Source organism: Oncorhynchus keta, chromosome 24 (genome assembly GCF_023373465.1).
Source record: "Oncorhynchus keta strain PuntledgeMale-10-30-2019 chromosome 24, Oket_V2, whole genome shotgun sequence".
NCBI lineage: Eukaryota > Metazoa > Chordata > Actinopteri > Salmoniformes > Salmonidae > Oncorhynchus > Oncorhynchus keta.
Genome location: NC_068444.1, coordinates 22,753,267 through 22,897,445, shown reverse-complemented (window position 1 = coordinate 22,897,445; position 144,179 = coordinate 22,753,267). Strand labels below are relative to the sequence as shown.

Genomic DNA, 144,179 nt, shown 5'->3' with positions numbered 1-144,179 from the left:
CAGTACTTTGTCGAAGCACCTTTGGCAGTGATTACAGCCTTGAGTCTTCTTCGCTATGACGCTAGAAGCTTGGTACATTTGTATTTGGGGAGTTTCTACCATTCTTCTCTGCCGATCCTCTCAAGTCCTGTCAGTTTGGATGGGGAGCATCGCTGCATCTCTCCAGAGATGTTAGATGGGGTTCAAGTTCGAGACTCATCCTGAAGCCACTCCTGCATTGTCTTGGCTGTGTGCTTAGGGTCGTTGTCCTGTTGGAAGGTGAACATTCGCCCCAGTCGTAGGTCCTGAGCGCTCGAGAGCAGGTTTTCATCAAAGATCTCTCAGTACTTTGCTCCATTAATCTTTCCCTCGATCCTGACTAGTTTACCAGTCCCTGCCACTGAAAAACATCCCCACAGCATGATTCTAACACCACCATGCTTCACTGTAGGGATGGTGCCAGGTTTCTTCAAGACATGACACTTGGTATTCAAGCCAAAGAGTTCAATCTTGGTTTCATCAGACCAGAACATCTTGTTTCTCATGGTCTGAGAGTCCTCCAAACGGGCTGTCATGCCTTTTACTGAGGAGTGGCTTCCATCTGGCCTCTCTACCATAAAGGCCTGATTGGTGGAATGCTGCCGAGATGGTTGTCCTTCTGGAAGGTTCTCCCATCTCCACAGAGGAACTCTGGAGCTCTGTCAGAGTGACCATCAGATTCTTGGTCACCTCCCTGACAGAGGCCCTTCTCTCCCCATTGCTCAGTTTGGTTGGGCGGCCAGCTCTAAGAAGAGTCTTGGTGGTTCCAAACTTCTTCCATTTAAGAATAATGGAGGCCACTTTGTTCTTTGGGACCTTCAATGCTACAGAAACGTTTTGGTACCCTTCCCCACATCTGTGCCTTGACACAATCCTGTCTCGGAGCTCTACAGACAATTCCTTCGACCTTATGACTTGGTTTTTGCTCTGACATGCACTGTCAACTGTGGGACCTTATATAGACAGGTGTATGCCTTTCCAAATCATGTCCAACCAATTTACCACAGGTGGACTCCAATCATGTTGTAGAAACATCTCAATCAAAAACAGGTTGCACCCGAGCTCAATTTTGAGTCTCATAGCAAAGGGTCTGAATACTTATGTAAATAAAGTATTTCTGTTTTTAATGTTTAATCAATTTGCAAACATTTCTAAAAACCTGTCATTATGCCGTGTTGTGTATAGATTTATGAGGACAAGTTTTAATTTAAACCATTTTAGAATAAGACTGTAACGTAACAAAACGCGGAAAAAGTGAAGGGGTCTAAATACTTTCTGAATGCACTGCATGTACCCTGAATAGATGTAGGTACCATAGATTTGGCCCCTGGGGGCTGTGGCTGCCATCTTACAAAATGTCCACTGTCGGTAATGCAATGCTACAGTTCTGAAGGCCTTAACAGAAGAAACCGGACTTACACGTCAAGTCACAGCTGCCCCCCAGTGTTTGTTATGAAATTGACATGTTAATACAGCAATACAGACTGAATTAGGAGTGACTTAATTTCTATTTAAGAGCACTAGAGTCTTGTAAAGATAGGCGGTAACTGGGACAGGTAATGTAACATCCATTACGTTTTCTAGGAAATAGTTTTGTAAAACATGAACCTAGCATCGGATCAACTTAAAACGTTCTCTGTAAAGCTAACTTTAATCAACCCTGTCATTGTGATAAAGGAATTTACAAGTCCCTAGACACTAGAGAGAGAGGGAGAGAGATGAGTGGATGGTATAGTAAAGAAAATACATTGCCATTGGAGAGAGATGTTGATATGAAGAGTTTATTGCTAAATTGCTTGAATCTAACCCGCAGAGCAAGCTCTCTTTTTCCCAGAGTGTAGCCTAGTCATTTCCTGCAGGGGTGCCATTCTAACATACAATCCCTTCCGAGAACCCTACGATGCCCATGTAATAGAATACCTAGTGATTTAATAGGATCTCTGTGGCAGCCATGCCTACAAAGGAAATAATGAGAGTCGGGATAGAAATGAATGTGTTCTAGAATAGCGGTCTGATTATAACCTATTGATCCTTTTCTGTTCCACTGGGCAGCAGTGTTCTATTCTGTTCTGTCAGGTAGGGGCTGGTGGGTAGTTAGTTCTAATATGCAATTCTATGGGTGGCACGGACACAGTATAAAGACCAGCTTCTTTCTTTCTTACGTGTTCTCTCTCTCTTTCTTTCTCTCTCCTTCTCCATATATGGTCTATAATTGTTTCTCACTTTTAAGCATTTTGATATACCTTCATATAGGCTACAAACCGGTTTTGGGTGGTTATGGATATGTGATATCTCCACAACAGAAGCACATTTTGTGAATGTTGTTGACGTATGTACAGTCCTCACCATATGTAGGTCTATCTGGACAGTAAATCTAACATTTTAAGTCTGTCTATACTCCAGCATTTTGGATTTGAAAAGTTGGGTGACTTGCTATTCAAAAGTATCTTAATAGTAGTCAAAGAAGTTTGCAATTTTCATTACTAAACAACAAAGTTGTCACTTGTTGTAGCAAGGTGTTGTAGCAAACGAGTGTCAATGAAATGCATGCACCAGAAACAGGGGACACTTTGTGACATGTCAGAGAAAAATCTGCAAACTAGGCTGGCTAACTTTAGCAGAATAGCTAGCGAGCTGTATGCTTGACTAGTTAGCTGCCTGGCTAAACAAAGAGCTTTAGCGCACTGTTCTCTGATTGGCTAAAAGGATCCATCTCGTCAGAAGTCTTGAGCTAAGATTTGACATGTTGAATTTTGGACACTCCAGCAGCTGACATGAGATGTTCTAAAACTAAACAGTTCAGATCAAGTCAACTTCATATTAAAACTGCATAAAACTGTCTCATCTCATCTTTAATGTTAGATGTGAACCAGGCTTAAGTTCGGCGGTCACGCTATCTGGCGTAAGACAATGATTTAACAGTGGGAAATTTGCTTGGTTTCACTAAATAGATATATCTCTGGATTGGTATTTCATCCTCCTAACGTATCTCAAATTGATTGTGTAGCTCAACAAATTCACTTATAGATAATTTGGACATGATGGGGGAAAAATTATAATATAAGGTGCCTTCGGAAAGTATTCACATCCCTTTACTTTTTCAACATTTTGTTGTGTTACACAGTGGGATTCAAATGGATTTAATTAACACATATGGAATCATGTAGTAACCAAAAAAAGTGTTAAACAAATCAAAATATATTTGAGATTCTTCAAATAGCCACCCTTTGCCTTGATGACAGTTTTGCACACTCTTGGCATTCTCTCAACCAGCTTCATGAGGTAGTCACCTGGAATGCATTTCAATTAACAGGTTGTTAAAAGTTAATTTGTGGAATTTCTTTCCTTCTTAATGCGTTTGAGCCAATCAGTTGCGACAAGATAGGGGTGGTGTACAGAAGATAGCCCTATTTGGTAAAAGACCACGTCCCTATTATGGCAAAAACAGCTCAAATAAGCAAAGAGAAACGACAGTCCATCCTTACTTTAAGACATGAAGGTCAGGCAATACGGAAAATTTAAAGAACAGTCGCAAAAACCATCAAGCACTAGGATGAAACTGGCTCTCATGAGGACTGCCACAGGAAGAGAAGACTACATGATTAAATAAATAAAAGTTTTAATGTCTTCAGTATTATTTTACAATGCAGAAAATAGTACAAATAAAGAAAAACCCTTGAATGAGTAGGTGTTCTAAAACTTTTGACCGGTAGTGTATAAATATATATATTTTTAAATGTGTGTGTGGGGGGTGTTAATAAAGCTGCATACAAACAAGCTCCAAAATGCAGGTGTTTCAGCCTTGCTCAGTGCTTTCTGTGGTGGTGGGGCAAGCCAGCAGAAAATGTGTAGCGTTGCGCCATGATTGGCTCAGTGTTCTGTCACTTATGGGGACACTACGTCACCGCCAAGTCTAAGGGTAGAGCTCAAAAATTCAAGCCACTTGGGTGGTGCCATAAAGTTACATTAGAAGTGACCATCCAAGAAGACACAAGGTCATTGGCCACAGACAAATGGCGTCAAATCTTGTTATATCTAAAACAGCTTTGATTGGACTGACTTTCAAAATCTTAGCTAGCAGTCATCATCATGAATCAAGTTGACAATCTACTCGCAAATCATTATAGATCAAAATTATAGATAAAACGTATCGGCGCTCATTAGCCATTGGACATTAACATTACAAAACAAGTTAGAAATCGCAAATTCAACAATGACTGGTTTGGAAGGAATCAGTGGCTAACTGCAAGCATTGCAGAGCTATCATTATTCTGCTATTCAGTGGAATGCCAGACTTTGATGACAAAGTTTGATGACAAAATTTGCCCACAAAGGACCACTTCGCCACCTTCCAGTTCAAGTGAGCACAGCACAAGAAGGTGATTCCAAAAATGTCTTGTATGCGGCTGCATAAATGATGTAATATGCCAGGGAGATATGTATACTGTAGCTCAGAATGTAATACTACGTGGATGTTGTGTAGTAAGATGTTAGTAGCCCATGTTCCTCACCCTAATAATTTGGTCTATTTTAACTTCTTAATTTCACCTACTGTTCTGACTTGGTGGTGCCCATGAAGCCTATAACCTGTTTTTGAGAAATGTAATCATTAAATATTGTAAGAGCTTTCCTTGTCTGCTTATATGTCCCCTTTATTTATCCTATGGTTCTGACTTGGTGTACAGGGAGAACACTGTAAGAACGGCACATGTTCTGAATTATTTCGCTGTACATTTCAAAAGTGATGAACAAATAGATATATTTACTACATCCGTCCTAACTCTCTCATTAATGTCTTAATCAAAATTACGGATTGCCTCTTATACTCTTGTCATCCCCTTATACCGTAGTTTGAACATCTCAATTGTCAGTAGAAACCACATTTGTTTAAGCAATTCAGCCATATCAGCTATGATTTTTTTTTAAGGCAGTAAATGAGGCTGAATGAACTGTTTCACTTCCAGTCTAGGCTCCTCTGATAGTCAGGTGTAGCAATGTTAAGGTGTTGGGACTGCTGTTGGGACTCTGCTGTTGGAACAACTTTATGTAGGCCCTAACAGTTTGTGGGCACCATTTGTCACAGTTATAGTGCAATCAATGTATTGTTTAGTGTTGTGTTGTGTAGTGGTTTTGCTGGCATGCATCCCACATTTTCTTTTTGCCCCACCAAGATTTACATGCTAAAATCGCCCCTGACAAGCATACCCATAACATGATGCAGCTACTATCGTGCTTGAAAATATGAAGAGTGGTCCTCAATGATGTGTTGTGATTTTTTAAATTAATAATTTCTTTGTCACATTTTTTTTGCAGTTTTACTTGAGTGTCTTATTGAAAACAGGATGCATGTTTTGGAATACTTTTCTTCGGTACAGACTTCCTTTAATATATTCTGTCAATTCGGTTAACATTCTGGCGTAAATACAATGTTGTTGATCCATCCTCAGTTTTTTCCTATCACAGCCATTAAACTCTGGAATTATTTTAAAAAGTCACAATTGGGCTGCCCAAGTGGCACAGCAGTCTAAAGCACTGTATTGCAGTGCTTGAGGCATCACTACAGACACGGTTCAATCCCAGGCTGTGTCACAGCTGACCAGGAGACCCATGAAGCGGCGCACAATTGGCCCAGTGTCGTCTGGGTTATGGGAGGGTTTGGCCATCTGTGATTTCCTTGCCCCAAACTCCTTGTGGTTGGCATGGTGCCTGTAAGCTGACTTCGGTTGCCAGCTGGACAGTCTTTCCTTCGACACATTGGTGCGGCTGGCTTCCGGGTTAAGTGTCAAGAATCAGGGCGTCTTGGCAGGGTCGTGTTTCGGGGGACACATGGTTCTCGACCTCCTGAGTCCGTAGGGAGTTGCAGCAATGGGACAAGACTGTAACTACCCATTGTAAAAAGTACAACAATTTTAAAAAGTCACCATTGGCCTCATGGTGAAATCCCTGAGTGGTTTCCTTCCTGTCTGGCAACTGAGTTAGACTGTATCTTTGTATTGACTGGGTGTGTTGATACACCATCCAAAGTGTAAGTAATAACTTCACAAAGTTCAAAGGGATATTCAATGTCTGCTTTTTTATTTGTACCCATCTACCAATAGGTGCCCTTTGCCAGGCATTGGAAAACTTTCCTTAGTCTTTATGGTTGAATCTGTGTTTGATATTCACTGCTCGACTGAGGGACCTTACGGATAATTGTATTTGTGGGGTACAGAGATGAGGTAGTCATTCAAATATCATGTTAAACACTATTATTGCACACAGAGTGAGTCCATGCAACTTATTATGTGAATTGTTATTAACTAAGCATATTTTTATTCCTGAACTTATATAGGCTTGCCATAACAAAAGGGTTGAATACTTATTGACTTAAGACATTTCAGCTTTTCATTTTTAATTAATTTGTAAAAACATAAATTCCCTTTGACATTATGGGTGCAGGCCATTGACAAATACATCAGGCTGTAACAAAACCAAATGTGGAAAAAGTCAAAGAGTGTGAATACTTTCTGAAGGCACACAGGTATGGCATTCATTTGATTTGTGCCACAAATGCTAAATTGTGGATTGCTGTCATAACTTGTCCATAGACTGCCTACAGGGTAAGGAACCCAATATGTAATTTTGTATGGGTGAACTATCCCTTTAATGTATTATAGGAAACCGGGTCACTGGCGTGAAAGGCAAACACCCTCCACATAGCTCCAACCCAGCTGGTGAGAATTATAACGTGGTTAATATAGCAAATATCGCTACACTGCCCCCTCCAAACGGGAAGTCCACATGCTTTCGACCTACCCTTCACACATTGAGCAGTACGTTCCGATGTCCTCACCGCTGCCATCCCACGTCTGATAACAGTATAGCAAACGACGGGGCATAGAAGTGAACCCTGGTCGCTGGCGTGAAAGGCAAACACCGTATGCATCCCGCCTATAGGGTTAACCCAATAATACATTTAATTATAAACTAGGAGAAAAAGTGATAATTAAAGTTATGTTTAGAGAGCATTTCAACAACATGTGAGTGCGGTCCATTGATGAAACATAATTATTTCTACATCTGCATGCGGAGGCGGTCCTTTTCCCCCAGCAACGACACAGAGCCGCGCACGGGGCTTGCACCTGTCACAGCAATGCAGCTCGCTGCGTTTCCTGGCGTGCTCCAGACGTCCTCTATTGATCTCGCCCGCCAAACGGAGACACTGAAATAAATCCCATTTGACAGGTGCTGCTCACGCGTGAACAACGAGTTCCATGGACGCTACATCCCTCGTTATTATCCCTTAAACTAATATCGAGTATTACAATAGCTCTCTAAATTTCAAATTCTAGGCCTTCAGTGATGGATTATGACCCGTTCCCGCCAACTCAAAGGCAGCAGTTGTCCACAGAAAGTGTTAGATATAGGCTAATGGCAACAGGGAAACTAGACTATGTCAATGGACAAATTTAGTAAATAAACTTTTAAACGAGAATAGCTTTAGAATTGTTTTTGCAAAATAAGTTAGTTATATATTTGAACCAGTGGCCACAATTGGGATTGAACACGCAATCTTCTGATCCAGAGTCATGGGAACCAGTGTCCAACATTCTGATCCAGAGTCATGGGAACCAGTATCCATGACTGGTATTGAACACAAGCAACCATCCACAAACGCCCATCCACCACACCCATCCACAACGGAAGCCAACTTGATGGTAGTAGCATTCATTCCTTGTTGTCCCTAGAGGCTGGTTTTGAAGACAATTCCTGATGTAGACTTCCAATTTCGAGGTAAATCTTGAATGTTTCGGCAGCCAACCTCGTATCAGAGCATTTCATATTATTCTGTATGTCAATTTCAGACACTCCATTTAGATTGATATGTTACGTTTCGTATGGTTACATACGACAGATGGTGACTTAAGGTAAAAATGTACAACGCCTAGTCTAGCAACCCAAAGGTTGCGAGTTTGAATCTTATCACGGACAACTTTAGCATTTTAGCTAATTAGCAACTTTTCAACTACTTACTACTTTTTAGCTACTTTGCAACTACTTAGGATGTTAACCCTTCCCATAACCCTAACTTTAACCTTTTTAGCTAACCCTTACCCTAACCCTTTAACCTGACTACTAAACTTAACCCTAACCCTAAACCTAAACACTAGCTAATGTTAGCCACCTAGTTATAATTCGTAACATATCATACATTTTTGCAAATTAGCGACATATTGTACATTTCACAAATTTGTAGAATATTGTACATTTAGCTAATTCATTACATTTCATATAAATTGTAATTTATAAAATATCATATGAAATGGGTGATGGACATACACAAATGAATACTTACTGTATCATATGAAACGTAACATATCATAAACGGGGGTATCTGATTTACGTACAGAATAATACGAGATGTTCTGAGACCAGGTTGTGGCTGGAGATAACTGTCACTACATGCTGGATACTATATATAGTTCACCGCTTCATTGTTACTTAAGCTTGACTTGGGGGGTAAACAGGCAATTGAGTGGAGTAATGTCAAAAGCTGGAGTCAAGAGGGAGTGAGGCTAAACGCTGTAGCATTTAGAATTGTACTCGTTGCATGCCACAAACACTGAAACAAACAAATGTGTGCGACAGTGACAGAATCGCAGGTGACACACAGTAGCCTAACCTTCAGGGCTCAAACTCATGCTGCGGTGTTATGGATCTGTAGGCCTATAGATCGCTCACGCTGGTCGATGACGATATAAAGCTTTAATGAAAGCATTTACCCGTGACGCGCAGAGATGGCCAGACACTGCTCAAAGAGGTCAAGTGAATGTGGCAAGCAGCTATAACATGAAATAGGCCTAGGCCTCCTGAGCAGCACCTACTATCAAAGTAGCCTATGAATTCACATCTGGCGCGCAGAGAAAATTACGAAGGGAAATAAATATATATATATATACATATTGAATTCGTGAATTAATTAAATTAAATTAATGAATGAAGATGGGTAGCCTATACGCATAAATTATGTACACAACGTGAACTTCCTATTGAGTCTGACGTTGCTTATGGGCTTCCATGTGAAATAAGATTGGACACGATTTGCCTTTCGACATGATGGTACTGATATAGAGTTCTCAGATTAAGGGGTTTTACTGCGATATTCCAGCGTCGACTCACTACCGGTCTTGGGTAATTATAAGAAACATTCCAGTATTCACATCAGCATCACGGGTTTAGCGCCCTGATCGAGTTTGACTCAGGAACATATACTGTAGCCTATATCATAGACATAATGCATTTAATAATTGTGAAATGGCAAATAGTATTACCGTTACAACAATACATATTAGTAGCACATAATGTAGACAATATTACTTATACTACATTAACATGGGATATTAATAACAAGATGGACCATATTATCAGCATCATTTGTCATTAGGCTACTACTACTACTAGGCCTACAATGCTATTACTGGTAAATTGTGTGGTCAAATGGTCTTGATCAACTGGGTGTTGAGGAGGTCGGGTGTACAATCTCTAGCAAGGAACAACATTACATGTCATTACGGTATGAATTTAAGAAGTACTTCTGAGATATCAGCTGCTGTGACAACCTTGACATTAAACTGTTTAGAAAAAAATAATCTCTCATTTCTAATGACATGAAGAGCAAGGCCTAGGGAATATTGAGTGTTTTTGGGGCATCATATGTTAAACCCAGGGGCGTGAGCGATGCATCCATTATATTATTTCTGCATTAAAGCGCTCTAACCAAATACCTGGAAGAGTGATCATCGACACCTCCAGCGTTGGTGTGTCGTATTGCTGCTCTTTGGCAAGGGCACAAGGCGACAGCATATGTTTCATACCTTGCATGTTATCAAGAGTATAGGTGTGTTATACTGATTTAAAATGAAAATCAGTGTGTGTTAATTAAAAATCATGAACCAGTGACCTATAGCCTGAAATGATCAAATAGAAAACACACAAATGTGAAATGTAGGTAGTAGGCAAGTGAGTCTATAATGGCATGTGATTATGCTGTATATATTCAATAGGCTACTTTCAATTAACTTTTTAGCAAGCAGGGTCACAACTGTAGGCCTGCCAAATTAGGTATTGTTTGTTTCCCCAAGACCCCTCTATAAAACTATACTTTCACATAAGCCTAGCATTGACAAACGTTTGATTAAGTGACTCGTGTTTATTTGATCTAACCCTATATCGCCATGTACTTGAAGCTCAATTGATTAATTATTTCATATGAATTAGCGTATTTTTAAATCCAATATAGGCTACTGCCAATCAGGCCTATATGATCCCATGTGACTCAGACGAAGATGGCTACATTATTCATTTATTAATCTCTAAAATGGCAATTATTACCGTAATGAAAGGCTCTAATATTATTAGGTAATAATTACTACATAATTTCAGATTCTTATTTCTCTAACCAGCGAGTAACTTTGACTCTGAACATGTGATATTGGCTTGTTTATTTATTTCACTGATAGTGTTCGCTGTAGGCCTACCGATGTATAACAATAAGCTAAGGTGTTAAGTGTTAAGGAGGTGAAAACAATTGGTTTATATGGATAAATAAATGCATACTATGGTAAATAAATAAAGGGTTACAATAAACAAATACATAATTAGAATTGTTTTATTATCCTGCTTGGGGTCCATACATTTGTTTCGAATAACTCCCTCGAGGAAATGAAAGACTAATTGATTTTTAAGTGGTGCCCCAGTGAGCAGGAATAGTAAGGACAAGCACACTTGGAAAGGCATTTGCGAAACTGCGCCGTTTTACCTGAATTGAGAGGCAGTGACGTGTTGTTGATTCGACTTAAATCACACAGGGGCCCGGGCAAAAGCAAGCAGAGAGAGCGTCTGCATGCGTGGAGGTGATTACGTGAACTTTTGGAGAGGCAAACTGACACGTCAAACCCGATTGACCAAGTAGGCTACACGACAGCAGCTTGCGATATTACACGGGGTGATTTCTTTCACACACACAGACACACACACAGGCACACACACACACACACACACACTTCCCTTTTCTCTTGTTCAATCCAAATGACTCAGTGCACCCCCACCATCTGATAAATGCATCATGGAGTTCAGTCCAACGAAAGCCCTCCTTAGAGGAACCGGAAGAAAGAGGGCCTGCAGTTCCAGCCACCCGGCTCCATTCACTGAGAAGCTTCGAATGGCTTCATTAGAAGTAACGAGTTGACACAAGGTAAATCTAACATTGAGGCGCCATTCTCTCCGTGCACGGAGCGCCCTCATTAACTGTCGCTAACAAGCCGTGCAAATACACTGATTGGACAGCTCCCGTATAACCCCGCAGACTTAGCAGGATGCCCACTTAATGAGACCACACAAAAAATAAAAGAAGAAGTTGGGAAAAACTCTTTACAGTCGAATAATGTAGGGTTTGGTGAAAGAGTTAGTGTAGTAGGTAGATAGGACTGGATTGTTCGGATGGTTCTAAACAAAAAATGTGTATGCACTGGGTTTAAATTCAGGAACTTTTATTTTTTTTAGAAAATAAGCAGATTTCTAGACTTTTACCAAAAACAAATAATCAGAAAACTATTGTCAAAAAAAAAACAGTCGCAGGTCCTGCATGCGGAGGCCTAATCATCTCGTATAATCTTCATCCCCATTTTCTATTCTGCCCCTCTGGATCTCATTCTTGCTATCTTTGACAAACACTTAATTCCTCCCAAGACCATGTGCCAAGTCAATACTATCCCGGCTGTATCAATAGCCAATAAAGAACGTAGTATTGACAATAGCCAATTAATATTTTCAGTCTATAAAGGTAGGACACGTCTGATTAAAATTGTGTATTTCATAATCATCATAAGAATCATCAATAAGAAGAAATGCTCCAGTACAGCGCTATAAACCACGTTCGGACTCCCAGCAAAGCAACGAGGGCTGAAAGCCGGTGCTAAGCAAACACAGAGAAAGGGGTATTTGCGCCCCGTCCCGACAGCATCACACAGCTGCAGCAGCTCTTGCTGTGCAGGGCTTGGAGGACTGGCTGGTGCTCGTGGCTGCTCCATGAAGACAGATGCAAAAGCAGCAGACCAAATTTGATCAGATTCTTTCATATAATTTGACACTAAAATGACATGGCAATATACCTAATCAATCATTGTAATTTAAATGCTAATGTTTTTCATGCATTTATCGACATTTTATAGCCTAAGACATTTGTGTGAGCTCGTCACTATTATCCAAAGCGTGCGTCTGGAGCAAATCCTGGGCTATTCTAATAGTCAACTTTAGAGGCAGATCTCAGTGTGTGTCTAACGAACTTACAGGATCCGGAAAGGATTTCCCCTCTGCACTTGGACAAACGGATTCCTTCAAGAAATAATGCATACACGATAGTCCCGTCCCTTTAGTTCATCGTTGACAATCCCCCGTTTAAAACCTGATTTAAACAGGAGAGAATGAAGAAGGGGAAAGGAGGACGAAAAGAAGAATAGCAGGTGAAAGAAGCAGATGAGGAAAAAATAACAACTAGGTTGACTGATGGATAACGTAGTTTTGTGGTAAATATGACAAAATGTCACCCTAAAAGTTCTAATCCGTTCTATTCCGAGTTCAGTCAATAACATTTTAAGAAACTTTGTCGCTGTCCACATCAGCATGTGACCAAGACCCGTCATAAAAATATATCCATATTTCGACTATGCAGTGTCAAAATCGTCTATTGAAGTGTGTATAGTCTCAGAAGCTAAATAAATCAAAATATGAAAGTCAACGCACCCTCGCTGCATTATTTTTCAGTCATTATCCTGAAAATACCCCCAATATTACGCACGCATGTTGATCGAGGGTGGGTGTAGCAGGCTTTTTCTGTTCATCATTTGAGGAGCCGAGGCTAGGGAAGAAAATAAAAACGAATGCTTTCTTACCTTTTCAAAGAGTGCCTCTGTCTTTCCTCGGTTTCCCCTCTCACAATATGACGTAAGACCTTTGTTTATTTCCCCCCCTTGGAACATTGAAAAAAATATGTAGCCCAACTTCGAAATTTAGAGTTCAGAGTCAATGAGCGCAAATAAATAAATCCCTGCTAACTAAACACGCCGAGTCAAGGTTAATTAATATTTGTTGCTGTCAGTTTAGTGTTATTTCTAACTCCTGCTTGCATTGTCAAGTCGGGGTTGTGCGGCAAATAAACAAAGATCGAGCTAATGTTTAGTCGGCATTGAGTAACTTGCCTCCCGCTGGTTATCGTTAAGAGAGGAGCATTAGAAGCTGGAGGATAAACAGACAATTAGGCCAGGTGAATAAACTTGTTTGGGGGTGTTAATTACGTGCTTAACGTAGACAAAAGCTATGTAAAAAAATTGATTTACCACTGGCTTTGCAAACCCATTCAGGTCTTACATTTCACCTAAGTGATTTCCGAATTGCCTGCGAGGGCTGCTTACAACTAGGCTCCATCTCCTTAAAAACATAGTTCCACGTAATACCTGGAACCCATGCATATACCTGGATCTACAAGCAGCTTTGAATATTCCGAGGACTTCCAGTTAAGCCCCCTCTTAATATTGGCCGAGCGAGAAGGGGGGTAGTTTTAACATGACTATAGCCAGCATGGAAATAACGCAGGTTACTTCCAGTCCAAGAAGCTTTCCAACCGGACCAATTCAAGTGCCACTTGGAATTACTTCTCCTGAGTTTCGTATGACAAGGGAGCAAACAGGTTTGATCCCAAAGACACAACCTGCCCAAACGCTTCCAACAAGATCATCACCCCACCCCTATAGTACACACACACCACACACACTACACACAGGCGAAAACAAAGCAAAGCTACCCATATGTCTAAATCTACATATGCAGCCACTGGAACAAAACTCACACTAATTGTAAAAATAAGTGAATATGATAAGATGAAAATGAATACGCAAATGTACATGCTACTTAGCCTTATTCTGGAACCGGTCGTGTAGGAAGATGCGGGGAAATGCAAAAATCTGAGAAAGAGAAGGAAAAGTTTTGAATTTCTTAACGATTTAGAAAGACGGTTTAGGATAATTATCTCAGTGTTATTGAGGGTGGATTAGCCGACGTATATATGCTGTGTTTCACTACGTTTTATGCATGCGCTTATACAATGTGAGCACTGTTCGCGACTGCAAACTCAAAACAGTTTTAACACCAACTAAGCCCTTTCTAAATATGAGGCAGTACAGTCGTTTTTTGTAATGAACCTGAAAACCACACCGCTACGGCTGCTGATGTGGGCTCTAAGCCGAATCCCGAGACAAATGTGGATATTGATCATGCCTATCGTTTGTGAAAATGAAAACAGGTTATATGCCTAGTTTTCTGTAGGCTATATTGTGGCAGACTAAATATTCTCACCATAATGATATAAACTGATAAATGGTCGTCGAAACTACTAGGCCTATAGCGAAAGAGCTGCATCAAAGAAAATAACATTGGAAAAACGTTCTTAATTGAAATGGTCCGGTTGATCAGCATTAAATTATTACAATGCACCCCATCGATATTCATTTGACATGAAAACAATGTTTGGAAACACCCGCGCTGGGCAGTGGGCCAGGGTTGCACCGCTGCGTAATACCAGCCGAGGCCAAAATCGACTAGAGGGTGAGCCACTGCTCATTACACCCACACCAGCCCCGGTCTGCTGGTCTCTTGAGCAAAGCTAGTGCCCAGACCCTGTCACGAAAATATTGACATATAGCATTTCCCGATTCATCTCCGGAAGTAAAAGTCAGACAGACATATCAAACGGTAACAAATTGCCAATAATATGTTTCATTGGTTTAAGATCTATATATGTTCTTACATATGTTGCGCAATATAGCCTAGCCTATTGTGAGAAAACCCTACCCGAAAATAATTGACTCTGTTATAAGCAAATTTTTTCAAAGGTGTATTCCGGTGTGTGTGTGTGTGTGTGTGTCCCCCCCCACCACCAAGCATCTCTACCCTACATATCTTCTTTAGCTTTAACGAGCCTCGTTAAGATCGCAATAATATTCCACCCACTAATTGCTCATTCCATTCAACAAATAGGCGAGCGTTGGCTTCTACTTCACGAGAGCCGTGCAGTGGGAGGGTGGTGTTGAGATTGGAGTTTGTGATAACCCCCTGTGCTTGCAACAGAAGTGGTGAAAGCCCTAGTCTACGTAGTGGCTAATGATTGGCACGCTTGACAGTGATTGGCAGGGCTGCCATGACAACCTCACAACGACACCAAGAAGACCAATAGAAAAGCGAAACAAAATGTTTCAATGCTACACTCACGGTGGATTTAGGGGGAGATATTATGAGGCTGGTGTCATTATAGGCGATAGCTATTGAATCATACAATCTTTACTCGTCGTTCTTTTTCTTGATAATTTTCTTTCTCTCTCAGGTCATTCCATGGTTTTCAGATCCCCTTTAGAGCTTTATCCCTCCCATTTCTTCCTGCCAAACTTCGCTGAGCGCCCTGTGCTCTTGGCGAGCAGCACTCCCAGCACCAGGTCTCCAGAAGACTTGTCAATGTTTGCGCTACCGACCCTCAACTTCTCTCCGGAGCAAGTGGCGAGCGTCTGCGAGACGCTGGAGGAAACCGGAGACATTGAACGGCTGGGACGATTCCTGTGGTCCCTGCCTGTGGCACCCGGAGCATGCGAACAGATCAACAAGCATGAGTCGATCCTGCGAGCTCGCGCAGTGGTTGCTTTCCACACGGGGAATTTCCGAGACCTGTACCACATCTTGGAGAACCACAAGTTTACCAAGGATTCCCACGGAAAACTGCAGGCCATGTGGCTGGAGGCACACTACCAGGAGGCCGAAAAGCTGCGCGGTCGCCCCTTAGGACCAGTTGACAAGTACAGGGTACGGAAGAAGTTCCCGCTGCCCAGGACCATCTGGGACGGCGAGCAGAAGACGCACTGTTTCAAAGAGAGGACGCGCGGTCTGTTAAGGGAGTGGTACCTCCAGGACCCATATCCAAATCCCAGCAAGAAAAGGGAACTGGCACAAGCCACTGGACTCACTCCTACACAGGTCGGAAATTGGTTTAAAAACCGGAGGCAACGAGACAGAGCCGCCGCAGCAAAGAACAGGTCAGTACGCTGTTCATTTGTCATAGCATATGCTACATAGCACCAAATAGGCTACAATAATTCCTTTAATCGAAATGCAAATATACCATGTAAATGTTCAACTTCATCGTAACAATACACAAGGTTATAGAGGGGTTACAAATGAGCAAGTTTGGTGTATAGTTAGGGGTGGGGAGGGAGCATGACGACATTTTACTTTTTGATCTCATAGGCCTATGCAATCATTGCCTAAAGAAAAATATAACTATTATTGTTTTCCAAAATAATCCCCAAAATAGTATACTGCGTAAAACATTTTCGTGCGTAAAGCTAAGCTTGTAGGCTTCAGGGTACGCTGGTATGCCAGTATCCCTGATAAGCAAACTGAAAACACCAAGGTATGCGTTGGATAACAAAACAGGAAATACACACAAAGAAAATCATCAACAATGTACATTTGAATTTGTCCTATATTCCAGACAATAACGCAAATAATTATTGATGAAGTCTGTTAAACTTTGAATACAGCATATTATGATGATACAACAACAGTGCACGTTTTCGATTATCATCTTGTATCCCAAAGAGAGTGTTGTTATCTTCAACAAGTGAACGTTTTTGTCTGGAAACATCACATACACTGCAGGGGTGGTATAGATATGGATCCCAAACAGGAAACAAAACACCTACGATCAAATACTGTAGGTTATTGGTTACTTGTTTAATCAAAATAATATTATATGCCTATATATTCAAAGGTTGCACCTGTAAAATTACACTGTAGACTAAGATAGGCCTACAACCAAATGCTAATGTTAAAACACACAAAAAGATGTAGTTTTGCTATATTAATATGAGTTCAGTTACCAATTTTACATTTTTATTCGTGGTGCTTTTTACACATAAGAAACGCATACATTAGGCTATAGACGTTTGGAAATGATTGATGCATAACACTCTTGATATAAATCAACATAAACATAAATACAAAATAAATATTCTACAATTATGGCCTGTTTTCGATTCACAGTGTGTAGCCTATTATTTATTTGCAATGCAATAATTTATTACAAATTGGTGAACTGAACAAGCCAACTGAATAAAAACAGTTGGTGGTAAAAACAGCAATATTTCTTCATCTGCATTTTCTCAGTGATAAAAGAGTACATCATGGATTAATTAATTTAGTAAATCAAAACAAATCATAAAAATTAATCAATCTTTCATTCATTTGGATAGGCCTGGGTATGACAAAATCTACGATAAAAGACAGCTCTCAAACTACATTGGCCATGATTTAAGTAGCTAACAACACGCCTGTTACTTTAACATAGACTGTTATATTTCTCCCACATTTAGTATTTGTATCTGTTTTGCTTTAGCCAATTCTTACCCCCATTATGTGTAGGCTCCAGAGCTGCATTTGTTAAAGGCTTGTCAGCGAATGAATGACAAGCAGGCTGAACGCTATTTTGCGGAGCAACACTGTGTTTAATTGCTATATTATTTTCCCTTTCTTTTATTTCTCCAGGCTTCAGCACCAGGGAATAGGACAGAACGGTATGCGGTCCCTTTCAGAATCCGGGTGCACTCCACGCAGCTCGGCGGAATCGCCGTCGACCGCGGCCAGTCCTACTACCAGCATCTCCAGTATGACAGAGCGAGTTGATACTGGAACGTCCATTCTTTCAGTAACCTCCAGTGACTCCGAGTGTGACGTATGATATAAAAAAAGAGAAATATTTACAGGAAATATGGACCTGAAAAAAAAAACTATGAAATATCGGGATGAAAAAAGGACCAATTGATTTAAATATTTAAAAAAATATAAAAGCACGTCTTTTTTAAGCGCTTTCAATGGACCCACCAAGCCTTCCCCTACCCCCCACCACTACCTGCATGATGTCTTTTGGTATCTGGGGAACATACCCTGTTCAATATTTCTACAAGGATAATCGAGAAGAGGGAATTACCAGAGGGTGTTTATCGCCTTTTCATCTCTGTTTTAGTCCAAGTGATGATGCCGCTCAGCCAAGATGCAATCCTGTTTTACTTTATGTTCATCAGACAATCATTTACGTCGTAAGCACCTTTTTACTATACACTTCTGTCACTGCCTGTGTGGGGTAGGCCTACATGGTCAAATGTGGAACCCAATCGTTATGACTGTATCAGATTTTTATTTTTATTTTAAGATTTTATATTGAATTATGTATATCTCAAATAATGCCATCATTCTCCCGCGGTCTGTAATATCCTATATGTGTAGATATGCTTGTACATAATATTGCTCTCCCATCTCCATCCTCTTTTCTATCCCTGTTCTTGACTTGGTGTTCCTATACATAAAATATTTGTCAAAACGTAAAAAAAGTGCTCTAGGCGTTTCTTTTGTTTGTTTGTTTGTTTTGATAGACTACCTAACATGGGATAATGACGCTATATAAACGTGTTATCGGTCACATTTATGCAAAGGTATATAATATAAACATTGGAATACTCTTCAACAATTCAAGTCCTATACTTCCCCGTGCATCACCTAAAGCGCTTATTATTCAATGTTCATTTCTTGCGTGTTTATGTTAATGTACATTTCTAAATCAAATACAGTATTCCATTATCTTATATATTCTGCATTAAGTCTCTCTTTTAAGTGAGTGTTCATTATCCACCATCAAGCGTTTATGAGCATCTAGGCCTATGTTGAGAAGTGGTTATGTTATGCTCATGCAAGCATAATGATTCTGATACACATGCTGTGGTCCTTTTATGAAACTACACATAGGTTGTAGCCTACGATGTTAAAAAAAAGTATTTTTTCCCTAAATATATGCATGTGTTATGGTAAATGTCAACGTCATAGTCTCTTTAAACGAGAGTCCAGTTTCTCCTTTTGTTTATGGTTGCCAGTGAATACAGAAATTAAGTAAACGCGCCATTAAATGGACTAATCATGGTGGACTCCTCCCCTGCCTCAATCTCTCATTGTGGTTCGGTGAAAGAGCCTTTCTTCACCCAGGGATGAGCATTCCCTACAGAAAAGCTTTCCCTAGGCGATTTATCCTAAAATCAAAACCAATCGTAATAACCCTTATACTTACAAGGGAACTGAAAATAATTATTATGGTAGATTAGTATTGTTCCTCGACAGAGTTCCCGTTCTCTAAAACCTTACCAACATGTTTTATAGCTGTGAAAAATAAACGGTATAGTTTCAATGTAACTGTGAGAACAGGACGTCTCCTTTGAAATTAGAAAAAAGTAGGCCAGGGAGGCTACAACTGTTTTACTCTGGGCTCAGGGAGGCTACAACTGTTTACTCTGGGTTCAGGGAGGCTACAACTGTTTTACTCTGGGCTCAGGGAGGCTACAACTGTTTACTCTGGGTTCAGGGAGGCTACAACTGTTTTACTCTGGGCTCAGGGAGGCTACAACTGTTTTACTCTGGGTTCAGGGAGGCTACAACTGTTTTACTCTGGGTTCAGGGAGGCTACAACTGTTTTACTCTGGGTTCAGGGAGGCTACAACTGTTTTACTCTGGGTTCAGGGAGGCTACAACTGTTTTACTCTGGGTTCAGGAAGGCTACAACTGTTTTACTCTATGTTGGTGGAATAATAACTAACTGCTCAATTCAACAGTTAAACATCATTAACTTTTAAGACACACAACAGAATGCGTGTACATGCATGCAGTGTATCAATTCTATTGGCTTTGGAATTGACATATGTCGTTGACACTCGGGATATCTTAATGAGATGCAATCCAAAAACAAAGTCTAGGAAACATCTTTTGAACATATCTTGAAAGTGTTGATCATTACCCTTAGTCCAACCAAAGGAGCTAAAGGACATTGACCTAAAGTGAAACGCATAAACGAACATGCTGACAAAGGAATACATTCCGCGGCCAAGATCCTCATTGCTTTGACATCGGAATGTCCGTAGACAAAAATATGGGCATTTTTTTCGACAATATCCCAACCCAGAATTTTCATATGGCAACAACTTAAACTAACTGCAAAGTTCACCAATAACCCACTTGTAAAACAATGTTACTCGCTTACTTAACTCGGCAACTGTGTGTGTTTTTTTCCTTCTCACCTTTATTTAACCAGGTAGGACAGTTGAGAACAAGTTCTCATTAACAACTGCGACCTGGCCAAGATAAAGCAAAACACATTAACAAACGTACGGTCAATAACACAATAGAAAACAATAGAAATATCTATGTACAGTGTGTGCAAATGTGTGTGTGTGTGTGTGTGTGTGTGTGTGTGTGTGTGTGTGTGTGTGTGTGTGTGTGTGTGTGTGTGTGTGTGTGTGTGTGTGTGTGTGTGTGTGTGTGTGTGTGTGTGTGTGTGTGTGTGTGTGTGTGTGTGTTACTGAGAAGCTGTCTCCATTTGATGGGCAAGAATGCAAGGTCTCCTATAATTGAGAAACGAGCATAATTCGAATTTTACGCATAGGCTTAACCCCTTTAATGTAAAGTTCTCAAGATCTTATTCGGTCTTATTCATGAGTCGCTACATCAGTTTTCACTAAGGCTACCTAGACAACCTAGGCTACTCATATAGTTTTTCTCGTCGTGAGATGAATAGGAAAACAACCACTAAACAAACACTAAACATAGCCTAGTGCAATATCGATTAAAAAAATAACTTGGCCCTAATGCAAACTAGGTGCAGAAAAACAAATATGAACTGATTAGAGTGCACTCATTGGGAGTTGTGGTTGTGGTAAATCTGCATTTAAGCCCGTTTTAACTGGTAAATCCATCTGCAGGAGAAAGATAGGGCCTATCACCCGCACCGGGCAGTGGAAACCATAGCTGATCTGTATCACCGCAGCAGACCCTCTCAGACCACATTAGTTTATTGGCGACGACAAGTCCCAGCCATGATTAAGATTACATTAATCGGAAACTGAAGAGCATTTTTATCAATAAAAAGGATATGGGGGATTAACTATAACGCAGATGTCCGCTATAACAATCATAGTAGAATCTAGGATAGAGCCTCAATGAAAGTGATTTGCATATTTTCCGATACTTAAAGCTGGAGCCGGACCATACGATTTGTAAAGATAATTTAAACGGAAGTTAAATAAACTGTATGCATTATTTCTAAATTTAATCAGCAAATAAAACTTTGTAGTAGTAGCTTAACTAAGAATAACTTTAAACCAATAGCTTATGTATTAAAACAAATGTAAATGTACATTTTGCAGGTGGTTGACATTTTGCAGATGGCATTATAGGCCTATATATAACATAGGACATATATTACCTCTCAACTATTAAGTAGACGAGGTCTTTTGTTTCATCAGGGATCATTACTGGTGCAGCGTTTTGTTCGTGATCTGTCAAGTCATATATCATGAGACAAAATAACTTTGCCAGGACTAGTCTCCGTCTCTGATACTCACATCTAAATACCTACAGAAAGTAAACGAGAATGTGAGAAGAGCGCAGCAACAATGGACGGGCATGTTTTTCTTCTTCACTCTATATCTGTGCCTGGTCTATAGTGCGTGCGTCAAACAAACAGAATAATGGATTATTTGTTCTATTCCCATAGCCTTGCGAGCGAGGCAGCCCACAACTATTTGGCCATGGTCCGCAGTGAGAAAGGCTTGCACTGCCCCGTTTTTTCTCTGATTTCATCGGTTAACTGAACACAACTTTTCTATTCGTGTGTATTCATGCAGCTCTCAAAGAGCGGCAGTTCCCTCTGACCCGGATTCTGCGCGTGCAGCAGTGGCGCAGCCTCACAGTGCACAGTGCAGGCGTTCTTGTCAGGACCGGGTCTTTTGGTTTAAAAAAAGCAGGCCTTGAAAAAGGTAAGACGTCGGACAAACAGTTAGTAGACTATATTCTTATTGTTGGAGAAAGCTACCGGCCTACTGCACCATACTAACATCATTTTAGAGAGGTAACTAATTGACAGGATTTTATTTTTTACAATTTAGGGTGTAGGTCTATTCAATTGCAATTTGGAAACTACAGCTGGATATATCATTTTTTATTTGAGGAATTCCAGGCATATGTTGGATTTCAAAGGATCATATGAGAAAAGGTAGGAAGGCGGACGGACTATAGGTTTGCACAAAAATGTGTGTGCGCGTGTGTGTTTAGTAAGAGAGAGAGAGAGAGAGAGAGAGAGAGAGAGAGAGAGAGAGAGAGAAAGGGAATTTCCATGCAGTTCAAAACTAAAAAGGGAGCAGTCTATGACTTGTTCTCAGAATGCCACAAAGCACCTGTCTGATGTAGTCTCCATGGCATGCAGGGCCCGTGATAAACATTCTTCCCTCTCTAAAACTACTGGGATTTAAAACTGTAATTCTATTAAATAGTAATTGAAGGGTCACGAGAAGCTATGATACAGGATCAGTGGTGTATAAGCCAACCGTTTGAACTTTAATTTGGAACCATAGGCAGATGGGATCATAGCTCCTCTGATGCTTACCGTTTTAAAACTGGTCAGCACAGGGGAAAATGGTTTAATGCCGATTAGTACCATTCCATAACCCCTTTTAAACAAGCACAACATGAAAGCAACCCAACTTTAGCTTGTTCATCCGAAACACACCTCTCTACTACTCAATGGAGGGTGTGGGGTGCTGGGCATAGCTCTGATCTCGCGCCTTCTGCACACTGGGCAGACAGACCCATGAGCAGCTTAAATACCGCTAGCACCTGTGTTTTCAACAGCTATTCTCATGCCATGGTAGATGGGATTAAAAATGAAATAGTTCATTCTATTTATATGGTTCTATTTCTAAGGGCATTGCTGTATGCACTATAAATAGAAAACACAAACACGCGGAGAGAAATAGGACTATAACATTAGTTTGTGAAAACCTGTGCACAATACGATTTTCATAGTTTAGTATGATTCATTATTTGATCTTTAAAGAATTTCATTTTTTTCAAGATGACTAAACACATGAATAAACTTTTATCAAAAGATAAAATATCTTACACACATTTACACATCCGCATTTGCCATCGACTTGCTTATTAGCCTCTTGATTAGTACCATTTTTAAAATAGACACATTATTATTTCATAGCAGTTTGCTTAATGTCCCTCAGATTCAATCTTAGATCATCTGGCCTACGTTTTAAGACATTTTTTTATTTGAAACTAAATAACCGCTTTCAATTGATATTAAGGATATAATGCTACCCAAAACTACTCAATATTTCCAATTATTTTGACATAGTGGCGTAGTCCTGTAAAATAAGTTGCGATGAAAATTAAGCATTAGCACGATCGTACCAGATGCGTCGTTATTTACGAGGCACACTTTTAAGAGCGTTTCCCAAACAAGCACGTAGTGAGAAAGTGCGTCGTTAGTGTGTCGATATTGATAGATGGGATTGAAATAAAAGCAAGTTCCACTTAAATATTTAACATTAGAATTCTTGCACAATACTGACGACGTTTCAGCTCCGAGAGAGATATTATCACCTATGGCTGCACATATTGAGTCCCGTTTATTATGATAACCCAATAATAATGCACTAAATCACAGATTGGGCACATCTTGTCACACATCATGAAACATATTGAGGCACAAATTACAAACAGTAGCCTAGTGGCAAAATAACACTTAATATGATTTCAATAGAATTTAAATATAGGCCTCTAGGCCCATGTAGCCTATTTATCTTTTAATGCAATCATCTCGGTTTTCATCCGAAGCATCGTTTTGTCTTTCACTTGTTTGTAACATATGCAAATACTTGGTAACTTTGTACCTATGCGTAGTGAACTTAGTTCTGAAGTTATCAGCGGTCAGACAGATACCTAAGCATAACATCTTTATTCTATGTTTATTGGAGATCTTCAGTGAATAAAGTGACGCTGAAGGGCGAAAAACATCTAACGATGCACTTTGGCTGAATGTTTTTAAGAGCAACATTACTAACAAAGGCTCTGGGAAACAGATCGGCTACTAAAGATAGGCCTATATCATAAAATGGTTCTAACGATGATCTTAACGCTACGAAGGATCTGGGAAACGAGGCCCAGTCTAGTTTCAGAAGCAATAAATGTCCACTTCATTAATATAGATATTGTCAGGAGGATGTGAATTGGTAAAATATATAGAAGTAAACTGAGCAGAGAAAGAGAGAGGAAGAAAGAGAGAGAGATTGATGAAGTTTGGTCTCATATCTCATATCTCCTGACAGGATGCTGAAGTCGTCCCCTGGCTCCGCGTGCTCAATTAGCGCCGCTGCTTGCGGAGCCCTGCTGCGCCGGAGAGGTCAGCACCGAGCCACCAATCGTCTCCCGCGCCTCCGACGGCGACTCTGCCCAACAATCATGAAACCGTTTAGAAATTGACTCATTTTGTAAATAATCTTTTGACTTACCAACAAAGACATCATTCGAGAGGGGTTTATTAGCAAGAAACCATTTACACGAATGTCATGTAAGCTGGAATTTGGCGATTTGGTGACATCTCCCTTATGAATTGGCGATTGTTCCATGGTCTGTCAGTGAACGTTCGGCTCTATTGTTTGACCAGAGGGAGAGTTCTAGGCGAAACGAGTCCCTTCACTAGCAGTAGCATTGAAAGGACCGGATGGACTCGGCCACACACCCAAACCTGCTCAGCCGAGGACGAATAACGAGCGACAGATTGGCCGCCAGTTGAAGCCAGTAAACACCTTTTCATCCTCTCTTCGTCTATCCTCGGGATTTGACACCTACTGACCATTTCTGAACTGGCTTAGAAATGGCAATGAATGGAAGGAACAACGCAACAAGTCTGTAGCCTACGTCCACGTGTAAAAACAGCTAAAAACACAGAATTACATATATCTTCTAAAAAATACTTTTTATTTATTATAAATATGCCCGGATAAATTAAAAAACGTTGTCATTTTTCTTTAGACCAAATGGTTCAAATTGTATTTTATAAACGTTCACAAAACATTTATGAAACACCTTGTATTATTTTAAACAAACACATTTGGGAACTATTCGTCTACAACTATGACTATCATAGACATATTAGTGTACATTATATTTGTTGTTTTCACCTAACACATCCTATCATATTATATTTGTTGTTTTCACCTAACACATCCTATCATATTATATTTGTTGGCATTGATAACATACAACTACAGTTAGGCTATATATATTTAGAAATATTTTGTGTTTTGGTTCAAATAGCCTAGGTCAACAGGTAGGACACAACGAATTACCACCAATAATCACTGCCTATAAATTATCTGAAAGGGATGAAGCTAAATAAAGACTGACAGCAAGATTTCATAATTTGAAATGAATCAGTACATGTTTTTAGAGAGATTCATGTTACTAAAAATAACGCTCTTATCCAAGGGACCATACATAAGCAAAATCCTGATCCTTACTCCAGCACCCTTTCCAAAGTGACTTCCAACAAAAATATGACTGTCAGGGCACATTTGAGAATTATTCAAATAAAGCAAAATCATTTTTAGTTTATGTAAATATGTGGAGCACACCTATAGTGTCATAAGCAGCCTATAAACCCAGCCTGCATTTAACAAAAGGTTGGAGATTGACTCGAGCCTGGTTGCCCTTATCAATTTAACCTCCGTTTAGCCCAGTAGAATGGATTACCCACGGATCTGAGCTCGGGCTCACAAACAACCCCTGACAGTGTCGATTCCGAGCACAGCGTTTCTGCACAAAGCCATGTGCATTGACACAAGTTCAACCTGCCACCATTACACGTGCTGTTACTGCCATCTACCGGAATTTGCTTGAAGTAAAGAATAACAGAGATGTGATATAGGCCTGCCTACAAGATACTGACTCACTGTTGGTTGCAAGATGGATAACAGGCATCGAAATATTTATAACAGCGTGGGCTATCCAAATGTCCTCATCGTTGAAGAATAAGCCGATTTGAGGTCAGCACACATCTAGTTGATTATGAGTTTACATTTAGTATTTTAGACTACAGTGAACAAGCAGGCAGTGAGGCCTATGATAGCCTTTACTCCGGAGGGTGAGGGTCAATAGCACATAGACATCTAAATAAATGGAAAGGCATGGCATCTTGTCCTGCTTGGTCCCAAGGTTATTATAGTTTTGTGTTTTTATATTGTTTTTTAAATTTCTATTAGTTCCAGTTAGTTTTCAGATCCCCTTTACTAGTTTTTAATTTTGTTTAAATTGTTTTCTCGTTTTAGTTTTAGGACCGGTTTCCTGGACACAGATTACGCCTAGTGTTGGAATAAAAAGCATGCTCAATGGAGAATCTCAATTGAAATAGCTTTTTAGTCCAGCACTACACTTAAACTGTGTCCGGAAAACCAGCCCTTAGTGTTAGGGACAAAAGTAGCCATTTATGTGTTGTATAGTTTTTGTGTATTTGGGGATGTCACTTCTTGCCACTGTGGAGCAGTAATGCATAAGGTTTTGGGTCAGGTCACATAGGTTAGTTTAGGTTAAAAGGTAGACTCAGCGAGATGATGTAGATGAAAAAAGCAAACCGTAGTAATGGGTCAATTGTGGTTAAACTTCTACTCGGTTTTGGTCCCATAGCTACCACGCTGTAGCAGCGTGAAGCTTATCAGCACATGCGCTGATACTCAGTGTGGCTGTGAGAGCAAAGTCTTGCATCATGCTCATCTCAGTGGGTGTGTTCAAGCACATCACCTTTGTCAAGTTGGTGATAACGCATTTGAAAGTGTGTTGCATTCTGGGGAACAAAATTTGTCAGACTTCTGCCTACATGTCAACTGCATGTCAACTTACCAAAATCATGTGATCGAAGGTCATGAAGTTTTCACTGCAGTCAACTGCAAGTTTGTGCAGTTGCTCTTCACCAACTTCCTCCTGCAGCCACTGTGGGAGGCTCTACTGTCAACCAATCATGAGGGTGTTTTTATTTCACCCACACAAACTTAAACAAAGACATGACTGAAACAGGAACCAATTTGCGTGGATTTATGTGTACAGTGGATATATACAAATAAATGTGATATTTTAGGTTCTTTCTCACTAAGTGATTGTACAATGTACACACATTATATTATATTATGATTTCAGTTTGTGAGTGTGTGATATTGGGGTTAGAGACATGTTTTATAAACAATGGCAATACTGCCATGTTGATCTGAGCCTTGCTGTAGGAAAAACACATTAGTGTCTGACTTTCGACTGTTGCAGATGGACCTCCCTGACTTAACTTCTCCACTTTTATCTACAGTCGGTTGCTTTAGCCTTACCACTCAAACTCGCCCGAATGCTGCAGTGCTGCTTCTGGCAACTTCATCTAGCCCGAGTCCACCTTTCAATTCTAAACTTCATCTCAATTCAACCTGCAATCTAGAAAACCCATTAGATTTTCATTTTGGTTTCAGTTTTAGTTTACTATGACAACCTTGCTTGGCCCACTGTGACCAAAACAATAATGTTTAGAGAGGGGGGGGTTGGAGGCCCCCAGAGAGGTCATAAGCCATGGCAAAAACATTGAATTACAGGAAGTTAGCTGTAAAACTTGTAAATGTTCTCTCAGCCTCATGGCAAAATGTGTAGAATAGCAAGAGGTTAGCTATAAAACTGCACATTTTTCTCTCTGCCCTATGGCAGTATGTGTAGAATTGCTTAGGCCTACCGTCTGGCCCGTTTCGCTGCAGCTTCTCGTGCTTCAGTTAATGCTCAGCACCATGGGGACAGCCGCCGAACAAGCTCGCGCATGAATGTTTTATCATATGAAAGTCAAATGATGTTGGAACACTGAACTGGATTTCCATTTGTGATAGATCAAGGATTCAGTCGGCAGCGAGTGTAATGGAATCTCGGCTCCCTAGTTAATTTTTCACTACTGATACCCAGAGTTTCCGAGCTTCCGATGAGACAATCTAATGGGCTCCGTTGGAGCGCTGCCTTTCAGAGTTAAACTCCGGTAAGAGCATGAGACCGAGATGGGCCGCTGTAAATGGACAGTAAAACACTGCTTATGGCTACAGGACAACCATTAATCGCAGTCCAGGAAGCAGCTTTGGCGGTACTGCGGTATCAACTTTTACATTTCCACTTTATGGTCACTATACTCAAACAGTTATGATCCTATTCTCTTGCGTAAAGCATGCTGGAAATAGATAGGCTACATCTCCGTCATGGGATGGATGTTGACAAATAGCCTACAAATAGGCCTACCATGTATGTATACAAGCTTATAGCCTATACATTTCTCCACAGTGTGTAAAACAAAGGCCTATCATGGTACAGTTGAAGTCGGAAGTTTACATAATAATAATACAAATAATTTCCAACAATTGTTTACAGACAGATTATTTCACTTATAATTCACTGTATCACAACACCAGTGGGTCAGAAGTTTACATACAATAAGTTGACTGTGCCTTTCTTTAAACAGTGTCGAAATGCCAGAAAATTATGTCATGGCTTCTGATAGGCTAATTGACATCATTTGAGTCATTTGGAGGTGTACCTGTGGATGTATTTCAAGGCCTACCTTCAAACTCAGTGCCTCTTGCTTGACATCATGGGAAAATCAAAAGAAATCAGCCAAGACCTCAGAAAATAAATTGTAGACCTCCACAAGTCTGGTTCATCCTTGGGAGCAATTTCCAAATGCCTGAAGGTACCACGTTCATCTGTACAAACAATAGTACGTAAGTATAAACACCATGGGACCACGTAGCTGTCATACCGCTCAGGAAGGAGACGCGTTCTGTCTCCTAGAGATGAACATACTTTGGTGCGATAAGTGCAAATCAATCCCAGAACAACAGTAAAGGACCTTGTGAAGATGCTGGAGGAAACAGGTACAAAAGGATCTATATCCACAGTAAAACGAGTCCTATATCGACATAACCTGAAAGGCCGCTCAGCAAGGAAGAAGCCACTGCTCCAAAACCGCCATAAAAAAGACAGACTATGGTTTGCAATTGCACATGGGGACAAAGATCGTACTTTTTGGAGAAATGTCCTCTGGTCTGATGCAACAAAAATAGAACTGTTTGGCCATAATGACCATTGTTATGTTTGGAGGAAAAAGGGGGAGCAGGCAGAAGCAGAAGAACACCATCCCAACCGTGAAGAACGGGGATGGGGGGTACTTTGCTGCAGGAGGGGCTGGTGCACTTCACAAAATAGGTGGCAGGAAAATTATGTGGATATATTGAAGCAACATCTCAAGACATCAATCAGGAAGTTAAAGCTTGGTCGCAAATGGTTCTTTCAAATGGACAATGACCTCAAGCATACTCCCAAAGTTGTGCAAAATGGCTTAAGGACAACAAAGTCAAGGTATTGGAGTGGCCATCACAAAGCCCTGACCTCAATCCTATAGAAAATTTGTGGGCAGAACTGAAAAAGCATGTGCGAGCAAGGAGGCCTACAAACATGACTCAGTTACACCAGTTCTGTCAGGAGGAATGGGCCAAAATTCACCCAACTTATTGTGGGAAGCTTGTGGAAGGCTAACCGAAACGTTTGACTCAAGTTAAACAATTTAAAGGCAATGCTACCAAATACCAATTGAGTGTATGTACATTTCTGACCTACTGGGAATGTGATGACTATTATTCTGAAATTTCACATTCTTAAAATAAAGTTGTGATCCTAACTGACCTAAGACAGGGAATTTGTACTTGGATTAAATGTCAGGAATTGTGAAAAACTGAGTTTAAATCTATTTGGCTAAGGTGTATGTAAACTTCTGACTTCAACTGTATATTACTGTCTGATTAAAATACTAGTTTTTAAAACAAGATAGGCCAACTACCTTAAAACAAATATATGCTAGCTAACCAAATAGGCCTGCATAAGTGTAGTGAACATGCACACCACATCTAAACATACTATAGTTCCTCGGAATGGCCAAATATCTTTGCAGAAACCCCTATAAAAAAAGATCATCCTCATGTTTTCTATTTTCCCTGAGCAGGCCAATCCACAGCATCCCAGTGATTTATCTTTGACTCCCAACAAATCACACAATCTAAATCCAGACATGAGGACAAAATATCCACCAAGTGTCTGAAGCACCACCGACCCACTAATCCACACAAACACTTGAGGTGGGGCTCTTCAGGCCTCATTCAGAGGAGCCTGGGTGGAATTGATCGCTGGACTGCATCTACTATTTGATGTTTTTCACATGAGGTGACTCACTGGATTTTTAAACCAAACTCTGTAAAAATGCATCTGCCCCAAGGTTCCCCTCATGCATTTTTAAAGGGTGCACTGTTCCATCCACTTTGCTCTCTCTGCGAGCCGAGTTCAGCAGCAGAGCTCCAACCAGAGAAGAGGAGATGTAGATTCAACTCTACTGTGGGGACTGCTCTGCTGTCCTGACCGACTGCAGTTGATGTGATGTGTTTTCACTGCCTCGCCTCATCCCACCTCGCCACTACAGGTCCAGATACAGATGATGTCAGTTAGACTAAATGCAGCAGCCCTCCTGGGAATATATGCACACGCACTGAATATGGTGTTATTATACAACTGTAATGTGACACACTGGTGCGTGTGGGACTGGCTTTACGAGGCAGCAATTCAACAATTCTGTTTTTTCAAGACCAATTTGAAACCGTTGATTTATTGAGATCATTAAGGGATTGCATTGTGAACATGGTGTAATTACACATTTATAATGGTTTATTTACACATTTTTTTAAATTTAGTTTCATAAATCAGTACCACTCAGGATTTCAAAATCACATAAGACAGTATTAAGTAAATGGTCATAGCCACTACAATGGTAACTGCATCAAGGTTGAAAGTTTCAGGAGGGTGAATATTTATATGAACTTAATTAAAGTGATGCAACACACACTCACTATATCTTAGGATGGAATGACAACATCCATGGTCAAGAACCATATACGCTCAGAATGTCAAACTCTGGCTAATGACTGAACCATATAACTATTTTTCTGTCTGTATCTATGTCTGTATCTATGCAGTGTATTGTACCATGCACCTTAAGGGACCACAATGAAAATACGTCATTTATTTTATTGTGTTCTCCATGTCATGTTTTGAAAATGTATGTACTATTTGTGCTTATGTATTTTTTAAACTGTCAAATAAAATCAGTCACAAGCATAGCCAACCATACAACTACCGTGGACACACACACAACAACATGTATCTCTATATGAAGGGCCCACAACTGTCACAGAGGGCATTGAAACAGTAATCTCAACCCCAGACATAAACTGGTGCACCTGGGCTATGAGCCGAAAGAATGCCATGTCATTCCTTAAGTGCTTCATCACAATCCCCCCTCTTTTCACAGGTTTCTGCATTCATCAGTCAGTTTACTGGATGCAATGAGCACACGTTTCATAAATACAGTGTGAGAAATGTCTGAGGGAGGGCAAAGGGACATCTGTGCTCTGAAATTGATATCATAAGTGCAGAACAAATATACTCATTGTTTTTTTCTAGGGGTGACTGGTGCTGGGGATAACAGTTGGGAAAGCAAAAAAAGTTGCCCATTGATATTCTAAACCAAAGAGAGGGACCTCCAGTCAAGCCGTTCGACCGTTTCTTTCTAGATGACCTCAAATGTCACGCTCGTGCAATATCGTCCTCTGACATCTCCCAGTGAGGTCCACAGTGTTGACAGACAATTCTGTTAGAATAGACTCATTCTGTGAGAAGTGTTTTGTAAAATTTGTTCACGTAACAGTGCAGAGCAATTGCACATCCTCTGAAGTAGTCCAGTATTTGGTCAGACCTACTTATTGTTTAATGGTGCCATCTACTGGACACGCCAGAGTTCCAGGTTACTTTTTTACAGATGGTTATAGTGATTGTCTTACAATACTAAAATAAAAGTAATTTCCTCATTGCCCTTCTCTCCAGACAGACCATTTGAAATCTATAGTTTGTATTATGTCATCAAAAAAGGGAAAGGGGGATACCTAGTCAGTTGTACAACTGAAAGCCTTCAACTGAAATGTGTCTTTCGCATTTAATCCAACCCCTCTGAATCAGAGAGGTGCAAGGGTCTGCCATTATCAACATCCACATCTTCGGTGTCCGAGGAACAGTGGGTTAACTGCCTTGCTCAGGGGCAGAACGACAGATTTTTACCTTGTCAGCTCGGTGATTAGATCCAGCAACCTTCCATCAAGCATGATAGGAAGGAACCACTAATGACACATGAGCCTAAATTCATTAACCATCAGTGTGGAAATAATATGATGAAGTGTAAACACTAACCTTCACCTGATACCTGCTAGTGTTATCTTCCTTTTCCTCATCCACATCTTCATTGTCTCCTGTTCAAATAAAGGTTACATCAAATGAAATACAGTATATAGGCCTGTGACGGGACCTAATTCATTTTGATCAGGTCAACCTTGGACATGATAACCATAGGACAGAGTTTAAGCAATTAGGGGGTGTAAAAAAATGTGCAATTTGACAGGACTTTTATGTTTGAAAGAACTGTACTACTGTATTATAACACAAGGTCTGAATACACATTTATAATGGAGAAAAACTAAGCTAGCATTCTGTTCCTATTCCATTTGATAATTATAGTTATGGTTAAAGGTGATCCTACATTTATGTACTCTACTGTATCCTGAATTAAATCAGACCAAGCAGCTAAATTGTTCATGAAAAACCTTCATAGCCTACATCATTTTATCAACTCAACAATCCCACCCTCATTTTGAACCCTCCACCTTCCAAATTTGAACTTGAGCCATTCTGTACAGGCACACAAAAGGCAACGTTCCATGTGTCAACTGAACTATGCATTACCAGTGCAATGGCTTAAGGTCACTGACAAATACTCTGACTATCCCTCTCTCTTTCTCTTTCCATCCTCAGTTCTGTGGAGGAAAATTATACCCATGGCATGTTTTCAGCATCTCTCAGTCACTACACAATTGTTCACCATTCTTGCGGGTGCCTAGAAGCTAAATGGAGAACTAAATCAAGCAGCAACTGAATGCCAACAAAACAAGAAAGACTTCAAACGGCTGCCACTGTAAAATTTGAGAAGACCTCAGCTTGGAAACCAGTCTGGTGTAAGTTATCGTAAGGGAAGGAGGGAGAGAAACAACAGAGCCTGTGAAATTGGGGGAGGGGAAGGATAGTGAGAGGGAAATAAAACAGAGGGAGGGAGAGAAAGATAGAGCAATCTGGTTTGCCAGCAGCTACTTTGCAGAGCAGCTGAGCCACGAGTACTAGAGTGTGAATGAGATGTTCAGTTGTTCATTCAGAAAAGCATGTGTGTATGACACTAGAACCCTTTTCACACTATTACGTGACCCAAACTGTACTGTGCTGCCAGCCACCAATTTGTCTCTGTTCCCTTTCAGTCAGTCAACTTCAGTACATACTATGGGGAGTATGTACTTGGCGTGGGGTATGTGGTGGCTGCCTGGGCGTGGGGTATGTGGTGGCTGCCTGGGCGTGGGGTATGTGGTGGCTGCCTGGGCGTGGGGTATGTGGTGGCTGCCTGGGCGTGGGGTATGTGGTGTCTCCTGGGCGTGGGGTGTGTGGTGTCTGCCTGGGCGTGGGGTATGTGGTGGCTGCCTGGGCGTGGGGTATGTGGTGTCTCCTGGGCGTGGGGTATGTGGTGGCTGCCTGGGCGTGGGGTATGTGGTGTCTCCTGGGCGTGGGGTGTGTGGTGTCTGCCTGGGCGTGGGGTGTGTGGTGTCTCCTGGGCGTGGGGTATGTGGTGTCTGCCTGGGCGTGGGGTATGTGGTGTCTGCCTGGGAGTGGGGTGTGTGGTGTCTCCTGGGTGTGGGGTATGTGGTAGCTGCTTGGGAGTGGGTTATGTGGTGTCTCCTGGGCGTGGGGTATGTGGTGTCTGCCTGGGTGTGGGGTATGTGGTGGCTGCCTGGGTGTGGGTTTGTGGTATCTCCTGGCTAAAGCCTCCTGGCTAACATCGGCTAACATGCTTAACTTCCGGAGAGTGAAACTTACTATCCTTCCTCCGGCGTTATGGTAACCCCATTCCTATTTTCAGTTTCTGGAGTTGGAGGGAGGGAAGGAAACGAGGTTTGTGTGCACCTCCGATGAAGAATCAGTCCCCCGAGCACTTGGCTGGGGTAACTCCCTGAACAAGGGGCCTTGGCACAGGTCTGAGTGACCAGTGCACCCCTCCGCAAAAACATTACTGTGACAACAGTAATCAGCCTTTGCCAGAGCCCCCTGTGCCCATAAAGGGGCCGGGCTTCATGCACGCTATACAGTCTCACAACGTATGTTGGAAGCAGGGGGCAAGCAGTGTTACACACATCCATGCTACTGTCCCATATTCAGTCTCTAGGCGTCATAAGAAACCAGAAAAAGAGCTATCTGCCTACATCTCAGCGCATTCTGTCTCTAGATCTCGAGCTATGCTCGCTCACGTATCGCGCGTTTCTATCCCCTCTGAGGGTGTCCGGGTTCCAGTTCTGCTTAGACAAATTTCAGCTTGGTCACAGAGTGTTTTAGCCTGTGCCTATGCCTACTGGGGAGGATGTCTTCTATGATGAAAGTCGTTCCTGTGGGGCTATTGTTGATACGGTCCTTCCAGTGCTGAGTGCTAGCCACTCACCTGGATGCATCTCACAGCCTAATAAGTCGGTAGCTTCAGGTGTCCCTGTCAGACCTACGGACCATGGCACAGTGGTGAGACCCTCTGCTAATGTCAGGGGACTCCCATGTGCTGAGTTGTATCCTGCAAGGTGATCACGACAGACGCACCCCCCCCCAAGGGATTCAGGGGGTATGGACACCGGAGCGGAGCGCACTGCATGTCAATTACCCAAAGTATCTGGCACTCAGGCATGCTTGTGCTGGTCAGAACCAACAATATGTCAGTGGTGGTGTGCATCAACAGATGGGGAGAGACTGTATCTCTCCCTCGTAACCTTGGCTTGTTCCCTATTGCTGGGGAGCAGTGCGCATATGCTTTCACTTTGGGAGACGCATATCCTCGGTTGCCTTAACTTGGGTGCAGATATTTTATCCAGGTACACCCTCTCTTGCAGGAGTGGAATCTCTCCCAGGTATGGGACATTTTAGTCAGGGCGCATTGCGAGGAAGCCTTGGTTTGCTGAGATCTTTCGCCTTTTAGGCGAGGATCCGTGGAAAATTCCATTGTGGGACCTGTTGTCCAAGGCGCATGGGCAGGTTTGGCAAGCGAGGCCGGAGATATGCTTCCTATGGGCCTTGTCACTAACAAGGTCAATCTGAAGGCTAAAGGTTGACCTCCGAATGTTATTGCTATCATTCAATCTGCAAGGGCTGTATGCATATAAGTGGCAAGCGTTTGAGCTCTGGTGAAACATAAAGGTCTTGTTCCTTTCAGTGCTTTGTGAGGGACATCCTTATGTTCCTACAGAAGCTTTTCAAGTATTCTCCACTTGTACATGGCCGCTGTCTCAGCGTGTCATGTGGGAATTGATGGAACCTCACCTGGGGTTCACCCCCTGGTGGTGCGGTTCCTGAAACGTGTATGTCATCTCAGAAGGTCTCTAAAACTATTGCGCCCACATGGGACTTGCTGCTGGTTTTGGAGGCACTGTGTGCGGCCCCCTTTGAGCCTCTGGAGTCAGTAGATCTGAAGATCCTTTCATACAAAACCTCCCTGCTCATTGGTTTGACTTTGGCTAAACGTCGGGCATCACCACATACTGCGGTGAGGTTTTATCGCTTGGATGTCACTGCTCCCGGTATAACACACAGTATGCTTACGGCTGGGACAGGGGAACGTCACTAGGCAGCACACAGTATGCTTACGGCTGGGACAGGGGAACGTCACTAGGCAGCACACAGTATGCTTACGGCTGGGACAGGAGAACGTCACTAGGCAGCACACAGTATGCTTACGGCTGGGACAGGAGAACGTCACTAGGCAGCACACAGTATGCTTATGGCTGGGACAGGGGAACGTCACTAGGCAGCACACAGTATGCTTATGGCTGGGACAGGGGAACGTCACTAGGCACTAGGCAAACCGTATGCGCAACACCCAGACTGTCGCATCTGGCGGGGTCAGTTCTGGATGGCCTGCCATGGGCCGTTTCATCTAGTATCCATTGGGGTCGGCTTGGGGCAGGATTATATTTCTCCAAAGTAGGTTGTACCGAAGTTGACTGACTGAAAGGGAACATAACATTATGACTCTAACTACACTTCCCTGAAGGACGGAAATTAGGTACAACCCCTATTTGGCCCTGCATCCTCCATTCCTGGGCTCGGTGAAGAGCGGTATTAAATTGAAGGAACGAATCCGGGCCTCATGTTTATCACCTTGGGAAGGCGGGGCTTCCAGCAAGGCACAGATTTCATTGGCCTTGTCAGGCGTGTTTGTTAATCCTTCAACCTATGTCGCAAGAGTGTGACTCCCCATAGTAAGTTGTACCTCGTTTCCCTCCTTCATGGAACAGTAGTTATAGTAATATAGTTATGTTCAGTAGTGTGAAAAGGGTAAAGGACTGCTTTTAAATGGATTCTAACCACTTCAAAAGCAAGGGAAATGAGTGACCGTGTGAGAACAAGAAAAAGGTCATTGTATCTATAGATATTTATATTGGACTTTGCACGATATAGATTCAGTAATTTATCCTGTAAAGTCTTGTGCATAACAAAACCTCCCTATCAACAGATACTGTATTGCGATGTAAAGTAATGTATTGGATTATGGATGCTGGTTAAGCTTCTTTCCTCTAGAGGGTGCAAGTGTTCAATGCATCACTGCCAGGATGGCTGCAAGCGACTCACCTTTGAATAAAATATGGTATTTTGTCAACATTAGGCTAGAGGGTGCTGTTACTCAACAAACTGTGTGTGTGTGTGTGTGTGTGTGTGTGTGTGTGTGTGTGTGTGTGTGTGTGTGTGTGTGTGTGTGTGTGTGTGTGTGTGTGTGTGTGTGTGTGTGTGTGTGTGTGTGTGTGTGTGTGTGTGTGTGTGTGTGTGTGTGTGTGTGTGTGTGTGTGTGTGTGTGCGCGTGTGCGTGTGTGTGTATGATAATGATAGAAAGAGCTAGTTAGAGTGTTTGCTTATTAAGGATTCCACACTTGTCTGCAGTGTTGAGGTGTAATTGTTATGGTTTCCATTGCAGCAGGAAGACAGACACACATGCATCCTCCTCCTCATCGTCTTAGGTTGACCCTGGTTCACTTACACAGTCACCCTGTTTAGGCTACCACAGTTTCCTCCTTGTCAGAGTAGGGAGGGACTAGCTGTATCTAAACCTAGACCATATTATTTACCAATGTTGAAGATGAACTGCATCTCACTAGGTTACCTTATAATTACCCAGCCCTCATTTATGGAGCCAACTCAGACATTTCATAAATTCACTACAGGCCCTAAGTGACACGTATCCATCCTCAACGATAGTTTATATTTATGTTATTAGCATTACAAACTTTTCTGCGCAAATGCACAGACCACTCTTTCAGGTGTTAAAGATGGTCATCCTCTCTTTATATCTTTGAAAACTTGCCTTTAAACACCTAAAGCCAAGTACACTGTATAATACACATAATACACTCATATATATTTTATTTCCAAAACTGTATTGTCTTGATGCTGCCAACCAACATTTTTTTTGAATGACAGTGCATTTGATGAGGAACACAGTTGTTCTGGGCATCAGTTTGACTTACTCAGTCTACCTAGTAATACCTGTTTGGCTGTTTAGCTGGAAACAAATAAGAGCCAACTGTACACAAAAACTATAATGCTCAGTGATCTGTGATGGAATAGTAGCTATTCCACCTGTTTGTCTAGTAGTATCAAGGCTGTAAGGGATGTTGTGATGTCATAATGAGGTGGAAAATGGCTTCTATATTGATTTAGAATCCTATTGTCTATTATACATAACAATAGGAACACTATGATGAGTATTAGACATTCTGGTCTATGGTGTCACAGACTACAGTCATACATTCTAGCTGATCTCACACTTTGGCATGTGACTTGTTCTATCACAAGAACCGATCATCATCCCCACCCTTATGACACTTTTTGTGTGTGACATCGAATAAAAATGATATATTCTATGAAGTGTAAAAATATAAATCATATGATATACTGAACATTCTGGACTATCCTGTCTATCACAGACTACTGTGATATTTTCTATTTGATTTCAAATGTGAGTTGTGATATCACAAGAACCTACCATTATTACCCCTTTGTCCAGCCATGACAACCATCTATAGAGAGGCTGTAAAAAACCAAACAGCATCTTCGACGGTTTAGTAAGATACTGTGGATGACATTTTGAAAGCAGCATCGGTTAGATGATGTCATTGATTTTTTGTCACTATAAATGCAATAAGTATAATCAGAGTAACTAGCACCCTTCCTTACGTTATCAAAAGGGCCCCTATTACAGAGAGTGATTAGACCACAAAGACTGGAACGGTACACCTAATACTGACACACTCAACGTTAAATCTAAACTAAAAATGTTTATAAAATGTTCATTCAAATGTTTTGGGTCTGACAGTAATTTCAGGATAGTCCTAACATAGGCCTATGAAGAATAATTGGACCTAGCTGCTGAGTGTAGATGTAAAACATGTTTATGCTGCCAGTTGATATATGACATCAAAACATCAGCTAAATCCGTTTAAAATATTTTTACTTTCCAATGTAAAAAATACTGTGTGCTACACTTAAAGGTCTGTGAATGATTTAACCTGTCCATTGTGTTCCAAAGAATGGTGTAGTTATTCTCTGGAGTGGAATGATTTTATGGTAGGGTGTCATATGACACCTCTGGAAAAACTATTGCTGCTGAACTTCATGGAATCAACATGACCAGCGACATCTGAATTTCTAAATTTACAATTTACGTGAGATGGAGTAGTTTTTCATACAACCAGTTTTTCATACAGCCAGTTCAACTTCCACTCCACTCGTGACAGGGTTCCCATTGTGTCGCAATAAGACTCAGGAGGAGTAGGCCTGACCTTTTACTCAAGCAAAGGTCAGTGTCGGTGACAGGCAACAGAGGTGTACTGTAACTGTATGCGTCCGGTACGGGGGAGTTCGGTGCATTAATGCTTAGCCTCTGGTTATAGCCTACTCCCCTGCTCTTTGTTGACCGTAACACAACTCCGTCCCCCACGGGTTTCATTTGTTTTATGGGATGCACCTGATGCACCTTATAATGCACACTCAAACTGCATTATAAGCCAAGAAATGTTGTAATCAATGTGTCCATCAATACACATCCCTCTGTACCTCAACCATGGAACGGTTCTCAACTCTGCACAAAACATTCCATCACACCTATGTAACGGATAGTTATTAATGAATGTTGATGACTAGTAGACTAGGACAATTGAAAAAAATAATGTATAATTAATATTATAAACCTGGTAGTTTGGGTCCTGGATGCTGACTGACTGAAAACCGTGGGGTACCAGACAATATACCACAGGTATGAAGCACATGACTTGTTTATTGTTCTAATTATGTTGGTAACAAGTTGATAATAGCAATAAGGCACCACCACCGGGTTTGTGGTATATGGCCAATATGCAGCTACGGGCTGTATCCGGGCACTCCGCTTCACATTGTGCCTATGAACAGCCCTTAGCCGTGGTATATTGGCAATATAACACAACCCCTCAGTCCTTGTTGCTAAATATATAATGACAGCAAGAAAATCAATGGATTATTAAAACAAATATTACTACTACGACTACTATCACTACCAAGACTACTATCACTACTACGTCTACTACTACAACTACTATTACTATCACTACTACTACTACTACTATCACTACCAAGACTACCATCACTACTACGTCTACTACTACAACTACTATCACTACTACTACTACAACCACTACTACTACTATTACTACTACTATTACTATCACTACTACTACTACTACTACTACTACTACTATCACTACTATGTCTACTACTACAACTACTATTACTATCACTACTACTATCACTACTACTACTACTACTACTACCACTACTACTACTACTACCACTACTACTACTACTACTATCACTACTACTACTACTACTATCACTACTACTACTACTACTACTACTATCACTACCAAGACTACTATCACTACTACATCTACTACTACAACTACTATTACTATCACTACTACTATCACTAGTACTACTACTATCACTACTACTACTACTATCGCTACTACTACTACTACTACTATCACTACCAAGACTACAACCACTACTACTACAACTACTATTACTATCACTACTACTATCACTACTACTACTACTACCACTACTACTACTACTATCACTACTACTACTACTATCACTACTACTACTACTACTACTATCAGTACTACTACTACTACTACTACTACTACTACTACTACTACTACTATCACTACTACTACTACTACTACTACTACTACTACTACTACTACTACTACTATCACTACCAAGACTACTATCATTACTATTACTACTACTATCACTACTACTACTACTACTACTACTACTACTACTACTGTCATTACTATCACTACTACTACTACTACTAATACTACTACTACTACTACTACTACTACTACTACTACTACTACTACTACTATCACTACCAAGACTACTATCACTACTACGTCTACTACTACAACTACTATTACTATCACTACTACTATCACTACTACTACTACTACTATCACTACGACTACTACTATCACTACTACTATCACTACTATTACTACTATCACTACTACGACTATTATCACTACTACTACTATTACTACTATCACTACCAAGACTACTATCACTACTATGTCTACTACTACAACTACTATTACTATCACTGCTACTATCACTCTACTACTACTATCACTACTACTACTACTACTACAACAACTACTACTATCACTACTACTACTATCATTACTATCACTACTACTACTATCACTACCAAGACTACTATCACTACTACGTCTACTACTACAACTACTATTACTATCACTACTACTATCACTACTATTACTACTACTACTATCACTACAACTACTACTACTACTACTACTATCACTACTACGACTACTACTATTACTACCACTACTACTACTATCACTACTACGTCTACTACTACAACTACTGTTACTATCACTACTACTACTATCACTACTACTACTTCTACTACTATCACTACTACTACTATTATCACTACTACTACTACTACTACTATCACTACTACTACCACTACTACTACTACTATCACTACTATGACTACTATCACTACCAAGACTACTATCACTACTACTACTATCACTACTACTACTACTACTATCACTACTACTACTACTATTACTATCACTACTACTACTACTATCACTACTATGACTACTACTACAACTACTATTACTATCACTACTACTACTATCACTACTAATACTAATACTACTACTATCACTACGAAGTCTACTACTACAACTACTGTTACTATCACTACTACTACTATCACTACTACTAATAATACTACTATTACTACTACTACTACTACTACTATAACTACTATGACTACTATCACTACCAAGACTACTATCACTACTACGTGTAATACTACAAATACTATTACTATCACTACTACTATCACTACTACTACTACTACTACTACCACTACTACTACTACTACCACTACTACTACTACTACTATCACTACTACTACTACTACTATCACTACTACTACTACTACTACTACTACTACTACTACTACTATCACTACCAAGACTACTATCACTACTACATCTACTACTACAACTACTATTACTATCACTACTACTATCACTAGTACTACTACTATCACTACTACTACTACTATCGCTACTACTACTACTACTACTATCACTACCAAGACTACAACCACTACTACTACAACTACTATTACTATCACTACTAATATCACTAATACTACTACTACCACTACTACTACTACTATCACTACTACTACTACTACTATCACTACTACTACTACTACTACTATCACTACTACTACTACTACTACTACTACTACTACTGCTACTACTACTATCACTACTACTACTACTACTACTACTACTGCTACTACTACTACTACTACTACTACTACTACTACTATCACTACCAAGACTACTATCATTACTATTACTACTACTATCACTACTACTACTACTACTACTACTACTACTACTACTATCATTACTATCACTACTGTACTACTACTACTACTACTACTACTATCACTACGACTACTACTATCACTACTACTATCACTACTATTACTACTATCACTACTACGACTATTATCACTACTACTACTATTACTACTATCACTACCAAGACTACTATCACTACTATGTCTACTACTACAACTACTATTACTATCACTACTACTATCACTCTACTACTACTATCACTACTACTACTACTACTACAACAACTACTACTATCACTACTACTACTATCATTACTATCACTACTACTACTACTATCACTACTATGACTACTACTACAACTACTATTACTATCACTACTACTACTATCACTACTAATACTAATACTACTACTATCACTACGAAGTCTACTACTACAACTACTGTTACTATCACTACTACTACTATCACTACTACTAATAATACTACTATTACTACTACTACTACTACTACTATAACTACTATGACTACTATCACTACCAAGACTACTATCACTACTACGTCTACTACTACAACTACTATTACTATCACTACTACAATCACTACTACTACTACTACTACTACTACTACTACTACTACTACTACTATCACTACAACTTTTACTATCACTACTACTACTACTACTACTACTACTACTACTACTACTACTACTACTACTACCAAGACTACTATCAGTACTATGTCTACTACTACAACTACTATTACTATCACTACTACTATCACAACTACCACTACTACTACTACTACTACTATCACTACTACTATTACTATCACTACTACTACTACTACTATCACTACCAAGACTACAACCACTACTACTACAACTACTATTACTATCACTACTACTATCACTACTACTACTACTACCACTACTACTACTACTATCACTACTGTACTACTACTATCACTACTACTACTACTACTACTATCACTACTACTACTACTACTCACTACTACTACTGCTACTACTACTACTATCATCACTACTACTACTACTGCTGTTACTACTGCTACTACTACTACTACTACTACTACTATCACTACCAAGACTACTATCATTACTATTACTACTACTATCACTACTACTACTACTACTACTACTACTACTACTACTATCATTAATATCACTACTACTACTACTACTACTACTACTACTAATACTACTACTACTACTACTACTACTACTACCACTACTACTACTACTACTACTACTACTATCACTACCAAGACTACTATCACTACTACGTCTACTACTACAACTACTATTACTATCACTACTACTATCACTACTACTACTACTACTATCACTACGACTACTACTATCACTACTACTATCACTACTATTACTACTATCACTACTACGACTATTATCACTACTACTACTATTACTACTATCACTACCAAGACTACTATCACTACTATGTCTACTACTACAACTACTATTACTATCACTACTACTATCACTCTACTACTACTATCACTACTACTACTACTACTACAACAACTACTACTATCACTACTACTACTATCATTACTATCACTACTACTACTATCACTACCAAGACTACTATCACTACCAAGACTACTATCACTACTACGTCTACTACTACAACTACTATTACTATCACTACTACTATCACTACTATTACTACTACTACTATCACTACAACTACTACTACTACTACTACTATCACTACTACGACTACTACTATTACTACCACTACTACTACTATCACTACTACGTCTACTACTACAACTACTGTTACTATCACTACTACTACTATCACTACTACTACTTCTACTACTATCACTACTACTACTATTATCACTACTACTACTACTACTACTATCACTACTACTACCACTACTACTACTACTATCACTACTATGACTACTATCACTACCAAGACTACTATCACTACTACTACTATCACTACTACTACTACTACTATCACTACTACTACTACTATCACTACTATGACTACTACTACAACTACTATTACTATCACTACTACTACTATCACTACTAATACTAATACTACTACTATCACTACGAAGTCTACTACTACAACTACTGTTACTATCACTACTACTACTATCACTACTACTAATAATACTACTATTACTACTACTACTACTACTACTATAACTACTATGACTACTATCACTACCAAGACTACTATCACTACTACGTGTAATACTACAAATACTATTACTATCACTACTACTACTACTATCACCACTACTACTACGACTACTACTACAACTACTATTACTATCACTATCACTACTACTACTAATACTACTACTATCACTACTAAGTCTACTACTACAACTACTGTTACTATCACTACTACTACTATCACTACTACTAATAATACTACTATTACTACTACTACTATCACTACTACTACTACTACTACTATCACTACCACGACTACTATCACTACCAAGAGTACTATCACTACTATGTGTACTACTACAATTACTATTACTATCACTACTACTACTACTATCACCACTACTACTACTACTATTACTATCACTACTGCTATCACCACTACGTTTACTACTACAATTACTATTACTATCACTACTACTACTATCACTACCACTACGGCTACTATCACTACTACTACTATCACTACTTCTACTACTACTACTATCACTACTACTACTATTACTATTACTATCACTACTATCACTACTATCACTACTACGACTACTATTACTATCACTACTATCAATACTACAACTACTATCAATACTACGACTACTATTACTATCACTACAATCAATACTACGACTACTATCACTACTATGACTATGACTACTATCACTACTACTACTATCACTACTATCAATACTATGACTACTATCACTACTACTACTACTACTATCACTACTATCAATACTATGACTACTATTACTACTTTGACTACTACTACTACTACTATCACAATTTCTACTATCACTACTACTATTACTACTATCATTAATACTACTACTACTACTACTATTATTACTATCACTAATATCACTACTACGACTACTATCACTACTACGACTACTAATACTATCACTACTACGGCTACTATCACTACTACGACTAGTACTACTATCACTACTACTACTATCACTACTACTACTATCACTGCTATTACTACTATCACTACTACTACTACTACTATTATTATTACTATCACTACTATCACTACTACAACTACCTCTACTAATATGACTACTATTACTACTATTACTATCGCTACTACTTCTATCACTACTACTACTACTATTACTATTACTACTATCACTACTACAACTACTACTACTACTACTATTATCACTACTACTAATATCGCTACTAATACTATCACTTCTACTACTACTACTACTACTACTATCACAACTACTACTATTACTTTCACTAGTACTACAACTACAATCACTACTACTACTTCTACTATCACTGCGCCTACTACTATAACTACTGTTATCACCACTACTACTACTTCTATTACTACTACCACTACCACTACTATTATCAATACTACTACTACTACTTCTACTACAACTACTACTACTACTAATAATAATAATAACAATAATAACAACAATAATAATAATAATAATACAAATAATCATTCTAATAATAATCATCATCATCATTCTTTTGGCGTTTCTTAGTCAATGTAAAAGGACATATTTATATAGCTTGGAAGTTTTGGGGGATTAGAATATTCCTTAGTTGTCTTGAATATAATTACATGTTCTCCTTTGTCAACAGAAGTCCCATCTGTGTGACTTTATAGTCCAATAACTATAGGAACAACGACTGAAAATAAACTGAACAGTTGAAATTCCATCCGTCTTGTGCCTAACGTTATCTAGCTAGTATACTCTGGTGACTGGAGTCTGTCAACATGCATATAAACAAACATTTGTGAGTTTAGTATCAGAACACTGTCTCAATTAGCTAGCTATAGGCCATGTAACATCCTCAAATTCATATATGTCAGAGAAAAAAATGAAAGGCAACACCTTCAACTAACTTTTGGTGAAGATTTCAGTGATGATTGTAAAAATCTCTATGTTCTAAATGAATTTACAGGTAATAGGTTGCCTTTAATCCGTTGACGGCCATGGAGTGTGGCTATATTGGGAGTTTCTTCCATTCTTCTTTGCTGATCCTCTCAAGCTCCTTCAGGTTGGACCGGGAGCATCGCTGCACAGCTATTTTTAGGTCTCCAGAGATGTTTGATCGTGTTCAGGTCCGGGCTCTGGCTGGGCTCAAGGACATTCAGAGACTTATCTTGAAGCCACTCTTGCGTTGTCTTGACTGTGCGCTTAGGGTTGTTGTCCTGAGCGCTCTAGAGCAGATTTTCATCAAGGATCTCTCTGTACTTTGCTCAGTTATTCTTTCCCTCGATCCTGACTAGTTTCCCAGTCCCCGCTGCTGAAAAACATCCCAACAGCATGATGCTGCCACCACCATTCTTCACTGTGGGGATGGTACCAGGTTTCCTACAGACAGAACCTGGCATTCAGGTTCAATCTTGGTTTCATTAGATCAGAGAATCTTGTTTCTCATGGTCTGAGAGTTCTTTAGGTCCCTTTTGGTGTCGTGTGCCTTTTACTGAGTAGTGGCTTCCGTCTGGCCACTCTACCATAAAGGCCTGATTGGTGGAGTGCTGCAGAGATGGTTGTCCTTCTGGAAGGTTGCCCCATCTCCCCAGAGGAACTCTGGAGCTCTGTCAGAGTGACCATCGGGTCCTTGGTCACCTCCCCGATCAAGGCCCTTCTCCCCAAATTGCTCAGTTTGGCTGAGTCTTGGTGGTTCCAAACTTTTTCCATTTAAGAATGATGAAGGAAATTGTTTTCTTGGTGACCTTCAATGCTACAGAAATGTTTGGGTACCCTTCCCTAGACCTGTGCCTTGATACAATCCTGTCTCGGAGCTCTACGGACAATTCCTTCTCACTTATGACTTGGTTTTTGCTCTGACATGCACTGTCAACTGTGGGACCTTATATAGACAGGTGTATGCCTTTCCAAATCATGTCCAATCAATTAAATGATCCACAGGCGGACTCCAATCAAGTTGTAGAAACATTTCAAGTATGATCAATGGAAACAGGATGCACCTGAACTCAATTTCGAGTCTTATAGCAAAGGGTCTGAATATTTATTTAAATAAGGTATTTCTTTTTTTTTCTTTTTTATAAATGTGCAAATATGTCTTCAAACCTGTTTTCACTTTGTCATTATGGGGTATTGTGTGTAGATTGATGACGAAAATAACAAAATGTTGAAAAAGACAAGGGGTCTGAATACTTCCCGAATGCACTGTACATGCCTAGAAAACCATACTGTCTATGCTTATTAACCCCTATCATGTATTCACGTGTAATTAAAAGCTAGCTACGGGTGAATTATACCAACATGTCAGAAAAGGTTTTAAGTGAACATGTTGCTTGGTTAGGAGACTAGCCCAATCACAATCAATAGCATTTTAGAAAACAACAGCTTTGTTTCCATAAAAATCTAGTCCTTAGTCTGTTATTGATATTTTGTTAAAATCTCAATTTTATCAGGAAAAATTTATCAGATTAAATGACAAAACAAAAATAAAACCATCAGAAAAATATCATCCCCAAATATTGATGAGCACTATGTTGTCTAGAATTACATTTCAATTGACTAAAATCTTTCATTTAAATACATATCGGACATACATAATTAGTCATATTTGACAATTACAGAACAATGCAAATGTCAATCAAACCTGACTAATCACATATTCCAATCATTTCCACGATAAAGGCCAGGCTAAACCCATAGTTAAAGTATAAGGGCCCACAATATATTACCTGGTGTAAGGTCTAACAGCAGGCTATACCAGTGCCTGTGTGAGCGAGCTTTCCGTTTGCGTAGAAAGACATTCGCCACTGGACCCGGTGTGGCCATTGACCCATAAAAAATATTCATCTGTCAACATTCCTTGGTGGAAATAGAATAGTCTCACTTGGTATATACGCCATAATGTTATACAATATTGGCAAAAGGGTGCACAATGATAACCTATGCGTTGGTGTCGATGTGAGATATGCGCTAAAGTAATGCGTGAATCAACCTTGAACTGAATAGTCATTCTATTTATGATTATTGACATTCTCATTTACTAATTAAGCACTTATTAACTGGCTACTTGGAGTAGGCTCACGTGACCTATAGTGCTTTTATCTACAGGACAGTCAAAGCCATTGTGCAAGTCCCTGTGTATAATATTTTAACAATGAAAAACGGATGGCTAAACTTGTACTATTACAAGTACTGCAAGGCTGTTATCTGCACCAATTTAGTCGTAATTGTTACAGTCAATATAGGCCTAATACCACAAAGAGAAAATTGCTTACTAACCACAGCCACAGAAATTACACCAGCCTGTCTTACGCAGCTTTGTAAAATTCGAGAGAGAAAGAGAAACAGTGGAATGTGCAAAAATGCACTATTGTTTATTCTGTTTCCATTACTTTTCGTCGTTGCAGTTTGAGTAATGTTCCTATAAACTGGCTTCCCAGCATTAAATCAACTTGTTGCATTTCATTTATAACCAAGGGGTCTGGTTAGCCCAGCTCATGCCGAAAGAGTTTTGGAACATTTTATGCCCAAAAGTTTAACAACCTCTCTGCCACTCTTAAGGCACACATGCTGCACTCACACAAACGAGTTAAAATTCAGATTTCAGCTGTTGGAGAAAGGGAGAGAAAGTCAAGAGCAGAACCTTGCACTTCCCAGGAATTAAAATATTTGTCTTGTGAGAACCAAGGTATTTGGTGTTACGCCTATACCCAAACACACACGGTATTATGGGGCATGGTTGTTTTGAGTATCCACTGAAATGTTTGCTAATTATAAAGTGAGAGGGCTGAATACCAGCGTCAATAACTTCATGGTCCATAAGCCAACAAGGTGTGATGCTCACCACTCAATACAAACGTTTGGTTATATTTACATTTACATTATACGAATGCTATGTACAACCTATAAATGCACACTTTAATAAGCTAGCATCTTGCATATATCTGAATACGTAGTCCAAGGCCACAAAGCAACAACAACAAAAATATTGTAAAGATCATATTCAGTACATGGAATTGGGTCCATAGGGCATACATTCAATTCAACTTATAATTGCGTAAGGTATCCATGCCTAGTACTCATGGAAGGGGACTGATTTAAATAAAGAGATACAACTATCATAAACTATGTAAGGACTAAAACATTGAATATAAAATACCGACAATTCCTGAAAAGAGGAAAAAATAGACCTATGTCAATGTTGTTTTTAGAAATATTCTACAAGACTTTGAAAGTAGAAGAGATTGGATAACGGGGGTTGTGGGTTGAAGTTCTTCAAACCAAGTATCCCTTTTCAACACACGTTTCTAGTTTTGTGTTTGTCTCCGTGAACACCGCAATTTTGTTCTCATCGACAAGAAGAAGGAATAGTGTCATCACATGAACATCAACCTCCGTTATGGTCTAAATAATTTGTGTCAGATTTTATTGATAATTGCCAATGCTCTCTTCAGTCCTGTTTTTAAAGAATGTCATAGAATGACAGCTGTAGTCAGGTTAATACTTTAATTCTATTCCATAGGCATATGACATAGTACTGTAAAATATCGTAGTGTAAGAAATGTATATTTGCACCATATACATAGATGAGTAGGCAGAACTGACCTGACACGCATAATAACAAAAAACTCAAGACCCTACCCACTGGGCACACACTGGTTGAATCAATAGGGTTTCCACTTCATTTCAATGAAATTACGTTGAACCAAAGTGGGACAGACGTTGAATTGAGGTCTGTGCCCAGTGGGTATCTAGACCATACTGCAGTCCATGCATGTAGTTAACACACACAATGGACAATGTCCAATTTCAGCAAGTTGCAAAATTGCTGCACTTGTTTTGCATTGAAGATAGATTTCAATAGAGTTTTCATTATCTTTAGCCTATATTGGAAGGGGGGGGGGGTAATATGTCACGAAATCACAGCACATCAGTAGGCCTAGAATATAGGCCTACAGCAAACCTCTGTGTAAAAGTGTAATACGCATAGGCACTGGGGTTTGGGGCCTATACGCGCCATACACCTTCATCATATATCTTCAAACACGAAAATAACAAGACAAGGAAAGCGCAAAAAAACATATAGGCTATAAGAAAATATATATCTTACGTTTTCAAAGACGTTGTAGGCTACTTTGAAATGTTGTCTGATCACATTACATTTCGAGAAATGACATACACCCAGGTCTAGGCCTACAGTAAGAAAGAAAAAAGAAAACACAGGTCTCATATAGCCCGATATGAGACCTGTGTTTTCTTTTTTTTTCTTAGGTCAAGTCCCAGGTCTAGGCCTACAGTAAGATGCCTTTGCATCCGGTTTAATGGCTACCTTAGCCCACTTGATAGCCCAATTTTGCAACACGATACTATCGAAATCGGAATCATAACGCAGAGACGTAACACAGATGGACACAGATTTCAGGTTAGACATTCTGTCGCCTTTCCAAAATAATGAATCAACGAAAATCATGCTCATCCTATGCTACTTTACGCACTGGTTGACATTATGGTCAACAATATAGTTTAAAGTGTGAGTGTGGTTCTAAAGCATTTTGCAAAAAATCACAAGTGGTGTTTTCCATCGTATGAAATATATCTTAATGTGCAAAAACAAACTCCACACAAAAAATTAATTGCCATTTTTCAAATAAAAATCTGAAATAATATAAATCAAACAAGTTCTCATTTTAAATGAATGCATTTCTTTGTTTTATTGTAAAGGGTATATGAAACTATAGTGAGATCGATTTGTTTATGTTTTATTATTCATCGCAGAGTTAACATGCAAGTCGCTTTCCAAATGAAAATACAAATAATAAGATATTATAATCTTTAATCGTTCACATAAGGCTCTCATGATAGTAAAACACTTAAGCGATGATACCCCAAAACAAAATCAAACTGAATATGGCTCTCTTGGAAAACCTATGTGTAAACAAAAGGTCATGGGGTACCTGACTTTGAGTTTACGCATCTGTTGATATCTATCCCCTAAAATAATAACGATAATAGTAACAAGAATGAAGACATTTTATTGTTTTCAACAATATAACATGTTATTACATTCCGGTAAAATACCTTTCAGCTAAACGCCTACCATCTCACCTCTCACCGTGTGAGCCACATTTTCCTGACTGTCCTTTCGCCTTTGCGCCTCGCCTCAGGTGCCTGAAGCTTTTCTCAAACATCCACGTAACTCAGAAAGTCCCCTTCCAACCAGGGTCTCGTGTTTAAGAGCCGAGGTCGACCAGGTTAGACGACATAGGGTTCAGTATAGTATCGTGCAATGAGTGATGATGGTGCACAGAGTCATGGCTGGACACTGGCATGGCGCTAGGCCCAGGTGGAGGCGCTAGGCCGTGCATCTGCAGCCCCGAGTTTGAAGCGATGAGCATAGCCGGAGTCGACGAGGTGTTATCCGGAGTCCCTGAAGGAGTTTTGTCGTCGTCTGAGCTCCCCAAAAGTGTTTTATTTCCATTCATGGAAGAAGTCAATGGGTTGTGGCTGTTGGTGTTGGAGTTTTCGTTGTTTTCCCTGTGGAAAGGAAATATGATAATATGGTAAGTAATAATGAACCCCATATTAGCCCATATTGTCAGGTAGCCTATACAAACATGCATTCGCTTGTAAACAACACATAGTCTCATCATAATTATACCGAGCTATGTTTGGATGAACAATTTAGTACAGATTTTAATATACAACTTTTAGGAACTGGTAAATGAGCAGTGGGGGATATTTCGTCACCGTCATTGGTCTCTCCAGTATTTTTAATAAGAAGTTCTCATATAGCTAGTCTATGCAAGTTAAACAACAATGTGTGAAATTCATGAGACAAGGCCTATGTGAACTAGTAACAATGTTAAATGTTCGTGCATCATCTAGTTTTATTGTGCAGATCTTGTTTGCCCGCATAATAAAAACGGGAGAATCTAAGTTCAGGAAATACATACAGGGTTATTTATACCTATGCATTTGAGTGTGCATGCAACTTATTTTTGAATTCACACAGACGCAAACGACAACACCCCTAAACAGAAATGCAATGTGTGTAAGATTTATATTAGTATCTTTACTGTTGCTATATAATTTATATAATTAAATTATTATTAGAAATTTGCAGTGGATTTAACCGTTTCTAAACACATTTGTATCAATCACCACCTTACCCTTAATGAGGACGAATAGACGAATTTGTCACGACTGTATTTCACCAAGTCAATGTTAGAAAAAAAATATGTTTAAGCAATTTGAACTATATCTAAACTGGTGTAGGCTATTAGTTTGGGCCTATGGGTATGAAGGCATAATGGCCTTAACTGTGTACACACAAGCTGGCAGGCGCAAATGACAGGCCTAATTATTGCTAAACGTGTATTAGGCATACATTTACAGTCTGAATCGCAATGACTCATGGTTTTAAAGTGGAAAGACATGATTTACGCAGTGGTTTCAGTTTGAATTAGTCGCCAGCGGGAGAAAGCAGACACCCTCCGAGTGAACACCTGACTAAATACATATTAAAGCTCTTCTGTACAGTATAATTTCGAAACTTGAAATGTAGGCATACAAACAGCTCATTAAGCAATAGCAAAATAACTACCACCCTCAAGCAGAATAAACACGTCTTGACATTCAAGGAACTTTTTTGAAACTAAATATATGATCTACATTTACATAACTTCAGATGTGATCATGAAGCCAGAGTTAATATTTGGCATCCGTTGATTATGGATGGTTTAAATGGCAAAATAAAAGCATGATATTAGTTTGCTTTTGCTTATCAAAGTTAGAACGATTATCAATGGTAGCTTATAATAAATGATACTATAGTTTACCGTACCCTGATTTGAAATGAGAGGTTAGCATGTATAAATCAATATTTCCTAACAAATAATCCAAGTTAAAGTCAGCGTCCAGACTTTTACGCACACAAGCAATAAGACAGGAGTAAACATTCACTTACTCGTACCTTTCCTTCGCTTCTGCCGCGCGGTCTCTTTGCCGTCTGTTTTTGAACCAGTTACTGACTTGCGTGGTTGTTAACCCGGTGCCTTCGGCGAGCTCCCTCTTCTCTCGCGGGGAAGGGTAGGGGTTATGTGTGTACCATTCTCTGAGTACGCTCCGGCTTTTCTCTTTGAAACAGTAACTTGTCTCCTCGCCGTCCCAGATAGACCGAGGCAGGGGGAACTTTCTGCGGACGCGGTACTTTCCCACAGCCCCGAGAGGGCGGCCTCGGAGCTTCTCCGCCTCGACGTAGTGCGCTTTGAGCCATAGCTGCTGCAGCTTCGGGTGATTGTGAGGGGAAAATTGGTGGCTCTCAAGGATCTTATAAAGCTCTCTGAAATTTCCTCTGTGGAATGCGACCACAGCTTTAGCTTTGAGAACACTTTCATTTTTGTGGAGGTGCTCACACGCGGGTAAAGACCACAAAAAGCGCCCGAGCCGTTCAATGTTTCCACCCTGTTGGAGGACCTCGCAGACGCAAGCAACTTGCTCTTGCGTAAAGCCAAAAGTTGGAAGCATAGACATGGTTGCAAGTTAATAAACAGGTATGTTTTTCTCTACTTACACGTCCCCTTTTATGGCTAAGACATTAAAGCAAGTAACCGACACTGTAAGTCCACAAATGACCACGAAAGTCTCCAAAAGTAGGCTGTATCAAAAATGACGAGGATAAAATCCAATCGAAAATAAAAAATGAAAGTCCCGTTTATGATTAGCAGAACAAAATGCACAGCATTCCCCTCAAGGTACACCGAGAGAGAGTGTTTACTCCTTCCACAGTCGTTCTCCACCTTTTCTATGTCGTTTCAACATTACCTACTCCTGAAGACCAGGCTCGCTCGCTTGTTTTAATAATATTATTCTAAACTGGCAAGAAAAGCGATTATGTGAACTGTGATTGGTTGGTTATCTGACCCGGGGATGGTGAGGATAAGACAATAGTTTTAGTCAAATTATTTGCCATGGTTACGCTGTCATTCAATGTAACCCGATATGGTTTGAGGTGGCTCCCTGGCCTCACTGACTGATTGTTCCCTTCTATTCAAGCCCTCCAACCAATAGAAATATTGCCCAGATTTTTTCCTGTAAATGGGATTTTTTTCTCTCTCATGTTTGACAGACACTCGAGGCAGCCAAAGAGCGCAAGGCTGTGTAGCAGTGATCCCTCTTTCTGGGGAGGATGGCGCCAGAGCGTGCGACAGATCATGCTACCCAATGTTCACGTCCATAACGAGGAGCCACATGTGTATGCACAGTTTCTACAATAACTGCTCATTCATTATATGTCATCTAACGCTTATTACATTGTAATAAGGACTTGTAATGGAGGCCTAATTCACCTGGAACATCATGGTATATAAATGATATTTAAACTATAGGCTAGGCGTGAATAGCATTGCTGGGGGACAATACCTATAGTTTCACCACATATTTTGCATTATTTGCCATGTTTTGACACAGTAACAAATATCTATAGATACAGTATATATCCAAGTATGAATAACTTGGGCAATCTTGGGCCACTGTTGACACGTGTTCCAGGAATGGGAGACAGTTGAATTAAATAGATTTCTGTTAAAATAAAATCATAGAAAAGTGCCCAGTTTTGAAGACAGTTCCCTCACCTTCAAATCCTAGTTTAACTCCTGTTAGATCATGTGCGCATTGATAACCTCTGGTGTAATTAACCATGCATTGTAGAGTATTTAATGCACATGCGGATATGACAAATGAACAAGGCAGGCAGGCAGGCATCCCGTGGGCACACATCCCCGGGAACTGTACAATGTGGAATACTGTAACATTAGAGCAAACGCACAAGGTGCCTGAATAACAAAACAAAGGTTGAGAGAGGTGTCTTCTGCTATGAGAGCGCGGAGAGCTCGCGCTCTCTACGGCTTTCTGAGGGGAACGAGAGCTCCTACTTGATGCTGCCGGTAAGACAAATTAACCTCTTGTTTGGAGATGACAGGATATAAGACATATATTAGATGTTAATAATTAAATATGCCCATGATGTCTTTTTAAACTACCAATAATGATAATTGTTCTGAGTGAGAGTGCCATAGCTACCTGTTGTGAAGATGTAATTTTGTATTGACCGGTGGAGTGAAGAATTGACCAGTTGATAGATTTATATTGCATCACAGAGGGACCTCTTCATTAAGTACATTTACACTCACTAGTATCATATCACACGAGGCCAGGTCTCTTTCCATCCACAGATCTTAAACGCATCTCTGGTATCTGCTTTCTGTAAAATATAACGCAAAAACCTGTTTCAGCTTTCATCCGAAAAGCTTTTTGATCTAACTTAATAACACCTCAGACCACAAGAAAGCTTAGCAAAATTACATTTTGTGTGAAATTATAGAATCGCTGACGCTTGTAGTATAAATGGAAAGGGTGGTAATATGGCAAGAGATGAAAACGTGTTCTGCTCTGTGTTGTTATGCCTTCAATGAAAATGGACCTCGGTTGCCTTCCCTCTTTCAGGCGAGCTCGAGCTGCTCCAACCTGTGGGTCAGTGATCACAGGGTAGCCTGGCGCGGCGCGGGTGCAGCCTGGCGGGGCTCCTATATAGGTTTCGAACAAAAGTGTAGCCAACTCGTCTAGTCAACAAATTAGATGCGTGGGCCTATATTTTTCGGGTAGAGAAAAATTGTCAACGACGAATGTTTCCTCGCATCAATTACTTTTTGATGTTAAGATTGATTGCAATTAGGCCAATAGGCCTACTTTGAATTTAGGTAGGCTAATCACGCATCCACAATTATTTGGATATATTTGTTCAAAAAGCTATACTATTTATGGTAGCCTTTGTCTCTATTTCTCTTTAATATTGTAGCCTAGTTTTAGTTTTACTCTTAATTCAGACCTATGTGCTCTAAATAAGACCCAGGAAACCGAGCCACTTAATTGCAAGAAAATCAGTCCTTAGTGAAAGGACAGTGGTCTGTCTCGTATGCACCTGTAGGTTAAAATGCATGCATAATGTGTAGCCTATAGTCATACACGAAATCATGCATTTTAACATGCCGATCGAAGAAAGAGGTGTTAAAACAAATGAAAAACGCACACTGACTATTTTCCATTTTATCATTAAGATGAATTATCTTGTAAGAAGACCCTTATCCGTTTTCATGTTGTGTTTTCACTCGCAAAAGGAACGTGTTTAATAAATTGACTTGGGTTTCGCCTGAAGCCAGTTTGCAGAGTGGTATTTCGGCATTAGCTTGACTGATGCTAATCATCAGGGGACAAGGCTGCTGAGATAGGTATTAATAAAAACAACGCTTCGATTTAATCGTGTAAACGAGTAGCCTATATGAAAAATTCATAATTTAACCATATTAGACTGAGCATTAATGAGTTATATATTCTCCGTCTTCGTCCACTTAAAAATAAAATCTCACAAAGGGAATGTAATAATAATAATAATATTAGGCTAATAGGCTATATGCGTGTAATAATTAAACAATTATTATCATAAATCCAAGGCTACAAGATGAAAGGAAAAATGTGTAATAAATATTTAATAACTATGTTTAAAAAATAACCATTGCATATAACTTCCAATTGCCTATATCAAATGTATAAGTTCAATCAATGACACGAAATAGTGCTTCAAGACGGATCTAAAGGAGGGGTTAAGAAAACCCTTTTCATGGAGCAAAAGTGAGAACCCAAACGTTGTTTGACAGACCAGCCACTTCGAGCGCTTTTAAATTTGCGTATCTTCTCTAACAATCTAGAAGAAACAGCTAAATGTCTCCAAATTGAACCATAACATGCATAAAGCTCCCAAATCGTTTATGATAACTTTTGCGATGACCGTGACAATGGTCGTCTGTCCCCCCCCTTTTTAGCACCATGTCTGATAATGACTGCTTGTGGGTAGACTATTTGACTATTGAGAAACGTTATTTTATGATCGTGTCTAATAGGTCATAGACTGTATAGGCATATAAAGACCTAGGCCAATTGCTCTAGCCACCATATATAATATATAATAATAATAACACCATATAAAATAATATTTCATGAAATCCATTTGAAATTCTGATCTGACATATAGGCATTATACATTAGCCCATGTGAAAATAGTTTGAGTTATTAGGCCTAGCTATATGCTACTAAAAATAGTAATTTCACGAAAATCACATCAATCAAATACGTCATTCTGTTTGCGAGGGTCTTTGGGGATCATGAATTGAAAATGCTAAGAGCCAACTAGGCGTAGGCTACACATGGCTACAGTACAACTACAGAATAGGCCTTTAGCCTATTGTTTCACCTCCTTGTCAACAGCAATGCAATGTCCTATACAGGCCTAGTGCTCCTTGCAGCTAAAGATGCGCCTATTAATGTATTCCTTGCAGGCGGAAAGTGCGCGCTGCAGGGCGACGGCGCAGTCACATGCGTCCATCAAAGCCTCTGCTGCAAGCGGGAGGAACCTGGCAGTGACAGGCCGAATCAAGGTACCCGTCTCGCCTTGACAGTGTTTGTAAACCTCTTGTTTCCATGGATCATTTTGATCAGAGCTTCGCTGGGCCCGCGTGGCTCGTCAGAGCGGTGATTATTACAATGCTGATGAATGGGGATCGCGTTTCTTCTAATAGCCGCCCCCTATTTTCACAACCTCCCACCGCTAACCCGAGAGCTCTCTGCCACGACCTCCACTAATTGGACTGATTATTGCAAGATGTTTTGGGGGAGCGCAGGGTGGCTGCGGGACGTGGCTTTTCCGTGGCCTACCCCGAGACAGGCCCGACGCGGGTTGATGAGTTACATTCTTTCAGACATGTCATGTTGGGCAGACAGAGAGAACGAATTAAACCCAGGCGTTTGGTGTCTCTGCTGTTTAAGGATCTATGAATGAGGGCCTATGCAATAATTAAATGTTTATATCTACCTTGTTACCCAATAGGCCTACACAGGAAGGAGTACTGGAAGGACTGAGGAGATCTTGTCTTAATGTACAGACAGACCAGGAGGCAAAGTTGGTCAAATATGGTTCACGCAGTAGATGATAGGCTATCAATAACTCAGACCTAGCTGATTTTTAGAGCTGTTTTGAAATAAGACCTACGCTACTCACGAATATGCCAGGTTATTCTATATTCTCATTAAGAAACACATATCGAACAATTGATTACGAGTTTACCCTATCCATATAGGCTATGTAGCGTAAGATTTAGGCTACTCTGATTTACAGAATTACGCATGGACATTCTCTTGGGCATTGTGTACAAATTTAAATCACAGATTAGATTTGCGCCCAACGCAGGTGTGAGCGATCACTCTAGCAACAAGTGGCTTTCTTCAACCTTTCCACAGGGGCTGGAGTGTGGGCCCTGGGCCGCTACTGAGACTAATTATTTCAATCAATCATTTGATTTGATTCCTGTTTATTTTCAGTGCTCGCTTAGTTACTTCACCCGTACACTGAATCTATTATGCATTTTCCCTTCACATCCATAGCACGAACTATAATTTGAAGTGGAGTGCTACTCCAGCACCCCTGATACTTCACGCTTGGTAACCTTTATTGTCCCCGGAGACCCAGGCTGCGCGTGACATCTCATGGGCTGCCTCTTGTCAAGGCGCTCGGTGAAAGCGCAAGTAGCTGTGTGGATACAGCTACCTTATGTAAAGCGTGTGCAGTTTTGGAGACCAATTTAGGCCCATTAACTCTAGTCTTATAGGCCAACATACACGGACAAAATATAGCCTATTCCAGAGCCTCTCAAAGTGTGATATTATTATTTGTATTATAGGCCAGCGTCTGCGTAAATTGCATTTAAAAAAACGTTTAACAACAAACACCGCCTGAACCGCGGGCGTCACTGTTTTGCCAGGAAGAAGACCTTTGAAGAGAGGAGAGCACCTGCGGTCTGTATTTTTCCCTGTTGATAGGCCTATCTTCTCCAAAACAGCCAAAAGGGTTTTAAGTTGTTTAATAAGAAAACAAACTATTGTCCACATAGATTCTCACAAGGGCTAGGGTAGTCTTTCTAGTTTATACTCACAGTAAGTCCAAAGTAGAGTGAAACATGTAAAAAAAAAAACATTTTAGGTTAGGCTTAAATTAACTTGCCACTACGCTATAGAAACAACGGGTCAACTATCGGTGATTTATACAAAAATATTTGATGATAGAGATAATGAAGGAAAAAATATATATATATTATTATTATTATTTAGATGGTTGGTTATACAAAGTGACGAATTAATTATAGCAGTAGTCACTAGCATTAGTACAACTCAGTAGCCTATTCAAATTCTGTTATTTTGCAGGTAGGTCTATTGCTAATCAGAAAATGTAATTCTGATGACACTGCAGAAGGCAGCACTGAGGCAACATGGCCCATAGAGCGAAACATCAAATCTCCTGAAACCATGTCCCACCCAGCACTGTATAACATTTCTCAGGGACCAATGCACGCGTTCAAAGGCAGATTGGGCGAACTACATGGACAAAACACATACTTAATTGGCACTTTATTGAAATAGTTGCTTGTGATTTGATTGTCAGCTTGTTTTGTCTATTGACCTCTCTCACCCTTCATGGCATCCTTGTTCTTTAAGATGTGAGACTAATGATATAAACACTATAGATGATGAATCTGGACACAAATGTTAAATTCCCGGAAATATTGGTGAATAAACACGATTTTCTATTTCTTTCAAGAAAACCAAGCAAACACTTTTTTAGAATTACTGAAAAAGTCTGTTTCAGATTTCTCCCATTTATTCAAATTGTATTTCATCATTATCTGCCAACATTTCTTACTAAGCTGTACATTTATTTTCTCAGCGTTTCGCCAGACTCAATGACTATTTTAATAATTTTAGTATTATTTTTGAATGATCATGTAATTATTTAACCCTTATCCAAAACATCATCCATTCAGATTCTCCAAACAAGGAACAGGCATGTTGGAGATACATCCTATAGCTCGTTTCAGTGCTTATTAGAATTTCACATTCAGATTCAAATTCAGAACAAGAAAATCAAAAATGTATCTCTTTTCCTCCTGGGTTGATGTTATTGTTCAATGAGCATTAGACTAGATGAATACACTGGGCGATAGGGAAGGGTTTCTTTACATTACCTCATTACCTCTGCTTCCCCATATGGCCATCGGATAGGCTGGATAGGTGTACTGCACTCATCTGCTCTGTGGGACAGAGAAAAGGCTTTTACCTGGCCACCTAACAAGGAGTGTAGGGTCAGCTAAGATGGCTTCTACCACAGAGGATGTTGTTACAATCTGATACCTCTCATCAACCAGCTTGTGCTCTTTTCTCAATCCCTCCTCTCACATATACTATGACTACAATGGCCTGTTACAGTCTGGGAGGGTATCTCTTTACGTATACTGTAATGCAGTTTGCTCTCTGGTCATAGAAACCTGCAACATCACTTAATGTTTCCCCCTTATGCAAGGTTCCTTTTATAGCACATGGACTTTATATGTCAGGAAAGATTTTATTAACATTGATCCACAGTAATTAGTTATGTGCTAATGCTGAGTTTGTATCCATTCCTGTCCTCTGGATTTTTACTGCGATTTGTGGTTTCACTTGAAACTAGGAGTTCATGGGGTGTCACAAACCACATGGCCAGTTAATACTTCCATGATACAGTCAGTTGTAGTAATGTATGATACTGCTGCACCATATAAGTACAGTACAGAATGCAGGACATACTGTAGGCCTACATGTTTTTGTCATATACAGACCATTGACCAATTGATCTTGACTCATTGCTAGCTATTATCATGTCATGCTTTACTGTACTTTGAAGGACTGTTTTATGTGTTTGCGTGCAGCATTAAAACATGTTCACCTCCTTCCAGTACAGTAAGTTCATGAGTTCAAGCAGTGTTTCCCCTAGAATTTTTTCCAGCAGCGATGGGGGCTTCCCCGACCAAAATATTTAAAGGCTTCGCTCTGACTGTCTAGTTTTTATTTTGGTAATTGTTAGTTCTCAAATATGATCTTAGTAACAAATATATAGCTCCATTATATTTTCTACATACTATATTTCTGGTTTTAGTCCTTTAAGTTTACACTGAAAACGTTTAGCATCCTGAATTATTAATATTTATTTGAGTGGCAGCAATGATTTTATGAACACTGAGTTCAAGACAATGGCAGTTCTTGCCTAGTTTTCTCTATGTATAGCAGAATAGCGTACATTAGAATCAATACATTAGAACTTCTATAGTGTCTTACACCAATCCGAACTTTTGCTGATCCATCCTTCTGAACATGTGTCTTTAGCATCAGAAAGAAAACTCTATAATTGTATTCTTTTCATAATAATGAGTTCCTTCTCAAGATCTCAGATTGTCAATCAAGTATGTCAGTATTTAAAGTGGAGTGCCTTTAATTGTGTTATATAAAAACATGTATAGATTAGCCAAGAGATATTTGATTTGTAAATAAACGTATACATACTTGTTTTTATATGGAGGAGTGGAATTTCATGATTGTTTTTTAATTCGGTCAGTCTGGCAAATTAAACGCCTGCAAAATTCAGGAAGCTAACAATTACAATCAATTTGAGTGTGCAACCACAGTATACACCAGGAAATGGCCCATATGTGTCATTACAGATTTAGTTTTCCTTTCTACTGCTGCTTTTGCTAATGTTAACATGGAAATGAATCATTTTTCCTGTTGACCAAAACATTAAATATTTTTTAACACAACTCATTTAGATTAATTCCAAGAACGGATCCTTCTTTGTAACAAACTATTCGATTCATCAAAATGGACTTAAACTTTTCCCATTAAAGTTCAGATGTTCTGAGTCAACTATGTAAGATTTGTTCACCTTGTTTCTTCCAAAGTAATAACATATGGCTCTGTAATTGACCTCAGATATTTCACTTGTTTCTCACTTCTGCAAGTCAGTATCACGTTCAATCATCATTGAGCTGGCATAATGTGTCAGATTGTGCGCTTAATAGTCAGTCGGCCTTTCACTGTGGATAAAACTCAACACACTGATGTGTGGTTCTGGGGTGAAGTACCATGACAAGTTTTATTATGATATTTTAAGAATGTTACTCATTTTACATTTGATAATATTGACATTATATTGTTATTCTTCACCTTGTGTTATTCAAACTCTGATTGTCAATGAGCAGTATGAAAGAAAATTACATTTACATTAGTTGAAGGTCAATAAATGATACTGTACTGAAAATGAATTCTTAAATGGTTCTTTCTCAGCTCTTAATGTTCCTTGGAGAACTCTTGCCCAGCAAATAACCGTTGAGTGAAGTGTGGGGTTCTTGATGTGGCATCTACGGTTCTTCAGAAATGTACGGTTCTTGAAATGTATGGAAGCCTGGAGATGTGTCCCTTTCATAGGACACTGCAAATTGGCCAGTGTTAAATAGTGTTGAGTTTTCAGTGTAACATTTCTACTGTTGATTCAAGAGTTAAAATAACACCGTAAAGAGTTAAATTAACACTCAGTGGTGTAAAATAACCCCAGGGTTGGTGTTAATAACCAGAGTTGAACCAAAACTACAGTCATCATTATCATATTTCCCAGCATGCTCTATTGCCAGTATATATTTTTTTATTGTTTGTTTCAATATCAATGTTTTTGCATGTACATTGATTGATTAATTCATCGTATGCATCTCAAATATAAATAACAAGCACTGAAATATTCCAATCTGTTACTTGGCTTATTGCACCTGATCCTGAAATGGTTGTTCCAGTTGAGATGTTTAAGGTCTCATATCTTAGTCTTTCCAAGCCTGGCAGTCATTCTTGATGCAGGTTGCGAGTGAATAAAAATTCTAAATAATATGACTTGCAGGCCTGATGTGGCTTGTGAACTATGAGTTTCAGGCCACTATATTAGGGTCAAACTAGACCCTCAAAAGAAGGCCTTGTAAAATATGCTGAGTGTACAAAACATTAGGAACACCTGCTCTTTCCATGACAGACTGACCAGGTGAATCCAGGTGAAAGCTATGCTCCCTTATTGATGTCACTTGTTGAATACACTTTATGCATGTAGATGAAGGGGAGGAGATAATTGAGACCTGGATTGTGTATGTGTGCCATTCAGAGGGTGAATGGGCATGGTAAAATATTTAAGTGTCTTTGAACAGGGTATGTTAGTAGGTGCCAGGCGCAATGATTTAAGTGTGTCAAGAACTGCAACGCTGCTGTGTTTTTCACGCTCAACAGTTTCCTGTGTGTATCAAGAATGGTCCACTACTCAAAGGACATCCAGCCAACTTGACACAACTATGGAAAGAATTGGAGTCAACATGAGCCAGCATCCCTGTGGAATGCTTGACACCTTGTAGAGTCCATGTCCCAATGAATTGAGGCTGTTCTGAGGGCAAAAAGGGGGTGTGCAACTCCATATTAGGAAGGTGTTCTTAATGTTTGGAATACTCAGTGTATGTATTGTATTGTCTTAAATAATTACATTTCAATTACAACATATTCAATTAGGATCTCACTTGGTGAAGGTCACAGGACTGAAAATGAATGAATGCAACAACCATGTCTTTGTCACAAGCAAACACAGTCATGGGTGGTACTGGTATCTAAACTCCACTCGAATGGCACACTGGGGAATATGCGAAAATGCCCCTACAGCAGGGCTATTCAATTCTGGTCCTATTTTGTATGGTTCTTCAGAGACCCTAAAATGGTTATCCTATGGCATCGCTCTCAAGAACCTTATATGGTTTCAACTTGCACCTTTATTTTTAACAGTGTGATATGAAGGCAATGCTAACTTTTTTTAAATTGTTTGTTTCTTAAAGACTATTTTCAGCATTATTCAGTTAAAATCAGACAAACCTGTTTTAGCAAACATATTTATGTATAATTAATATCTCAGTAGAAAGCCCTTCAGTATTTCAAAAACAGGGATAGTTTATTAGGCCCAAAAGGAAACGATATTGAACTATGATTATTTCCTAGATAAAAAGAACACACATACAACTTCCGAATGTGTAACAACATCTAACAGCACAAAAATGTAGGTGTATCTGTTTCTGACGTTTTAATGGGATTGATTAATAGTTCAAAAACGTCTATTGTAAGCATGTCTCTAGCTGTCTACAGCAGAGACATACATTTAAATATATGTATTTGGTCTATAGTATATACAGTATCATGGTCTGTACATGAAGTACATATAACGGGGGAGTATACATTTTTTGTAGGATGAGGTTTACTGAAGACATGCTTCCCTGCATGCAGAGGAAAATATGGCCTTCACTGGGAGAGGGGGATTACTGTCAGTTGCTCACAAATTGCAATAATACCCGGAGCTCGGCCACCCACACACGCGTTGAGAGACAAGTGATAAATAGCTACATGTGTCCATTCCACATTGGCAACTCGTGACCCTTAAACGGGCAACACTATATCCATTCTTTTCACTGACACTTAGAAAAAGCATGTGTGAATTACCAACCCCTCTGAAACCTGTTTATTTATAATTGGTTATAACATGTATGAAAATAATGAAATATATTTTTCTTTCATTTAATGTATTTATTTATAAGATGACTTTGTATATGTACTGTATACCATCTAATGGGTATCTTTAATGAGTATAAACAGCTTCAGGGGAGCAAAAACACTGATCAGGCTACCATACATGTACAGTAACATCCCCACTCCTCTCCTCTGTTCACTCTTCTCCCTCACACCCACCAGATGGCTAATCGAGTAACAGAATTTAATGAGCACTGCTGAAAGTAATAATGAAATATGGCCCTTTTGTCTTCATATTGACATCTCAACTGTCAGGACCTGCATCCATTCAGCATATAATATTAATCATCTAGGAAATGGGGAAGCTTATACCATATTCATATTTGTTTCCTGTCTTGGCTAGTGGAAAGGCACAGTGTTCAAATTGTATCTCCCCTCAGTGCATCAGTGAAGGAATGGAGTGTGGGTGGACTGCATCTGTGGGGAGGGGGGCTCTTTAGCTCCAGTAGTGAAGACAGTAGAGAATTCAAAGCTCAGGCATTAAAGCTGACTTAACACCCTCAGGTCAGGGCACATGAAAGACCTAATCACTGGGAGTAAGATCTGTCTGTCTGCACACACTCTGCAGCTGGCGCATGAGGAGAGGCAAGGCGGCAGGCTATGTGTGTGTGTGTGTGTGTGTGTGTGTGTGTGTGTGTGTGTGTGTGTGTGTGTGTGTGTGTGTGTGTGTGTGTGTGTGTGTGTGTGTGAGTGTGTGTGTGTGTGTGTGTGTGTGTGTGTGTGTGTGTGTGTGTGTGTGTGTGTGTGTGTGTGTGTGTGTGTGTGTGTGTGTGTGTGTGTGTGTGTGTGTGTGTGTGTGTGTGTGTGTGTGTGTGTGTGTGTGTGTGTGTGTGTGTGTGTGTGTGTGTGTGTGTGTGTGTGTGTGTGTGTGTGTGTGTGTGTGTGTGTGTGTGTGTGTGTGTGTGTGTGTGTGTGTGTGTGTGTGTGTGTGTGTGTGTGTGTGTGAGAGAGAGAGAGAGAGAGAGAGAGAGAGAGAGAGAGAGAGAATGACTGAGCCTCCCCGTGCTACAGAGCATGTGTGCAGTACACTGTACCGACCAACAGTACACACAGTGTCTTTAGAAAGTATTCACACCCATTGACTTTTTCCACATTTTGTTGTGTTTAAGCATGAATTTAAAATGGATTAAATTGCGATTTTGTGTCACTGATCTACACACAATACCCAATAATGTCAAAGTTGAATTTTGTTTGTAGAACAGTTTACAAAAAAATTTAAAATAAAAGCTGAAGTGTCTTGATTCAAAACACACTTCACTCCCGCATATACATAGAGTGATGCTTGTGCTGCTGGTGCTGAAGAACTGTAGGACTGAAGTAATTCATACAATCTGGCCAGGTTAATATCCAGATTTTAATTTGGTAACATCGCACAGTGTGACGTGATAATCGTAAAATACTGAATCCGATGTACAGTCTGCAAAGGCCTTTAACAAATTGCATAATAAGTTGCATGGACTCATTCCGTGTTCAATAATAGTGGTTAACATGATTTTTGATTGACTATCCCATCTTTGTATCCCACACATACAATTAATTATCTGTAAGGTCTCTCAATCGAGTAGTACATTTCTAGTACAGATTCAACAACAAAGACCAGGGAGGTTTTTCAATACCTCACAACAAAGGCATTCAAAATGCCTTGATAGATGTGAAAAAAAGCAGAAAAAAAGCAGGCGTGGAATATCCCTTTGAGCATGTTGACGTCATTAATTGGGCTTTGGAAGCTGTATCAATATACCCAGTCACCACAAAGATACAGGCGTCATTCCTAAGGTGATTTTTTAAATGGCTGTGATAGGAGAAAACTGAGGATGGACCAACAACTTTGCAGTTACTTCACAATACTAACCTAAACGACAGAGAGAAAAGGAAGCCTGTACAAAATAAAACATTTCCAAAACATTCATCCTGTTTGCAACAAGAGACTTAAGTAAAAAATGTAGCAAAGAAATACACTTTTTGTCCTGAATACAAAGCATTATGTTTAGGGCAAATCCACATCACTGAGTACCACTCTTCATATTTTCAAGCATGGTGGTGGCTGCATCATGTTATGGGTATGGTTGTCATCGGCAAGGACTAAGGAGTTTTTTAGGATAAAAAGAAACAGAATACAGCTATAAGCAAAGACAAAATCCTAGAGGAAAACCTGGTTCAGTCTGCTTTCCACCATACACTGGGAGACAAATTCACCATTCAGCAGGATAATAACCCAAAACACAAGGCCAAATCTACACTGGTGTTGCTTACCAAGATGACATTAAATGTTCCCAGAGTGACCTAGTTACAGTTTTGACTTTAATCCGCTTGAAAATCTATTGCAAGACATGAAAATAGCTGTCCAGCAATGATCAACAATCAACTTGACAGAGCTTGAAGAATTTTTAAATAATAATGGGCAAATATTGTACAATCCAGGTGTGCAAAGCCCTTAGAGACTTACCCAAAAATAATCACAGCTGTAGTCACTGCCAAAGGTACTTCTACAAAATATTGACTCAGGGATGTGAATACTTATTTAAATGCGATATTTCTGTATTTCATTTTCAATACATTTGTAAAAATGTCTAAAAACATGTTTGATTTCAGGCTGAAACACAACAAAACGTGGAATAAGTACAAGGGTATGAATACTTTCTGAAGTCACTGCCCTTTCAACTCTCTAGTAGCAAATGAGGCCTGCAGCCCCATGATACGGTTCTGTGTGAAGTTATGGCCCAAAATAAAATAAAATCAATCTATAAAGCAGTACAAAACCTTTGTCAAAAAAGCAGGATGATATTTATTATGGCGAAAGTCACTTATGTGCTTCCTGCAAGCAGCAGCCTGTGCTGTGTGCTCCACCTCAGGGAGCTGTGCGCGGGGGTCAGGGTTTGGTTTGCAGGCCAGCCTCGACCCACGCTGAGGAGGAAGGCCACCGCAGTCATATTTACATCAAGTACTGTAATATTATCAATAAAAGCCTGGAGCCAGGCACCTTGCTGTAACTCACAGCAGACAATTGGCTGTGCAGCTGTTCTGGCCTCATCCTCCTCAGGGCAAAGGGGGGAGGACGCTGGGTCAGTGAGGAGGAGAGTAGGGAGGAGGGAGGATGGGGGTGAAAAGGGGAGGGAAGGGGAGAGGAGGGGGTGAAAGACGGGCGTCCCAGCTAAGACTCTGCACAAATCTAATCCTCAGGTCAAATTGTGGCTTGTTGTCCTTTGTGTGAGATTTGGCAACACGTCCAGGGAGTTGGGGAATATTAATGAGAAGATATACAGTAGTGACAACAAGTGAATTTGTGAGTTTATTTGGTTATGATGAGGCAAAACAGTTGTACTGATCTCATTGTGTATTTGATGAATTCATCATTAGTTGAAATTATTGGATAACAAACAGACAGTAGCTTTAAAATCAAAAGTAGAAATATTATTTGACATGATACTGCAGTGACGTTCCACTCTGTCCCTGGTAGACAGTGTTACTTGGCTTCCAGCAGCTGGTTATCTATATGACCTCATTACATGACCTCATCAGCCAGAGATAACAGCAGGCCTCAGTCCACCTGAGCTGGATCAAATGAAGAGCATGAATAATAACCAGTCTCCTTGTCTCCCTATCTGAAAACACACCCCTGGTACTGTAAAACCGCATTGTAAACAGATCATTTTTAAAATAGTTCCACGAAGTGAACATAAGGATACATATACAAATATTTAATGAACAAATAGATTTCATGAATAAATATTTGTGAGACAATTCAGAGAAAAAGTTTGATAGCGAGTTTGGTTGAAATTCTCACCAAGTTGGAGGAATTGGGGTGGGAAGGTTGAGTGTGTATCATTTACATGTTGCGAGGGGAAGTGGCATGAGATACTTAAAGACGAAAATTGCCCCACTTAGCCAAACAAACTGCCCTGCGTTAACCTAAGCTCTCTAATGGCCAATAAAACCAGGATGTTCGTCTCCCTCCTTGGTCTTGCAAAAACGAGGCAGAAATTAGCCAGCGTAAATAAATTCCAGTGGAGGTCGAGTTAATGACTGCTTATTTCTGGACGTCTCGTGAAGGTCAATAAGGTCTGGAACAGATAGGATGTACATAATAGGCCTAACATGCCTTTTATAAGCTCTCGCTCGTTTGAACTTAAAACCACTGGGAGAGAACACAGACCCTCACATAAAAACACACTGAATTCTGAACGTCGACTTTGATGTTTTCTGTCTGACCTCTCTGTTATGGTTCCGGTTGGAGCGAGCGGTCGCATTCGCACTTCGCTCTGCAGGTTGTATAACTTTTTATAACTTTTTCATTACATTTCATTATAGTACAACGGTTGATTTGTCTAATCTTAGCAATTCTTCTTAGCTAGCTACATAGCCGTCCTTGTATCAGAGATAATTGCATAATTATCGTATTTCGTCGCCCTAACGTAGCCTTCACTGCTATTCGCCCAGGAGCTAGCTAACGCACACAGATTAGCATCACTGTAGTGCTATTCACTCAACTGTACGACTTGATTAGTTCAGTGTTAGCTAGCTACATAGCTGTCTTTGTTTCCAAGATAATTGTGTAGTTTAGTGTGTGTAGCCTTGGAGTGATTATCTTAATTCACTGAGGTTCGCTAGCCAGCTATTTGTCGTCCTTAACGTAGGAGACTCTGCTAGCTAGCCAACAGCTAACTGCTAACAGCTAGCCAACGTCTGCTGTTTTGAATTCAACAACCCGGTCAGGTGGTTTCACATTTTCGTTTCATTGCAGTGCAGCGGTTTGATTTGTTTGATCGTGGCTAGCTGCATAGCCGTCTTTGTTTCAAAGATAATTGTGTAGTCTAGACCGATTCCCTAGGTTAGCTAGCCAGCTATTGTCGTTCTTTTAACTCAACGTAACGTAAACAACACTGCTAGCTAGCCAGCTAGCCCCGAATAGCAGCACTGTAGAACTATTACACTCAACGGAACGACTTGATTAGTGTAGTGTCAACAACGCAGCTACTGCCAGCTAGCCTACTTTAGCAGTACTGTATCATTTTAATCATTTTAGTCAATAAGATTCTTGCTACGTAAGCTTAACTTTCTGAACATTCGAGACGTGTAGTCCGCTTGTCATTCAATTTCCTTGCATTAGCGTAGCCTTTTCTGTAGCCTGTCAACTATGTGTCTGTCTATCCCTGTTCTCTCCTCTCTGCACAGACCATACAAACGCTCCACACCGCGTGGCCGCGACCACCCTAACCTGGTGGTCCCAGCGCGTACGACCCACGTGGAGTTCCAGGTCTCTGGTAGCCTCTGGAACTGCCAATCTGCGGCCAACAAGGCAGAGTTCATCTCAGCCTATGCCTCCCTCCAGTCCCTTGACTTCTTGGCACTGACGGAAACATGGATCACCACAGATAACACTGCTACTCCTACTGCTCTCTCCTCGTCCGCCCACGTGTTCTCGCACACCCCGAGAGCTTCTGGTCAGCGGGGTGGTGGCACCGGGATCCTCATCTCTCCCAAGTGGTCTTTCTCTCTTTCTCCCCTTACCCATCTGTCTATTGCCTCCTTTGAATTCCATGCTGTCACAGTTACCAGCCCTTTCAAGCTTAACATCCTTATCATTTATCGCCCTCCAGGTTCCTCGGAGAGTTCATCAATGAGCTTGATGCCTTGATAAGCTCCTTTCCTGAGGACGGCTCACCTCTCACAGTTCTGGGCGACTTTAACCTCCCCACGTCTACCTTTGACTCATTCCTCTCTGCCTCCTTCTTTCCACTCCTCTCCTCTTTTGACCTCACCCTCTCACCCTCCCCCTACTCACAAGGCAGGCAATACGCTTGACCTCATCTTTACTAGATGCTGTTCTTCCACTAACCTCATTGCAACTCCCCTCCAAGTCTCCGACCACTACCTTGTATCCTTTTCCCTCTCGCTCTCATCCAACACTTCCCACACTGCCCCTACTCGGATGGTATCGCGCCGTCCCAATCTTCGCTCTCTCTCCCCCGCTACTCTCTCCTCTTCCATCCTATCTTCTCTTCCCTCTGCTCAAACTTTCTCCAACCTATCTCCTGATTCTGCCTCCTCAACCCTCCTCTCCTCCCTTACTGCATCCTTTGACTCCCTATGTCCCCTATCCTCCAGGCCGGCTCGGTCCTCCCCTCCCGCTCCGTGGCTCGACGACTCATTGCGAGCTCACAGAACAGGGCTCCGGGCAGCCGAGCGGAAATGGAGGAAAACTCGCCTCCCTGCGGACCTGGCATCCTTTCACTCCCTCCTCTCTACATTTTCCTCCTCTGTCTCTGCTGCTAAAGCCACTTTCTACCATTCTAAATTCCAAGCATCTGCCTCTAACCCTAGGAAGCTCTTTGCCACCTTCTCCTCCCTCCTGAATCCTCCCCCCTCCCTCCTCCCTCTCTGCAGATGACTTCGTCAACCATTTTGAAAAGAAGGTCGATGACATCCGATCCTCGTTTGCTAAGTCAAACGACACCGCTGGTTCTGCTCACACTGCCCTACCCTATGCTCTGACCTCTTTCTCCCCTCTCTCTCCAGATGAAATCTCGCGTCTTGTGACGGCCGGCCGCCCAACAACCTGCCCGCTTGACCCTATCCCCTCCTCTCTTCTCCAGACCATTTCCGGAGACCTTCTCCCTTACCTTACCTCGCTCATCAACTCATCCCTGACCGCTGGCTACGTCCCTCCCGTCTTCAAGAGAGCGAGAGTTGCACCCCTTCTGAAAAAACCTACACTCGATCCCTCCGATGTCAACAACTACAGACCAGTATCCCTTCTCTCTTTTCTCTCCAAAACTCTTGAGCGTGCCGTCCTTGGCCAGCTCTACCGCTATCTCTCTCAGAATGACCTTCTTGATCCAAATCAGTCAGGTTTCAAGACTAGTCATTCAACTGAGACTGCTCTTCTCTGTATCACGGAGGCGCTCCGCACTGCTAAAGCTAACTCTCTCTCCTCTGCTCTCATCCTTCTAGACCTATCGGCTGCCTTCGATACTGTGAACCATCAGATCCTCCTCTCCACCCTCTCCGAGTTGGGCATCTCCGGCGCGGCCCACGCTTGGATTGCGTCCTACCTGACAGGTCGCTCCTACCAGGTGGCGTGGCGAGAATCTGTCTCCTCACCACGCGCTCTCACCACTGGTGTCCCCCAGGGCTCTGTTCTAGGCCCTCTCTTATTCTCGCTATACACCAAGTCACTTGGCTCTGTCATAACCTCACATGGTCTCTCCTATCATTGCTATGCAGACGACACACAATTAATCTTCTCCTTTCCCCCTTCTGATGACCAGGTGGCGAATCGCATCTCTGCATGTCTGGCAGACATATCAGTGTGGATGACGGATCACCACCTCAAGCTGAACCTCAGCAAGACGGAGCTCCTCTTCCTCCCGGGGAAGGACTGCCCGTTCCATGATCTCGCCATCACGGTTGACAACTCCATTGTGTCCTCCTCCCAGAGCGCTAAGAACCTTGGCGTGATCCTGGACAACACCCTGACGTTCTCAACTAACATCAAGGCGGTGTCCCGTTCCTGTAGGTTCATGCTCTACAACATCCGCAGAGTACGACCCTGCCTCACACAGGAAGCGGCGCAGGTCCTAATCCAGGCACTTGTCATCTCCCGTCTTGATTACTGCAACTCGCTGTTGGCTGGGCTCCCTGCCTGTGCCATTAAACCCCTACAACTCATCCAGAACGCCGCAGCCCGTCTGGTGTTCAACCTTCCCAAGTTCTCTCACGTCACCCCGCTCCTCCGCTCTCTCCACTGGCTTCCAGTTGAAGCTCGCATCCGCTACAAGACCATGGTGCTCGCCTACGGAGCTGTGAGGGGAACGGCACCTCAGTACCTCCAGGCTCTGATCAGGCCCTACACCCAAACAAGGGCACTGCGTTCATCCACCTCTGGCCTGCTCGCCTCCCTACCACTGAGGAAGTACAGTTCCCGCTCAGCCCAGTCAAAACTGTTCGCTGCTCTGGCCCCCAATGGTGGAACAAACTCCCTCACGACGCCAGGACAGCGGAGTCAATCACCACCTTCCGGAGACACCTGAAACCCCACCTCTTCAAGGAATACCTAGGATAGGGTAAGTAAGGGTAAGTAATCCTTCTCACCCCCCTTCTCCCCCCAACAAGATTTAGATGCAAGTGGCTGTTCCACTGGTTGTCATAAGGTGTATGCACCAATTTGTAAGTCGCTCTGGATAAGAGCGTCTGCTAAATGACTTAAATGTAATGTAAATGTAATGTAAATGTTACAGGCACGTCTTCCCCCCTCTCCCTCTCCATCCCAAATTCCCCCTGATTCGCATTCAAATGATCATCCAGTGTCACTCAGTAAATTCACTTTCCTTGAAAAGTGTTTGAACTTCACATTTTCCCCTTTTTGTCTAGATACACAGATCTCAGTCGTTCTAAGTTGACGAATAATGTAGTTTATTGGGGTGGTGGTTGAGGTGGGGATTGGGGTGTGGGGTGTGGGGGTCTGGGTGTCCTTCTAATGGTTTCTTTGGAAACCATATGTCCTTCATGTCAGCTCTACAGTTACAGTTTAGGCTAGAGTGAAAGACAGACAAGTTGTAAAATAAGAGGCCTTAGGGCTTTTTAAAACAGATCTCACTGTATTTCGTTACCGTCAATAAATTTAGCCCTGCGATAGTGCTGATATAACTTAGGGGTCCTGTTCAGCTGTAACTATACATCCCAAGGTGTCATTGTTGCAGCGGCTCCGCGTCTCACTGCACACTCACACATTGGGTAATTAGAGGGCCACTTCTCCAGCCAGTGCCTTTTCTCTCTGGGTCACTGATAGCAAAGGGGTCTTAAACTTTATATTCCCTGATGGAGCGGAAAAGCTAGCGCAACCTTACAGTTTGATGTTTTGGTAAAATCTCATTACGGGCCCTTTCTTTTTTAGGGCGTAGAGTGTTTAACTGGAGTGGAAGGGGTAATTGTAAGATCCAGGGTGTCGTTTCCATGTGCCGGCCAAGTTTGGGGGCCTCATAAATGCTAACAGATACTGCAAACCCAATTTAGACTCAATGTAAAACGTTACACTGTACATGTAAAAGGATGCGAGGGAAAATGTTTGTTGTATTACACAGACTGTTCTTATTGTTCACAGCAGGCCTGTTTCCCCTGTATATTCACATAGACAAATACAGTGACGGGATAAATACAAACCAATTTAGACAAATATATAGTCTGTTAGTCTGTTCATCTCTATGATTAACCACCCTTATTTTTAAACATTTATAAAATACACATACACATTTTATTGTATAGAAATAATATTTATTAAAGTGAATAAGTCATATATTATTTTATCATGAACATAACTATAGTTATTATTAATAACATTAGTAGTTATAGCCGTTGCAGTAGTCAAATTTGTATAAGCAAATATTTATACTCTAATAGCTATCAAAGCTACAGTGTACATCTTCAGTGAATCTCCTGGAATACTTTTTTAAAAGCTATTTTCTTAGTGGGAGAGGATAAATGTGGCACTTAGTTTTACAGGATCCACTGAGTGAAAACTGCCCATGAGCAGTAATTTCCATTCAAAAATGCTCTCTCTGTGAATTACCAGATAGGCAGCTTTGAAAGCTTATCTTGTGCATCTCAGCATATTTGAAGACTTTTTTCATATGTAATCTTGGAAGTAATTTAATAAATTCAGTCAGCCCCGTGTGGGATTAGAAGACGTTGGCTCAGTCGGCGAAGGCTTTTATGGAAAGACATTCTAGCCAGAGTCAATGCTAATTGAATGAGCCGACACATTTACCTGTGTCTCACCTTTCCTGTTTGTAGCCACACTCCAAACTGCACTTATGAAAGACCCCATCCAGTTTGTTTTCACAATCTATTTATTTTTTCCCTCGAAAATGAAATATTCTGTGTTCGTTTAAGCCGTTTCTTGCCAGGACGAGAACTTCTCATTGGAAACGGGGGTTAAGCTTTCGACAGACAGAGCAAGGAAAACCTTTTGAAAGAGGGTTCCAAGAGAAATAGAAAACACTCGCTTTTGGCTCTGTGGTCAAACATGGGTGTAGAGGACAGGCTGGCACTTGGCCCGGAGAGTGTGAGCGCCCCTGCCCTCTCCGAGACTAAACCGGGCCAGCAGTCACCCTGAACAAGTGGGCACAGAGGCACAGGAAGAGAGACAGACAGGCAGACAGACAGACAGACAGACAGACAGACAGACAGACAGACAGACAGACAGACAGACAGACAGACAGACAGACAGACAGACAGACAGACAGACAGACAGGCAGGCAGGCAGACAGACAGACAGACAGACAGACAGACAGACAGACAGACAGACAGACAGACAGGCAGGCAGACAGACAGACAGACAGACAGACAGACAGACAGACAGACAGACAGACAGACAGACAGACAGACAGACAGACAGACAGACAGACAGACAGACAGACAGACAGACAGACAGACAGACAGACAGACAGACAGACAGACAGACAGACAGACAGACAGACAGACATGGAATGGTGGAACAGGAAATGATACGGGATCCTCTTATTTCCCAAATGTTTTCTGCTGCTGCAACTAGAACGGTAAGACCTGCCTGCTCTGACTGACAGTGGTGCGGAGGGAAGCTGACATTGTTGAAGTATAAATTTCACAGTTTGTGTTTTGGGAAAAACAGTGAGTCAGATCAGTCCCTCTCGATTGGGGAGATGGGCCTGACCCGCAGTCGACCTGGCGGTGGAGGCTTTTTTTTTTATTGGCCAGTCAAGTTAAATTTATAAAGGCAACGCAACTCAATTCATGGTTTCTCAAAACTACAGTCCCACGTTTAGGGTTTAGTGCACACACACCACTGTCTATATTTTTCACTGTCTCTGGCACTTTTGACTTTGATGTAAAAATCCCATGAACGTTTCCTAAATAGTACCGGCAAATAATCTGAAGTCTTGGGTTATATGTCTAGCTACACATAGACTAGATTATAGAATAAAGTCTAAACAAATAGTGTATGCTCAGAGAAGTGTGAAAATTACACAACAGGGGCACAACCCATACACACAACTCCACCTCCACCTCTACCTCTACCCACACCTCCAGCCACACCTCCACACACACACACACACACACACACACACACACACACACACACACACACACACACACACACACACACACACACACACACACACACACACACACACACACACACACACACACACACACACACACACACAGCCAAGGTGTCCTCTAAAGGACCTTCTCCTGAACCCTCCACAAGGGAAGAGCTCTGAGGTATTGCGACAACCCTTGTGATTGATGGGTAAAACAAAACCTTCCTGTAATAAAAGGAAACACTGTGCAACAAAAGATGGCATTCTAAAAATCCTCTATCAATATCCAAATATGGATCACTTTAGTATGAGGAGAAAAGAAAGGAAAACTATTGTGTGAATTCATCTGGTGAATGGACCAGGTCAGTGCAGGATTATTAAGTGGAGGACAGATTCCTTTTCAGGACTAGAAAACCAAAGTCTGGAATCAATCTGTGATGATACCCCTTGAGCCACCCCATGCTATTTTACAGCCTCCCAAGTTTATGCCTTCTGTTGTTTTATCAGTTGTGGATGATACATTTTTTTTCACTCTACCTGCTCACAAGTTCTTTACCAGAGAGCTGAAACATTATAGCGGTAATAAATACTGAAAGGGGTGTAGCTCTCTGCCCCTAACTCGTCCCTCGGCCCCTCTCTGTCCCATGGGACTTGGGCTGATATGCATCAGTCTCGTCCTACCCTCGGACGCACATCAAACTCCCACACACTTCTTCTTTTTCTTCCACTCTGACTCTTTCCCTCTTTCACTCTCTCTCCCTCTCTCAGATAACTTAGCCTATTGAATCATGTCTCAGTTCAGTAGTTGAACAAGTGCAACAACACCTATGTTGGGCCAGAATCTATCCAGCAGGGCTTTATGGTCAAGGAAGAGGCTGGATTTATAGAGCGAACAGACTCGCCGGCTGGCTTCAAGTTCTGACCGCAGCTCCTTGAACAGACAGACGGCTCATTGTTCCTCAGTGACTCGCCCGGTGCGCTTAATTAAAGCTAAATTGAGGGAATGCCCCGCGACTTTGGAGCACAGGCCCTCTCCATCCACCAAGGATTGGGCTTCCTCTGCTCTGCTCTGAGGATGTCTGGATTCTGTCTTTTATCAACTTGTTCAGGAAATTAGAGCCACCCCTACCGCACTCAACCCCTATGGAGTTACATACACACGCACACACAAACACCAGAAAGGCAGCATCCATGCACCACACACACACAAATTAAGAGAGTTAATTCAGGTAAATTGGTCATGCATGTGGGATGTCTGTTCCCTACTGGCCTGCTTGAGCGTTGTGGTAGGATATGGGTTATAGCACATCAGCCTTGAAAACAAGAACAGAATTAGAATAGAAGTGAGTCGTTCCATGTCATTTCAGCAAGCCATGACACCCACCATTTCAGGTAGTCATGACATTGTTTCTGTAGTTAGAAACAGGTAAGATTCACATTCCTGAAACATTATTTTGTTGAAATTAAATTGTATCTTTGAGAAATGAAGCTTGCACCCAAATTGGCCATTTTAATTTATAGGATTTAGAAAAGATTAAATAAAGAAAGTACCCAACATTCGATTTGGACCAAACTTCTTCCTACCAATGAGAAAGACATGAGGAATATCAAAAAATTGTCAAAAGCCACCTCCGGACCCCCCACACCCCAAGAACCAGTATACAGTATTGGTTCTCTATGTTTGACAAGTAGTATGAAGCTGTGGCTTGGAGTATTGCTTTTCTATACTATGTAATGTATTCCCTATGAATCTAGTGAAGTTTTTTTCCCCTCTTCAGAGAAATTTGTCATTGAAGTTGCTTGCATAATTTACCATAAAGTAGTGTGAAAGCACCAGGTTTTGACCACTAGATACCACTATTCCTGCTATACCTCCACACTATTTTATCAATTTTTCTGTTCTCTTGTGTTTATTGAATAGATCACAACATTTCCTTCGCAACATTGAGTAGAAAACCAATAGATTTCGCTCATTATGAAAATAAATTGTTTGGTCATCCTCACAATTCAAGTCAGTCTTTCATGAAAGCAATTCAGTTTGTCTTTCTTTTAAACTTAATCCGTGTCAAGGCAACGGCCCCTTCATGTGTGGTTTATTCCCATCAAAAAGGTCTGGATTATTTCCTGGTGAACAAGCAAACCATTAGGCTATAGCAGTGGTTTCAATGTTATTGTCTCTATTGGTCTTCAATGCTCCCAAAGACACACTGTATAGAGTTCTGCCATTTTAATGGTATTGGTTTAGACTGGGTTTAATGGCAAATGTCACTAATCACAATACAACTGTTTCCTAATAATAATGTTTTAAACCATGACTGCCGTGCAATTAATTATTTTATTAGGGCTGTCACAACAATATTAGTCCCTACACAATTTGTCCATCAATGTTTTGGGCTTGTAGGAAAAGTATTCATATGAGAATGGCACCATAGGGATAGCCCTCTCAGAGAGTGGCCACTCGTTGGACTATTCAAGGAGTTGAGCTGAGGCATTAGGTTGCTAAGAGAAGGGCAAACTGTATTGCTTTTGCGGAGGACTGGCTTGGTACATGGTACATTTACACTACATGGTAAATAATACTAGCAACTTCAATGACTAATTTCTCTGAACAGGGGAAAACAACCATCACCAGATTCACGTGGAATACATTACATACTATGGAGAAGCAATACTCCAAGCCACAGGTTCATACTACTTGTCAAACATAGGAAACTGATACTGTATACTGGTTATTGGGGTGGGATTGGCATGAATTATGGGGGACCGTGAGTGTTTTTTTGGACAATTTTATGGTATTGGTAGGAAGAAATTTGGTCCAAATCAGATGCTAGGTACTATATTTATTGAAAATAATCTGAATCCTATACATTAAAATGGACAATTTGTGTGCATTCAATTATCTTAATTTCTCAGAAATCTAATTATATTTCAAACAAAACAATGTTTCAGGAATGCTAATCGTATCTGTTACTAACGACAGAAACAATTTCAGAACAATCTGAGATGGTGGGTGTCAAAAGCCTCTTTCTTTTACTTTTTCAGGTGGAATGACCCTAGTGAAACAGAGGTTAGCGAGAGAGAGTTGTGTGGCAGGTATAATCAGGAGAGTGATTACTCATCACCTCCTCAGGCTATGGGCTGGCCACACACTTATGTATGTGCTCTAGTTCGAGCCACTGTCTGAGGTTAACCGTATAACCTTAACCATGAAACTTGACAGAATGCTAGATTAGAGGAGTAATTACATAATTATTTCCCAATTGGCGAGTCACAGCTTAAAGGGTCAATCTGCAGTTTCTACATACATTTTTCGACGTATAAATGAATGATATGCACCCATTGATTCTTGAAGAATATAACATAAATGCCTCATGAGCTCAGTTCAACTGTCGTACCACGTCAGAACCCAAAATGTAGCTTGTTTTACTCCAATGTTTGTAAACAAAATAAATATAAACAAACGATCCATAGCCTCAAAATATGGTTAAAACTATATTTTGATATCATGGATGGTCATGGATGGTCAGCCCTTGCATCCTCTGTATATTTCTCCAGCCTCATCCCTCAGCTTTTTACAGAAACAGTGGCAGGGAAAACGCTTTATTAATGTTTCAACTTCGGATTGCCCCTTTAAGACAAGACAATGGTTTTATGTACTTGGTGGGTCACAAGAAATGTCGCCAAATCTTTAGCTGGGTGCAGGGGTTCAAAATATTTAGGGGCCACTGTTCTCAATCTAGTGGCAATGTACCTGTCTGACTGTACTTTCACGCAATTGTTTATTTTTCAGTCACTCTCCTACTTCTCTTGTTCACTGTCTCCCTGTTGGAGTCTTTGTTGTCTATCTCTCCCAGGATAGAAAATCCCTGTCCTGCTGTCGAGGATATCTTATCAGTTGTGGATAGGCTTTAGTGATCCCCTCCTCACAGTGAGTGAATTGAGTTATTGTAAAGTGATCAGACATGGCCAGCCATAGGTCACAGAGATAACATTTGGGAGGCCACCTGCTGTTAGTGTCAGCTTCCTGGCTGAGAAGTCTCATCTGACGCTGTACCAACAGGAGACGTGTGTCCGTTTGTATACCTTCAGCCAAGAGGGGAACCTGTCCTTCTCTCAAAAGCCAAACAGCAGGGTTTGATTACTTAAACTGTTATAGCAGTACACACACACGCACGCACGCACGCACGCACGCACGCACGCACGCACGCACGCACACACACACACACACACACACACACACACACACACACACACACACACACACACACACACACACACACACACACACACACACACACACACACACACATTATACTACTCCATCTGGCAATCTATGGTGTAGGGCAAGTCCAGCTATGGCCTGTCTGGCCTACCCCACTGGCCATTGGTTAGTGAGGCAGGCTGTGGCCAGCACTAGTGTACACTTATTAAAGTGGACATTAACAAGGTTGTGTACCAGCCAAAAGCCTTGTAACTTGCTGGAGCAAGGTGTCGAGATCATTAATTTTAACAAGGAAAGCTGATATAATCTCAGCGGAGCGCCTATTTCACAGACGTCCTGCTCTGTTGTTGGTGTACTACAGAGCTCTGGGACATAGAGGAGGAAACACAAACACACTGAAGCCCCTGAGACAACACAGCCTGGATGCATAACCCATCAGTGTTAGTTTAAGCTCTATTACTGAGAGACAGCACTTAAAGCAAAGGAATCCGCAACTCGCTGCTTCAATGCTGCGGCAGGGGCAGCCACCATCGGAATTTTAATTGTCTGAGACAAAGGAGGTTTTAATTTTTCCCCAGCCCATCTATCTTTCGCTCTGGTCCTTTTTCCCCCTGCCTTCCATGAAACAATAAAATTGTCTGGCCCTAAGTTATGGAGATCTTTTGAAGTGCTGGAGGAGCCCGTAAATTTCGCGGGCACCTTTGGGAGCCGGTGCAGTGGTGCGGCCTACCTCTATTTCATAGTCATGCTGATTTGTGGTCGTCTGCATCCGGGTTTCCGAGGCACAGTAAATCTTGGGGCCTGGACGGCTGTCATTAGGGGTGGGGGTTGGTGGAGGGAGGGACATTTCTCTTCTCATGGGCTAACACTTTCGGTTATTTTACTCCTTGGCCCATTTTAGGGGAGCTACAGTATTCTCCACCCCCCCAGACTATCCGACCCCGCCCGCCCGCCAGCCGCTGTCAGACAGTTTGCCCACGCGGCTGTCTGTCTGGGTCTCTGCTGGGTCTTCAGGCATTCCGCTAGTGCAAACCTGGTTGTCCTACATGCTCGTAAAATACCATATTCCTATTAAGTTATAAAGGTTTTGTAACAAATGCACAGTTTCATGGGCTTGAAAGAGTGGGGAAATGTCAGAGGAGGGATAAAACTGAGTTATTGTTTCCAGTTTCACAAAGCACAGCAACAAGTTACGGGTGAAAAGAACAGGGTACAGAGAGATAGAAGAGGGGAGAAAGATGCAGGAGGGCAATGCGTTATCTCCTGACCTCTTTCTCTCACCCTCTCTCTCCCTCTCTTCCATAGACACCTGTGCGAGTCTAATGTTTCAGCGAGCCCCTGAAAAATAAACGCATGTCTCCAATCTCTTAATCTGAGTGGCTCTGTCGAGCGTGGTCACATGATACGGTCTGGGGCTGGGGGGGGTAGCTTAATATTTTTTAATTCAAATCAAGGAGGTCCCTGGTGGGGCGCTGGGAAGATACCCTATCCGCTGCAATCAGGCTGACCTCCACTCTGAACAGCGCTCTAAATGATTAATGGAGCTGCCTCCCCGCCCGTCGCCATGGCAACAGGAAATCCGATAGCTCTCAGGAATTTGCTGCTCGTCCCAAAGTGTGTGTGTGTTTTGCCAGGATAGAGCTGGGTGGGTGGTTTTAGTGGAGAAAGAGGGCGCTTCATGGAGGGTTGGCAAGGAGAGAGGGTAACTATTGGGAATCATTCACCCCAGACCACTAACTAGTCTGGGGGTAAGGATGTAGACAGGGTTTGGAAAGAGAAGGAGCATTTCTGGTGAGGTTTAGGTAAGGCTGATGTGTTCCGGGACAAATAGCGTGAGAGAGAATGGATGGTACAGAGAGCTGCATTGGCTACTGATGCTCTGATGCCTTTATAGGAAGGTGAGCGTTGGGGTTTCCAGACAAGCAGAAAGAACACCTACTGTTTTCAGTCAGACAGCATGTTATTGGCAATGGGTGTACAACTAGAAAGTGTATCTCATGCAACAGAGTAACAAATAAGTATGGCATATGATATATCAATCTGTCACAATCGCCAATAAAAGTTCACTTCCATACCTACTGTAGCTGATACGGTCAAGACAAATACAGAAGTCCACTTCCATACCTACTGTAGCTGATACGGTCAAGACAAATACAGAAGTCCACTTCCATACCTACTGTAGCTGATACAGTCAAGACAAATACAGAAGTCCACTTCCATACCTACTGTAGCTGATACGGTCAAGACAAATACAGAAGTCCACTTCCATACCTACTGTAGCTGATACTGTCAAGACAAATACAGAAGTCCACTTCCATACCTACTGTAGCTGATACGGTCAAGACAAATACAGAAGTCCACTTCCATACCTACTGTAGCTGATACGGTCAAGACAAATACAGAAGTCCACTTCCATACCTACTGTAGCTGATACAGTCAAGACAAATACAGAAGTCCACTTCCATACCTACTGTAGCTGATACGGTCAAGACAAATACAGAAGTCCACTTCCATACCTACTGTAGCTGATACGGTCAAGACAAATACAGAAGTCCACTTCCATACCTACTGTAGCTGATACTGTCAAGACAAATACAGAAGTCCACTTCCATACCTACTGTAGCTGATACAGTCAAGACAAATACAGAAGTCCACTTCCATACCTACTGTAGCTGATACAGTCAAGACAAATACAGAAGTCCACTTCCATACCTACTGTAGCTGATACAGTCAAGACAAATACAGAAGTCCACTTCCATACCTACTGTAGCTGATACAGTCAAGACAAATACAGAAGTCCACTTCCATACCTACTGTAGCTGATACAGTCAAGACAAATACAGAAGTCCACTTCCATACCTACTGTAGCTGATACTGTCAAGACAAATACAGAAGTGCACTTCCATACCTACTGTAGCTGATACGGTCAAGACAAATACAGAAGTCCACTTCCATACCTACTGTAGCTGATACAGTCAAGACAAATACAGAAGTGCACTTCCATACCTACTGTAGCTGATACAGTCAAGACAAATACAGAAGTGCACTTCCATACCTACTGTAGCTGATACAGTCAAGACAAATACAGAAGTCCACTTCCATACCTACTGTAGCTGATACAGTCAAGACAAATACAGAAGCTACAGCTATTACTGTGACTAGCTGCCAAAAATACAGCCACTGTTACCCCTCTGTTTGAGCGCACTCAGACCTGTCGTCCAGACAGTGTGGAGGACCCTGATTGGGGGCCAGTCCCGTCCAGTGTGGAAGACCCTGATTGGGGGCCAGTCCCGTCCAGTGTGGAGGACCCTGATTTGGGGCCAGTCCCCTCCAGTGTGGAGGACCCTGATTGGGGGCCAGTCCCGTCCAGTGTGGAGGACCCTGATTGGGGGCCAGTCCCGTCCAGTGTGGAGGACCCTGATTGGTGGCCAGTCCCATCCAGTGTGGAGGACCCTGATTGGGGGCCAGTCCCTTCCAGTGTGGAGGACCCTGATTGGGGGCCAGTCCCGTCCAGTGTGGAGGACCCTGATTGGTGGCCAGTCCCATCCAGTGTGGAGGACCCTGATTGGGGGCCAGTCCCGTCCAGTGTGGAAGACCCTGATTGGGGGCCAGTCCCGTCCAGTGTGGAGGACCCTGATTCGGGGCCAGTCCCTTCCAGTGTGGAAGACCCTGATTGGTGGCCTGGCCCGTCCAGTGTGGAGGACCCTGATTGCTGGCCTGGCCCGTCCACTGTGGAGGACCGTGAAATAGTGGCCTGGCCTGTCCAGTGTGGAGGACACTGATTGGTGGCTTGGCCCGTCCCTGATTGGCGTCCTGGTCTTAAATAGTAGGTCAGTCAGCCCCTCTGTCCATTGGTCCAGAGAGCCACTGATGAGGAAATCTATGTTAACAAGATGGGACCTCTTGGGCTCAAGTGCCCCTGTGTCAGTTAAGAGGCAGGGTGGGGATTGCTACTTACGGCCCACATTGATCAGAGTGTCTGGGGTATTTGAGTGAGGCCTATGTCTATCGGCAGGAGAAAGGAAACTACAGCCCCTGAGTCGATAGCAGCCCGATTCAGGATTGAGTTTGGTGGCCCGAAAATACATCAGAGCTACAGTTAAATTCAATACTTGCAGCCGGCATAGACTTCTGTGGGTGTCAATGGGCAGCAGATAGCACTCATCTAACAACCAGCCTCCCACACATCGGTGAAGTCAGCCTGGGCCACATGGAATGAGCGCTAAAGGACCCTTTCCTGTGTTCGCTCATATTCTGTATTATTTTGTCATAAAAGTGAAAGCACATATTGTGAAAATTTCACACCTAAGAAATGCGTGCATTATATTATGCCAAAAAAGCTGTGTGTGAGCGTGAGTATGTATGAGTGTTGGTAGGTATCGTGTATCAGGCCCATTGTGGCAGTTGAATGATGAATCAACTGCTTGGCTTTCACAGGAAACCACACAGACAGCTCACTGAAAACTCCATGCTGTCCAGGCTGTGGATTGAAATACCATCCTGTGTGTGTGTGTGTGTGTGTGTGTGTGTGTGTGTGTGTGTGTGTGTGTGTGTGTGTGTGTGTGTGTGTGTGTGTGTGTGTGTGTGTGTGTGTGTGTGTGTGTGTGTGTGTGTGTGTGTGTGTGTGTGTGTGTGTGTGTGTGTGTGTGTGTGTGTGTGTGTGTGTGTGTGTGTGTGTGTGTGTGTGTGTGTGTATGTGTGCGTGTGTTTGTGTGCGTTCCCTCTTGTATCTAAATACCATTCGATATCCCCTTCAGGTATTGTATATTTGCTTTCACCACAACAGCATGTAAACCTCTGGTACTTCCACAACTCTGCTCTTTGTTCGACAGGGTTTCTTTTAGGGGGAAACAACAAAAAACATAACTTTTTCTCCTGTTCTTGTGGGAAATGCTATCCTTTGGTACAGCTCCAAAGTCTGTAACAAAGCATTCTGAATCCATTCAACCTGTTTACACACAATCAGCAGTGTGTTGTAGTCTTGGTGTTCATAAAGATTAGTTTTATAGGAACAAACCAATGAAATAATTGATATACTATGACTAGAATTAGTTAGAGACCACAATCATCACATTGCATCAGGGAATCATCACATTGCATCAGGGAATCATCACATTGCATCAGGGAATCATCACATTGCATCAGGGAATCATCACATTGCATCAGGGAATCATCACATTGCATCAGGGAATCATCACATTGCATCAGGGAATCATCAAACGAAATAGGGGTGAAATGGAAAGGAAAATGGACAACTAATATTGAAGGAATGAACAGAGCTGGCTTTCTCAAAGTACTTTATCTGTCTGTCTGACTGACTGGCAGATACCAATTATCTCTGTGTATGTGTCTGTGTCACTTCTGTGTGTGTGTGTGTGCCCGCATCCATGTGTGCATGTGTGTGGCGAGTGACAGACGCTATGGGGATATCGGTGACAAAGTGACAGGCATATAAACCCAGTCTGACCTGGTCCGCTCCGGCCCCTGGGTCCCACACACTCCAGACTCTGGTTTCCCCACTTCCTGTGTTCTGACACCAGCAATTAGAAACCTGGGCAAGACCCTGCCGAACCAACCAGCAAGCGTGTGACATACCCCTCAGTCATGGCCCCACCTTGGCGAAACCACAGTGAGGCCAGTCCTACCCCCTGACTCACTTAGGCTTACACTGGACTCACAGAACACAATGCAGCTACAGTCAGTCAGTCAGTCAGTACCTGAAGGTCAGCTTGGTTGGCCCAGTTCCAATAGCGTTCTACTCTCAGATGATTCACTAGAGTGCTATCTGTGCCCTTAACCCCACTAGGTACAAACCGCTGCTCTAGCTCTGAGATCTAATTAGACAGGAAGATCAAGCCTTTTTTCCATGTTCCCAGGGTGCGGTGTTTACGTTCATAAACAAACCAACCAACAAGGGGAAATGAAGACAAATTCCCAGTGAAACGCCACCACCGCAGCAGCAGAAATATTTAGTCATAGTGGAACTTCTGAAAAATGTGTAGAGCAGAAAAAGAGCAGGAGGCCTGTTGGGCGGAGAGGGGTGGTGTGGGGTGGGCTTGAATGTCGAGCACTAAGCCAATTAGCCATAGAAGACGAAGCAGAGCGATTTATTAGAGGTAAACACAGCAAGGGGAATGTTTACAGTGAGATGCCTCATGGGAAATGGGCTTGTAGGGGGCTCTGAACGATGTCGCCGTATACCGTTTGTCCTAACCACAAGACAGACACTACACACATGGGACACAGCCTGTCAACATAATGTCACAGTGGTAGACAGTGTTTAGGGCCCTAGAAAATCCACGTTGCGTAGAATGTGGATGGAATCACGGAATCCAGACGTAAAAATGGAATTCAACAATATTAAATAATTTATTAAAATTAGTAGGAAATCAACTAAATGTATTGAACTTGAATTAGTAATTTCATTAATGTGCCCAAGTTAATCATAAGACATGAACAAAATGCATTAGTGATACGTATTTTCCTGCAACTTTCTGAAATGGCACAGGAATGCCCCTGTCTGTGTGTGTGTGTGTGTGTGTGTGTGTGTGTGTGTGTGTGCGCGGTGCACGCGTTATGTCTACACTTTGTGTAGCCATTAGCATGATGTTAATGATAACCTTCTTCTGGTGGAGATGGAAAGGTTGTCCCAAAAACCTTCTCAATTAAATGTTATCTACAAAGTAGCCTATGAAAGATATCATGATTATTTGCATTAATTCGGTGGCCATTTGCTTCATAAACTCCGCAACCACATGAGTGCTACAGAAACATCACTAACCAAACAACAGTCTCTTGCTGGTGTATATTTGCATTAAAGGGTAACTACACAAAAAAATCAAAATGTCTTATATTTTTCCCAGACCTGAAAAGTGGTCTCATTATGTTGTTTAAGCATGGTTGTGGACATCCAATTTGGTTGTTTTTCTATACATAAAAAAACGTGATTCTGAGAGCGAAAACCTGAAGAAATTGGGATGAACGTAAACCTGGAAAAACAAAACAGAGAATTTGGGAAATTTGGGCCCTAATTCTTAGTATCCCGTCTGTCCATATGTGGTCATGGTAGTCATACAAGCTCCACCTTCGCTAACGATTCATTCTTTTTTTTACCGACTCAAGAGTCATGATGAATTTTTCTGAGTGACTCGTTCATTTCAGTCATTGATTTGACCTGCTGGTCACAATGACTAGGTCTACAGCAGGATTAACACTCGCTCCTCCAGCTCAGTGGCTCCAGAGACGTTCTCCAATCATGAAGGCAGCATAGATAGACGAAAAGTCATTGCTTAACTGCCATGAGGGTGATGAGCACCTGCCATGAGGGTGATGAGCACCTGCCACGAGGGTGATGAGCACCTGCCATGAGGGTGATAAGCACCTGCCATGAGGGTGATGAGCACCTGCCATGAGGGTGATGAGCACCTGCCATGAGGGTGATGAGCACCTGCCATGAGGGTGATGAGCACCTGCCATGAGGGTGATGAGCACCTGCCATGAGGGTGATGAGCACCTGCCATGAGGGTGATGAGCACCTGCCATGAGGGTGATGAGCACCTGCCATGAGGGTGATGAGCACCTGCCATGAGGGTGATGAGCACCTGCCATGAGGGTGATGAGCACCTGCCATGAGGGTGATAAGCACCTGCCATGAGGGTGATGAGCACCTGCCATGAGGGTGATGAGCACCTGCCATGAGGGTGATAAGCACCTGCCATGAGGGTGATGAGCACCTGCCATGAGGGTGATGAGCACCTGCCATGAGGGTGATAAGCACCTGCCATGAGGGTGATGAGCACCTGCCATGAGGGTGATGAGCACCTGCCATGAGGGTGATGAGCACCTGCCACGAGGGTGATGAGCACCTGCCACGAGGGTGATGAGCACCTGCCACGAGGGTGATGAGCACCTGCCACGAGGGTGATGAGCACCTGCCACGAGGGTGATGAGCACCTGCCACGAGGGTGATGAGCACCTGCCATGAGGGTGATGAGCACCTGCCATGAGGGTGATGAGCACCTGCCATGAGGGTGATGAGCACCTGCCATGAGGGTGATGAGCACCTGCCATGAGGGTGATGAGCACCTGCCATGAGGGTGCTCATAACCCTTATGGTAGTCAAGCAATGCATTCCGCCAAGAATCGTTCACAATCTAGTCCGGTTATGGCCACAACTAGACCTCGTTTCAAATGTATCAAGATTCAATAAATAATCTTATTTGTATTCCAAACAATCAACAAATATACATTATTTAAAGCACACTTTTACAAGTCTCAGTCACAAATGACAGTTCCAATAAGCCCCTTATGGTGATCAACATGTGAACAAGAGGCTTGTAGAATCATGAATCTTTTGAGTTTTCAGTTCATCGTTCCCCCGGTAGGGGGTCCTGCGTGCTGTATGCATTGCTGACTCAAATGAACGAAATTAGTCAAAAGATTTGTTCTTTTGACTGAACGAGTCAAAAAGATCAGAGTTAGTCAAAATAGGCAAACTTCCCATCACAACCCCCAAAATATTTGCTCCACAGCAGAACCCAAAGCATTGCATTCTCATAGCCTGTGTACCCCTATTTTGGTTCTTGAATATTCAGTTCCCCCTTCAATCTTTTGAAGGACAGTCTCTCTCCTGCTAGCTTCTACCAACCATATCTCTGAGCATAGGCTACAATTAGTCATACAGTAATGCAACTGCCTGGGCAATATTTCCTCGAAACTCAAAAAAAAAAAAAAAAAAGGATCATACAGCTGCAATCATTCCCAACCGCAACGACATCAGAGGCCGCTCGTCCTCCAGAGTTTACACGGTGCCTGGCGCAGGGAAAAGAAAGAGGTCTGACAGGCCAAATGAAACGCAGAGGCAGAGAGGGACGGCGTAAATCGGGTTACATGATTAATGATAGGGGGAAATGGGGTCATGTTGTATTAAGAAAATGTGTGTTTAAACCCAAAACCAGCGCATATCAGCAGACTAATGCATCAGCTATCGACTGGACACCTGAGAGCTAGAGGCTGTTAGCACAGTCCCAACGGTGAGCAGATCGATCCTAGGCAACCTCTCCTTTCCTCTCCCCGTCTATTTTACTCCATTGTCTCCCCTCTCTCTCTCTCTCTCTCTCTCTCTCTCTCTCTCTCTCTCTCTCTCTCTCTCTCTCTCTCTCTCTCTCCTTACTCCCCCTCTCTATTTCTCCCTCTCTCACCACTACTGTAAACTCCTCTGTGGGTGTGTACACACAGCACAATAGCCTCTGTGTTTTTGTGTCTGGTTTTGACCCAGGTTCATTTTTTGGCACAAGCATGATTGCCAACACTCAATCCCTTCTGAATCCCAACACTAGACAGTCATTTCATCCCTGTGGCTTGTTAGGGGTACAGTAGCGCTGTGCTGCCTCGGGGGCAGTAGGAGGGTGTGCTGCTGGTGTTTGTCTCACTACAGGCCAGCCAGTGTGCCAGAGTGTGCTAGTGTGATTGGTTAAGTATGTGGCTAAATTGATTCTGGAATATTCAGAAAAATGATCTGCTATTCAAAATATATTGATGTACATATGTAAGTATATTTCACATACGGTACAGAAATAGGTACTGGGTACTACTGTATGTTGCAAGCATGTTTTAGTTTTAAAAAAAAGGGTATTCTCATGTACGAGCACACACGTGCGTGTTTCCAGAGGAAAGGTTACGGTGATTTTCAGGATGAGCAGTCTGCTTTTGCTTTGCTCAACTGAACCATCATTTTCATGGAGGGAGTTTACTTTGAAACGTTTAGTTATGAAACAAATCAGTAGCATGGACAATCATTCAACAAACAGTCGCTGGGGTGGAAATCAAAGTCATACAGAAGAATGAACAAATACATCAATAAATAGAGATGATATCAGGAGGCAGGGCAGTCAAATGAACGCAAAATAAACCAAAACACGTCCTAAAGATATAGAAATGAAACCTGCAGCATATATATTGTGCCTTCAGAAAGTATTCCATTTTTGAAAATTAAATACAGGTAATATCTAATTGCCATAAGTATTCACACCCCTGAGTCAATACATGTTAGAATCACCTTTGACAGCTGTGAGTCTTTCTGGGTAAGTCTCTAAGAGCTTTGCACACCTGGACTGTACAATATTTGTACATTATTATTTTAAAAATCTTCAAGCTCTGTCAAGTTGGTTGTTGATCATTGCTAGACAGCCATTTTAAAGTATTTTCAAGACAATTTAATTCAAAACTGTACCCAGGCCACTCAGGGACATTCAATGCCGTGTTGGTAAGCAAGTCCAGTGTATATTTGGCTTGTCTTTTAGGTTATTGTCCAGTTGAAAGGTTAATTTGTCTCTTGGAAAGCAGACTGAACCAAGTTTTCCTCTAGGATTTTGCCTGTGCTTAGCTCTATTCAGTTTCTTTTTATCCTAAAAAACTCCTAGTCACCTCCATGCTTGAAAATATGAAGAGTGGTTACACAGTGATGTGCTGTGTTGGATTTGCCCAGAACATAACACCTTGTATTCCCTACATAAAGTACATTTCTTTGCCACAGTGTTACTTTAGTGCCTTATTGCAAACATGATGCATGCTTTGGAATATTTTTATTCTGTACAGGCTTCCTTCTTTTCACTCTTTCATTTAGTATTGTGGAGTAACTATATTGTTGTTGATCCATCCTCCTTTTCTCCTATCACAGCCATTCAACTCTGTAACTGTGTTAAAGTCACCATTGGCCTCATGGTGAAATCTCTGAACGGTTTAGTTCCTCTCCGGCAACTGAGTTAGGAAGGACGCCTGTATCTTTGTAGTGACTGGGGGTATTGTTACACCATCCAAAGTGTAATTAATAACTTCACCATGTTCAATGGGATATTCAATGTCTGCTTTTTTAGATTTTGACCCATCTACCAGTAGGGGCCCTTCTTTGCGAGGCATTGGAAAACCTCCCTGGTCTTTGTGGTTAAATCTTTGTTTGAAATACACTGCTCGACAGAAGGGCTTTACAGATGTATGTATGTGTGGGGTACAGAGATGAGGTAGTCATTCAAAAATCATGTTAAACACTATTAATCCACACAGAGTGAGTCCATGCAACTTATTATGTGGCTTGTTGAACAACTTCTTACTCATGAACTTATTTGCCATAACAAAGGGGATGAACACTTCTAAAAACATAATTCCACTTCGACATTATGGGGTATTGAGTGTATGTATGTATTGAGTGTATACATTTGTAAAAAAAATATATTTGGGCTGTAACACAAAAAAATGTAAAGAATTCAAGGGGTGTGAATACCTTCTGAAGGCACTGAAGCTCATAACAATATAATAATAGTATGCACCAAACATTTGCTAATTTCGCACACTTTTTCCGAGAGGAAAAACATTCATAAATGTTTTGCATTTATGAACAGGTCATATTTAAAATGTTCCACTGTGTTATATTTTTCTCCGCTGTTAAACAAATAAAAAAAACTAAAACCAAGTTGAGCCTGCAGGACAGGGTCAGTTTTTCCAGAGCGGGTTTCACAAACAACCTCTATGTAGGAAGATGACATGGCCTGTTTGTGTGTGACTCTATCCTGCTGGCCAAAGAGCAACAGGGATGTTTTAAGGCACATGCATAGTTACAGTGTCCCAAAAAGGTCACAATTTGCTCCAGTTTCTGACAGAATGATAGAATTAAGAATATATTTGCAAGGAGGATAAAAGTAATGTAATGCTTTCATTTCCATTGTACTGTTCTCAATACCTCAACACTTAGTATTATATACATTATTCTAACTATATTTACTGTATATCTAATGAACATTATGGGAACTACTGGAAACAAAGAAATACGGGTAACTCTACTAGAAACAAAGAAACAATCTTAAGGAAGGTTTTCACTCATAGAAACTGCACATGTAATAATCTGTTTGTGATGCGTGCAGGACAGCAGAAATGTGATCTGAGGGTAAAGGTCATGGGTTAGACAGCAGAACTATAGCACACATGACTATACCAGACACAAAACTAATAGTCTATGTATTATTTCCTGGGTTTTGTTATCCAATAGTCCTGTCATTACAGTGTTCAATAATTGTGGCAATAATGTATACTGAAAAATAAGTTATATGAAAGAAAACATATTTTGTCTCATTACTTTTCTTTATGATAGAGTGCAGAGTTAAGAGTGTGCTGCCGCAAAATAAGTCACTCACTGAAATCTGTGAAATTTGAGTCAAATGTCCCATTGATTTTCTCAAAGCCATTTTTTCTCTGAGCCAAAAGGTGGTGTTTCCCCTCCATTAAAAGCCTGTATTACTGTTCATTAGCTAAGGGCCCAGATTAAAAATAAACGGCATTGAAACTTTATTCAATACCACAATGTCCTCAGAAATGTTTTGTTACACATTGGAAACAGGAGGAGCATTTGTTTGCACTCAGTGATTCCTTTCAAAGTAAAAGGCTTTCCACTAGATGTTGGAACATTGCTGCAGAGACTTGCTTCCATTCAGCCACAAGAGCATTAGTGAGGTTGGGCACTAATGTTAAGCGATTAGGCCAATTCATCCCAAAGGTGTTTGATGGGGTTGAGGTCAGGGCTCTGTGCAGGCCAGTCAAGTTCTTCCACACTGATCTCAACAAACCATTTCTGTATGGCACTCGCTTTGTACACGGGGGCAGGAAAGGGCCTTCCTCAAACTGTTGACACAAAGTCGGAAGTACAGAATCGTCTAGAATGTCATTTTTTGCTGTAGCGTTAAGGTTTCCCTTCACTGGAACTAAGCGGCCTAGCCCGAACCATGAAAAACCGCCCCAAACCATTATTCCTCATCCACCAAATGTTACAGTTGGCACTATGCATTCTGACGGGTAGCGTTCTCCTGGCATATGCCAAACCCAGATTCGTCCGTCGGACTGCCAGATGGTGAAGCGTGATTCATTACTCCAGAGAACACGTTTCCACTACTCCATAGTCCAATGGCGGCAACTCCAGTCGACACTTGGCATTGCGCTTGGTGATTTTAGGCTTGTGTGTGGCTGCTAGGCCACGGAAACCCATTTCATGAAGCTCCCAGAGGCAGTTTGGAACTCGGTAGTGAGTGTTGCAACTGAGGAGAGACGATTTTTACGCACAACAGTAGTTGTTGCTCTTAGACATTTACACTTCACAAAAACAGCACTTACAGTTTACCAGGGCAGCTCTGGCAGGGCAGACATTTGACAAACTGACTTGTTGGAAAGGTGACATCCTATGAAGGTCATTGAGCTCTTCAGTAAGGCCATTCTACTGCCAATGTTTGTCTATTTTATTTTACCTTTATTTAACTAGGCAAGTCAGTTAAGAACAAATTCTTATTTTCAATGACAGCCTAGGAACAGTGCCTGTTCAGGGGCAGAACGACAGATTTGTACCTTGTCAGCTCGGGGATTTGAACTTGCAACCTTTCGGTAACTAGTCCAACTCTCTAACCACTAGGCTACCCTGCCGCCCCAGGGATGGAGATCGCATGGCTGTGTGCTCTATTTTACACAACTGTCAGCAATGGGTGTGGCTGAAATAGCCAAATCCACTAATTTGAAGGGTTGTTCACATACTTTGTATATATAGTGTATATATACAATTACTCCAAAGTTGTTATTTTAAAAAGCTAATATACAAAAAACAATGTAAAAGTATATTTTAAATTCTTTGTAATTTTGTACATACATTCTAATCTATAGTCAAACTGACATTAGTATGAACAGTTTACAAACTAATGCAATATGGGACTACTAATAATCTAGTCGAACAGAAGTATGCATTTCATGACAGGAGAGATTGAGTCTGCACTGCAGATGTTTCTCAAATGGGATATTTGGCTTGTGCTTTTAGTCAATGTAAATATACCATGGATTATATGTGTATTGCTACTGCAAATTAATGTGAAATGCAATGAAAAATGTAATGTATAATGTATAATGTATTGTGTAATTCAAAAATATAATAATTTATCGAAATAGAAAAAATAATACATGCTAAAATGTATGTTGTTTGACTTTGACATAAGACATTGTTTCTTATTTTATGAAATAATATGTTATCAAACTTCTTTACCCATGTGTTGGGGTTTACTGTAACCCCCGGAGATATTGCATTGCGTAGACTGTCAGAGTGTATCAGATAATGTACAGATTAACAGCGGACCGACCCCGCACACAAACAGGATGTAATGCGAGATTCCGTTGGCTGCATTTTTTTCCTCTGTTGTCATCAGTCATTGGGGTCAAAGGTCACACGATTAATCAAAACTGTTTCTGCGGTGTGAGATACACAAATGAGCCTCTTAGGATTACCCATGGCTGAAGATGGCCCCGTCTGTTTATATCTGTCAGACCGCAGGGTTACATTAAACTCCCCATTTCCATCCTGGTGTGAACTAATCAGCCATTCCATTTGAGTGACTTTACTCTGTCCTCCATTTCTTATTCTGCTGTCACAATGGGCCTCGTATGGGCCTCGTATGAGGTCCTGCTGGTTACATTAGCTGGTGTTTGGACATCTGTAGGGGCTTGGCTCAATGAGGAGGCCTGTCAACGTGGCTTTTGTAAATCGAGGGATTGTCCAAACACTCGGACACGCGGTAATAAAAACAAGCCCCTGTTCCCTGCATTAGCTCTGCATTAGTGGAGAGGGATGGGTCTGAGTGATGCATCATACATGTCTGTTACAGTTAAAGGGATATCTTTCGACCACAGTTGAAAGGAAAATTATTGTCCTCCTCAACTTTGTGTCAATTAGTAGGATTGTGGGTTATGGTCTGTATAAAGCAGATTGTATACATTTTATATAAAAAATGCTGAATTTTGTTGACTTTTAATGAAGCGTATTAAATGATAAATTGGGCCATAAAACAACAGAGGGGCACATGGAGCGATAAGTTTGATACTCTGCGGTAGCCCTTTACACTCTTACCCGAATACAGGTTGACAATGGCAGACATGGGTACTAATAAGCGCCTAAATTGGAACGTAGTACCATGCTATACATGACATCATAGCTCTGGCTCTGCGCTTCACAGCTCTGTATGGGTTTTGACTAACAGCCGTTCTGAACTTAAGCATTGCATTCAACAAGAAGTTGCCCCCATCCCTCCCGCTAATCAAGCAACTTTTTTGTTGTCTGAGTGAGGGAAATGCTGTACATTAAGAGGACTCTATGTATTCAGAAAGATGAGGCGTTGAGGATTATAATAAATACCGCTTTGATGTCATACAAGCCAAACATGCGTGAGTCCAAATGTGCACTTCACATTTCCATATCATAAAACTCAGGTCATATACAATGTCAATGTTTGTGATCACTATGTTTGATGTACAGTTACAAGATGACAAGGCGTCATATCCTAGGTTGTTCTGAACAGAATGAGCCTGCAACTGAATGCACTGATGATGACTCCTTTATATGACTCCTTCCTGTGACTCCTTTCAATGCACACCAAAATGACGGTCTCTTTCTCTGATTCGCCTTGTGAAAGCCTAACACTGTAAGATCGTATTTTATAATGTAGCTAGTCATGTTGGTAATAGAACAAGCCCACCCGACCCAGATTGCGATTTATAAAGGACAATTTTGGGATTTCGTAAACAACAACAGTAATTGTGTGATGGCGGGGATGCAGGGTTGTGTTCCAAACAAAACAACTACAAGTGTGCTTGCTCTAATTCCTCAACGGAACAGCTAGGAAAGCGAAAGAAAGTACCTTGTAGTTGAAGACTTTTTTGAGTCATAAAAGTGCATTGAAATTACTTAGGAACTGTGCACACTTTGGAGTGGTGTGTGGCCACTTGGGGACATCAGTTAGTCCTGTCACTCAAACCCTGGTCATTTAAAAAAACTTTTGTTGCACCTACCCCACATTTTCCAGGATTATTCTTGTCATGTTACTGAATGTATCCAGAGTATTTCAGATTTCGTTATCAACAAATGCGGCAAAATGTACAGTCAATGTAAAATGCACATAAAATCAACAGTGTAATATTTTGATTCAGTCTTATGTCAGGTGAACCTTGGTTTAATCATTTTCCCATTATCTCCAAACTGTTCCCTATGCTTTTTATAATTATTCTCTATAAAACATTTCAATTTAGCCCTATCCATTTAGGCCAATTCCCACGAGTGTAAAGGGTTAATATATCATAATAATGATTATAATAATATATGCCATTTAGCAGACGCTTTTAACAAAGCAATTTACAGTACAGTCATGTGTGCATACATTTTACGTATGGGTGGCCCCAGAAGCAATCAAACCTACTACCCTTGGTGTTGCTATCTAATTTACTGCCTTTGAACCAGTGTCATATGAGATGATACAATTTATTTTTCATCACATGGGAAATATGAACTGCTCAGAATTTTGGGGGGGTAACATAAAAAGCGAAATATCCAAATAAGTAATGACCATTATAACAGCTTCCTTTTGATTTTATGCTACAGCGATCTCTGGAAGCTTTCAATTATGCCCTGCTTTATTTTCAGAGGAAAGGCTGAATTAGCAGAGTTTAGCTAACAGCCTAAATAATGGGCCTTATGGGAGATTTGAATAGCTGTGGAGAAATGTGAGAAGCGAGAGCTCTGGTGTCTGTTGCTTCGTGATCGGCTATTCCTATCCAATAGGCTACTACATGTTTCTATGTGTTTTCAGGACCAATGGGTAGCATTGGTTATATAGATTGGTCATGGGTATAAAAAGTCATGTTCTGGGCATGACATTTATTACCTTCAACAAATAATGTAGCAATTATTTTGCAAGCATGGAAAATAAAATCACCTCATTTCCTTTGTATAACTTTTGGTTGGCAGAAAGTTTTTCGAGGTGAATTAAGCGAAATGTTGCACTACATTAAATCATTTATTTACATAGGAAAATGACATTTTCCAAGGGTGACCAACACTGGGTAAGTTCTTAAACACACTGTAATCCATTTATACAGTTGGTTAGAATTTGGGCAAGTGAGGTCAGGGACGTAACTCAAAGTAACTATATTAGATTTATGTTCCACATAGGGTTTCAGTGCTACATTGTGTTTAAGTTATTCTTTCCTTTGCTTTCTGCTCCTCATAGAATAGGTTGACCCATATAATCTCTGGTCCCAAATCAGTAATGCAAAAGCCAATGATAGGCGATGATGAGCAGTGTCCCTCCTCACCGAGAAAGATGTTGTATTACCTCTCTAATGGAGGCTGCTCACTTAGGAGCTGTTCAACCCTCCTCACTTCTAAACAAGTGTTTGTGTGTGTGTGCGTGTGTGTGCAATTCAGGACAAATTACAATAATATCATAGCATAGCATAATAAATAATTCAGCTCACCTCATTCAATGTTTTCAGTGGTTTCCTTTCTGCATGTCTTAGTCACACCGTAGATGTCGTTTCATCCGCTGTGAAAACCTGTAATAACAACATAAATAACAATAACTGTTAGAAAGGGAAGATAATGTCATCAGATTGCATTTTCAGTCCCAGAGGAGAGGGATGGCAGGCCACACGTGGCAATAGCCGAGTGTGAGATGGAATTGATCTTTTATTAAAAATGGTTTCTGACTCGGAGTGAATTCATTATCAGTCTATTATCTCAGAATATAATAAATATGGAGTCGAGGAGGCACCAACACCTCCCTCAGGCAACTCTCTGTCTGTTATGCTGATGTGAAATCACAGTTCATAAAATGCCAGTTAATAAGGGATTGTGAGACAAAGATTCTACTTTCTTCCCTCGAACACACACACACACACACACACACACACACACACACACACACACACACACACACACACACACACACACACACACACACACACACACACACACACACACACACACACACACACACACACACACACACACATAATTTATCATCAGAGCAGATGTTTATTTTAGGAACAGAGAGCTTTGGTGAAGTGCAGCCCATCCTCATCTCGGCCAAGCTAGGATTCAGTGTCTTCACAGGCAGAAGAGCCCAACTCACGCCCACCACTGGCTTATCTACTGCCACTTTATTGGGTACTCTGTCTACATTGAGTTGTTTTTCAAGACATCTAAACCCTGCAAAAAGCTTTCTGTCTGTAGCCTATTCCTCAACTCAGAAGGAGACAGGGGATGAAACTCCATGAGAGAAAGAACAAGGAATTAAATACTGAAAGACTAAAATAAGGGATTACCCTTTATAAATGTCAACTTGTCACAAAGAAATCCACCATATGGAGAGAGGAAAGACAATGGCATTCATTATTTGTATCCATTGCAATGCATGCTGCAATCTACTGTGGTAGCCTACTAAGACAGTGCATCAAATGGCCAAAAACTGGGAACAAACATTTTAACTACACCTTCTTGAATAATGTGCATGACTACCTGTGCAGAAGCTTCTAGTCCATGCATGCTCAGTGTCCGTTGACTTTCACTCAAAAAAAATGTACAGTATAACCTACATTCATAGTTCTATTCTTAAAACTACATTGGCCTTAGATAAAGATGAGTCTGTTTCAAGTTTAATTTATTTGACACAGTAGAAAGGCTATTTTAAATCGACCAGACACTCAAGAACACAACCTGTAGCCTATGCTTCAGACCACATTATGCTTATTTTTGGGACCATGCGCGTACCACAATGCGTGGATTTTCATGCTTAATTTAGCCTCATCATAATATTTTTTTCTCCCTTCAAAGTGATAGACAGTAGCTAGGCTTCCATCCAATTGCCCGAGAGATGTTCATGTGAATATTCTAAAATATTTTCCCAATAGAGATGTGTTTCAACTAGATGTGTTTAAATTAAATTGACTTGTTGCGGATAACAGTCTGTGCGTGATGACGTAGGGCACATAAAAATAACATTTGTAGGTAAATTTAAATGGGTTTCAGTCGCATTTTGAACTCTACTAATGGTTTTCTAAGAATAAATCTTGCTGTAGAGAATCAGTGGTCTATCAGCGCTCTGTAGCCAACAGCTCGCAGATACCGATTGGTTAGGCTACCTACATGATGAGAGAGAGATGTCAAACGGCAGCCAAATATCGCTCATCATGTCACCACAATAAGACCGTAGATATTTATTGGAAAGGAGCACTTTCATCACCCTGTGAAGTGTATCATAACTTATTTCATCTAGCCTAATAAACTGCATGTTTTTCCGAGTCTTAGTGGGAGGACAACATAATATCTTCGCGTAACTCCAAGTCTAATTCGATATGATGGTTATTATAGCCTATCAATATTTTCGCATAATGGCGTTTCCATCGCCATTTCTCTCATCCTTAAATATCCCACCTTTGTTTTGTCAACATTTGGAAAGTTTACTGACAAATGTTCTGTTTCCATCAGTCCTGTCTTGTCATGTGTTATCCAACATTGATATGTTTTCATCCTTTTGTACCGTTCTTTCAAGTTGCAGCGTCGACCTCGATACTGGCTGGCGAGAGCCATGAGTTCATTCAAAGGCGAGGTGAGTAGACACGACTTCCCGCCTGCCCTGGTGGACAATCAGGCTATGCATTTCAAATATTCTACAGAGATTTTCTTTTTTGCCCATCACAAACCACATCTAGAGTTTTTATGAGAGTAAAGTCAAACAGGAAGTTTCGGTACAATTTTATAAATGCCAACAGATAATTGTTCATTTGACATGGTTCGATTTTTTTTGTGTCGTAAAATGTATTATGCGAGAAATGGCGGTGGAAACTCCTTTATGCGAAAATATTGATATAATAACCATCATATCGAAGACAATTTGGAGTCATGCGATGATATGGTGTGTAGTCCTCCCACTAGAACTTGGGAAACAATGCAGTTTATTAGGCTACATATGAAATAAATAATGATGGACTTCACAATATGATGAATGTGCTCGATGGTTATCGTGATGCTTCTTTCCAATAAATATAGAGGATCTTATTCTAGTGATATGATGATTGATGCTTAACTGCCATTTGACAAAGACAAATATTCTCGCTCAATATCCATATTAATCTCATCATGTAGACTAGCCTGCCGGGACAGCATAACAGACTACCCGTACTGTATCTGCCAGCTGTTGGCTAGAGCGCACATTCCAAGACCAGAGTAGGCACATTTTCTACTTGACGCAACAGTTTTTGAGACAAGCTATTGCATTGGAAACATATTAAACTTCAGATTTTTATTCGGTACATGAAAACTTAAGCGAAATAGTACATTTTGTGTGCACTACGTCATAACGCAGTGTATTTTTCCCTCGAAAAAAAATATTTTGACGGAAACACATATCTGTTGGAAAAATGAGCATACTGTTATTATGCTGATTCAAGAATATTCGCATGAAAATCTGTACCCAATTGGATAGAAACCTTGCTACTTGGGTAAATAATGTTGTAGCCTAATATATATCTACTTCAGGCTTTATATTATTCCAATCATGTCATTCGAATGATTTGGCAGACTAGACAATAGGCCTGTTTCCATGCAGGCATATATATATATATATATATATATATATATATATATATATATATATATATAAAATAGAGAGAATTTGGTCACTCACTGCATAAAAAAGGCAAAGCAATGTAGCCTAGCTCATTAACCCATTTGCCTACATTGGTCTGCTAAAGGCATAAACTCCTATGTTTTTAGATGGGTATAGGTCTAGGTTACAGTAAATATATGCCTACACCAATTGATATGATGCTGCAGGAAATAGGATTAGGCTACTGATTACTTTTTTGTGTTGTTGAACAATAATAATTGCTAATATTACGCCAAATATTAGGGTCTCTTTATTTCAATGTGACATGGCACTCACTTGACTTGAATGTTCTCTGTTTCCATGGCAGCTGGCAGCAGAGAGAGGCCACCTTGGGCATAAGAGGTGAGGCCTACTCTTAACTTCACACCTCCAGCTAACCCCACCCCCAATCTCCAGCTTCAGCCAGGTATTTATTGTTCTCTGCACTGATCCAGCTTCCTCTATGGAACACCTTAGTCTCTCGTCCTCTTCCTCCACTGTTTTACACATGGCTTGGAAGTGAAAAAAGTTTGGTTTTACCAGGTGCATTCAACTTACTATAAAAAACTAAACAGTGATGTAAAGATTAGGAATGGGTTTTCGTGTATTGTCATTAGATTTGTTACTTAGACCAATTGTTGATGATCAGTCTTGCTTGGTTTGTCAGGGTATCTTTTGTCTCTGTATAACATACATAGATTTTGACACAAGTAAACATTCAATTGTTTTTTTTAGCTGAATGAATCAACACTACGACTTGATCGTATGGTTGATGAACTAACCATTTGAACGGGATCTTTAAAGTTAGCCTAAAGCAGATCTAGAAGTATGAGGTTGTATCTGATAGTAACAGTAAAACATGCTAAGAGGCCAATCAGAATCTGTTTCACAATATACAATAGTTCTAGGATATTTAGGTTATATTACAGGGAATACTTTCCCTTCAACAGAAGTAAACATGTACAGAAACAGTTGAACATGAATATGCAATGTAGGCTATGTAATCGAAAACCGCAAAGGAATAGTTGTACGTTTGTTACATTGACTAAATGGCTTAGTGGGATGGTAACTGATCATTTTACGTGAGCCGTGATACATTTGAAATCTGTGGCTATGCAGGGCAATACTTTAAAAAATATTTTACTTCAGAGTTGCAATGTTGGCTTCTATGGTGTGATTGAGATATTTTACAAATAGGCCTAATGATTTCTTCTTTCAAAGTAAAATTGCCTCACGATAGTCCAGACAGAAAGCAAATCTGTCATATTATGTCCCTTGAACAATGTATGAGACTGTTTTTATGTATCTTTTAATTTCACAGAAATTGGCCTGCCACCTCAGTGGATATGGACAGAGAAAGCTGCGATTTAGCAGGTTTCTTGGCAAGGACAAGACCTAGCGAGCGGATTGCCTATCCGTGTTTTGGGGCGATTAGAACCAGATGGGTCAGGTTGTGCCCTCCCGCCAGGCTAGGGCAGTGGAGTGACTGTCACTCAGACCCATCTGGGGGGGGGAGGGGGGGGCATGTTATGGCACTGGGGGTGCAAATGTAAACAGTCTCCGGTATATGACTGACACTCAGTTTTGGTGGTAGACCTGACATCCTCCATTTGACACAGAAACATAGAGGAATACAGCTAGAGCCAACTAGCGAGAAAGGGAAACATGCTGGAGAGGGACTGGAGAAGAGAAACATATTGATTTTTGAAAATTAGCATCCAGGGTAGTGAGATGGCAGGAAGAAGGGAGATACACATTTAGAAGAGTTCCTTTAAAGATGATCATGAAACATAGATGCATTTTAGCTTCGTCTGATGAGGTTTAAAGATAAGCACACATGGAAAGAGAAGGGGGAAGGAGGTGCAGTGGTGACTCTTCTCCTTCCTTTCATTCTTTCATTCCGCCACTCTCTGCTGATCAGGTTTCTCCCGGTCTATCAGCTGAGTGGTCGTATGGGGTTTGATCAATGGCAGGAAACCAGCAGATCAAATGGTAATTTATCTGAAAAAGATAGGCCAGTATCTACACAACCATGCCTCTGAGCTACAAGCTCTCACAGTCTCACGCCAGAATGAATGATTTTCAAATTTAGAAGTTGTTCCAATTAAGTTTTTGGCATTATCTTCGAATTCTTAAGGTTAGGCATTAACTCAGAAAGGTTAAGGTAAGGTTTGGAATAGGATTGAAACTAAAATATAAAAAACAACTTTCTATTGCTGGTGGTTCTCCTTGTGTTGTGGGGGTTGTGTGTAGTGTTTTTCCCCATAGTACACAGTAATGCTGAGGGTGGATGCATACAGCACACCTAGGGGGTTATTTAATATGCACAATTATTACTCACTCACTCTCCACCAGCTGTATGCAAATATACAACATATTGCCTTGGGTCTCTGTGGAGAACCTCACTACTCGCTCAGACTCACCATAGGCTTTTATCTGTAATGAAACTACACACTAAATTCATCTCTAGGTTTATTGATTTTGATATTTTGTATTACCATTGTTCAACAATGCGCAATAAGGGATTACAGTGGTGTTTCCATTTGGCAGTTGTTTGCTGTAATTCTGAAATAGTTTAAACCACTTGATTGTATTATGCATTTTAAATACATGTTATGAGCTGATATTGGATTAATTGCCCACATTCTCAGACTGTTATATTTTTTATTTATATTAAAGTACTTAAATAGGATACGTTTGCTCACGTATAATGGATTTCAGCAGACAATGGACCCCCTTCTTGTGAATTAGAATCGGCCCCAAGGGCAAAACTCTAACTGAACTACAATGGGATATTGCTCCAATGCTTTCCAAGAAATAAGACAATGTTTAGTATTTATTAGGATCCCCATTAGCTACAGCCAAGGCAGCAGCTACTCTTCCTGGGGTCCAAATATGAATAATAACTGTTGCATCTAAACAAAACAACCGCCTACATCATAAATATAACTATATATCATACAATACATTATTACATCTTTACTTGAATATTACACATTTACAATATAAAATGTACAATACTACAATAATACAATATTACAATGTGTGTGTGTGTCTAGTGTGTGTGTTAGAGTGTGTGTATGCGTGTGTTTGTGTGTGTCTCTTCACAGTCCGCGTTGTGCCGTGAGGTATTGTTTTATCCGTTTTTTAAATCTGATTTTACCATGCGTTTCCCAGAGTTTTTTTATGGACTTGGGGACTGTGAAGAGACCCCTGGTGGCATGTCTTGTGGGGTTTGTATGGGTGTCTGAGCAGTGTGTTATGTGTTTGAACGGACCATTTGGTGCTTTCAATATGTGAATTGCTCTCACAAAAACAAGTGATGAAGTCAATCTGTCCTCTACTTTGAGCCAGGAGAGATTGACTTCATGTTATTGATATTAGCCCTCCAATATTAGCCCAAATACTGTATTTCTATGGCATATCTGGAAACACTTAATTGACCACAATGCCTTTACAGTAATGATTTGTATCTAATCTACTAACTGAGCTGAGGTATTGTTCTTTCGTGAGGAGAGGGGTGTTCCTAATCTGAGCCCGATACAATGTGGTGCTGTGTTCCTAATCTGGGACCCTTACAGTAGGTTCTCCTGCCACCCCTTGTAACTCTTTGCTTCTGTCAAAATAGACATTCTCAAATTGAATTAAGGTCCTGTTCTGTGCTGCACCCCCACGGACCCCTTCGAGAGCCCTCCTGAACCCCCTTGGCCCGGTCCTGTTCCCCTCATCCAGCCGCCTCGGACGAATTAAAACCGATGTGGCCTTGTCTTCGCTGAATTACCCCTAACGAGGATTCACTGACTCCACCAGCATGTGCCTCTTGATGAGAGACAGAGACACAGAGACACAGAGACAGAGACAGAGACAGAGACAGAGACAGAGACAGAGAGACAGAGACAGAGACAGAGACAGAGACAGAGACAGAGAGACAGAGACAGAGACAGAGACAGAGACAGAGACAGAGACACAGAGACACAGAGACAGAGACAGAGACAGAGACAGAGACAGAGACAGAGAGACAGAGACAGAGACAGAGAGACAGAGACAGAGACAGAGACAGAGACAGAGACAGAGACAGAGACAGAGACAGAGACACAGAGACAGAGACAGAGACAGAGACAGAGACAGAGACAGAGACAGAGAGACAGAGACAGACAGAAAAATAAATGGGAGGATTTGTCCAGGCAAACTTAGCCTTGAAACCCAACACTTAATTCACTACAGATGATACAGAAAAGGTGGCAGAGAGAGAAAGAGACAAATATACTTATGTTGATAGTTTAAATCACTAGTGTGTGTAGTGTTTTAAAAACTGTTAGTGAAACAATTGAAACGTGGCCTTATTGTGAAAAGAGTCATAAAATGGACCTCTGTGAATCCATTTGATTCCATCATACAGAGAGATGAATGCCAATTCTCTTTCTTTCTTTGTGTGTGTGTGTGTGTGTGCCAGGGGCAGAGAAAAAATACATTCTCTGTCTTTGATAATGCATTAATAATAAAATGCAATGTTAAAACAATTCTCCAAGTGTGAGTCTCATTAATCATAATGGTTGACAACTGTTCTGGCGAGTGTCTGCATAATGACAGTAATGTGTAGCAGGGTTTGGTTGTCGGTAGCTGAAGTCATGGTGTTTGAGAATCATACTTTTTCCCAGAGGTTGTAAAGTTAATCAATGCAACAATATTTTTTATAGTATCAACAGATAATTATTTTTATAAAATGATGTAGCATATTTTGATATGAACACAAGGTTCCATTATTACAAATCAATGGCTACTCTTTTTATATCATTGCTCTTAGCTAATGTAAAAATAGAGTTATATATGTGATAAGACATTTATTTTTGATAAACACATTTCTACACACATCACCAACTGAAGAAACACAATATTTTGGCCATTACAGTCATCATACAGTTGCTCTTGCATGGGTCTACCTGAGTTACCCGTGGCCCTAAAATGAATTCTCTGGCTGTCACAGTTAAACGAATTCGTGAATGAAGTGTTCAAGTCCAGATAGTGCACGAGGTGTATGAGACAGAGCATTTGCGGTGACTATTCACTCATGCCACTATGCCTTCTTAACCATAATCCTTTAACCCCTGCTAACGACATATTTCACATCCCGGTGTCATGAAATCTCGATGTTTTTGCTATATTGACACTGAAGTTTACACGAATTAAATTTCAAAATATATTGTATAACCATAGATGCGACGGTAAAACTAATCGAGCGCACAATAAAATATGCAATTATTTCAAACGAAGTTGTGCACTTGAATTATATTCACTTAGAACAATTCGGCTACCAATTTAATAAAAAACAAACGTCAGTAATACATCAGGGTATAATGGATTAAACAATTAAAATAAATACTTTATTTTGCTAAATGTTTAGATTAACCTTTTAAATGGGAAAAAAGTGTGATATTAATTCGAAACGAAGGAAGAAGGATGCATGTATATGTTGATCTAAACATGCTGAACAATGTATTTTTATCACGATAATAAATTTTTTATGAGTTATAACATTCAAGGTCATGTCTTCCCAGAGAAGCAGAAACAGCAACAATTACACAACCATAACAATTTTATAATTAGAGTATAATAACATTAATTACATTATTATTGTTATTATTATTATCTTTCCCACAATAACAATAATTATTAGCATTATCTTTCATATAATAATAATAATAGTAATGATTATTATTCACTACTACTACTACTAATAATAATAATAATAATTAATATTCTGGAACGAGATGGGAATTACTGTAGCAGGTCAAGTACTGATCTTTAAAGTGGTTGTGACTTGTGAGCATGATATACTGGACTAAATGTGTCCCTACTGTATGTCAATGCTAAGGTTTCTAATAGTGTGAATATGTTTAGCAGTACATGTTCCTGACTGTCTCAGTGTTGGTCATTAGGTTTGATTGGTGTGTGCCATGTCTCTCAGGGTTACCCCAGAGGAGAATAATTGTTTGTTGTGATATTGTAATGAAGCCCTCAGCTTCTCTTCAAGGTAATTACCCACTCTGCCTGCCTCTCTGCTTTGGTTAATCAGGCCTCCTGCTCAGTGCTCACTCAAGTCATCATAAAAGACACCAGTGGTGCAACTTTGGATTTAGAAGTGGAGGGGATATTTTAATTTTATTTTTTAAAATCCAGTCAGATGAACATTCCAAACAGACTTCCCCTACCCATCCACTCGGAGGCGTCCTCATGGTCCTAAAGCACACCGCTGCCTCGTTTTGCATCACATTCCAATGATAAAACTGGTGGGGGACAAAAATACAATTTCGGAATGTGTGTGGGGGAGGGGGGACGACATGTCCCAAGTCAAATGTGCACCTCTGAAAGACACACTGAGCCTTCCTCTCGCATGTATCCATTCTATCCTAGTGTCAGTTGGCAGACCGCTGGGCTGTAGGGGCTTCTGCCGCCATGGCCAGCAATACACACATTCCCCTGTGTTACTGTAAAGAAGAATTTGACCCTGTCCATTGGCGGCAGCAGTGGGATGGAATCCATAGTGGGGGTCATATAGATGGACAGCCCCTCTGCTGAGGAAGCTGCTTCCTGTCCTTCCTGGGGAAAGCATTCCAAGCATGTGGCGGATTCCCCTCTACATGGTAAATAATGGAGGCGTTATACAGTACGACATGCCAAGGTTCAAGCTGTGCTCCTGTGCCACACGTTTAGTTGGCCTTCTCTCCCACCCTGTGGCAACAGGAGATTACCATTTTGTCAGTGAACTACCAATCTCATTATTTTGCACTCAATGATGCCAATGATAAGCTGTAACTAACCAAACAAATTCATGCATATTATGGGTTGTTGACTCCAGGTCCATATTCAACTTTTTAGATATTCACAAGAGGTAGAGATATAATTTGGGCCGATAATATCTTGTATATTTTACCAATGTAGGTATTTAAATAAAATTTGACCTCTTTACTAATATGAAAATTAGCCTGTGATAAATAGTTTATTTTACACATTTGTGTGTCTGTGGTTGTGTTTCTTTATTCAAAACCTGTATAAGAATACCTAATAAAATGAAATGAATTAATGAATGACTTTCAGCAGATGAGGAATCTTGCCTCGGAGCAAACATCATCCACCGCGGGTGATGTGGCCGAGGGTCAGCAGGTAGTCCCTGGTCAGCAGGTAGTCCCTGGCCAGCAGGTAGTCCCTGGTCAGCAGGTAATCCCTGGCCAGCAGGTAGTCCCTGGCCAGCAGGTAGTCCCTGGCCAGCAGGTAGTCCCTGGCCAGCAGGTAGTCCCTGGTCAGCAGGTAATCCCTGGTCAGCAGGTAATCCCTGGCCAGCAGGTAGTCCCTGGCCAGCAGGTAGTCCCTGGTCAGCAGGTAATCCCTGGCCAGCAGGTAGTCCCTGGCCAGCAGGTAGTCCCTGGCCAGCAGGTAGTCCCTGGCCAGCAGGTAGTCCCTGGTCAGCAGGTAATCCCTGGTCAGCAGGTAATCCCTGGCCAGCAGGTAGTCCCTGGCCAGCAGGTAGTCCCTGGTCAGCAGGTAATCCCTGGCCAGCAGGTAGTCCCTGGCCAGCAGGTAATCCCTGGTCAGCAGGTAATCCCTGGCCAGCAGGTAGTCCCTGGCCAGCAGGTAGTCCCTGGTCAGCAGGTAATCCCTGGCCAGCAGGTAGTCCCTGGTCAGCAGGTAGTCCCTGGCCAGCAGGTAGTCCCTGGTCAGCAGGTAGTCCCTGGTCAGCAGGTAATCCCTGGTCAGCAGGTAGTCCCTGGCCAGCAGGTAGTCCCTGGTCAGCAGGTAGTCCCTGGTCAGCAGGTAATCCCTGGCCAGCAGGTAGTCCCTGGTCAGCAGGTAGTCCCTGGCCAGCAGGTAGTCCCTGGTCAGCAGGTAGTCCCTGGTCAGCAGGTAATCCCTGGTCAGCAGGTAGTCCCTGGCCAGCAGGTAGTCCCTGGTCAGCAGGTAGTCCCTGGCCAGCAGGTAGTCCCTGGTCAGCAGGTAGTCCCTGGCCAGCAGGTAGTCCCTGGTCAGCAGGTAGTCCCTGGCCAGCAGGTAGTCCCTGGTCAGCAGGTAATCCCTGGCCAGCAGGTAGTCCCTGGCCAGCAGGTAGTCCCTGGTCAGCAGGTAATCCCTGGCCAGCAGGTAGTCCCTGGTCAGCAGGTAGTCCCTGGTCAGCAGGTAATCCCTGGCCAGCAGGTAGTCCCTGGTCAGCAGGTAATCCCTGGCCAGCAGGTAGTCCCTGGTCAGCAGGTAATCCCTGGCCAGCAGGTAGTCCCTGGCCAGCAGGTAATCCCTGGCCAGCAGGTAGTCCCTGGTCAGCAGGTAGTCCCTGGTCAGCAGGTAATCCCTGGCCAGCAGGTAGTCCCTGGTCAGCAGGTAATCCCTGGCCAGCAGGTAGTCCCTGGTCAGCAGGTAATCCCTGGCCAGCAGGTAGTCCCTGGCCAGCAGGTAATCCCTGGCCAGCAGGTAGTCCCTGGTCAGCAGGTAGTCCCTGGTCAGCAGGTAATCCCTGGCCAGCAGGTAGTCCCTGGCCAGCAAGTAGTCCCTGGTCAGCAGGTAGTCCCTGGCCAGCAGGTAGTCCCTGGTCAGCAGGTAGTCCCTGGCCAGCAGGTAGTCCCTGGTCAGCAGGTAATCCCTGGCCAGCAGGTAGTCCCTGGCCAGCAGGTAGTCCCTGGCCAGCAGGTAATCCCTGGCCAGCAGGTAATCCCTGGCCAGCAGGTAGTCCCTGGCCAGAAGGTAGTCCCTGGCCAGCAGGTAGTCCCTGGCCAGCAGGTAGTCCCTGGTCAGCAGGTAATCCCTGGCCAGCAGGTAGTCCCTGGCCAGCAGGTAATCCCTGGCCAGCAGGTAGTCCCTGGTCAGCAGGTAGTCCCTGGTCAGCAGGTAATCCCTGGCCAGCAGGTAGTCCCTGGTCAGCAGGTAATCCCTGGCCAGCAGGTAGTCCCTGGTCAGCAGGTAATCCCTGGCCAGCAGGTAGTCCCTGGCCAGCAGGTAGTCCCTGGTCAGCAGGTAGTCCCTGGCCAGCAGGTAATCCCTGGCCAGCAGGTAGTCCCTGGTCAGCAGGTAGTCCCTGGCCAGCAGGTAGTCCCTGGTCAGCAGGTAGTCCCTGGCCAGCAGGTAGTCCCTGGCCAGCAGGTAGTCCCTGGCCAGCAGGTAATCCCTGGCCAGCAGGTAGTCCCTGGTCAGCAGGTAGTCCCTGGCCAGCAGGTAGTCCCTGGCCAGCAGGTAATGTCAGGCAAAATCAGAGCTGTTGATGTTTTCAAAGTGTTTGAATGCACCTTTTACTATATGACACACTCATGACAAAGTCTGACAACTTGACAAACTTCCTGAAGACGATAGAAATAAGGAAATTCAAGAACAGCTCTGGTGTCTCAAAATGACTATTTCCTCTGAGTGAAAGGCTCCCCCCCCCCACATTTTGAAATGGCATTTTTGTCCCCCCCAGTTTTATCATTGGAATGTGATACAAAACGAGGCAGCGGTGTGCTTTAGGACCATGCGGATGCCTCCGAGCAGTCAGGTAGGCTGTTTGGAGTGTTTATCCCAAAAAAAATAATAATAATAAAAATATGAAAAAATTCTCCCCCCCTGATATTGACTATCCTACATAGTAAATCAGACATCTCCTGTGTACATTGGTAGACTGTGAGTTCCTTCAAAAGAGGGATCCCTCCCAAAGCATCCAGTGCCATCACAGAAAGCCTGTAGTTCTCAATGGACAATGTCTCCAGATTAGTCAGGTCACTGAATGTGTTGGATGAAAGGGATGAATTGTAACACTTATTGGACTCACAGGACAGGTAGAAGGTCCTGACATGGGAGAGGCCCTTGAAGGTCCCAGGGAGAATCCTGGGCAGACAGCCCCCTTTGTAAAGGCTGTGGAGGGCATGGAATGGAGAGAGAGCTCCAGCCTGCAGGATGGATCCACTTCTAGAGGGTTTGGTAGTGAGACAGGACGATGGACAGGTTCAGTTTGAGGTCACATACATCCCAGCAAGCGGCACTGAAGTTGATGTAAGAATAGGCCATTTTAATAATGTCCAATACTGATTGTCTTCTCATAAAGGATGCATTTGTTACTCAGCCAACCCCATGATCCCAAAACCAAACCGCACAAAATCCCAAACAGAGCAAAGACCAACCTCAGTAGTAGAGACACTTGCAGATGATGTTATGTTTGTTTTGTTTTTCCAAGGGAAATGATTTCAGGAATTGATTTCAGTTTCTGTTTCTATTAAGTTTAGTTTCATTTTATCCAGTGAAGGTCAGTTTATTCAATGACTGCAATAGCTCATTGACAAGCAGAATGCTTTATCCAATGGCATGAGACCCTGATGGGACTTCTTGTCCATAAATTGAAGATCTGGAGTTCTTCCACTGCTTTGCCTGTTTCCTGTGTTCTATCTTCTCTTTTTCTATCTATCGCTTTTTCTATCTGTTCAGTCTCTGATCTTTTTGCATATTGTTTGGACAGAGAGAGAGAGGCTGTTTGGCACAAATAAGGTTATTATTGCTCACCACTGTCTAACATCCCTTTCCACAGAGCATAGTCTGAGGACACCCTTGACTAACACTAACCTTTTTAGGCCCAGAAGCATAAGTAACTATAGGCCCAGAACTATAGGTAACTGTAGGCCCAGAACTATAGGTAACTGTAGGCCCAGAACTATAGGTAACTATAGCCCCATAACTATAGGTAACTGTAGGCCCAGAACTATAGGTAACTGTAGGCCCAGGACTATAGGTAGCTGTAGGCCCGTAACTATAGGCCCAGAACTATAGGTAACTGTAGGCCCAGAACTATATTTGTAAGTCGCTCTGGATAAGAGCATCTGCTAAATGACTTAAATGTAAATGTAAATGTATAGATAGCTGTAGGCCCAGAACTATAGGTAACTGTAGGCCCAGAACTATACGTAACTGTAGGCCCAGAACTATAAGTAACTGTAGGCCCAGAATTATAGGTAACTATAGGCCCAGAACTACCATGTCATACCTTTTCAGTAAAGACACACATTAACAGAGAGGTTCTACAGATATTTGTTTACCGTAAGGTTTAAGACAATAATTGTATCCATAGCTTAATTTTCCCATTCCATCCATATCCATATAATGTCAAAATAAATCTTTCCCAACTACATAATGTACAGTATGATTGCCTGCATATTTGGTGAGCTTCAAACACAACGTTTTAAAGAAAAATGACATGAAAATAAAACAAACTAACATTGTATGGTGTTAATTAGGCCTAGGTGTTCAGCACTCTTGTGCAGCATGTGTTTTGCATGTGTATGATGATGATGATGACTATGATGATGATTGGTTAATTGCAGGCAGGTTGTGATTGTAGTAAAATAACTTGTGCTGTGTGAGTGTCCATATTTCACAAGCTGAATTGAGAGGGGAATGGACAAGGGTGCCGGTGAGAGGCGTGTAATATGTTTAACTACGGTAAAGTAGTGTTTTGAGAATTGGTAATTGCTTACATCCCTCTCTGGCAACGGGGACACTGTCCAGAACTCAAGGTACACACGCACACGCAAACGCACACACATGTATGTGTTCTTGTGTAGCGTGTTTCAGGGTCTTCATGGCATAGAGCCAAAGCGTCACTCTGACATTTCGAGGCATTGACTAACTGGCAAAAACAGTAGAAGAGAGGTTTTTCTGTTGCAGAGATAAATGAAACAGAAAAACAGTAGAAGAGAGGTTTTTCTGTTGCAGAGATAAATGAAACAGAAAAACAGTAGAAGAGAGGTTTTTCTGTTGCAGAGATAAATGAAACAGAAAAACAGTAGAAGAGAGGTTTTTCTGTTGCAGAGATAAATGAAACAGAAAAACAGTAGAGGAGAGGTTTTTCTGTTGCAGAGATAAATGAAACAGAAAAACAGTAGAAGAGAGGTTTTTCTGTTGCAGAGATAAATGAAACAGAAAAACAGTAGAAGAGAGGTTTTTCTGTTGCAGAGATAAATGCATTCAACACCATAGTAAAATCACCCTGTCCTCTGTTTTGGACTCTAGATTATGCTCATAATTGAATATTCCACCTCAGAGTGGAGAGTGAGACAGTCAGACATAACCACAATACCACTTTTTGCATAAGAGGAACTTTTCAAACTCATAATATTTATTTGATAATGTTTTGACGACGTGGCAAGTCAGAACTGTGAACCTCTCTCCAACATAGTAATTTAACGACAGAGTGGATAAGGTTTCTTTTACCCTCTTACTTTTGCAAATTTTCTTTGAATAAATAAGACAGCCTTCCAGGTCTTTCTATCTGAGCCATACCTTATGTGTGTCATAGGTTTGTGTACCATAACATGCTCACTTCTTAGAATCGTTTTTTGTTTCAAGGAAATGGACACAAAAATATACAGAATTCTGTGTAATTATATGTGAAAGTTTATTTAAGTTTTGAGGGAAAAATGAAGAGAAAAAAACTAGACAAGGGTCTATACGTGTTCACAAGGAGTGAGTGCCTGATGTTGTCTAGGGCAATCTAGCAGGCTGAATGGTTTGAATTTACTGCTCTACGACAGTAAAATTGTCCTAATCACTAGGTAAACAGATACTTCCCCTCCTATCAGAGCGCACCGGCAAATGGGGGAAAAAACGTTCTTTGTTAATTGTTGTTTTCCTACTTATTCTGATTTAAAAACACCAGCATAATTATTTGTAAGTACCACTTTGATTTTGTGAATTTGTTTGAAAGAGACTTAAGGTGTTTCACTGAATTATTCACTTAGGTTTGGTTGTGAAGTTTGCTTGCAGCATTTTAAGTCACATTAGAAAGGAAAGCTGGGAGCTGGGTTGTGTTACATAGCTGTTGCTCTTTTTGAATTACCTGATTTTAATCTGACCTGACCTCCTGAAAACTTTTTCATCTTACCCTTACATAAAATAATATATTTGAAAGCTATACCCACTCAATGAAATATATCAATTAATTTATTTATTCTACATTAACTATTTAATCACAATATTTAATCATGTATAATTTCATATAGTATATATAAAAAATGATTTCCCCCAAAATTATGGAAAAAAAATCTATAACATTTATTTAGATATTTTCTGCAACAATACTATGAATCTGAGGAAGAAGAAAAGACACCAGGGTTAGATGGGCCAGAAGAGAAGGAAGCAACACGACTCAACTGCCTGTGAACAGTGGGCTGCTCTCTCCTCTCCAGTGCTGGCTCCAGTTGTTTCACTGCATGCCGGTGGTCCGGGGGTGGTGTGCTGCTCTGGGTGTCCCGGGGCCTGGGGGCCTGGGGGTCTGGGCCCAGGACTGGGTGTAGGTCTGGGACAGGCATGCCAGCTTCCACAGGTGCCTGGCTGGAGGACGGAGGATTGTTAGTAGGGAACATAGCAGGGCTTACTGGAAACAAGAAGACAGGCCACACTCATTAATTACACTGGAAACACTCAAAATTGCAGGCCATTGAATTTCTCCAGCTCATGTGCCCATAGATGTCAACACTCACACGCATACTGAGACCTATTACAATTGGGTAGTGTTATGCATGTCAAATGTGTGGTGTTATGCATGTCAAATGGGTGGTGTTATGCATGTCAAATGTGTGGTGTTATGCATGTCAAATGGGTGGTGTTATGCATGTCAAATGGGTGGTGTTATGCATGTCAAATGGGTAGTGTTATGCATGTCAAATGGGTGGTGTTATGCATGTCAAATGGGTGGTGTTATGCATATCAAATGGGTGGTGTTATGCATGTCAAATGTGTGGTGTTATGCATGGTAAATGGGTGGTGTTATGCATGTCAAATGGGTAGTGTTATGCATGTCAAATGGGTAGTGTTATGCATGTCAAATGGGTGGTGTTATGCATGTCAAATGGGTGGTGTTATGCATATCAAATGGGTGGTGTTATGCATGTCAAATGGGTGGTGTTATGCATATCACATGGGTGGTGTTATGCATATCAAATGGGTAGTGTTATGCATATCAAATGGGTGGTGTTATGGATATCAAATGGGTGGTGTTATGGATATCACATGGGTGGTGTTATGCTTATCAAATGGGTGGTGTTATGCATATCAAATGGGTGGTGTTATGCATATCAAATGGGTGGTGTTATGCATATCAAATGGGTGGTGTTATGCATATCAAATGGGTGGTGTTATGCATATCAAATGGGTGGTGTTATGCATATCAAATGGGTGATGTTATGCATATCAAATGGGTGGTGTTATGCATATCAAATGGGTGGTGTTTATGCATATGAAATGGGTGGTGTTATGCATATCAAATGGGTGGTGTTATGCATATCACATGGGTGGTGTTATGCATATCAAATGGGTGGTGTTATGCATATCAAATGGGTGGTGTTATGCATATCAAATGGGTGGTGTTATGCATATCAAATGGGTGGTGTTATGCATATCAAATGGTTGGTGTCATGCATGTCAAATGGGTGGTGTTATGCATATCACATGGGTGGTGTTATGCATATCAAATGGGTGGTGTTATGGATATCAAATGGGTGGTGTTATGGATATCACATGGGTGGTGTTATGGATATCAAATGGGTGGTGTTATGGATATCAAATGGGTGGTGTTATGCATATCAAATGGGTGGTGTTATGCATATCAAATGGGTAGTGTTATGCATATCAAATGGGTGGCGTTATGCATATCAAATGGGTGATGTTATGCATATCAAATGGGTGGTGTTATGCATATCAAATGGGTGGTGTTTATGCATATGAAATGGGTGGTGTTATGCATATCAAATGGGTGGTGTTTATGCATATGAAATGGGTGGTGTTATGCATATCAAATGGGTGGTGTTATGCATATCAAATGGGTGGTGTTATGCATATCAAATGGGTGGTGTTATGCATATCAAATGGGTGGTGTTTATGCATATGAAATGGGTGGTGTTATGCATATCAAATGGGTGGTGTTTATGCATATGAAATGGGTGGTGTTATGCATATCAAATGGGTGGTGTTATGCATATCAAATGGGTGGTGTTATGCATATCAAATGGGTGGTGTTATGCATATCACATGGGTGGTGTTATGGATATCAAATGGGTGGTGTAATGCATGTCTGAATATAGGCACAAAGTTACATGTACTCTGTCTCGCAGACTATTTCCAACCTCTGCAAGTAATGGCAGACATTTGAATTAAATCTAGTCGGTTTCAATGATATGATGTTGCTTTTTAACACAAGTTAATGTTTGTTTGGAGGTCAAAATGGAATAAAAGTGTGCTTTCAAAAATGTCAATGTGATGATTTAAATGCTATAAATATATAGCAGGGGATATTAAAGAAGAACTATTACTACCTCCAGTGATACAGTATTTTTTTCCAACATTGAAATGAAATTCATCATTGATAATCACACAGGTGATGTAGTATGTACTTCAGAATATTTTCTAATTAGGGGAAACATATTGAATGTCTGGTCTCCGCTGGTCATCAGTTAGACATCTACAGTATATCTTACATGAAAAGCATGAAGCAGCGTGTCTCAGCCTCAGTCTTGGCCTGGTAGTGTGTCCAAGTACTGGCCTGCATAGTGCAGGGTAAGTAAAAGTGATTTAATGTAGAGGGGTAGTGACTTTCTCTCAGAAACCAAATACTGGAGTATAGAGTTTCAGCCATATGGATTATAGTGTGTCTGTGTCTTGAACCTAATATCTGAGTATAGAGTATCCCGGTCAGTGCTAGAATACTGAAGTATAGTGTGTCTCATCGTATGATCTGGTGTTAGAAAACATTTGTCTTATATTGTGCACAGGGATCTAATGTTAGATTACACAGAGTTGAGATAGTCTGGTTTCAAAATATACTTACGTTATTAGTGCTTTGATTTAAGATCAAAACACTAATACTCGAAGGCTCAGTCCACCACAGGTGTCTGCATGTGGTGTACTGTGAAATGATTTGTATTAATTAGTACGGATAGGCTTTTAGAGTGTGTTTGTTCGTTTATTGGTTCATTAGGGATGGAGTTACACTAGAATGAGCTCTGGCTTTCAACTAATATAATTATTAGGAAGATAAACAAGTACCACTTGTAGGCTGTAATATCTTTCTCACCACCGTTCACTTTTTTCTTTGTCATCCTTTCTTTCTCTCTCTCTGGCTGTCCCTGTCGCTATCATTCTCTCTCTCTCTGGTTGTCCCTGTCGCTATCATTCTCTCTCTCTCTGGTTGTCCCTGTCGCTATCATTCTCTCTCTCTCTGGTTGTCCCTGTCGCTATCATTCTCTCTCTCTCTGGTTGTCCCTGTCGCTATCATTCTCTCTCTCTCTGGTTGTCCCTGTCGCTATCATTCTCTCTCTCTCTGGTTGTCCCTGTCGCTATCATTCTCTCTCTCTCTGGTTGTCCCTGTCGCTATCATTCTCTCTCTCTCTGGTTGTCCCTGTCGCTATCATTCTCTCTCTCTCTGGTTGTCCCTGTCGCTATCATTCTCTCTCTCTCTGGCTGTCCCTGTCGCTATCATTCTCTCTCTCTCTGGTTGTCCCTGTCGCTATCATTCTCTCTCTCTCTGGTTGTCCCTGTCGCTATCATTCTCTCTCTCTCTGGTTGTCCCTGTCGCTATCATTCTCTCTCTCTCTGGCTGTCCCTGTCGCTATCATTCTCTCTCTCTCTGGCTGTCCCTGTCACTATCATTCTCTCTCTCTCTGGCTGTCCCTGTCGCTATCATTCTCTCTCTCTCTGGCTGTCCCTGTCGCTATCATTCTCTCTCTCTCTGGCTGTCCCTGTCGCTATCATTCTCTCTCTCTCTGGCTGTCCCTGTCGCTATCATTCTCTCTCTCTCTGGTTGTCCCTGTCGCTATCATTCTCTCTCTCTCTGGTTGTCCCTGTCGCTATCATTCTCTCTCTCTCTGGTTGTCCCTGTCGCTATCATTTTCTCTCTCTCTCTCCGGTTGTCTGTCGCTATCATTTTCTCTCTCTCTCTCTGGTTGTCTGTCGCTATCATTTTCTCTCTCTCTCTCTCTGGTTGTCTGTCGCTATCATTTTCTCTCTCTCTCTCTCTGGTTGTCTGTCACTATCATTTTCTCTCTCTCTCTCTGGTTGTCCCTGTCGCTATCATTCTCTCTCTCTCTGGTTGTCCCTGTCGCTATCATTCTCTCTCTCTCTGGTTGTCCCTGTCGCTATCATTCTCTCTCTCTCTGGTTGTCCCTGTCGCTATCATTTTCTCTCTCTCTCTCCGGTTGTCTGTCGCTATCATTTTCTCTCTCTCTCTCTGGTTGTCTGTCGCTATCATTTTCTCTCTCTCTCTCTCTGGTTGTCTGTCGCTATCATTTTCTCTCTCTCTCTCTCTGGTTGTCTGTCACTATCATTTTCTCTCTCTCTCTCTGGTTGTCCCTGTCGCTATCATTTTCTCTCTCTGGTTGTCCCTGTCGCTATCATTTTCTCTCTCTCTCTCTGGTTGTCTGTCGCTATCATTTTCTCTCTCTCTCTGGCTGTCTGTCGCTATCATTTTCTCTCTCTCTCTCTGGTTGTCCCTGTCGCTATCATTTTCTCTTTCTCTCTGGTTGTCTGTCGCTATCATTTTCTCTCTCTCTCTCTCTCTGGTTGTCCCTGTCGCTATCATTTTCTCTCTCTCTCTGGTTGTCTGTCGCTATCATTTTCTCTCTCTCTCTCTGGTTGTCTGTCGCTATCATTTTCTCTCTCTCTCTCTGGTTGTCTGTCGCTATCATTTTCTCTCTCTCTCTCTCTGGTTGTCCCTGTCGCTATCATTCTCTCTCTCTCTGGTTGTCCCTGTCGCTATCATTTTCTCTCTCTGGTTGTCCCTGTCGCTATCATTTTCTCTCTCTCTCTCTGGTTGTCTGTCGCTATCATTTTCTCTCTCTCTCTGGTTGTCTGTCGCTATCATTTTCTCTCTCTCTCTCTGGTTGTCCCTGTCGCTATCATTTTCTCTTTCTCTCTGGTTGTCTGTCGCTATCATTTTCTCTCTCTCTCTCTCTCTCTCTGGTTGTCCCTGTCGCTATCATTTTCTCTCTCTCTCTGGTTGTCTGTCGCTATCATTTTCTCTCTCTCTCTCTCTGGTTGTCTGTCGCTATCATTTCCTCTCTCTCTCTGGTTGTCTGTCGCTATCATTTTCTCTCTCTCTCTCTCTCTGGTTGTCCCTGTCGCTATCATTCTCTCTCTCTCTGGTTGTCCCTGTCGCTATCATTCTCTCTCTCTCTGGTTGTCCCTGTCGCTATCATTCTCTCTCTCTCTGGTTGTCCCTGTCGCTATCATTTTCTCTCTCTCTCTCCGGTTGTCTGTCGCTATCATTTTCTCTCTCTCTCTCTGGTTGTCTGTCGCTATCATTTTCTCTCTCTCTCTCTCTCTGGTTGTCTGTCGCTATAATTTTCTCTCTCTCTCTCTCTGGTTGTCTGTCGCTATCATTTTCTCTCTCTCTCTCTGGTTGTCCCTGTCGCTATCATTTTCTCTCTCTGGTTGTCCCTGTCGCTATCATTTTCTCTCTCTCTCTCTGGTTGTCTGTCGCTATCATTTTCTCTCTCTCTCTGGCTGTCTGTCACTATCATTTTCTCTCTCTCTCTCTGGTTGTCCCTGTCTCTATCATTTTCTCTTTCTCTCTGGTTGTCTGTCGCTATCATTTTCTCTCTCTCTCTCTCTCTGGTTGTCCCTGTCGCTATCATTTTCTCTCTCTCTCTGGTTGTCTGTCGCTATCATTTTCTCTCTCTCTCTCTCTGGTTGTCTGTCGCTATCATTTTCTCTCTCTCTCTCTGGTTGTCTGTCGCTATCATTTTCTCTCTCTCTCTCTCTCTGGTTGTCCCTGTCGCTATCATTCTCTCTCTCTCTGGTTGTCCCTGTCGCTATCATTTTCTCTCTCTGGTTGTCCCTGTCGCTATCATTTTCTCTCTCTCTCTCTGGTTGTCTGTCGCTATCATTTTCTCTCTCTCTCTGGTTGTCTGTCGCTATCATTTTCTCTCTCTCTCTCTGGTTGTCCCTGTCGCTATCATTTTCTCTTTCTCTCTGGTTGTCTGTCGCTATCATTTTCTCTCTCTCTCTCTCTCTGGTTGTCCCTGTCGCTATCATTTTCTCTCTCTCTCTGGTTGTCTGTCGCTATCATTTTCTCTCTCTCTCTCTCTGGTTGTCTGTCGCTATCATTTTCTCTCTCTCTCTCTGGTTGTCTGTCGCTATCATTTTCTCTCTCTCTCTCTCTCTGGTTGTCCCTGTCGCTATCATTCTCTCTCTCTCTGGTTGTCCCTGTCGCTATAATTTTCTCTCTCTCTCTGGTTGTCTGTCGCTATCATTTTCTCTCTCTCTCTCTGGTTGTCTGTCGCTATTATTTTCTCTCTCTCTCTCTCTGGTTGTCCCTGTCGCTATCATTTTCTCTCTCTGGTTGTCCCTGTCGCTATCATTTTCTCTCTCTCTCTCTCTCTGGTTGTCTGTCGCTATCATTTTCTCTCTCTCTCTCTCTGGTTGTCCCTGTCGCTATCATTTTCTCTCTCTCTCTCTGGTTGTCCCTGTCGCTATCATTTTCTCTCTCTCTCTCTGGTTGTCTGTCGCTATCATTTTCTCTCTCTCTCTCTCTCTCTGGTTGTCTGTCACTATTATTTTCTCTCTCTCTCTCTCTCTCTGGTTGTCCCTGTCGCTATCATTCTCTCTCTCTGGTTGTCCCTGTCGCTATCATTTTCTCTCTCTCTCTCTGGTTGTCCCTGTCGCCATCATTTTCTCTCTCTCTCTCTGGTTGTCTGTCGCTATCATTTTCTCTCTCTCTCTCTCTGGTTGTCTGTCGCTATCATTTTCTCTCTCTGGTTGTCTGTCGCTATCATTTTCTCTCTCTCTCTCTCTGGTTGTCTCTGTCGCTATCATTTTCTCTCTCTCTCTCTCTGGTTGTCTGTCGCTATAATTTTCTCTCTCTCTCTCTCTGGTTGTCTGTCGCTATCATTTTCTCTCTCTCTCTCTCTGGTTGTCTGTCGCTATCATTTTCTCTCTCTCTCTCTGGTTGTCTGTCACTATCATTTTCTCTCTCTCTCTCTCTGGTTGTCTGTTGCTATCATTTTCTCTCTCTCTGGTTGTCTGTCGCTATCATTTTCTCTCTCTCTCTCTCTGTCTGTCGCTATCATTTTCTCTCTCTCTCTCTCTGGTTGTCTGTCACTATCATTTTCTCTCTCTCTCTCTCTGGTTGTCTGTCGCTATCATTTTCTCTCTCTCTCTCTCTGGTTGTCTCTGTCACTATCATTTTCTCTCTCTCTCTCTGGTTGTCTCTGTCGCTATCATTTTCTCTCTCTCTCTCTCTGGTTGTCTCTCTCTGTCGCTATCATTTTCTCTCTCTCTCTCTGGTTGTCTGTCGCTATCATTTTCTCTCGCTCTCTCTCTGGTTGTCTGTCGCTATAATTTTCTCTCTCTCTCTCTCTGGTTGTCCCTGTCGCTATAATTTTCTCTCTCTCTCTCTCTGGTTGTCTGTCGCTATCATTTTCTCTCTCTCTCTGGTTGTCTGTCGCTATCATTTTCTCTCTCTCTCTCTCTCTCTGGTTGTCTCTGTCGCTATCATTTTCTCTCTCTCTCTCTGGTTGTCTGTCGCTATCATTTTCTCTCTCTCTCTCTGGTTGTCTGTCACTATAATTTTCTCTCTCTCTCTCTGGTTGTCTGTCGCTATCATTTTCTCTCTCTCTCTCTCTCTGGTTGTCTCTGTCGCTATCATTTTTTTCTCTCTCTCTCTCTCTGGTTGTCTGTCGCTATCATTTTCTCTCTCTCTCTCTGGTTGTCTGTCGCTATCATTTTCTCTCTCTCTCTCTCTGGTTGTCTCTGTCGCTATCATTTTATCTCTCTCTCTCTGGTTGTCTGTCGCTATCATTTTCTCTCTCTCTCTCTCTGGTTGTCCCTGTCGCTATAATTTTCTCTCTCTCTCTCTCTGGTTGTCTGTCGCTATCATTTTCTCTCTCTCTCTGGTTGTCTGTCGCTATCATTTTCTCTCTCTCTCTCTCTCTCTGGTTGTCTCTGTCGCTATCATTTTCTCTCTCTCTCTCTGGTTGTCTGTCGCTATCATTTTCTCTCTCTCTCTCTGGTTGTCTGTCACTATCATTTTCTCTCTCTCTCTCTGGTTGTCTGTCGCTATCATTTTCTCTCTCTCTCTCTCTGGTTGTCTCTGTCGCTATCATTTTTTCTCTCTCTCTCTCTGGTTGTCTGTCGCTATCATTTTCTCTCTCTCTCTCTGGTTGTCTGTCGCTATCATTTTCTCTCTCTCTCTCTGGTTGTCTCTGTCGCTATCATTTTATCTCTCTCTCTCTGGTTGTCTGTCGCTATCATTTTCTCTCTCTCTCTCTCTGGTTGTCTCTGTCGCTATCATTTTCTCTCTCTCTCTGGTTGTCTGTCGCTATCATTTTCTCTCTCTCTGGTTGTCTCTGTCGCTATCATTTTCTCTCTCTCTCTGGTTGTCTCTGTCGCTATCATTCTCTCTCTCTCTCTCGCTCTCTCTACCTCATTTTTTTCTCTATTTTCCGGTAGTAAAATGGTGCCAGCCTGACACATAAATGAAGAGGCCATGTAACTGAATCCTCCCCATTATACAGTAAAGATGCTGAGCGGCGCTCCCAGTTTGAGGAGAACATAAAACTGAGCAGCATGATAAGGAGTTAAAGAAAGACTTTGATATTTTTAAATGGCAAACATAAAAGGCAATCAAGATGGACATGGTCTCTATAAAGCTCTAATGGAGGATCAATTAAGAAGCCTGAGCTGCAAAGAGAGACGTTTACTGTGCCGATGCCGGCAAAGAACCAACCTGTCATCTCTGAAAACTCAAGGTTGGAACAAAAACAGAGAGGATTTTTCCTTCTCTCTGCACATCCTTTAGCCCAAACTAAACATTATGTTCTGTAAGAGGGGCAAAGGTCAAGCTGTGTTAGACATACCAGTTCTCTTTTAGTGTCCCCTGTTGGAGCGGAGGACCATCATGGAAATACTGCAATACTACTGTCTGATCATTAGTGGGGTTGAATGAACACTTAATGACTTATTTAGTACACAACCTAAAACAAATAGATTGACAATTTAGAAAGCTGGAAATTCCATGTCATACGTACGGTAAACCAGACATATGATGTCAATCCCAGTATTTATTGCGTGTTTGTTATTTTCCTGCCACAACATCTCTGGTGAACTGAATGACCGGAATGTCCCTCTTGGCAGGAACATAAAAGATGTAACACACAGTATATTTTTCCTATCGTCTTTGTGTTTATTTTCTGGTCGCTGCAGACATTTGTGTTTTCCTCTGTGCTTGATATTAGCATTGACATGAGTCCTTAAAGCAGTGTGTATTTGTGTTTCTCTAAAGGTGCTGACCACAGTCACCTTGATTTGCCCACCATATTTACTGAGCTCACTAATGAGAAGTTATTAAGGTGTACGGCCTGAATTTTCTTTTCCATGCCCATTTATTTTTGCAGGTACATATTCATATAATATCTGGACACTGAATGACAAATTAAATGATATTTGAAATACTTGACAACCCATCTGTCAAAAGGAGCCCTTTTCTAGTGTTTACAAAAGTCCTTTCTAAACTTCTCTTGACCTAGGGGTTTATAAGCCAAGTTTACGTTGTGAGCATTTCAAATGTCATCAAAACCACCTTGCTGGAGGGGTCTAAATTGGTTCCATTCGGCTGTTCGGGGAGCCGGTGGCTGCTGCTGTGAGAGCCGTGCGAAGGGAAAGTGGAGAGAGGCTGGAAAATCAGCGTAGAAGAGGGACAGCATGGTCTTTCAGATGTCCTGGTGATGAGAACCAATCATAGAGGAGCAGCAGTGGAGAATGGCATGCCAGGCCTCAATCAGCCACCCATCCTCTGGGCCGGGGGGAGTGTGTCAATCAAACGACCTGCGGGTTGAGTGGGGCGAGTCGACCTTAGACTACAGTTTCACCTAAGGTCATTCTGGAGAGGGCATAGAGGGCAGACCAGGGCAATGAAGAGCAGAGATACAAGGGATCAAATGTAGACTCTTGTAGAGTTAGTCAAAACATTACATATTAAATAACAAAGAGTTTGAATTGGCACAATTATTATTTAGACTAGATTGTGTGAAGCTGCAGGCACAACATGTTTTTAACAAGCAATAACCTTTTTTCATGCAGGATATAAAGCAAATATGGTGGACATTTCATAATACTGTGAACCTGACTGTATAGCTTTTGTCAAATGCTCGAGACTCTATGAGAAACGACACAATAAAGCTTATTTTAACACACTGTCATTTTAGGTGCAATATACCGTAGGCTTACTGCCAAGATGGAGACGGATGTCTTTGTTTATGTTTAAGTATGGGTGACCATGATTGTAAATGGACTGTATATTGTGAATGCATATAGTGTATGTTTGTTGGGGCTCTCTGGCCTGGGGTTAGTGTATGAGTGAGTATGTCCATGCACATGTCAGTATGAGAGTGTAGGAGTGAGCCTGGGTGTGGAAATGAGGCCTAGACACTTTCACGAAGGACAGAAAGCAGATGTTGGGAACGTGCTAAATGACTGTCTTGTTGATATTCAACCTGCTATTAGAGAGGTATGTAGCAGTAGTCCTGCAACTTGGAGAGGATTACATTAGTCAGATCCCTCCAGTGGACAAGTGGCTGCCTCACTCATTGAGGAAGTCAGACACACACACACATGTACGCACCCACGCACACAGACACACACAAACATTTGCACACACACACAAATTTCTTGACAAATGACTCTCCACTCGTGTCCTCTCCAGTGCCTCTGCAGAGTGCAGACTGCAGACCGAGTGTGTTCTGGGTAGAAATGTGTGTGTGTTTGGGCCGGCAGCTCAGGAGGTCCTGTAAACACTGCCTGAAGCGCTTCATTTGATTTCTAGCAAATCAGGGAGGGACACAATCTCCTAACCCAACACATGGAAATGAAGACCTGGGAATAAGGTAATAGGATTATCCTTTTTTTTATTTTGACATTTTAGTCATTTAGCAGACGCAACACCTATTCTCAACTTTCACAAGGCAGAGAGAGAGGGTGAGGGAGATAGAGAGAGAGAGAAGGAGGAAGGGGGCTGACAGAGAAAGATAAGGAGAGAGGGAAGTAGGAGGGAGGAAGGAGAGAGAGAGAGAGAGAGAGAGAGAGAGAGAGGGGAAGGAGAGAGAGAGAGAGAGAGAGAGAGAGAGAGAGAGAGAGAGAGAGAGAGGGTGAGGGAGATAGAGAGAGAGAGAAGGAGGAAGGGGGCTGACAGAGAGAAAGATAAGGAGAGAGGGAAGTAGGAGGGAGGAAGGAGAGAGAGAGAGAGAGAGAGAGAGAGAGAGAGAGAGAGAGAGAGAGAGAGAGAGAGAGAGAGAGAGAGAGAGAGGAAGGAGAGAGAGAGAGAGAGAGAGAGAGAGAGAGAGAGAGAGGGGGAAAAAGGACTCCGGTTCTGGCTGCGTTTGACCAGAAGCCAAGGTCTGAGACTTCCAGTTGTGGCCAGGCTCTAGTGAGACAGCTGCAACTTTTCATGGCTCCAACTCAGCAAATTTCCATCAGCCACCACTGCCAGAGACCACAAAACGCTTTCAAACAACGGCTCACTTCAAGAATTTTTGTCTCGGTGAGGGAAAAAAATGGGTCAGAAATGTGTCTTGGTGTTGCTGAGTGAGCGCTGTGCATTAGGTTAGCAGATTAATGAAAATGTCTCACTGGCAGAGGAGGGTGATTGCCATCACAGGCAAAATTGCTTGCAGATTCAAGGGGGACTTAGGAGGGAGCGGCTGTGGGTTGGGGTGTGTGTGTGTGTGGGGGGTTGGGGGGCTAACGAGGCGAGGACAGCGTGTTTCGTCTCAAACCCCTCTCCCCATACATTAACACTTGTCAGCATTGGTCATTAGACTCAAATCCGGTGCAGGAATTTAATTACCAAACCATTTATTTAATTGAAAGAAAAATAAATCTCTGAATGCATCAGGGTAGGGTGCGGATGTTTTCTGGAGAGGTTGATAACACCAAGGACCCCCAAATGACACAAGCCTAGTGGCTGAAAATAATGGTGCTTTTACTTGAGACAAGGAGCTCTCTTTCTCTATTAGAACCAGCTGCCCCACATAAGTCAATCTTGATTTAAGTTGAAATTAAAAGAACAACTGATTTAATGAAGAAGGCTATTTATAGGTGCTGGCTACTCATCCGTACCGGCCATTGACAAAGAGGGGGGGAGTAAAGAGAAGAGTGGTGGCTGTCTCAATAAACCAGTGGGTTTACACAGTGCGCTTGTAAAAACAACTGGGCCCAATCGAATCGTGACCGGGAGGGACGACTACAGACAGCCTTTGTCATGTGCAGCCTGGTACAGGTAACAGAGCACTAAGGGGGAGAAACACAAATTGACAGCTCTCTTTAATGAAGGGGCACCAAGCCGGATTGAGAGGAAGTAGGTAGCTGATTTGGACTGGAGAGAGAGAAGGTTGTATGTGCTCTACGGGGCTGAGCCATCATAAAATCAGATGGAGAACCCACTCCCTCTTTTTACCAAAGGGACCAAAATTGAAACTCAAGGAAAAATGACTGAGGAAATCACTTGTTAAAGCAATGTCCTCTCTCTCTCTCTCTCTCTCTCTCTCTCTCTCTCTCTCTCTCTCTCTCTCTCTCTCTCTCTCTCTCTCTCTCTCCTCTCTCCCTCTCCCTCCCTCCCTCCCTCCCTCCCTCCCTCCAGGTCCAGTTATAATACTGGTCTTTCGAACCAGGGAGGTTTGTTTGATGTCTGGGCTGTAGAAGGGCTGCATCAGTAAAGGGACTCCCCTGCCTTCCTCTGGCCATATAAATTACAGTTAGTGAAACTAGATATACCGATATCTGCACCGCCCTCTACGTTAATCAAATTCGCCGTAATTGTCATCTGCAGATTTTTAAAGACACAGAGGGGAAATAACAACTTGACCTGTGACCCCTTCCTTGGGGTCTTCTGAGAGTTTGTATATAGTCATGCTCCACTGTGCATTACTGTCTGCAAGGCCTTTGGGTTTCTGGGAGGGAGTCTGTGTCCTCCTCATATCTCTCTCCCTCCCTCTCCCTCTCCCTCTCCCTCTCCCTCTCCCTCTCCCTCCCTCTCTCTCTCCCTCTCTCTCCCTCTCCCTCTCCCTCTTTCTCCCTCTCTCTTCCTCTCTCTCTCCCACTCCCTCTCCCTCTCCCTCCCCCTCCCTCCCTCCTCAACTGTCTTCCCTTTCACCCCATAACCATTGCATCACTAGAACACAATTTGGGCCTCTGCGTCAAACACTACGCACTACGTCAAACACACTCATGATACCTCTCTACTCACTTGACTCTGGTTGTGCAAGTGACTACAACCAGCCCAGCCCACACCAGTCTACCCACCCCTGCCAGCCCATCCTAACCCAAACTGGCCATCTGTACTCTACTGGTTCCAGTGGGAGGAGTAGCAGGACTAGCTGGAGAGACAGGATGCTGTCTGGTAGTGTTCTGTGGGTTACTGAGTTATGACAGGTTGGGTGTGTTGACTGACATTCCCTGACTACGCCACTCCCCTAATTCCAGGGAGGGAAGATGGAACAAGACAATATTAGAAAGAGAGTATTATGAAGGTGGAGAGAACAGCAGCAGAAGCTCCAAATGCTGTGACACTGAGAAGACAACCCCTGTATATAGATGACAGATGACTGACCATAAAGATCCTGCAGTTAGTTGCTATTTTTGTGTATTACTTGCAATGACAGTGACACATGGTTGTATTACTTATTTCTGATGAATGCGCTAGTTGTACGATTCTCTGAGTCTGAGTAAGAACATCTGCTACATGACTAATATGTAATGTCATGTATGTAAGTGATAGGCACCACGGTTACTGCAGTGAGGGTGGCCCCTTCACCTGACACCACCGTCATAGGTGTCCCATCACGCGGGCAGCCGCTGGCCAAGCCGACTCCTCTGGCTTAATTCAGGTTGACACGTTCAACTCGCCAAATATGAGAGCCAGCTGAGGCATGGAGGAAGGGAGTGCAGGGGAGCATGGGGAAGGAGGATGAAATCTGAAACAGTCCAATCGTAAAGGCTTGAGAACTTATGAGGGATTTATGTTAAAAAATAATAAGGGCAACAGCATCAGTAATACTTAAGCCCCTGGAAATAGATTGTACCAAAATGGAGCTGATTGCTCACATATAACTGCAGTTCAGAGTTTTAGAGGCATAAAATGTCAAAGCGAATTTTCATATAAAATATTCCCCCATGACACCAACCTTCAGGATGTGTGTTCAGAAATGTAATATTCTGTTTGTAGATCAAGTTTGTTTGCTTTCCTGATTCCATATAAAATGGTATTTGTTGATATTTGTTTAGCCTGTGGTGTTATGGGTCATGGATTCCATGGAGACGTAGTGTGAAGCTGTTGAGGGTAAATAAACAACTCTTTTGTCTTGTATCACCAAGTAAGTCAGCTACCAGCACACATACAGATACAGACCTTTCATCTTATTCACAGCTGAATAGCAGCCGAACTGGCTCTGAGCTTTCATTTAGAACAGGCATAGAAGGGGGGTGCAGAGAGAGTCAAAATCTGACTCTCTCCTTCTCTTATTATGTCTGCTGACAGTAACTTTGGCTGTGGTTTTCATTTCTCTCCCTACTTGGAAGAGGACAGTGTCCGCGCTGGTTCGGCTCCAGTCCGACATGTGGCACCTCCATTGTGTTCTGAGTAGCTCTTTATTGTGGCGAGAGTTTCATGGGGAAATGAACCATATTACAGCACTGAGCAAATATGCACTTTATCGCCTCCGACTAAACGAGCACGTTTGATTTCGGTTACACTCCATTTCAATTGACATACACTGCTCTAGAGGTTTCACTGAGGTGGACAGGCCCCTGGCCATGTGAACACCACAGCAGGGCTATGTGTGTTGGTGTATGTGTGCGTGCACGTGCTTGTGTGTGTCTGTAGGTGGGTACATACGTTTGTATGTGTGTATCTGCGTACATGCTTCCACGTGTGTGACCGTGCATACATGCAGTATGCGTGTGCTCAGCACTGTGTGGGTGAATTAGTGTTAGTGTACATGTACCCTGCCTACAGGTTTTAACAAGCAGGCTTTTCTGTGATACAGAGAGCTGAAGTGTTTACCCAGTACTGTGACCTTCTATCTGTGACACTTTCACTGCTGATATAAATACCTGCGCCTCTTTAAATCACCCAGCAGTCACACAGGTAACGTGATCCTTATGCTCCACGGGCCCTCCTATTGGTCAAGCTCACACATATGGGCCCAATCTGAACCAATGGAATTTCAGAACGTATATTGCCGAAGGATATTTTTATACAGTGTAAAAATTGTGTTAGGGTGACTGGGTGTTGGGTTGCACATTAAAACCAGATAGCACGAAAGTCCAAAAGTATGCTAATTAAGAGGTGATAACGTGCTGATGCCAGTTAGAAGGAAGCCCCTGCTATTCCCAGAGCTGCAGAAATGTTATATCAAGTATATGGAGTGTATGCCAGGTCGGGTGATGCAAGGCCAATACCAGACACTGGAACCAGACGGTCACATATCACATGGGCAAAGCATGGCGACCCCCAGCCTGATGGGCAGGGATGGCTGGACAGGGTGTGCTGCTGTTCCCTCAGTGAATAATAGCCTAACCCATGTCATGGTGAGTCAGCAGTTCATGTCTTTCACGAGCTAGGCTACATGTAGTAGCACTTAGTGGTGGGACTCAAGACAACACTGGAATAAAAAAATGGTCATTTATCATGTATAAAAGTAAAAGAAAAAGGCCAGAACACTTTAAATAGTGGCAGTTGATACTTGGGACGAGAGATATGTTTTTAGAGAGTTGACTGAGATTTCTGTTAAGGTGCATATACATAAAATGTTCATTTTCTATGGTAGCCATGTTAGCGCCTCATTAACATTACGCGCATGACTAGAACACCATCGTTACGTTTGCTGATGACACTACGGTGGTAGGCCCGATCGACGACAATGAGACAGCCTTTCCCTCAATCAGCATGACAAAAAAGCTGATTGTGGACTACAGGAAACGGAGGGCCGAGCACGCCCCTATTCACATCGACAGGGCTGTAGTGGAGCGGGTTGAGAGCTTCAAGTTCCTCGGTGTCCACATCACTAAGGAATTATCATGGTCCACTCAGAACAAAACAGTCATGAAGAAAGCATGACAATGCCTCTTCCCCCTCAGGAGGCTGAAAAGATGCAGCATGGGCCCTTAGATCCTTAAAAAGTTCTATAGCTGCACCATTGAGAGCATCTTGACAGGCTGCATCACCACTTGATAAGGCAATTACTTGGCATCCGACCGCAAGGCCCTACAGAGGGTAGTGCGTACAGCCCAGTACATCACTGGGGCCTAGCGCCCTGCCATCCATCGAACTCTATACAAGGCAGTGTCAGAGGAATGCACATACCCTGCTGCTACTGCTTATTATCTATCCTGTTACCTATTCACTTTATTCACCTATATGTACATATCTACCTCAATGACCTCGTACCCCGGCACATCGACTCAGTACTGGTACCCTGCGTATACAGCCAAGTTATCATTGACTCAGTACTGGTACCCTGTGTATACAGCCAGGTTATCATTGACTTAGTACTGGTACCCTGCGTATACAGCCAGGTTATCGTTGACTCAGTACTGGTACCCTGTGTATACAGCCAAGTTATCATTGACTCAGTACTGGTACCCTGTGTATACAGCCAAGTTATCATTGACTCGGTACTGGTACCCTGCGTATACAGCCAAGTTATCATTGACTCAGTACTGGTACCCTGCGTATACAGCCAAGTTATCATTGACTCAGTACTGGTACCCTGCGTATACAGCCAAGTTATCATTGACTCAGTACTGGTACCCTGCGTATACAGCCAAGTTATCATTGACTCAGTACTGGTACCCTGCGTATACAGCCAAGTTATCATTGACTCAGTACTGGTACCCTGCGTATACAGCCAAGTTGTCATTGACTCAGTACTGGTACCCTGTATATACAGCCAGGTTATCATTGACTCAGTACTGGTACCCTGCGTATACAGCCAAGTTATCATTGACTCAGTACTGGTACCCTGCGTATACAGCCAAGTTATCATTGACTCAGTACTGGTACCCTGCGTATACAGCCAAGTTATCATCGACTCAGTACTGGTACCCTGCATATACAGCCAGGGTACCCTGCGTATATCGACTCAGTACTGGTACCCTGCGTATATAGCCAAGTTATCATTGACTCAGTACTGGTACCCTGTGTATACAGCCAAGTTATCATTGACTCAGTACTGGTACCCTGTGTATACAGCCAAGTTATCATTGACTCAGTACTGGTACCCTGTGTATACAGCCAAGTTATCATTGACTCAGTACTGGTACCCTGTGTATATAGCCAAGTTATCATTGACTCAGTACTGGTACCCTGTGTATACAGCCAAGTTATCATTGACTCAGTACTGGTACCCTGTGTATATAGCCAAGTTATCATTGACTCAGTACTGGTACCCTGTGTATACAGCCAAGTTATCATTGACTCAGTACTGGTACCCTGCGTATATAGCCAAGTTATCATTGACTCAGTACTGGTACCCTGCGTATACAGCCAAGTTATCATTGACTCAGTACTGGTACCCTGTGTATACAGCCAAGTTATCATTGACTCAGTACTGGTACCCTGTGTATATAGCCAAGTTATCATTGACTCAGTACTGGTACCCTGTGTATACAGCCAAGTTATCATTGACTCAGTACTGGTACCCTGTGTATATAGCCAAGTTATCATTGACTCAGTACTGGTACCCTGTGTATACAGCCAAGTTATCATTGACTCAGTACTGGTACCCTGTGTATACAGCCAAGTTATCATTGACTCAGTACTGGTACACTGTGTATACAGCCAAGTTATCATTGACTCAGTACTGGTACCCTGCGTATACAGCCAAGTTATCATTGACTCAGTACTGGTACCCTGTGTATACAGCCAAGTTATCATTGACTCAGTACTGGTACCCTGTGTATACAGCCAAGTTATCATTGACTCAGTACTGGTACACTGTGTATACAGCCAAGTTATCATTGACTCAGTACTGGTACCCTGTGTATACAGCCAAGTTATCATTGACTCAGTACTGGTACCCTGTGTATACAGCCAAGTTATCATTGACTCAGTACTGGTACCCTGTATATACAGCCAAGTTATCATTGACTCAGTACTGGTACCCTGTGTATACAGCCACATTGACTCAGCTGGTACCCTGTGTATACAGCCAAGTTATCATTGACTCAGTACTGGTACCCTGTGTATACAGCCAAGTTATCATTGACTCAGTACTGGTACCCTGTGTATACAGCCAAGTTATCATTGACTCAGTACTGGTACCCTGTGTATACAGCCAAGTTATCATTGACTCAGTACTGGTACACTGTGTATACAGCCAAGTTATCATTGACTCAGTACTGGTACCCTGTGTATACAGCCAAGTTATCATCGACTCAGTACTGGTACCCTGTGTATACAGCCAAGTTATCATCGACTCAGTACTGGTACCCTGTGTATACAGCCAAGTTATCATTGACTCAGTACTGGTACCCTGTATATACAGCCAAGTTATCATTGACTCAGTACTGGTACCCTGTGTATACAGCCAAGTTATCATTGACTCAGTACTTGTACCCTGTGTATACAGCCAAGTTATCATTGACTCGGTACTGGTACCCTGCGTATACAGCCAAGTTATCATTGACTCGGTACTGGTACCCTGCGTATACAGCCAAGTTATCATTGACTCAGTACTGGTACCCTGCGTATACAGCCAAGTTATCATTGACTCAGTACTGGTACCCTGCGTATACAGCCAAGTTATCATTGACTCAGTACTGGTACCCTGCGTATACAGCCAAGTTATCATTGACTCAGTACTGGTACCCTGCGTATACAGCCAAGTTATCATTGACTCAGTACTGGTACCCTGCGTATACAGCCAAGTTGTCATTGACTCAGTACTGGTACCCTGCATATACAGCCAGGTTATCATTGACTCAGTACTGGTACCCTGCGTATACAGCCAAGTTATCATTGACTCAGTACTGGTACCCTGCGTATACAGCCAAGTTATCATTGACTCAGTACTGGTACCCTGCGTATACAGCCAAGTTATCATTGACTCAGTACTGGTACCCTGTATATACAGCCAGGTTATCATTGACTCAGTACTGGTACCCTGCGTATATAGCCAAGTTATCATTGACTCAGTACTGGTACCCTGTGTATACAGCCAAGTTATCATTGACTCAGTACTGGTACCCTGTGTATACAGCCAAGTTATCATTGACTCAGTACTGGTACCCTGTGTATACAGCCAAGTTATCATTGACTCAGTACTGGTACCCTGTGTATATAGCCAAGTGATCATTGACTCAGTACTGGTACCCTGTGTATACAGCCAAGTTATCATTGACTCAGTACTGGTACCCTGTGTATATAGCCAAGTTATCATTGACTCAGTACTGGTACCCTGTGTATACAGCCAAGTTATCATTGACTCAGTACTGGTACCCTGTGTATACAGCCAAGTTATCATTGACTCAGTACTGGTACACTGTGTATACAGCCAAGTTATCATTGACTCAGTACTGGTACCCTGTGTATACAGCCAAGTTATCATCGACTCAGTACTGGTACCCTGTGTATACAGCCAAGTTATCATCGACTCGGTACTGGTACCCTGCGTATACAGCCAAGTTATCATTGACTCGGTACTGGTACCCTGCGTATACAGCCAAGTTATCATTGACTCAGTACTGGTACCCTGCGTATACAGCCAAGTTATCATTGACTCAGTACTGGTACCCTGCGTATACAGCCAAGTTATCATTGACTCAGTACTGGTACCCTGCGTATACAGCCAAGTTATCATTGACTCAGTACTGGTACCCTGCGTATACAGCCAAGTTATCATTGACTCAGTACTGGTACCCTGCGTATACAGCCAAGTTGTCATTGACTCAGTACTGGTACCCTGTATATACAGCCAGGTTATCATTGACTCAGTACTGGTACCCTGCGTATACAGCCAAGTTATCATTGACTCAGTACTGGTACCCTGCGTATACAGCCAAGTTATCATTGACTCAGTACTGGTACCCTGCGTATACAGCCAAGTTATCATTGACTCAGTACTGGTACCCTGTGTATACAGCCAGGTTATCATTGACTCAGTACTGGTACCCTGCGTATATAGCCAAGTTATCATTGACTCAGTACTGGTACCCTGTGTATACAGCCAAGTTATCATTGACTCAGTACTGGTACCCTGTGTATACAGCCAAGTTATCATTGACTCAGTACTGGTACCCTGTGTATACAGCCAAGTTATCATTGACTCAGTACTGGTACCCTGTGTATATAGCCAAGTGATCATTGACTCAGTACTGGTACCCTGTGTATACAGCCAAGTTATCATTGACTCAGTACTGGTACCCTGTGTATATAGCCAAGTTATCATTGACTCAGTACTGGTACCCTGTGTATACAGCCAAGTTATCATTGACTCAGTACTGGTACCCTGTGTATACAGCCAAGTTATCATTGACTCAGTACTGGTACACTGTGTATACAGCCAAGTTATCATTGACTCAGTACTGGTACCCTGTGTATACAGCCAAGTTATCATCGACTCAGTACTGGTACCCTGTGTATACAGCCAAGTTATCATTGACTCAGTACTGGTACCCTGTGTATACAGCCAAGTTATCATTGACTCAGTACTGGTACCCTGTATATACAGCCAAGTTATCATTGACTCAGTACTGGTACCCTGTGTATACAGCCAAGTTATCATTGACTCAGTACTGGTACCCTGTGTATACAGCCAAGTTATCATTGACTCAGTACTGGTACACTGTGTATACAGCCAAGTTATCATTGACTCAGTACTGGTACCCTGTGTATACAGCCAAGTTATCATCGACTCAGTACTGGTACCCTGTGTATACAGCCAAGTTATCATTGACTCAGTACTGGTACCCTGTGTATACAGCCAAGTTATCATTGACTCAGTACTGGTACCCTGTATATACAGCCAAGTTATCATTGACTCAGTACTGGTACCCTGTATATACAGCCAAGTTATCATTGACTCAGTACTGGTACCCTGTGTATACAGCCAAGTTATCATTGACTCAGTACTGGTACCCTGTGTATACAGCCAAGTTATCATTGACTCAGTACTGGTACCCTGTGTATACAGCCAAGTTATCATTGACTCAGTACTGGTACCCTGCGTATACAGCCAAGTTATCATTGACTCAGTACTGGTACCCTGTATATACAGCCAAGTAATCATTGACTCAGTACTGGTACCCTGTGTATACAGCCAAGTTATCATTGACTCAGTACTGGTACACTGTGTATACAGCCAAGTTATCATTGTCTCAGTACTGGTACCCTGTGTATACAGCCAAGTTATCATTGACTCAGTACTGGTACCCTGTGTATACAGCCAAGTTATCATTGACTCAGTACTGGTACCCTGTGTATACAGCCAAGTTATCGTTATTCATTGTGTATTTACTCCTTGTGTTATTATCTTTCTATAACTGCTCTATTTTCTCTCTGCATTCTAGGGAAGGGCCCGTAAATAAACATTTCACTGTTAGTCTACAACTATGAAGCATGTGACAAATAACATTTGATTTGATTAGACTTTTTGACATGGGGAATATTTAAATAATGTAACTGAATCAGAATGACAATATAAACAATAAAACATGATGGCACAACTCTCTAAATACATGGCTCTGGTTGGGACTGTTGGCTTCTACCCCTTTGAAGGTGTAGAGTTGAGCATGTTGCCCCTTCATCCTCATGGTTTACTGTCACAATGACCCAGATACAGAACGGTCATGTGTACTCCAGATAGAGAGATAGAGATCAGGGGTTACCCTGTGGCAGGCCGGGCTTGGTCATGTGAGATGGGTTAGAACATCTAACATGGGATACTCTAACTGTCTGGTCCATTGACTGAGACTGAGAGACTGAAATTGTAACAACTGCGGGTGGAACTGTACCAGCAGCTGTTGTAAGCTGTGTGGAAACCTATGGAAATATGTGGCGGTTTTGCAAGGTTTCATATTTAAAGTAATTTCCTTTTCATGTTTTCGGATTACGCTCAGAATTTCCACCCTGGAATTTTTAACGCTGAGAAAGAAAGTAGCAGAAAGGGAAAAACAGAATTGGTCATTTCTTCTTCCTGTGGAGAAGCCTAACCGTTCCCACGACAACTTCATTTCCTCCAGCATGTATATTTACAGCACTCAGGATTCTTTATAAAGCAACTCAAAGTTTTGCTTTTCTATTTTAAATCCACCATCTGTGCTCTGCCCAGGTTCCTCTCTCCAATACTGTGTGCTCTAACCAAATCTGAAGTGTCCCCGAAGCTGGTAGGATACAGCCATGGCACACCACAGCTTCTAGGGATGACATTGGAGTCACACCTTGTACCAGAGATAAAACTATGATTTATATCAATGGTACACAAAACCAGACCTGGGATCATAGGGTACATAGTTGAATCCCCAGAGCTCCCATCCACAACCACTGACATGTCTCTATTTCACCTCTGGAATCAGATGGATCAGACCTCTCCACCTCTCCCCTCCCTCAGCCCTGGAAGCCCAGCCCGGTGGATGTAAGCAGACACCACACCCTGCTCTACCACACTGCCAACCAGCAAGCCTCAGGATCTCACCCCAGACTACAGACCCAGATCTAGGACCCAGTACCCAGGGCCCAAAGTCTCAGCCCATGAGCAGATGGAGGAGGCCTGGCCTCCCTGGCCCCATCCTGGGTGGGCATGGTGGCCACAGACTCAGACTCCCGAGGGAGAGAGGGACGGGCGGGCCCTGCTGCAGCTGCCTGCCTGCCTGAGCTTACAGCCCCCTTTACCCAAATTCAATTAAGCATATTAACCACAGCCATTCAACCCCATAGAAAATATTGCTTTGTGCCAATTAAGGTTAGTACTAAATGTACAACAGGGAGAGGGAGTGTGAAAATGTTATCCGTTTTTGAAATTGTTACATTTTAAAAGTTGTTTACTGGCCTATGTAACAGGTATACCAAGCCCAGGCTTTAAAAATATTATCCCCGAGGTTGGCGGCGATCACATTCACAGTAAACGATGCACGTTAAATGTCAAGCTCGCTATAATGCAGATCTAGCGTTCCAAAAAGCCGACTTTATCAAACAAAAAACATTAGTGCTCCTTCAGTGATATCTTGGACATGCACAGACAGCACTTCCCATAATTCATTGCCTTCAGCTACAAAGGTCAACTATGAACATGCAAGGCAATGTGAGAAAGGAGCTCTGTTCCGCTGCAGTTCACTGTTTATTGATGGCTAATGGATTTTCTGCAGTTAGTTCATTTATTTTCTCTGTAATCCAATCTGCACATTGTTTATAGCTGGGCTTCAAAATAGAAGCATGACTCTGACCCCACTGAACACGACTGTTTGTGACCCAACACCCGTCTCAGATTGCAGTGAGGAAAGTGGAGGAGGTAGATGGTTGTGGTGGCTAGGCCAGTGAAGTGGGGGTGGAGGGAGAAAAGGGACTGAGCTAAGCAAAGGGAAAGGGGGAAAAAATACAGATTTCAGTCCAGATTGTGTCAGTCCCATTTTTCTCACACCCTTACCTCTACTGGTCACAAAAAGCATAAACAAGGTTTCAGTAGGACCGATCAAAAGTCCACCTTTCACCTCCACATCTGGCTCTGACCCTGTCATGGACCCGCTACAGATAGGACACACAGACCGACTGACAGACACAGACACATATAGAGTCCAGGCAGTCAGAAAGACACAGGCAGGGCGACAGACAGATTGGCGAACTATCAGACAGAAAGCAGCTTCAAGTGGCCAACCAGGTGACCGAATGACCGACAGACAGACACACACACAGACACACACAGACAGACACACACACAGACACACACAGAGAGACAGACACAGACACGCAGAGTTTCTGATTAAGAGTGCTTTCCCAGACCGAGGGGCTCCAGCAGTAGTGAGTCATGACAGGGTGTCTGTGGTACAGTACCTGTAGACCTTCCCAGGGGGCATTCCTCATACTTACTAACCACATGAAAAGGAAACCATATGAGAACTAGGAATTATGATGGGGATTTCAATTGAGCTCTCTATAAAATAAAGTATCTGACGACTACATTGAGTTGTAAAAGTAGGTTAATGGGGACAGTAAGTGAGATGAAATCCTGTACTCTAAAAGAACTAGGACTGAATACTCAAGCATGTGACTGTACTGTGGTATCTGACTGTGTACTGTGCTGTAATGTAGTTATACTTTTGGGCAGGACAGGCTTTCAAAAGTATTGGACACCTCTGCAGTAATCTCCAGACGTTGGAGTAATAGCTTTCAAAGACCAGGACTGAGAATGTCTGAACAAAAGCTCACCCTTTAGGATTTCTTTTAATAGGGTCTCCAGATACAGTGTTTAATCATTGTGTGTGATGGTTTAGAAAGGCTGTCTCCAAAACATAACCTTGTCTCTATAATCTAAGTTGAATAACCATATAGATACTTTGACCTGTGAGTAGAGTGGGTGGGTAGAGTGGGTAGTTTAGCAGCAGTGTGATTCACAGTGGAACGTTCCAGCAGTGAACTCTCTGAACACTCTGCAGTCTGTGCCAGCAGCACCGACCTTCTGGCATTGTTCTCCGGGAAAGAAAGGAGATGGATCGTCTTACCTTTTCAGGAAGATAGAAAAAAACACTACAACCTAAAACCCTCCAGAACACAGGAAAAAAGGGGAAGCAGTTGAGAGAGAGAGCTGGCATGGCGTGCCACAAAATCAGGGCTTTACATCTGTCTTCCAATCTGTCTTTCGGTCTGTCTGTCCATCTGTCTTTCGGTCTGTCCATCTGTCGGCTGGAGTCCCTTCCTGTCCCGTGATTGTGAGACTAATATCTGAAGAGTTAATTACTGCACCAACAAGTTGATGGTAACAGCACTCACTGTTGCCCCTAGTGGCTGGTTTCCAGGTCACCTCCTGACGTCCTCAGATGGAGATTGGACGTCGAATACTGACTTAAATCACGGGTGACCTGCCTGACTGCACGCCCTGTATTGATCCTTACAACGGAAAATGACTTTGACTTAAAACTCCAACAGTTGCCTCGGCTGGTCACTTTCTCTAAGTGACCTGACATCTGGAGTGACAGAGTGATGGCTGTGTGTGTGTGTGTATGTGTATGTGTATGTGTATGTGTGTGTGTGTGTGTGTGTGTGTGTGTGTGTGTGTGTGTGTGTGTGTGTGTGTGTGTGTGTGTGTGTGTGTGTGTGTGGCTCTGCCCTGTTCTCATTATGTCCTCTCCAATCTCAGCCATGGAAACCATGTGTTTGATGTATTTGGTACCATTCCACTTATTCCGCTCCAGCCATTACCACGAGCCCGTCCTCCCCAATTAAGGTGTCACCAACCTCCTGTGTTATACACTTGACACTCCAGAATGCTGAAGTATCACATACAAACAGAAATATGCACGACCGTTCACAATAATGCACATACTTGGCACAACAGCAACCATTCCCATCCATGCCAGTGTGACCTAGTCTCACAACAATGCCATGAGTGATTCATGACATAAATTATTACAGATGGTGCTAAATGCTTTTAATAATCTCATAATTATCACGATCACTGTCATCAACTGTCACTGGTGCCATTGTGAGGCCTGTCTCTGGGGCCTCCCTGCCTCTTGGCTGTTTCTTGGGGATTTTTTGGTAAGCTGAGATCTTTAAGACACCAACAGGATCTTATCAGACGGATCAGGTATGTATGGGAAAGCGATACAGAGACTCACTTGCCCCCTAGATAAGGAGTTACAAGGTTCCAGTTTGCGCTGTAGGCGTTTCCTGTTACTAATACTGATCCGCTTTTGTTGCTCTTCCCCCAGGACCAGGAACATCAACTTCCACCCTCGCCCCTGTCTCTCTTACCCCCTAGTCTCCAAGCTCCACCCATTCCCCAATCACATGCACGCACACACACGCAGGGTGTATATTGTAAATTAACCATTAAAAATGACTAAAAGTCATACAAATATAGAGTGATTGTGTAAGGTTTGGCCTATTTCAATCTGTCTTGACTCCCCCAGTTAGAGGCATGCAGAGACAGGTGCGACTCAGCTGCTTCTGACAGGGTCAAAGGTCATAGAAGGATGAGCAGGGTCATGTGAATTTGCCCGTTAATCTTCTTCATTCTTCTGACCTCTGACCTTACTTTCAGCTCAGTTCATCCACCTGTTTATCCTGCTACCCCCTACTGCGCCGGAGATTCACCTGAGCAGGTAAACACCTACACCAATGAGTACATGCATTGCACACACACAAGCCTATGTCACACACACAACATACACAAACACACTATATGATGAACTTTAACAGTAGTGTCAGTTTTTATTTATTCTTTCTAGGGCTGTCAAACAATAAATATTTTTATTGAGTTAATTACAGGATTTGCTGTGATGAATCACAATCACAATCAGAATTTGATCAATTTGAGCTGTAATTAAGATTTTTTATACAAAAAGTATTGCAACAATTTTGACGCTTGATTTTTCCCCAAAAAATCTGGTAAATTGATAAAGCACACTTTGTTTAACCTCAACGCCAACTTGTTTTGACATTGCATTGTTGTTCTTAGCCATATACTGTAGATGTATTTTGGATGTTTTCAGTGTATTTTGAACACTTTCAGACAATGCCATTAATCACATAAAGAAGGGTGCACTAATATTACAAAAAGTGAAATGGAGTTAACTGATTAACACTGACAGCCCTAATTATTTCACTAACCACCTGGGTCAAAATACATGTCAAATGAAGGTAGTTCACTTCTGCTTGATTTATCTTCATTTGCAATTAGTTGTCAATTTGTGATTATTCCAACATTTTATGTTTACTATTGTATTGGTTACGTTAATAAAATAAACTAGAAAGGGTACTTTCCTGAAGAAAAAATGTGCGAGTTGCTTCAGCCAGTGTAGTAGTAGAAGTAGTGACTGTAGTACAGTAGTGAGATAGTAGACTTTAGTCTGACAACAACAGTAGAAGCAGTGACTGCAGTACCTGTAGTGAGACAAAAAAAAAAGTCAACAAAACAAAGGAGATGATTGTGGACTTCAGGAAACAGCAGAGGGAACACCCCCCTATCCACATCGATGGAACAGTAGTGGAGAGGGTAGCAAGTTTTAAGTTCCTCGGCATACACATCACAGACAAACTGAATTGGTCCACTCACACAGACAGCATCGTGAAGAAGGCGCAGCAGCGCCTCTTCAACCTCAGGAGGCTGAAGAAATTCGGCTTGTCACCAAAAGCACTCACAAACTTCTACAGATGCACAATCGAGAGCATCCTGGCGGGCTGTATCACCGCCTGGTACGGCAACTGCTCCGCCCTCAACCGTAAGGCTCTCCAGAGGGTAGTGAGGTCTGCACAACGCATCACTGGGGGCAAACTACCTGCCCTCCAGGACACCTACACCACCCGATGTTACAGGAAGGCCATAAAGATCATCAAGGACATGTTACGTTGTGTGATTAAACATGGATCGCAATATACACGCTGCAGTTTGGTCCGACTCTCCTTCACCACATGAAAACCGTGACAAAATGGAAGCAAACAGAACAAAATGGGGATAAAATACCTGAATTTGTCCAACATAAACTCTCGTTTGCAAATGCTGGATTAATGATTACAGACTAGATTAGCTAGATGCAGGCAAGAGTGTGTAAGGCGGTATTGAATGTGTCACTGCCTGTCACCTTGATTACTCTAATGTATGTTACATTGAGCTGGGAGAGTAGAATATGAATGGCAGTCATCCAATGTGCTATAATATAAATAAGGCCATGCTAATAAAAAATGAATCATCCTCCTTTATCTTAAACGGGGTCATAGAATCACATTATACTGTAGGATATATGTGGCCTAGGCCTACTGCTGCCATAATTCCCCATAGAGACTACCATTTCATACATGTCTGTGTAGCAGAGTGATGTTGTTACCATAGATTATGCACAGGCACTTTATTTTGATGGAATTGTACAGCAAAGAGGACTGGCTCAATGGGTCACCTCAAGAGGTGATACATTTATTTTTTAATTCATTTACATTCCATTGTATGTTTATTATTTTATCACAGCTGGGTTGCTGTCATTATTTTTTATGTAAAAGCACTAAACTGTATTATATCATGTTAAAAATGTTTGTAATGTCAGGTTTGATAGCACATCCTTGGTTGGTTTGGTCCATTTGTTTGGCAATCGTTGGATTCCCTTTAATCATCCTCTCTCGTCGGCCTATCCTTGAGAGAAGGTATATTGTCCTCTTCTCCTCTATTTTTAAGTGTAAAACCATGTAAATATGTTCTTTAAGTGGGAGAAAAGTAGTAATTTAGATAAATATATTTTGCTGCAATTCTCATTGTACAGAATTATATTTGACATGCACATGCGCATTTTCTGCAGGTATGTTGTACTATAATTTATGACAATTCCAAATTGTGGTTTGTGTTTTATTTTGTACTGTGGTGTGCTAGATGCACGACATGTGCACACCACAATACATTTCTGTGAGTCCTCCGTTTTGTCAACTCTCTACAGGTGGCAAATAAATCCCCACAAATCAATCCAGTTCTGAGTGACTTTATTTTAGACACAATGTAGAATTAAGGACGCAACACATGCCCCAACACCAAATATTATTTGACATAATTAAAAAACAATTACATTTAAAACATTTAAACATTTATTCCCTACACCAAATATTCTAAATTATTAACAAAATCCTATGAAATAATTGTTTATTTTCAATTTGTGTCGACATGAAGTACACTGACCAAAAATATAAAAGCAACTAAAGTGTTGGTCCCATTTTTCATGAGCTGAAATAAAATATCCAATACATTTTCCATACGCACTAAAAGCGTATTTCTCTAAAATGTTCACATCCCTATTAGTGAGCGTTTCTCCTTTGGTGGTGGCAGCATCATGCTGTGTGTAAGGGGTGCGTGTTGGTGGCAGCATCATGCTGTGTGTAAGGGGTGCGTGTTGGTGGCAGCATCATGCTGTGTGTAAGGGGTGCGTGTTGGTGGCAGCATCATGCTGTGTGTAAGGGGTGCGTGTTGGTGGCAGCATCATGCTGTGTGTAAGGGGTGCGTGTTGGTGGCAGCATCATGCTGTGTGTAAGGGGTGCGTGTTGGTGGCAGCATCATGCTGTGTGTAAGGGGTGCGTGTTGGTGGCAGCATCATGCTGTGTGTAAGGGGTGCGTGGTGGTGGCAGCATCATGCTGTGTGTAAGGGGTGCGTGTTGGTGGCAGCATCATGCTGTGTGTAAGGGGTGCGTGTTGGTGGCAGCATCATGCTGTGTGTAAGGGGTGCGTGTTGGTGGCAGCATCATGCTGTGTGTAAGGGGTGCGTGGTGGTGGCAGCATCATGCTGTGTGTAAGGGGTGCGTGTTGGTGGCAGCATCATGCTGTGTGTAAGGGGTGCGTGTTGGTGGCAGCATCATGCTGTGTGTAAGGGGTGCGTGTTGGTGGCAGCATCATGCTGTGTGTAAGGGTGCGTGTTGGTGGCAGCATCATGCTGTGTGTAAGGGGTGCGTGTTGGTGGCAGCATCATGCTGTGTGTAAGGGGTGCGTGTTGGTGGCAGCATCATGCTGTGTGTAAGGGGTGCGTGTTGGTGGCAGCATCATGCTGTGTGTAAGGGTGCGTGTTGGTGGCAGCATCATGCTGTGTGTAAGGGGTGCGTGGTGGTGGCAGCATCATGCTGTGTGTAAGGGGTGCGTGTTGGTGGCAGCATCATGCTGTGTGTAAGGGGTGCGTGTTGGTGGCAGCATCATGCTGTGTGTAAGGGTGCGTGTTGGTGGCAGCATCATGCTGTGTGTAAGGGGTGCGTGGTGGTGGCAGCATCATGCTGTGTGTAAGGGGTGCGTGTTGGTGGCAGCATCATGCTGTGTGTAAGGGGTGCGTGTTGGTGGCAGCATCATGCTGTGTGTAAGGGTGCGTGTTGGTGGCAGCATCATGCTGTGTGTAAGGGGTGCGTGGTGGTGGCAGCATCATGCTGTGTGTAAGGGGTGCGTGTTGGTGGCAGCATCATGCTGTGTGTAAGGGGTGCGTGTTGGTGGCAGCATCATGCTGTGTGTTAGGGGTGCGTGTTGGTGGCAGCATCATGCTGTGTGTAAGGGGTGCATGTTGGTGGCAGCATCATGCTGTGTGTAAGGGGTGCGTGGTGGTGGCAGCATCATGCTGTGTGTAAGGGGTGCGTGTTGGTGGCAGCATCATGCTGTGTGTAAGGGGTGCGTGGTGGTGGCAGCATCATGCTGTGTGTAAGGGGTGCGTGTTGGTGGCAGCATCATGCTGTGTGTAAGGGGTGCGTGTTGGT

At 42.0% G+C, this 144,179-nt stretch overlaps 4 protein-coding genes and 2 long non-coding RNA genes across 8 annotated transcripts; 1 reads left to right on the top strand and 5 right to left on the bottom strand.

Moving 5' to 3' along the window:
- Positions 1-11,529: 11,529 nt before the first annotated feature.
- Positions 11,530-13,810, bottom strand: LOC118371824 (uncharacterized). 2 transcript variants are annotated; one of them, XR_004823090.2, is made up of 3 exons: positions 12,948-13,810; positions 12,346-12,460; positions 11,530-12,077 (listed from the first exon to the last, which is right to left on the bottom strand). It is a non-coding gene; the product is annotated as an uncharacterized LOC118371824 (long non-coding RNA). The 2 variants fall into 2 exon arrangements; XR_004823091.2 differs by lacking the exon at positions 12,948-13,810 and adding an exon at positions 12,799-12,936.
- A 1,483-nt stretch (positions 13,811-15,293) lies between these two features.
- LOC118371823 (homeobox protein SIX3) lies at positions 15,294-18,736 on the top strand. Its single transcript, XM_035757449.2, has 2 exons — positions 15,294-16,130; positions 17,641-18,736. The coding sequence occupies exons 1-2, from the start codon at positions 15,439-15,441 to the stop codon at positions 17,831-17,833; spliced, it is 885 nt and encodes a 294-aa protein (XP_035613342.1). The 5' UTR covers positions 15,294-15,438; the 3' UTR covers positions 17,834-18,736.
- A 21,233-nt stretch (positions 18,737-39,969) lies between these two features.
- Positions 39,970-42,415, bottom strand: LOC127911500 (dentin sialophosphoprotein-like; the record flags this gene model as incomplete). Its single annotated transcript, XM_052478448.1, is given in 3 exon segments — positions 39,970-40,871; positions 40,964-42,283; positions 42,286-42,415. Coding segments are annotated over 3 exon segments (2,352 nt in total), but the record flags the coding sequence as incomplete, so codon positions are not given.
- An 833-nt stretch (positions 42,416-43,248) lies between these two features.
- On the bottom strand, positions 43,249-51,613 carry LOC127911469 (dentin sialophosphoprotein-like; the record flags this gene model as incomplete). The annotated part of the gene is made up of 3 exons (XM_052478426.1): positions 51,531-51,613; positions 43,838-45,633; positions 43,249-43,706 (listed from the first exon to the last, which is right to left on the bottom strand). Coding segments are annotated over exons 1-3 (2,337 nt in total), but the record flags the coding sequence as incomplete, so codon positions are not given.
- On the bottom strand, positions 51,105-54,442 carry LOC118371821 (homeobox protein SIX2-like). 2 transcript variants are annotated; one of them, XM_035757446.2, is made up of 2 exons: positions 53,392-54,442; positions 51,105-51,959 (listed from the first exon to the last, which is right to left on the bottom strand). In XM_035757446.2, exons 1-2 carry the CDS (start codon positions 53,955-53,957, stop codon positions 51,656-51,658), a joined length of 870 nt encoding a protein of 289 aa, XP_035613339.1. In that variant the 5' UTR covers positions 53,958-54,442; the 3' UTR covers positions 51,105-51,655. The 2 variants fall into 2 exon arrangements, with proteins under 2 accessions (XP_035613339.1, XP_035613340.1); XM_035757447.2 differs by having other exon boundaries at positions 53,398-54,442.
- A 6,007-nt stretch (positions 54,443-60,449) lies between these two features.
- LOC118371822 (uncharacterized) lies at positions 60,450-99,708 on the bottom strand. Its single transcript, XR_004823089.2, has 3 exons — positions 99,571-99,708; positions 97,614-97,691; positions 60,450-60,616 (listed from the first exon to the last, which is right to left on the bottom strand). It is a non-coding gene; the product is annotated as an uncharacterized LOC118371822 (long non-coding RNA).
- Positions 99,709-144,179: the final 44,471 nt, after the last annotated feature.

Coding starts and splice junctions, on each gene's coding strand:
- LOC118371823 (XM_035757449.2), top strand. CDS start 15,439: ATGGTTTTCAGATCCCCTTTAGAGCTTTATCCCTCCCATTTCTTCCTG. Junction 16,131..17,640: donor GCCGCCGCAGCAAAGAACAG/GTCAGTACGCTG, acceptor TTATTTCTCCAG/GCTTCAGCACCAGGGAATAG.
- LOC118371821 (XM_035757446.2), bottom strand. CDS start 53,957: ATGTCTATGCTTCCAACTTTTGGCTTTACGCAAGAGCAAGTTGCTTGC. Junction 51,960..53,391: donor GAAGCGAAGGAAAGGTACGA/GTAAGTGAATGT, acceptor TCCTTTCCACAG/GGAAAACAACGAAAACTCCA.